The following is a 144,179-nucleotide window of genomic DNA, read 5'->3' on the forward strand; positions in this document are numbered from 1 at the left end:
CCTCTTTGACCAAGCTTTTGGCCATCTGCACTAATAGCTCATTACGTGGCTTGGTGTCAAATGTTGTTTGATAATGCTCCTGTGAAGCACCTTGGGATTTTTCACAACATTAGAGGCACTATTTAAATGCAAGTTGTTGTTGTTAGTGTTCTTGTTGACAACCCAAAGGAAACAAGTGCAGCTTATGCACGGTATTATTTTGCCTTGGCATTATTATAACAGAGCTGAATTGTTCAAATCCCAGAAGGAAACTCGAAACAACTGTCATAACCCATTTTTGCAATTTGTATGTTTCGGAATGCAGGTTTTGAATTGAGCAGTAATAATACCACCGAGTCTCAAGAGGTTTTTTTATAAAACTAAATTAAACATTTATTAATACAAGAAAGATTGTAGGTGCATGCATGTATCTATAAAATTATTACTATAATAACTACAAAAATCCCCTAATTAATCTGACTCTCAGTTAGACCCCTGTAAGGCAACAGTAAAACACAGATTTAAACAGACACCTGGCAAAGTGCACCATGGACAGTCACATCCAAAATGAGTTTTCTTCAGCTCTGGGTCCTTGCAGACAGACTTGAGGTTTACAGGCTGTAGGCTTTAGAACTTAGTATCCCTCCTCCTTTTACCAACAGCCTTCTCTTCCTTTATACATATTTTCCTCTTTGAATGCAAATTCTCATTGTCACTAGGGTTTTTAAAATCTTTAAATCTTCTAACAATAAAACCCTTTCATAATACCCACTTTACCAGTAAACCTTTAAAAAATAAACATCTGATTAGGTGTAATATTTCACCCGCTCTTTTGAATGGCCTATTTAATTAAATAAATATTTAATAATGCAAATTTCCCCCTTTACACCTCACCTTCTATTTCCCTATGTTTATCTAATTACCATTTCAAACCTACTTCTCTTCTATACATCAAGGCCTCTAGACCAGCTGGCTTCAATCCAATTAAGACATCACACACATATACATGCACATAGACACAGGCACCACTAAGCTCTATTTTAAAATAATTTCCAATAACATTCTCGACATTATTATATCCTCTTGACAGCATCACTCAGTAGTGCACCATGACCCACACCATGTATACAGGCTTGTATGTGGTGATGATGTGATGTGACATCAAGGATAGTTGCGCTCATTCAAATGCTATGCTTTGACTAAGCATGGTTAGCCTGATGGATAGTCACTAAGACCCTGGGGAAAGGCAGCTCTTCATGACCACCAAGCTGACAAAATCCAAACGTTTAATCTTGGCCTGACTTCTGTCTGTGAGAGACCTGGGCTATGGGAACTGACCTCGGAAGATCAATCTAAGGGTGGCTTAAACGTGACTGTACTGTACCAGAATCTCACAGAGAGTTCAGAGAAAGTTTAAAAATATAAGCAGCATAAGACTGCAGGAAACCACAAGGAGTAAATGGCCTTAAAAATGTACAAATATCTATACAATGGTCACGAGGTACTTTGAACAGAATTGGCTGTTATCCTTGAAGTAGATGTTTATTAATCTAACAACAATTTCTATTTATATAGTGCCTTTAATGTAATGAAATGTCCCAAGGCAATAAACAGACACGTTAGAAAACAAAATTTGATACCGACCCACGTTAAAGAAATATTAGGGCAGGTGCCCAAATTTTTGGTCAAAGAAGTAAGTTTTAAGGAGCACCTTAAAGGAGGAGAGAGAGGTGGAGAGGTTTAGGAGCTGAATTCTAAAGCTGAACTTAACAGCTGTAAGCACGGCCACCAATTGTTCAATGATTAACAACAAAGTGGTGCAAGAGGCCAGAGTTAGGGGAATGCAGATATCTCAAAGGGTTATAGGTCTGAAGGAGGTTACAGAAATCATGAGGTACGGAGATATTGGTGAGAATGAATCACCCACTAGTTTTGTCAGAGAGAGAATGTGATTTTGAAGTGATTGTCAGATTGTTTTTTGATCAGGACGCTTGTCTAGTGGACCACGGCCCATTATCCAAGACAAGCAAAACCGGGAAATGCTGATTAGATGACAACTAACTTGTGTTTTAAGTAATTGAAGATAAGGGGTGGAAAAGTGAGCCATGGTTTTATGGTTAAGAGAAAAAAAATGAGAAGACTTTGAGTTGAATCTTAAACTCAACACATTCAACAGAAGCAGCCATGGCTCCTGATGAAAGCAATGTTCCTTAATAACAATGTTTGGAATGAAGGTGAATTTAATTATTTTCAGATAGCCGTAATCCAATTTACGAGCATTCTTTTTGATGGATGATTTGCCACTCAATTAGGCAACTTTGCGAAGTGCCAAACTCATTTGTAGTAAACTTGCACTTAAACAAACTCAAGTCCAAACTCCTGTGTGAGTTCTCGTGCAAATCAAACTCTTTCCCCAATTTCCTGGCTGAGTGAGCACGCCAGTCATTCTGCACTGTCCAGAGTGCCCATTCTGTACAGGTAGTGAGTGTTGGCTGCCTATTTTGCATTTGGCCTCATCCGATCCTGTCTGACATGATTTCTCCCTATCTCCCAATCGCAGTTGTTTCTCCCAATTGCCACCTTTCTCTTGGCTGCACCCTCTTCTAATCGTCCCCTTTCCCGATCCTTCTAAAGGATTTACCTCAGCCTACTGTCCGATCGTCAAGGCCTCTTCTCCGATGAGTTCCGACACCCATTATCTGTTCCCATCTCACCAGTTCAATGAGGTTGGCCTTAGGGCTGAGGTACACCTAATATTGAGCCTATCAATGCCGGTGGAAGGATTGTTCCCTGCTGCCCACTCTCAGGCTGATTTCAAGGCTTGGGTGTACATGGAGCCCGGCTGTTACAAATCTCAAAAGCCTTTTGATGTTCAGTCTAGGGAGAATGACGGAAGAGCGCTGCTCCCCCAGATATCATGTCAAATAATGCTGCTACTCTCCCCGTGAATTGGTGGTAAAGAGGAACAGTGGGGTTGCCTACCCTGAACTCCAATGCCCTGCCCCTTCATTCCCAGCTTCATGGTGCCTCTCCTTCCTCATCCAGTAGGGAAGCGAAAAGACTCTTCATTATCCAATTGGATGAATCCCGAACATAAGCCAAACAGCTTTTCCCATTGTTGATATTTTTACAATTAATGAACAAAAATGAAAAACAAAACACCGTTTTGGTTTAAAGCCCCCTGTGTATTCTCCAAAGTTGCTTGCTGCAGTGATTGGTCTTCAATTATTTTTCTAGTTATTGGTTCGCGAGATGCGAGCATCGCTGGCTGGGCCAGCATTTATTACCCAGCCCTAATTGCCCTTGAGAAGGCGGGGGTGAGCTGCCTTCCTGAGCCGCTGCGGTCTGTGTGGTGTAGGTACGCCCACAGTGCTGATGGGGAGGGAGTACCAGGGTTTTGACCCTCCAATTCCTAAAGACTCCAGGGCAACCCTGGAGGGTTGGCAACCCTAGAAAGTACAGATTGTGCACAGTATTATTTTGCTTTGGCGTCACTCAATAGTACACCATGATGTAAACAATGGGCTTGTGTGTGGTGATGATAAGATGTGATGTGACATCAAGGATAGATGGCGCTAATTTCTAATACGATGCTTTTATTAAGCACTGTTAGCCTGATGGATAGGCACTAAGACCCTGGGGAAAGGCAGCTCTTCATGACCACCAAGCTGACAAAATCCGAATGTTTAATCTTGGCCTGACTTTTGTCTGTGAGAGACCTGGGCTATGGGAACTGACCTCGGAAGATCAATATAAGGGTGGCTTAAACGTGACTGTAGTGTATCAGAATCTCACAGAGAGTTCAGAGAAAGTTTAAAAATATAGGCAGCACAAGACAGCAGGAAACCACAAGGAGTAAATGGCCTTAAAAATGCACAAATATCTACACAATGGTCATGAGGTACTTTGAACGGAATTGGCTCTGTTATCCTTAAAGTAGATGTTTATTAATCCAAGAACAACAACTCGCATTTAGCGCCTTCAAGATAATAAAATGCTCCAAGATGCTTCACATGGAACATTATTAAGCAGAATTTGACACCCAGCCACATAAATAGATATGCGGATAGGTGACCAAAATCTTGGTCAAGGGAGTGTCTTACAGGAGATGAGGAAGGTGGAGAGGGAGAGAATTCCAGAGCTTAGGGCCCAGGCAGCTGACTGCATGGCTGCCACTGATAGAACGATGAAAATTGGGGATTTGCAAGAGCCCAGAATTGGAGTAGTGTAGCGACCTCAGAGGCAAATCCCTGAGGATGCTGGAAAGCTGAAATAAAAACAGAAAATGCTGGAAAAACCCAGCAGGTCTGGCAGCATCTGTGGAGAGAGAAACTGAGTTAACGTTTCGAGCCTAATATGATCTTTATCAGGACACAGTAAGATGGCCGGTTGTCCGAGCCGGGCAGAGCTTCTTTCTGTGTGGCTGCTCAGCAGATGTTAAAGCAGTAAACTAAGTTATTCAGCTCAGAAAGGCAAGAGGCCTAGGTCACATTAACCCCACCTCTCCTCCAGGCCTTCAACAAAGGATGTGTATCCATTATATATAAAAACAAAAAAACTGCGGATGCTGGAAATCCAAAACAAAAACAGAATTACCTGGAAAAACTCAGCAGGTCTGTCAGCATCGGCGGAGAAGAAAAGAGTTGACGTTTCGAGTCCTCATGACTCTTCGACAGAACTTGAGTGAGTCCAAGAAAGAGTTGAAATATAAGCTGGTTTAAGGTGTGTTGGGGGGGTGGGGGGAGAGAGAGAGAGAGAGAGAGAGAGAGAAGTGTATCCATTGTCTGGAATTCGGCTGGGTCTCAAAGACTGCTAAACATCCCAGCCACAATGAGTTGAAAGGAATGCTTGAAGTCCTGTGTGTCCTGCTGGCAAGACTGGGGGTTATCAGATGCTAATGGCCTTTGTATATATCTCTTTGAAGTTGGGCTGTGCAGCCCCTTGGTGATCATTAGTGGTTCCTTAGAGATAAGGGGCAATGAGTTTTCCTGGGTTTGACTGGGAGAGGAATGTGTACTGGCAGGGGGTGGGGGGGGGTGTGGGAGGGGGGTGAGATTGGGAGGGGTGGAACAATGGTGTCACTGAGGGAGTGAGGTTGGGAAGGGAAGAAAGTACGGGGGGGGTGGAAGGTGTAAGAGGGCTCAGTGGTATTGACGCTGGACAATAATCCAGACACCCAGGGTAATGCTCTGGGGACCTGGGTTTGTTATCCCACAACGGCAGATGGTGGATTTTGAATTCAATAAAAATCTGAAGTTAAAAGTCTAATGATGACCATGAAATGATTTTCGATTGTTGTAAAAACCCATCTGGTTCACTAATGTCCTTTAGGGAAGGAAATCTGTTATCCTTACCCTGTCTGGCCTACAAGTGACTCAGGCCCACAACAGTGTGATTGACTCTTAAATGCCCTCTGAAATAGCCTAGCAAACCACTCAGTTGTATCAAATTGCTACAAAGTCACCAAAAAGGAATGAAACCGGATGGACCTAGGCACCAGAAACGACAATGGTAAATTCAGCCATGCGGACTCTACAAAGTCCACCTTACCAACATGTGCCAATATTGGGAGATCTATCTCAAAGGCTAGTCAAGCAACAGCTGGACATAGTCATCCTCACAGAATCATATCTTACAGATAATGTCCCAGACTTCACCATCACCACCCCTGGGTATGTTCTGCCCCACCAGCAAGACAGAGGTAGTGACACAGTGATATACAGTTGGGAGGGAGTTGCCCTGGGAGTCCTCAACATCAACTCCAGACCCCATGAAGTCTCATGGCATCAGGTTAAACATGGGCAAGGAAACCTACTGCTGATTACCACATACCGCCCCCTCCTTCAGCTGATGAATCAGTGCTTCTCCATGTTGAACACCAATTTGAGGAAGCACTGAGGGTGGCAAGGGTGCAGAATGTACTTTGGGTGGGGGACTTCAGTGTCTATCACCATGAGTGGCCCGGTAACTGAGTCCTAAATAATATAGCTATTAGACTGGGTCTGCTGCAGGTGGTGAGGGAACCAACAAGGGGAAAAACATGTTTGACCTTATCCTCACCAACCTGCCTGCTGCAGATGCATCTGTCCATGAAAGAATCGGTAGGAGTGACAACCGCACAGTCATTGTGGAGATAAAGTCCCACCTTCACATTGAGGATACCCTCCATCGTGTTGTGTGGCACTACCATCATGCTAAATGGGATAGATTTCAAACAGATCTAGCAACTGGGCATCCATGAGGTGCTGTGGACCATCAGCCACAGCAGAATTGTACTAAACACAATCTGTAACCTCATGGTCCAGCATATCCCCCACTCTACCATTACCATCAAGCCAGGGGATCAACTCTACTTCAATGAAGAGTGCAGGAGGGCATGCCAGGAGCAGCACCTGGTATACCTAAAAATGAGGCGTCAACCTGGTGAAGCTATAACACAGGACTACTTGCATCCAAACAGCATAAGCAGCAAGTAATAGACAGGGCTAAGCGATCCCACAACCAAAGGATCAGACCTAAGCTCTGCAGTCCTCCCATATCCAGTTGTGAATGGTGGTGGACAATTAAACAACTCACTGGAGGAGGAGGCTCCAGAAATATCCCCATCCTCAATGATGGAGGAGCCCAGCACATTAGTGCAAAAGATAAGGCTGAAGCATTTGCTACAATCTTCAGCCAGAAGTGCCGAGTGGATGATCCATCTCGGCCTCCTCCTGAGTCCCCAGCATCACAGATGCCAGTCTTCAGCCAATTCAATTTACCTCTCATGATATCAAGAAATGGCTGAAGGCAATGGATACTGCAAAGGCTATGGGCTCTTACAATATTCCAGCGATAGCACTTAAGACTTGTGCTCCTGAACTTGCTGCACACCTAGCCAAGCTGTTCCAGTGCAGCTACAACACTGGCATCTACCTGGATACGTGGAAAATTGTCCAGGTATGTCCTGTACACAAAAAGCAGGACAAATCCAACCCGGTCAATTACCGCCCCATCAGTCTACTCTCCATCATCAGTAGAGTAATGGAAGGGGTCATCAAAAGTGCTATCAAGCGGCACATGCTTAGCAATAACTTGCTCACTGACCCACAGTTTGGGTCAGTTAACATTTCGAGTCCCACCTTCAGAATTCTTTTGAAGGTTCAAGGGGCTGAATCTTCCAGAGAAGAGTCATATTGGATTTGAAACCTCAATTCTGTTTTTCTCTTTCTACAGATGTTGCCAGGCCTGTTGAGTTTTGCTGTGTTTGTTACAATCCTTACTTGCTTCACTCTCTTTCTTCAGGTACCATGCCCAGAGAGGATATTGGCAACCATGGACTTCCATTTGTCAGTCCATGGTTACACTTGGGAAGGTACTGCAGTGGTTTGCTGTTGCCTTCTGCAGGTTCTGGCTGACCAGGAGACTCTCCCACTCTTAACGCCTGCCATAGGCATATTGGAAGGATTCGCAGGTTGATAATCAACCTGTTTGGCCAAGTTATGAACATGTCTTCCATGGCCATCAAGTCCCAGAGTCAGACTTGAACCCAGAGGTGGGGACACTACCCACCCCACAACAGGACACTCACTTGCATGTTTCATTTATCAGAAATTGTTCTGCAAAAAGAACAGAAATATTAAATTAGCTAGAGTGAGGTAATTAATATACATCCCAATTCCCTGCCTACTCTTCTTACCATCTGAAGTTCTCTATTAATCCTATTTAGTATGTCCCAAAATGAGTTTATGTTTAGCTAGGTGGTGGGACCTATTTTTGAAGGCTGCACCTTTAAGGCCTACTTCAAACTTAAGCACATCATGACAGAATCATAGAGTCTTACAGCACAAGAGTGGGTTTTTCAGCTCAATGGCTCTTTTCCCGTTTCTCTGGTAATTGCTCCTTTTCAAGCATATATCCAATTTTATCCAATCTAGCCTGACATTTCAGTGCTGTACTGAGGGAGTGCTTTGTCAGAGTTATCAGCTTTTTGATGAGATGTTAAACCGAGGCCCGATTTGCCTGTTCAGATAGGTGTAAATGAAGTCCCAGGCCAGGAGTGGGGAACTTACCTAGTGTCTTGGTTAGTGATCCTTTCTGAACTATTGGGCAGGGTTTTACTTCAGGTTTTCCTTCCCTGCCTGTGGCCCCTTTTTGGAGCCATTGAGCCTCCATCCCCAATGGTTCCCCAGTCTGTCACAGGGAAGCTACCTCCATGAAGCTGGAAGGGGGAGGGGGGGGGTGGGGGGCAGCTCCACTGTCCGTGGAATGGTGACCCTGAGGAATCGACCCTTAAGTGAGTTCTTAATTATATTAAATCCCTGTCCATCTTCGTTAGGTAGGCAGCCACTCCACAAAGGGTCTCATCTCTGGGAAACGTCTCCAGTGACTAGGGAGCCATGACTCTCAACCGCCTCCCAGCCTGTCACTCAAGAACCAGGAAAATCCTGCCCAAATCCAATCCGGTTAACTGGCCATTCAGCAGATTTGATGTTTTTGGAACCCAGTTATATGCAATTTGGCTGCTACGACTGCCAATGTAACTATAGCTGTAAAGTCTGTAAGTAGCTGTAAAGCGTGTTGGGACATCCTGAGTGCACTAAAGGCATTGTGTAAAGGCAGGCATCTTTCTAAACGTTTCTTTGTGTTTGCTTTGGACCCACATGGATTTGACCTCAAGGCTGATTAACAGGGACTGCTAATTTCTCAAACTGAGCATCAGTCCAACACAACTTGATTACATTAATCAGGCTGGGAGCACATTCTGGCATCTGTTTTTCTTCATATATTGGCAGCCCTCCCAATTGTACTGTTTGACATGGCAAAGATATTGTTCATGCAGCTTAACTCAATGTATCCTCCCAATAGCCATGATCTAGCTGATTGGCGGAGCAGGCTTGAGGAGCCGAATGGCCTCCTCCTGCTCTTATATCTTTCCTATAGTGCTCACCTCAAAGTGGCTGCAGCTCAATTCTCTGTACCTATCTCTACATTTAAAGGTGCCAAACAAATTCAAGTTGTTTTTGTATGTTAGTGTTCCAGGTCTCACCTCTCTTGGTCACAGGACATGCCGAGGTCCACAGTGTTGAATTGGAAATCAGGATCGGAGCCCAAGCCAAGGAGATTAAGCGTGAGGAGAACATTATTTTGGTTTTGTCTTAATTTTTTCCTGCGATGTAGGCACCACTAACAACACAGAACTTACTGCTCCGTTACCCTGAGGGTATTAAGGGTCAATTCCTGAAGAATATTGGTGAGCAAGGTTGGCTTCATGATGATTGAACAATTTCCATTTTCCTAATGCCGGCTGATAATTAAAAATTCAGATTCACAACCCATCATGGGGGGATTTTGAATTCACAGCCTCTGGGACCTATGCTAGCCGAGTTTAATACGTTGAGCTAAGTTATATGTAAGCCAGTGAAAGCTTAATTGGGCAGCAGCAGCCTGAATTATAAAGGCAAAGAGCAAAAATACAGTTAAATATTATGGAACGGAATTGAAGTCATTTGCCCAAAGAGTAGAGTCTTTGTCGTCAATCGGATTCTTTCCAAGTACATACCAGCAACGTGATGGAAATTAATATAACATTTCTTATAGCTGGTCATGCGAGCTATAAACATTGCCAAAGAAGAGGAGAACAAGAATAGTTTTAGAAATGTAAGATACGTGATAAAGTTGCAAAACTTTGGGCTGTAATTTTTGGAATTCCTCTCTCTACAGCGTTTTTCATCTTAACTAATAGGGACAAACGTAGATGAAGACACAAATTTGGAGCAAGAGTAGGCTATTCGGCCCCTCAGGTCTGCTCTGCCATTTGATAAGATATGGCTGATCTGACTGTGGTCTCAACTCTACTCTCTTGTCTACCCCCTATAACCTTTGACCCCCTTGTTAATCAAGAATCTATCTAACTCAGCCTTAAAAATATTCAATGACCTTGTACTGCTCTCTGGGGAAGAGAATTCCACAGATTAATGACCCTCAGAGAGAAAAAAATTCCTAATCTCTTAAACGAAAGGCCCCTTTTTTGATCTGTGTTCTCTATTTCTATTCTCTCCCACAAGGGGAACATCCTTTCAATACTCACCCTTTCAAGTCCCCTGAGGATTTTATAAGGGCTGAATTTTCTGGCTGGTAGGGGGGGGCAGAGTGGGAGTGGGTGTAGGCGGGCGTGGACCTGATCGCTGCCCGTGATCGGGTCTGCGCCGCCATTTTACACGGTTGGGCCAATTTAGGCCGCCCAGCGTGAATCCCGGCTCCTGGGGACGGCGGGATTGGGTGGGCAGTGGCGGTGGGGGGTCTGCAATGACCACCGGGTCCAATGGTGACCCGGGCGGCCTGTTTTAAAAAGCTGCTGCGGCCTTTCAAAGGCTGTGAAAGACGTCCAGTGGGAGGGTTCCCCAGAGCGCTGCTGGTGAGCAGGCCAGGCAGGAGGGTAGGGCAGGGGGGCACTGTGCCCCTCGTCTTTCTGAGGATTGCCTTGCTGCCCTCCTCGAGGAGGTGGCAGCACGATGGGAGGTCCTGGTTCCCTAGGACGGGAGGAGGAGGCTCCCCCCCCCACATGATGAAACGTGCCTGGGAGGAGGTGGTGGAGGTGGTGAGCTCCTGCGATGTGGTGCGGTGCATCTGGATCCAGCGTTGCAAGCGCTTCAACAACAGGAAGGGTGAGCACCATGTTGGCAATGGTCACTTAACCCAGCAGGTAGGCTTTCCTCCCTGGCATCACCCCTCCCCCCACATGTCCGAGTGTAGTGACTGCATTGAATCATTGACAGCCTGTGTCCTTCGCTGGGTGGGCCAGCAGGTATTGCCCATGCCGAGGTCACCCTGAGAGGGTGGTGAAGAGATGGGTTCTGCCCCCGCAGCATGTGGTATACTGAGACCCACATGACTGTTTTGGGGACAACCTGGAGGAGCTGCACCTGGGCGCAGCGCTGGAACCCCAGGACATGTCCAAGTCAGGGTGATGAGATGCTGGGAGGGGAGCTTCAAGGTGGCGTTGGCACCGATCGATCTGCTGTCCTCTGCGCTCCATGTGTTTGCGCCTCCTTGTTATGGAAAGTTAGACCGTGTGGTGCCAAATGTGATGTAGGCAGCATTTGGCCAAGGGGGTGGGAGGTGGGGGGACAGGGGAGCAGGGACAGGCCTAGCACCTTTGTGTGAGTGTTCAGCAGCAGCGGAGTGAGGAGACACTGGAGCCCTGACATGTCCCACTCTGGTTGGGGTGGGCCGTGTCTGAAGGGAGTCCAGGTACAAGTAGAACTAATCAATGCTCTTCTGTCCTTTTCAGGAGATGAATGTACATAATGCAGCTGAGCGGGTGAGGACTGGCGGAGGGCAGGCGCAGATCACCATTCTCAGCCGCTTCGAGCAGGAGGCCCTGGATTTGGAGAGGCTCCATGTGCCCAAGTCCATTGATGTCGATGAGGCTGGGGTGACATGGGCAGGTATGTTTGCCCAGCAGTGAGGTCACCATTGTTCTCCCAACAGCCATGGCAGTGCTGAATGTTCAGTGATTGAAGTTTGCAACATGGCTTGACCATTGTTTATGGAAGGATGAGCGCATAATGATCCGGGGGACAGGGATACACATTGACATTGACTCTATGTTAACTGATCCAATGTCCTTGTTCTTCCTTTCAGCAGCAGTGGAGCAGGGTCAGGAGGAGGAGCAGCAGAGGCTCCCTCTCACCTGAGGGCCCTGAAGTCTCACCAGCGTCACACCATCTCTGCCAGGCAAGCACCAGCACAGAAACTAGCACCTCAGTGGGAATTAGAACATCGGCTAGTGCCCCGGGGCACAGCGGTGAGGGCACTTCACAGTCGCTGGAGGAGCTGGCAGAGACAGAGAGTGCTCGTGGCACCAGCAGTCAGAGGACTGCAGGGGACCAGGTACATGCTCAGTCGGTGCCTGATGATGTCCCTCTGGAGTCGTCCTCGATACAAGCGCAGGAAATGCGGCCGGGTGTGCGGGGGCATCTGGGGTAGATACATGAGGCCGTGCTTGGCTTGGTGTCTGTGGTGGAGGAGTCTACGTGGACCATCGCTGAAGCAATGAGCCTCATGTCCGAGCGCCATGCGTCCTCCATGGAGAGAGTGATGACTCTCATGGAGAGGCTCCTCCAGGAGACCCATCAGCGTTTCCTGGGGATGCGCTCAGACCAGCAAGCCCTCACATCGGCATTGACCTCAGCTGGTCAGTGCCAGTGAGGGAAATGGTCTGGGCACCAAGTTTCCCAGCTCATTGCCGATCCATCCACGGTGAGCAGGGAGGTCCGAAGCAACCTCACATCAGAGCAGCAGCAGCCTGTCGTCTCTGCGGGCACCTCTCAGGGCGCTCCGGATGAGGGCGGCAGCTCCTCTGCCCCTCTGCCAGTGACCTTAGCATCCAGTGAGGCTGCCCTGACTGGAGAGATGCCAGCTGTGGAACTGGCAGCTCCCTCCCAGGCGGGGCCAGCACAGGCTCCATGGGCCAGAGGACGATCGCCAAGGTCATCGAGGCCAACAGGACGGCAGAGTCAGCAGCTGTCTCAGATCCCACTCCCAGCGAGGGGTCAGCACCAAGATATGGCACCCGGAAACGTAAACATACTGCACCTTAGGCACACCACGGGTTTCTCACTGGTGCTTTTGTGTTGGCCCGAGATGAGGTTTTTATGAGTTGGTGTGATTTTTAACACCTTTTTCATTTTGTTTCATTAAGTTTCTTTGGTTGCAATAATAAATTCAGACATGTCACCAAGGTGCCTCTTTTGTTCTGCAGGTGGATGGTTACCAATAATTTAATGTATGCTTTGTGGGACATTCAGCTTTATTAACAAAGACCTTTGTGACTGTTCCTAACCAGGCAGATTTTGCACATGGTCTCGAATATGGAGCCTACAGCCCTGGCTTGTCCTGGAGGTCCACCTGCGCTGTGCTAGCTGAAGGTTCATTGGATGAAAGCCTCCCCGGTGTCCCTGTCTCCCTGCAGTATGTCCGGGTCAGCATCTACCCCCTCAGCATTTCCCTGCGCGTGCTCATCCTCGGACTCACTGCTGGACTCATCGTGTGCAGCCGCAGCCACTGCGTCTACGTCTTCATCGTCCACTGTGTCTCCCCTTTCCAGCGCCAGATTGTGGAGAGCGCAGAATACAACCACTATCAGTGACACACGATCTGGGGGGTGCTGGAGTGGGTCCCCTGAGCAGTCCAGGCATCAGAAGCGCATCTTGAGAAGATCGATGGCTCTCTCCACCACAGCCCTTGTGGAGCTGTGTCTCCTATTGTACCGCTGCTCAGCTTCTGTTCTTGGATGGCGAAGAGACGTCATGAGCCACCTTCTGAGGGGATAGCCCTTGTCACCCAGCAGCCATCCATCCAGCCGGGCTGGAGCACTGAAGAGCCCCGGCACCTGGGAGTGTCTGAGGATGTAGGTGTCGTGGGAGCTGCCTGGGTACCTTGCACAGACTTGTAGAATCAGCATCCTGTGGTCACACTCTATCTGCACGTTCATGGAGTGGAAGCCTTTCCTGTTGACGAAGGCACCGGGCTCACCTGCTGGCGCCTTGATGGCCACGTGTACAGTCTATAGCACCCTGGACACGGGGGAAGCCAGCAATGGCCACAAGCCTCTGGCTCACTGTGTCTGACTGGCCTGATCCCAATCATAGTAGATGAAGGTCAATGCCCGTCTGAACAGAGCATCTGTGACCTTCTTGACACAAGTGTGGACAGCTGTTTGGGAGACACCGCAAAGATCACCCACCGAGCCCTGGAAGGAGCCGGAGGCATAGAAGTTGAGGGCAACTGTGACCTTTAGAGCCACTGGCATGGGGTGTCCATTTACACAGCTTGCGGAGATCTCAGGGCCAATCATCTGACAGATATAGTGGACTGTCTCCCTTGAGAGGTGGAGCCTCCTTCGGCACCGCACCTCAGACATATTGAGGTAGCTGCTTCGCCGCCTGTAAACCCTGGCAGCAGGATAGTGGCATCTTCTGCGGCCCCTTCCACCTTGTACTAGCTCTGGGCCCTGCACCCCTTGTCCCTGTGCCTGGCCTCCCAAAGGTGGCTCCCCTGGAGGCTGCATGTGTACTCCTGGCTTCCTACCCCTTCTAGCCCTCCCTTCCTCCTCAGAGGGTTAAGGGCAAAGTGCCTGCCCACCAGTGAGTGGCAGGATAATAACATTAAACTAGCCCAGAAATTACAGCACAATCTCAGTTTTGTGGCTGGGTTGGAGAAGCCGAGGCTGTTCTCTTTGGAGAAAAGCAAGTTGAGGGGATTTGACAGAGGAGTTCAAAACGATAAAGGGCCTGAATAGAGTGGATAGAGAGAAGCTGTTTGCACTGGCAGATGAGTCAAGAATTAAAGGACATTAAAATGATTGGCAAAGGAAGCAGAGGCAGCATGTGGAAAAGCTTTTTTTTAATGCAACAATTTGTTAGGATCTGGAATGCAATACCTGAGAGTTGAGGCAGATTAAATCTTGGCTTTCAAAAGGAAATTGGGTCACCATCAAAAGACAAAAGATTTGTGATGCTACAGGAAAAAGACAAGGGAACGAGTAGCTCCTACAGAGAGCCAGAAAAGACACAATAGGCTGAATGGTGCCTTCTGTGCTGGAACCATTCTATGGTTCTATGATCCTATCATAATTCAAACCATTTGTACTCCAACAGCTCTGGATACAAGAACAATGTGTGTCACTAGCGTCCGGTGATGTGAGGGGAGGTAGGGACTTAGAATTTGAAAGGTCAGAATAGGTATGTTGCAATTGATTGGAGAGAGATCAACTTCATTGGTGAGCCAGATGATTTAGGACCAAGTTTTAAAAATCTTGTCCAGCCCCACAGCCAGTTCCCCTCTCCCCACTATGCTCAATGCCCTGTCCCGGTAGCACCATAATTGGTGCAATGTTCAGACCCTGCAAATGAAGATGGGTGCATGGACACATAGAAATGGACGGAGACGTTTTGCTCTGATCCTCTTTTTAAAATTTATTCATAGGATGTGAGCTTCGCTGGCTGAGCCAGCATTTATTGCCCATCCCTAGTTGCCCCTGTGAAGGTGGGGGTGAGCTGCCTTCTTGAACCACTGCAGTCCATGTGGTGTAGATACACCCACAGTGCTGTTAGGGAGGGAGTTCCAGGATTTTGACCCAGTGACAGGGAAGGAATGGTGATATATTTCCAAGTCAGGATGGTGAGTGGCTTGGAGGGGAACTTCCAGGTGGTAGTGTTCCCATGTATCTGCTGCCCTTGTCCTTCTAGATGGTAGTGGTCATGGGTTTGGAAGGTGCTGTCTAAGGAGCCTTGGTGAATTTCTGCAGTGCATCTTGTAGATGGTACACACTGCTGCTACTGTGCATTGGTAGTGGAGGGAGTGAATGTTTGTGGATGTGGTGCCAATCAAGTGGGCTGCTTTGTCCTGGACGGTGTCAAGCTTCTTGAATGTTGTGGGAGCTGCACTCATCCAGGCAAGTGGAGAGTATTCCATCACACTCCTGACTTATGCCTTGCAAATGGTTGACACGCTCTGGGGAGTCAGCAGATGAGTTACTTAACCTACTCTTGTAGCGATAGTATTTATATGACTAGTCCAGTTCAGTTTCTGGTCAATGATAATCACCAGGAAGTTAATCTGGACATTGATTCAGGTCTTGCTGCATTTGGACATGGACTGCTTCAGTATCTGAGGAGTCGTGAATGGTGCTGAAAATTGTGCAATCATCAGCGAACATCCTCACTTCTGACCTTATGATGGAAGGAAGGTCATTGATGAAACAGCTGAAGATGGTTGGGCCGAGGACACTACCCTGAGGAACTCCTGCAGTGATGTCCTGGAGCTGAGATGACTGACCTCCAACAACCACAACCATCTTCCTTTGTGCTAGGTAGGACTCCAGCTAGCGGAGAGTTTCCCCCCTGATTCCCATTGACCCCAGTTTTGCTAGGGCTCCTTGATGCCAAACTCGGTCAAATGCTGCCTTGATGTCAAGGGCAGTCACTCTCACCTCACCTCTGGAGTTCAGCTTTTTTGTCCATGTTTGAACCAAGGCTGTAATGAGGTCAGGAGCTGAGTGGCCCTGGTAGAGCCCAAACTGGGCATCAGTGAGCAGGTTATTGCTAAGCAAGTGCCGCTTGATAGCACTGTTGATGACCCCTTCCATTACTTTACTGATGATCAAGAGTAGACTGATGGGGCGGTAATTGGCTGGGTTGGATTTGTCCTGCTTTTTGTGTACAGGACATACCTGGGCAATTTTCCACATAGCCAGGTAGATGTCCGTGTTGTAGCTGTACTGGAACAGCTTGGCTAGGGCTGCGGCAAGTTCTGGAGCACAAGTCTTCAGTACTATTGCCGGAATATTATCAGTGCACATACCCTTTGTGGTATCCAGTGCTTTCAGCCATTTCTTGATATCACGTGGAGTGAATCGAATTGGCTGAAGACTGGCATCTGTGATGCTGGGGACCTCTGGAGGAGGCTGAGATGGATCATCCACTCGGCACGCTTCTGGTTGAAGATTGTAGCAAATGCTTCAGCCTTATCTTTTGCACTGATGTCCTGATCCCCCCTTCCCCCCATCTCCCCCGCCAATATTGCCCCTGAAATTTCGGCTCCAGGTTCCTGTGAGAAAGGTAGCGCCCTCAAAATGGCCTCAGCAGCCGAATTCTGGGGCAATTATTTTTTTCTGTTAGATTTGTATGAAGTGCAGCTGCAGTAACTCCTGTGAACTCGCTTGACAATTACCCACCAGCAGCTCCTATAAATTACCTCAGCACCAGCATGTGCCAAAAAAATTAACCCGTGTAATTTGCAAAAATTAAGGGCAGAATATTGCACTCGTCGGGCGTGCATGTACCCGGCCTGAACGAGCTTAAAATGACGCGTGGCGACATCGGGCGAGCAGCCCAGTGTCATCGCCCGCGTGCAGGATATTTCAGTAACCGGGCACGCGTGGGAGTTGGCAGCACGCCCGCCGACGATTAAAGTAATGATTAAATTAACTTGTTCGCTGCCCACCCAACCTGACGGCTGGCGGGCCGCCGAAAAGGCCAAGCGGCCTTTGGGTTTTATAGGAAACCTCATCCACGGGCGGGATGAGGTTTCCAACAGCAATTCAAAATTAAATTAAAAGTCTTAAATTTCATTCATAACACGTACCTGCTCACGGGACAGAGTCACACGAGAGGACCATGTTTTTAACATCTCTTAAGGTTTTAATATTTTATTTTAAGAATCTTCAACTCCCTGAGGCAGCTCCATGCCTCAGGGAGATTTTACTGCGCTCACCTGCGTGCCTGCGTGGACTTTAGCGCTCCTGCCCCCCACCCAGCTCGGCAGTGCTGAGTGCTGCCGTGTGCGGTTTACACCGGCTGGCCGTTAATTGGCTAGCCAGCGTGAAATCGTGGTCGGAGTCTGATCGCGGGCAGCTTCCCAGCCGCTCCCAGGCCCGCCTGCCGAGTCCACCTGACCACCGGAAAATCCTGGCCTATATTTTCCCATGATTGTTTCAAAAGTATTTTGCCTTCCCCTTCACTGCGATATTCTTCTCCCAGCAGATTTTCTGAGCTGATGAAGTTTGACAAAGCGAGCAAAGGATTTTCTCTTCACCTCCACGAGACCACATGGGCACGGAAGCTCATCCAACCTCAGCGTATCCCGTGGGCTCCCTGATTATCCGACCAGAGCGTTCAGAGAGGCTGGCTAACCAAGGGACCGAAAGGTGAACCAATCAGGGCAGCGAAAAGATTTTCATTGTCAAACTCCTTTGGGAAAGAAAGATTCACCACCAGAACAGCCTGAGGACTCTCTGCTTCTTCACTCAACAGAGGCCCGAACAATCCCCATCCACCACCGCTCTCCTCTGCCTGGCTGAACCTGTTCTCGCATTGAGCAACTTCGCCTCTAACTCCACTCACTTCCTCCAAATTAAAGGCGTTGCAATGGAAAACCATATAAGTCCTAGCTACACCATACCTTTTTTATAGGGTATGTGGAAAATTCCTTGTTCCAATCCCCATTGGGCCCCTCCCTCACCTCTTTATCTAGTATATTGATGACTGCATTAACATCGTTTCCTGCCCTCGCCCTGAACTGGAAAATTCCATCAATTTTGCTTCCATTTTACACTTTTCTCTCGCCTTCACAAGGTCCATCTCCAACCCTTCCCTTTCCCTCTTGGCTTTTCTGTCTCCATTCCTGGGGCTGGGCTATTGACCGATATCCACTCTCAACCCATTGATTCGCACAGCTGCCTGGACAGCACTTCCTCACACCCCAATTTCTGTAAGGACTCTACTCCGTTCCCCTAGTTTCTCCATCTCTGTCGCATCTGTTCTAATGATGCCACCTTCCACACCAATGTTTTTGTCCTCTTTTTCCCTCACTGAGGATTCCTCTCCACCATGGTTGACAGGGCACCTTCTCAGGCCTAACCAATTTTCCACACTTCCACTTTCACGTTCTCTCCCCCTGCCCATCCCACCAGCCTCAATAAGATTCCCCTCACCCTCATCTTCCATCCTATCAGCCTCCACATTCAATCCATCATCGCCTGCCATTTTTGCCACCTCCAGTGTGGTGCCACCACCAAATGCGTCCTCCCCTCCCCTTCCCCTCCCCAACACGCTGGTGTGCTCTTCAATCACTCCAAACACTTCCTCCCCTTCCCATGACATCTACGCGGCAGGGGAGATGTAACGCCTGCTCTTTTCTCTCCTTTGTCAACATCCAGAAACTAAATCACTCCCTCCAGGTGAAACTGTGATCGACCTGTACTTCTTTAAATTTAGTTTATTGTATTCACTGCTCACCATGCGATTTCCTGTACAATAGGAAGGCCCGAGGCATTCTGGCTGATTGCTTTGTGGAACACCTTCACTCAATCCACAAGTGTGACTCCCAAGCAGTCGGTCGCCTGTTGTTTGAGTCTGCTGTCGCGCTCTCACTCTGATCTCTCTGTCCTCGGGCTGCTACACCACTCAAAGCTCGATGTAAGATTCAGGAACAAGGCCTCGGGCTGAATTCCCACTGTGGAGCTGGAAAACGGGGTGGGGGGGGGTGGTGGTGGGCAGCTCTGTTGTCAGAAATCCGCCTCTGGTGGGAAACTCATGGAATTTTAAGTTTTCACGGGAGGAGAGCTTTTAATTTGTACGGAGACAAGTTTTCCATCCACTTCGAGGTAGTCGGGGTGGGAATGGAGATGGGTCAGGTGAAGTGGGGGCCTGATTCAGGCATCCCACAGCAGCCATCATGTCTACCTCAGCGGCATCTTCCTGTCAGGGCCGCCTCTCGCTTCATTGATGCCAACTTGGATCTAATTTTGGAGGCTGTGAGGGAGAGAAGGGAGTACTCTTCCCAGCGGGTGGCAGTAAGAGGCCACGGCAGCCCCCGATTCCTCCTCCTTTTTTACCTCCTGCTCCTCCCCTGATGAACTGTCTTCCTCTAGGGACTCAAGTCCTCAAGGTCCACGCCCCTCTGCAGGGCCATGTTATAGAGAGCACAATGGACCAGCACAATGTCAGGGACCCTTGCAGAGGGGCATTGCAGAGACTGCTCCATGAACTGGAATCACATCTTCAGAAGCCCAATGGCCTGCTCAATGGTTGTCTTACTTAGTAGGTGGCATTGGTTATATCACCTCTATGCCTCTGTCCAGGACTCCTGTTGAGGGTGAGTAGGCATGTCTTCAAGGAATATCCCCTGTCCCCTAGGATCCACCAATGGACTTTGGAGGTTGGTGTGAAGATCTGAGGCAGCGTCGATAGGCGGAGGATGAAGGAGACTAGGTAGCTGCCAGGAAAGCAAGTGCACCTATGAGGGAAGCTCTTGTTGTGGTGACAGACCAGCTGAACATTAAGGGAGTAGAAACCCTTCCTGATGAGGAATTTGGCTGGCTGGTCATTTGGGTGCCTCAATAGACATGGGTACAATTGATGTTGCTCTGCACTAACGATGGTGGCAAAACTCACTGCTCTCTGTGCCCATGAGATAGTGTCTGTCGTTAACTGAATGTGCTGTCCAACCCTGGCATCAGAGGTCTGTGAGATGCAGTGGTGCGTAATCATTTGTGCGATGCCACTAAGGTCCACAGCTGCTCTGCGGAAGGAGCCAGAAGCAAAGAGGTTCAAGTTACAGTGATTTTAACAGCTACTGGGGCAAAGCAACCAGTGCTGTGAGGTGTGAGGTTTTCAGCAATGAGGGCACAGATGTCAAGAGACCACTTGCCTGGCGAGTCACAGTCTCCTGCAGCCCTGAGCTTAATCATCTCCGGGTAGCTTCATTCTCAGCATTGGATCTTGTGTTGAAGGTGTGCCCCCATTCCCTTCCTGCCCCTCAGTCTTCTCCCGTCCTCTCCTACTGCTCGGGATTCTGCTTTTCCTGTGGAGGGTGCTGCCCCTCATTGCCACTGGGCAGACGGTCATACTCCATTGCCAGCTGGAGCCTTCCTTTTAGACAGGTGGCCACCCTCTTGCCCCTGGCAGCCTTGCCCCCTGCCCTTCTATCATGCGATGCTACAGGGCGCTGACGCCGTTCGATGCACTGAGTGCCGAAACACACCTCCTTACGAAATTCTTTTACCCTCTGAGTCCAGGGTGACTGACTCTCCACAATCTACCTGTCTCTCTTCAGACTCAAGAAGGACAAGGGCATCAGATAGATGGGAACACCACCTCCTGGAAGTCTCTCTCCAAGTCCCTCACCACCCTGACTTGGAAATATATCACCGTTCCTTCACTGTCGCTGGGTCAAAATCCTGGAACTCCCTCCCTAACAGCAATGTGGGTGTACCTACACCACATGGACCGCAGCGGCTCAAGAAGGCAGCTCACCACCAATTAGGATGGGTAATAAATGCTGGCCTAGCCAGTGATGCCCACATGCTGTGAATGAATAAATAAAAAGCACTTCCTGAAACTGTGCCCACCCTTTAAAATTGCACCTCCACCTTCCCCACTGCACCCCCCAATGAACAAGCTCATATGGGTATTTATTCTATGTTAGCAGGACTGCCCTGTGCCCTGGTTTACATTACAGGTACCACGAATGGTACCTTGACATGACCGGCTGGCTCATGCTGATATTTTTGGGAACCCCCACCCTGGTTCCAGCTCTGAAAATTCAGCCCCTCGTCTTCTTTAAAACCACCACCATCTCTTTCACCATTTTACCTTTCCTGCCTTCCACCTTTTTTGTTCCTTCCTCACCGCCCTGCCACTGGCCTTTCTCTGCCTCCTGTACTTTGTTAAAACCTGCTACATCCCTAATTTATCCCAGTTCTGATGAAAGGTCATCCTCCTGAAATGTTAACTCGGTTTCTCTCCACAGATGCTGCCTGACCTGCGGAGTATTTCCAGCATTTTCTGCTTCCATTTTGGATTGTGTACAGGTCTATGTATCTGGCAAAACTGTCAATAAGATTATCCAGATGTTAGGAACAATTCATGGACATTAGTAGCCTATAAAGCAACATTATCTGATCAGCATTGGCTGTTCAGTAGCTTGTTGCCTTGTAGTTATGAGGAAACCTGTTATCTGAAGAGCAAAACTAGATTTCAAAGGATTATATGGGTGTAAGAATTGGATATAACAGCTTGTTTTAGCTTTGGCTTTGTCCATAGTAACTGCTAAGGCAAAGCACAGTTCCCTGGATTGAAACATCAACGTAATTCCTAGATACTGGGTGGACAGATACTGCTCTTCTGAGACTATTGTTTGACAGATCTGTAAAGAAAGCACAGTTGAGGAGTTGGCCCGTTCAAACCTTTCATGAGCTGCCTTAAAGCACCTGTATTTAAACTGACTTCGGCAGCTCACTGGAACCACTTGTTTTGGTACATGCCTGAATGCATCCATTTGTTCCTTTAGTCTTACATGACAAAACCTGGAGTGATTGATGTTAATCTGAAATGACATGGGTGTGTCGCAGTTATCCCATTTTGTAGATCACAAGACAATAAACTGATTAACAGTTCAGTTGGTACAAATTACCTGAGTTGACTTCAGTTCATTAAAAGCCCATGCTTACCCTTGTGACTGGACCTTTGTGTTGGGCACAAGAGAGAGTAACAAGGGATAAGGCCATAGAAGAACTCCCACCTCCTTTCTGAAAATTCCTGCTTTGCGTTGGCGTTCCATGGGATCTTTGTCCCGAAAAGGTATTCGGAGCACATTAACCTGGACATTGGGCATTATCAAAGACATTACAACCAGGCCAGATCCTGGCTCAAGTCTACATTAGTATTATTATCCAACAGTAGCCTTCAGATGGTGATGAGGACTGCAAATCCATATAGGATTGCTGAAAGCAGTTGCGTTCAATAAATAGGTAGGAACATAAAAACATGTAACGCTGCACGTATAGACCTTGGGGGGAGCAAGTGAAAGAAAACACTGTTTAAAAATAAGGGAACGCCCATTTAAGACAGAGATGAGGAAACATTTTTTCTCTCAGAAGGTTGTGAGACTTTGGAATCCTCTTCCTCAAAGGGTGGTTGAGGCAGAGCCCTTGAATATCATTGAAGCAGAGTTAGATGGATTCTTGATAAGCAATGGTGGGGGGGTGGTGGTGAAAGGGTACTGGGGGTAGGCAGGAATGTGGGGTTGAGGTTAAAACTAGATCATCATGATCTTATTGAATGGCAGAACAGGCTCGAGGGGCTGAGTGGACTACTCCTGCTCTTAATTTGTATACGTTATGTTCGTTTGCCTGGGTCGCTTTGCTCATGAACATGGTTGCATGCTTATGTCCCGATAGGTGAGTTGGCAAATAATATACCACAGGTGCGGAGGCCAGTATAAGCTGAAGCGCATGCTGTTTATTTACACATGTAACAGAGCACCAGAATTTTGCCCTCGTTGGGCGGCCATGGCAGACTGGCCCGGGAGTGATTGCCAAGCCAACTGCCGCCCATGATTGGGTCCTGGCATAGATTTCAGGCTGGCTGGCCAACTAATGGCCAGCAAGCCTGAAACGCAGGCTGGAGCACTCAGCGCTGAGGGGGTTGGGGGGTGGGAGGAATGCGGTGCGCATGCACGGGGGTGCACGCACTAAAGGATCCCTGAGGCACAGAGCTGCCTCAGGTAGCTGAAGGTTTTTAACAATAAAAGTAAAGATATTAAAAATAATAAAAACGTGTCCCCTCATATGACTGTCACATGAGCGGGGATGTGTTAAATACGAGTGTTAAAAGCTTTTAATTTTTTTAAATCACTGCTCGGAAACTGTGGTTTCGCCAAAAATGCAAAGGCTGCTTGGCCTATAGGAATGGTGGGGTGGGCAGTGAAAAATTCCAGTCAAGTAATTGACTAAAGGTTCAATTTGTTGGCGGATGTGCTGCCAACTCCTGCGCGCGCCCACTGACCGAAATATTGCGCAAGTGCGCGATGATGTCAGGACATTTACCCAACGTCATCACGTGTCATTTAACGCTCAGTCGGGTTGGGCATGCGCCCACCCGGCGAGAGTAAAATTCTGCCCTATGTGTGCTTCTCAAACCAGACCCTATTCTGAACCACTGATTAACAATGTAGCTCGCGCTACTCAGCCATTGGGTAATACAGTCACATGGTCATTCTGCTCACACTCTCTTAAAGGTGTATTGCACCTCAGATTACCACAGTATGTTTGTAGGACATTTAGATGGCTCAGTCCACAATCCAAGGTCACCCCGAACTGCATGTCAGACGGAAAGTCACTGTTCGTGCATTAGCCAGTATTAGCCTGGAACAAGGTTCCAGAACAATGATTTTTTTTAGTGAGGTTGGTTGAGGGATGAACACGTTGGCTCAGACACCGGGGAGAACTCCACTCTCCACTGGAATAGCTTAAATTCTTTCAGATCCACCTGAGGGGCGTGGTAGAGACTCGGTTTAATGTTTCATCTGAAATACAGCACAGCACCACCTCAGAGATTTCAAGTCTTAGCCTGGATTTTATACTCAAATCCCTGCAGATTTCTCAGAGATGAGAATGAGCCAGGCAGGAGTGGGTGACTGACAGCAACACTGACCATAGGAGTAGGAGTAAAGTGGAGACCTAATAACATATGAAGACTGCAGTGGCGAGGCCAGAAGAAGAAGCTGCAAAGATTAGCGGTAGGCCAGAAGATTGGGAAAATTTTAGAAACCAGCAAAGGATGACTGAAATATAATAAAGAGGGAAAAAATTGGAGTATGAGAGAAAACTAGTAAGAAGTATAAAGGAAGACAGCAAAAGCTTCTACAAGGATATAAAAAGGAAAAGAGTTGCTAAATGAGCATTGTTCTTTGAGAGGACAAGATTGGGGAAGTATTCATGGGAAAGAAAGATCTGGTAGAGACTTTGAATAAGTATTTTGTATCAGTCTGCACAGACGAAAACACAAAAAGCATTTCAAGAATAGTAGAAAAACAGGGGGCAAAAGGGATGGAGGAACTTAAAATGATCACATTCACTGGAGGAAAAGTGCCAGGAAAACTAATGGGACTAAAGGCTGACAAGGTCCCTGGACCTGATGGCCTGCACCCTCAGATCTTAAAATTCTCTAGATACTGGAGAGGTCCCAGTGGATTGGAAAGCCATAAATGTAACAGCTCGATTCAAGAAAGCAGGGAGACAGAGAAAAAGAAACTATAGACAAGTTAGTCTAACATCTGTCATTGGGAAAATGCTAGAACCCATCATTAAAGAGGTGGTTGCAGGATGTTTAGAAAATCATACTAGAATCAGGCAGAGTCAACATGGTTTTGTGAAAGGAAAATCATGTTTGACAAATTTACTAGAGTTCTTTGAGGATTTAATAAGCAGGGTGGATAAAGGGGAACTGGCATGTGTAGAGTACTTGGATTTCTGAAAGGCATTTGATAAGGTGCCACATCAAAGGTTATTGCATAAGAGCTCATGGTATTGGGGTGATATCTTAGCACAGACAGGGGATAGGTTACTAACAGAGGAAACAGAGAGTCAGGGTAAACAAATCACGATCAGGTTGGCAAACTGCAATGAGTGAGGTGCTGCAGGTATCAGTGCCGGATCTCAACTATTTATGATCTACATTAAACGACTTGGATAGAAAGACCGACTGTATTGTAGCCAAATTTGCCGATAATACAAAGAAAGGTAGAAAAGCAGGTTCTGAGGAAGATGGACAAGGGATACTGATAGGTTAAGAGAGTGGGAATAAAAATGGCAGCTGGGGTATAATGTAGGGAAATGTGAGGTTGACCACTTTGGATGTAATAGAAAAGCAGGATATTATTTAAATGGAGTGAGACTGAAGAATGCTGGGGTACAGAGGGATCAGAGTGTCCTTGTATATGAATCACCAAAAGTTAGGGTGCAGGTTCAGCAAGTGATTAGGAAGGCAAATGGAATTTTTGGTTTTTATTGCAAGAGGGATGGAGTATAAAAGTAAGGAAGTCTTGCTACAACTGTGCACCTGCAGTATTATGTACAGTTTTGGTAACCTTACTTAAGGAGAGACAGATTTGCATTGGAGACAGTACAGAGAAGGTTCACTAGGCTGATTCCTGGGATGAAGGGGTTGTCTTATGAGAAAAGGTTGAGCAGGTTGGGCCTATACTCTTTGGAGTTGAGAGGAATGAGAGGTGATGTTATTGAAACGTATAAGATTCTGAGGGGGCTTGACAGGGTAGATGTTGAGAGAATGTTTCCCCTCATGGGGAAATCTAGAACTAGATGTCACAATTTTAAAATTAGAGATCTTCTATTTAAGACAGAGACGAGGAGGAATTTCTTCTCTCACAGAGTCATTAGTCTTTGGAATTCTCTTCCCCAGAGTCATTGAATATATTCAGAGTTGAGTTAGACAAATTTTTGATCCATGATGGATTCAGGCATTATTGGGTGATAGCAGGAAAGTGGAGTTGAGGCCACAGTCAGATCAGCTATTATCCTATTAAATGGCAGAGCAGGCTTGAGGGGCCGAATGGCCTAGTCCTGCTCCTGTATCTTGTGATCTTACGAGGCAGTCGTTTATCAGCGAACAACTTTTTTTTTAAAGCTATTCATTTCCAAACTGTGTTTTAATTTCATTAATGAATTATTAATTACCCAGAAAATTCTCCCATTTTTCATTAAAAGATCTCTTCTTCCCGATGCTTATCATATCGCTAGGTTTTGATAGTTTGATCCATAATGAAGGCCTTTGAGACGGGTTTTCTGAGATGCTTTTGATCTGATCATGTACGTGACACTATTCTGGTTACATCCCTAACCCACAAAATAAAAGGCCTTTCATAGTGAGAGTCAGTGTGGGAAATATGATAGTTGCTTGCCTGACAGCAGATGGGAATTGCAATTGCAATATTTCTGAATTTGACAAAGTATTGCTTTATATTAACTCTTAGTGCTTTGTACAAAAGGCTGCATCATGTCAAGAGAAGGAGACAGTGTAAAAGAATTGTCTAATTCTCCTTGTGTTCAGTTAGCAGAATTACTGGATATTGTGTGTATGGGTAGGACTGGGTTTGGCTGTGATGGCCTGTACATTTAAATAACCTGCTGACACTCAGGGCACAATGGCGAGCTCCCTGTGCTGATCCTTACCTACTGGGTGCACACGTTGGGAAATCGTGGGTTGTGCCTCACATTTTCACTTATTAATTTTATCGAATGAAGAATTGTGGGAGTGCAAATGGTTTCCGGTATGTGCTGTCTCTGGGTGAGTCTCTGTACTGGGTGTATGCATTCGCAAAACTGGCCCCTTTACCATTCCACTCACAGGCTTGGAAAAAGGTACCAAAGGGTCTCTGTGCCCAATATATGCATAGGTTGGTCACAATTCTCAGGCTGGGTGAAGGGGAGAAATTCCATCAGACAATTGGAGGTGGAAAGAAATAGAAAAATATTTCTTCTTCCTCGTTGCTTATCTGAACCAAGAAAAAGGGCATGACCGGATTTACCAGCTGCTTTCCTCTCTAATTGTCTAATTGAGTAGATGATAAAACACAGGAACACGGAGCCATATTTGATAGAAGACAGATTCCCTGGATTATATTGTCTGTTAGACCATCCGGGCTTTAAACATATCCTTAAAATGGTCTCTTTTTTCCTCAATGAGTTTTCCATTTCTATCTGCAGCCACTCAGCTCGGACCTTTGTTCCAGTGAAGGTTGTGGGGACCTCATTGCAGCGAGGTGTGTTTGCCCAGAAAGTGAAGTCGGTTCCTATACACTTTTCAGCAGATATCCATACACAGACACTGGGATTCACTGATTTGTGATCAGCGCAGCTGTGCCTTTTCCTGTTCCAGTGATAAAGAAAGACTTGCTTTTACACAGCGACTTTCACCATCTCAAGACATCCCCAAAGTGCCTTGCAGCAAATGAAGTATGTTTCAAAGTGTGGTCACTGGTTGTAACGTTGGGGACATGGCAGCCAAGTTGCACACAGCAAGCTCCCACAAACAGCAATGTATTAATGACCAGATTATCTGGGTTTTGTTTAGTTGTTGGTTAAGGGATAGACGTTGGTTTCAAGGAACCTCATCGGCTCACCTTCAAAATAGTGAATGGATACACAAAAAGGGCTTTTTGCTTTGAATAACTATATATGTCCCATACTCATTTCTGTTTTTTTTTAATTCGCCCACATGGGATGTGGGTGTCACTGGCTAGACCAGCATTTATTACCCATCCCTTCATGCCCTTTTTCAGGGCATTTTGAGAGCAAACCACATTGTTGTGGGTCTGGAATCATATGTAGGCCAGACTAGATAAAGACAGCAGATTCCCTCCCCTAAAAGACATTAGTGAACCAGATGGGTTTTTAATTCCAGATTTCTTTTTAAATTGAATTCAAATTCCACCATGGTGAGATTTGAACCCAGGTCCCCAAAGTATTACTCTGGGTCCCCAGTCTAGTGGCAATACCATTACACCACCACCACCACCCTTTAAGGAATGCAGCTTAGAGGCCATGAAATTAGTCTCCATAGTGTCAACAGTGCTCATGCGATAGAAGCCCCAAATTTAAAAAATGTCAGCTGGAACATTTCAGGCCATTCTATTGTGACTGGAATGGAATGTCCTGAGTGACAGGTCCCTGAACGCCCTGAGTGACAGGTCCCTGAACACCCTGAGTGACAGGTCCCTGAACGCTCTGAGTGACAGGTCCCTGAACGCCTGACTGCAGGTCCCTGAACGCCCTGAGTGACAGGTCCCTGAACACCCTGAGTGACAGGTCCCTGAACGCCCTGAGTGACAGGTCCCTGAACACCCTGAGTGACAGGTCCCTGAACGCCTGAGTGACAGGTCCCTGAACGCCCTGAGTGACAGGTCCCTGAACGCCTGACTGCAGGTCCCTGAACACCCTGAGTGACAGGTCCCTGAATGCCTGAGTGACAGGTCCCTGAACGCCCTGAGTGACAGGTCCCTGAACGCCCTGAGTGACAGGTGCCTGAACGCCTGAGTGACAGGTCCCTGAACACCCTGAGTGACAGGTCCCTGAACGCCCTCAGTGACAGGTCCCTGAACACCCTGAGTGACAGGTCCCTGAACGCCTGAGTGACAGGTCCCTGAACACCCTGAGTGACAGGTCCCTGAACACCCTGAGTGACAGGCCCCTGAACGCCTGACTGCAGGTCCCTGAACGCCCTGAGTGACAGGTCCCTGAACACCCTGAGTGACAGGTCCCTGAACGCTCTGAGTGACAGGTGCCTGTACGCCCTGAGTGACAGGTCCCTGAATGCCCTGAGTGACAGATCTCTGAACGCCTGAGTGACAGGTCCCTGAACGCCTGAGTGACAGGTGCCTGAACGCCCTGAGTGTCAGGTCCCTGAATGCCCTGAGTGACAGATCCCTGAACGCCCTGAGTGACAGGTCCCTGAACACCCTGAGTGACAGGTCCCTGTACGCCCTGAGTGACAGGTGCCTGTACGCCCTGAGTGACAGGTCCCTGAACGCTCTGAGTGACAGGTCCCTGAGTGTCCCACAAGCTTTCAGAACGTGCTCTAACACTAATTTGGTGCACAATCTGCCATTTTGGACCCTCAGATCCTTTTAATGCCTCATAATCACTCCCAGTTTGAACTTGCAGCCATGCCCAGTAAAGATATCATATTCCTGAATTTCAAAATACAGACTCTATCCAACGTGTACTCTTCTGAAGTTGACTTTAAAAAGTAGATAATGGACATCAAAATGGTTGCTAAAGGCCTAATAACCTTCCGTGATTTCTGCACAGACAAAGGATTAACTTATGTCTGAATATGCTTCTGGCAAGTTCTTAAAATGTATGTGACCATGGGTGGAATGCCCGCCCTTGAAGATGTTCACAATGCGAAACCACTTGTGAATTTACACCTCTTATTGACCAGTTATTTATTAAAATTCAAAATCAGTGTCTGTAAGCTCAACACTTAACAAACAGAATTGTGGAGAAAACAGTCTACCACAAGCTGGTGTAAACAACCACCATTCATCCTCAATTGTGTAGCAAAGACTCCTAGCTTCAAACCATTTGGGTGGTCAAGTTATTCGAATTTGCTGCAGATAACAAATCTTATTACTTCAAGAACTGGTCAGTGACAGGGCAGTCTGGAAGTCAATGGGACAAGAGGGACCATTCTTCTGGCAAGAGGTATAGAATCCTGCCTGTACACCCGGTTAGTGTGCACAGTGAGAAAGAGCTAGCTTGTCTTCACCTGCAAGGATTCATTTCTACAGAAACCTGGCCATGACTTCATCTGGAAATCCAAAGGCTTCCAAGTTCCATTCATCCAAAGAACCACAAGAGAGAGAATCCATCTGTTGTTTTTCCATGTTTGCTTAATACAAACTTGCCAGTCTTACACAGGACTGGTAAACTAAATGTAGGCTTGGTTTATTTGAAGAAGTAGTACAGTATTACTCAACAGACAGATTTATTATTAAGATTCAACAGCTATTGTTAACAGGGAAGTTTGGCTCCAACTGCTTCCCACCACATGCTGCTTGCTAAACTGAAAGTTCCTCTGCACAATGTCTGCTGGTCACATGGTTTACATCCTGGCTACTTAGTCATTAGCATATCCTCATTTCAAGTGATATCACAACATCCCCTTTTTATCAGGGTAACCTCACATAAATTAGGAGTGAGAATACATATATGTTCGGGTAGTAGCAAAGAAAATTTGTGTTCAAGAGTCAAGGATTTAAGAATTTAAAAGTTTAAGGGTCTGTATAATGTGTTTCAACAAATCCTCTCGGATCTCATAATGGTGTGACCTTCCTGTGACCTAGACTTATCACTTGTGTGATCTTGACTTGTATGTGTGTTGGTAACTTGTGCATTATCAGGGTGCTGATTGTTTTCATGATGGTTTTCCTCCAAGTCCTTCTTTGGACGTGTTCCAGACACAGTTGAACTGCTACGTGTTATAAAGCTGTACAATTCCCTTAGCCAGCTTCTGCTCCTTTTCAACATTGCTCTATTCAGTGTTGTGACCTCATAGGATCTACACTCACTGCACACTTTGAATATTTCTGCGGGTAATCAGGTTCCCTGAGTAGGATGTATGACTCAAACATTTTGTCCTACGTGCTGCAGACTAGGCAGTTGCACTCCTGCATGTCAGCCATACACCGCCTTCACTCTCCCTTGTTTCTCTAGAAGCTTCTCCTGTTCTTCTGAGAAATGGGACCAGGTGGTATCTTGACAAGGTTGTCCTAAACCTGTCTTTCAAATGTGACGGTGAGCTCAGGTGCTGTTTTAAATGTAACTTGGCGACACAGATACAGAGATCCTGGGCAGAACTTTTAGGTTGGCGGGCGGGTGCATTCGACCCGATTGGATGCAGGATCGCACGAGATGATGTTGGGCAAGCGTCCCGATATCATCGCACGCTGGCGTGATATTTCGGTCAGCGGGTGTGCGTATAAGTCGGAGGCGCACCCGTCGACAATTAAGAGGCCAATTAGCGCAATTAAAACTGCAGTTGTCTCTGATTTTTCACGGTCCATCCAACCTTACGGTTGACAGACAGACGAATCGGCCAGGCAGGCTTTGCATTCATGAAATCTCATCCAAGGGTGGGATGAGGTTTCCGTTATTAAATTTTTTTAAAAAAATGTATGGACAGCATTTTGATCACGTATATGTTCAGGTGACCGATTGTGATGCTTGGATATTTTTTTTCCTGATTTTAGAAACGTTATTTAATTGTTTTAAACAGCAGCTCTCTGCCTTCAGGGAGCTTTCATTCAGTGCTCGCCCACACCCACGCCCGGCTTACATCAGCGCCTGCCCTCCTCCCATCTACAGCCCGGCAGTGCTGAGCGTTTCAGTACAGCCCTCCAGTGCTGGCTGGCCGTTAATTGTTTGTTTTGTTTTGTTTCTCAGCAATTTATGGTTAATGACTTAACAGTGCAAACCATTCATTCAGCGAGACTGTTGGATTTGTGTTAGTGTGGCAAGGCTGCCAATTGGTTTATGCCCCATTTAGCAAACGTCTCGAAAAGATTTGTCACTGTGGCTGATTGTCTGATATGATCCCTTCAGACATACTGAACAGGCTGAAAATTGAACTCATTGCATTTGTCACGGATGCACTTGAGTTATTCTTCAATTGTCTGATGATTGGAAACTTGGAAGAGTAGTCAGTGACGAGGAGAAAATCGTCATATGGATAGTGAATACATTTGTTGCGATTTTTGACCATCCAATGGAACTGCGTTAGGGTGTAAAGATTCTTTGGGTTAATGCGGCTGGTGTCTCTGGCATGCTTCGCACATTCTCACTATCTTCTCGATATCGTTGTTGATCCCTGGCCAATACACAGTAAACCATGCCAGGTGTTTGTTCTCTGCCCACATGCCCTTAGTGTAACTGTGACAATATGTCCTGGTGACGAGCTTCAGGTAGAAGCACCTGTTTTCCCTTAAAAATCACACCTCTGGAAATGCCTGGTTCATCTCTCTACAGCCAAAAGCGTCTTTGAGGGTGTCTGACACCTCTTGTGTTGTATCAGGCCAACCTTCTACAATGACTTTTCATAACGCCTTCAGTCATGGATCACTTGCTGTGTCCTCCTGAAGGGTGCACGGTGACTTTGGGATGTATGCCCAACATCATCACGCATCATTTTACATTCTGGTCTCTTACTCGCACGCCGAATGACAAAAAAATTAATAAGGAAGGAAAAATTAGAGTATGAGAGAAAGCTATCTAGTAATATAAAGATGGGCACTAAAAGTTTCTATAGGCAGTTAAATAAGATAAGAGTTAACAAAGTGAGCATTGGTCCTATAGGGAGTGCATCTGGAGTATTGTTAATGGAAAGTGAAGAGATGGCGGACAAATTAAACAGGTATTTTGCTTCAGTCTTCAGCATAGGGGACACAAGTAACATCCTGGAAATAGCCATAAATCAGGAAATGGAAGGGAGAGAGGCACTTGGGAAAAATTATAATCACCAGGGAAGTGGTATTGAGCTAACTGTTGGGGCTGCGGGCTGACAAATCCCCAGGTCCGGATGGGCTTCACCCTGAGATCTTGAAAGATGTGGCTAGGGAGACAGCTGATTCACTGGTTTCAATTTTCCAAAATTCCCAAGATTTGGGGAAGGTTCCATTAGATTGGAAAATAGCAAATGTACCTCCTTTATTCAAAAAGGGAGGGAGACAGAAAACAGGAGGCTACAGGTCAGTTAGCGTAACGTCTGTCAAAGGTAAAATGTTAGAAGCTACTATTAATGGTACAGCAGGGCACTTAGAAAAGTTTAAGGTAATCAGGCAGAGTCAACATGGGTTTTGTAAATGGGAAATCATGTTTAACTAATTTATTGGAATTCTTTGAAGGAGTCACATGTGTTGTGGATAAAGGGGTTGGATGTACTGTACTTAGATTTCCAGAAGGCATTTGATGAAGTGCCACATCAAAGGTTACTGTGGAAAACAAAAGCTCATGTTATAGGGGTCAACATATTGGCATGGATAGAAGATTGGCTCGCCAACAGGAAACAGAGATTAGGCATAAATGGGTCTTTTTCCGTTGGCAGTATGTGACGAGTGGTGTGCCACAGGGATCACTGCTGGGCCCTCAACTTTTTACAATTTATATAAATGACTTGGATGGAGGGACCGAAGGAATGGTGGCTAAAATTAAGTACAACACAAAGATAGGTAGGAAAGTACATTGTGAAGAGGACATAAGGAGACTACAAAGTGACATAGATAGGTTAAGCGAGTGGGCAAAGATCTGTCAAATGGAGTATAATGTGGGCAAATGTGAAATCGTTCATTTTGGCAGGAAGAATAAAAAAGCTTATTATCTAAATGGTGAGAGATTGCAGAGCTCTGAGATTCAGAGGGATCTGGGTGTCCTAGTGCATGAATCACTAAAGGTTACTGTGCAGGTACAGCAGGTAAAAAGGGAAGCTAATAGAACACTATAATTTATTGTGAGGGGAATTGCTTACAGAAGTAGTAGGGTTATGCTTTAGTTGTACAGGACATTGGTAAGACCACATTTGGAGCATTGTGTATAGTACTGGTCTCCTTATTCACAGAAAGATGTAAATGCTTTAGAAGCAGTTCAGAGAAGGTTTACTAGACTAATACCAGGAATGGGCAGGTTGTCGTATAAGGAAACGTTGGACAGGTTAGACTTGTATCTGCTGGAATTTAGAAGAGTAAGGGGTGATTTAATTGAAACCCTGAGGGGTCTTGACAGGGTGGATGTGGAGAGGAAGTTTCCGCTTATGGGAGAATCTAGAACTAGGGATCACTGTAAAAATAAGGGGTCACTCATTTAAGACAGAGATGAGGAGAAGTTTTTTCTCTCAGAGGGTTGTGAGTCTTTGGAACCCTCTTCCTGAAAAGATGGTTAAAGCAGAGTCCTTGAATATTTTTAAGACTGCGGTTGATAGATTCTTGATAAACAAGGGGGTGAAAGATTATTGGGGGTAGGCAGGAATGTGGGATTGAAGTTACATACAGATCAGCCATGATCTTATTGAATGGCGGAGCAGGCTCAAGGGGCCATGTGGTCTACTCCTGCTCCTAATTCGTATGTTTAAATAAATGTCACCCCACCAGCCTCCGCATTCAAAGGATTATCCTCCGCCATTTCCGCCAACTCCAGCATGATGCCACCATCAAACACGTCTTCCCTTCACCCCCCCAGCAGCATTCCACAGGGATTGTTCCCTCCGGGACACCTTGGTCCACTCCTCCATCACCCCCTGCACCTCAACCCCCTCCCACGGCACCTTCCCATGCAACCGCAGAAGGTGCAACACCTGCCCCTTTACTTCCCCTCTCCTCACCGTCCAAGGGCCCAAACACTCCTTTCAAGTGAAGCAGCATTTCACTTGCATTTCCCCCAACTTAGTCTACTGCATTTGTTGCTCCCAATGCGGTTTCCTCTACATTGGAGAGACCAAATGCAGACTGGGTGACCGCTTTGCAGAACACCTTCAGTCTGTCCACAAACATGACCCAGACCTCCCTGTCGCTTGCCATTTCAACTCTCCACCCTGCTCTCATGCCCACATGTCTGTCCTTGGCCTGCTGCAATGTTCCAGTGAAGCTCAACACAAACTGGAGGAACAGCACCTCATCTTCCGACTAGGCACTTTACAGCCTTCAAGACTGAATATTGAGTGCAAAAATTTTAGATCATGAACTCTCTCCTCCATCCCCACCCCCCTTTTTCCAATAATTTAGAGATTTTTCTTTTCCCACCTATTTCCATTATTTTAAAATGCATTTCCGTCCATTGTTTTATCTCTACCTTTTAGCCTATTTTGATCCCGCCACCCCCCACCCCTCCACACCCCCACTAGGGCTATCTGTACCTTGCCCGTCTTTTCTACTCTTAATCAGCACATTCCTTAGTAATATCACCACCGTTAACACCTCTTTGTCCTTTTTTTCTATGACATCTTTTGGCTATCTCCACCTATTACTGGCCCTCTATCCAGCTCTACAGGGTGAACTCAAAGAGTTAATTTATTTTTGCACACTCAAAATGTGGGGTGGGGTGGGGGGGGTGCGGGGTTGGAGTTACTATATAGCCTCCTGTGTATTCATACAGTAAAGATGGATAAAAAAAGAAAGATTTACAGGACGAAGATCACAGAAAAAAGAATGATTGTTTCACCTGTGTCCAGAGTCCAGAATCAAAAGTCCGATGGATTATTCCTTCACAGGGCTTAGCAGGTTGAAAACTGATGCTGGATAATTCACTTTTCTAGTAGAGATGACTTCTGCAATGAGTAGGCACACAGAGATGAATCAGTCTTGTAGGCATTGGTACAAAAGGTCTAGCAGTTCTAGTAGAAACACTGTAGATGGGGGCCAGGCATTCAAACCTGGACCGAGTCCCTTTTCTGTGCTGTTGTTTAGTAAATGGGAAGATGGCAGACTGAGCTTTGCAGCTCCACAAAACAATATTACAGGTTCCACCAGCTTGGGTGGGGGGGAGGGGGTGGGGGGGTGGGGGGGGTGGTGTGGTATGTCACATAACTCCCACCTCTCCACTTTGGCTTTGACAAAGGATGATTTATTTCTTATATTGGTTCCTGAGATTGTTAATGTTCCAACGATTAAGTCTTAACAGGATGTTTCAGGGTCCTTTGTCCTTGCAGATGAATCGGGTCCAGTTGGCCAGGTCTGGCTTTTGAAATGTAGATAGTCTTTGTATAATTCCCTTGAATTTGGTCTTTAAGCCCACAGAGGTTGTTAATGTCTTTTCAGAGATAATGAGGCACATGCTGCCAAATAGCTCTTATTATAAGGGTCACAGCCAGTCAAAGCTTCAGCCATTTTGAAAGGTCATTGTCCAGTTTTAAAATTTTAGAAATTAGTCATGAGGATAGACATGTATTCTAAAAAATATAAATTGTGAGGCCTTAGCCCCATTGTATTACAATCAGATCAGCCATGATCTTATTAAATGGTGGAGCAGGATTGAGGGACTGTGTGGCCTATTCCTGCTCCTAATTCATATATTCGTGTGTTCTGATCCTCCTCAGACAGGCATGAGGTGTTGACTTGATGCAACCTCTCATTTCCACAGGCTATCTTAATTTTCTCCACTTGTTTGTCTGGTTCTGTAATGGCTAAATCTAAAATGCATAGCTCAGTCCTTTGTTTAAAAAGCCAGAATTCGAATAGGACAACTCTGGCCTTCCAATTCATGCTGGAGAATTTGGTGGCCGTCTTCCTGATGTTTCCTGCCCTTTACGATGTTGTTGATGTGTAGGGGATTTATAGCTTCCATACCTCGTGGGGAGAGTCAGCAATGCGGCAACTGCTTGTTTACTTTTTGTTTCTCTCTCCCTTATTTTTTTGTTTGGGTTTTTTCTGTTTTGTGCGCTTCCTGTCGTTTGTGTGGGAATGGCACCCAAAGACATTGCAACGGCCCAGCTTCTACTGTCCGACTCAAAATCAATTGCCCAATTCAAAATGGACTGTCTGATCCACCACCAGCCCGGCTACCCCACAAATCAGGTGCTCACTGCTCGGTGAAAAGCTGTTCGTAGAGCGACTCTACCCCCTGGGGTTTCCAATGCATAATCAGCCTTTGTACAGCACAAAATCTTGCCTGTGGCTTTTCCTGTGATCTTCAAATCTTCAGCATTTTGTTTAAGAGGAACCATTGCTGCTCATCATGTTGTATTTCCATGTTTGCTTAATACAAACTTACTAACCTCACACAGGACTGGTAAGCTAAATGTAGATTTTGTTTATTTGAAGAGGTGGTACAGGATTGCCCAGCGGACAGGTTTACTATAAAGATTCAACAACTTTTGTTAACTGGAAAGTACAGCTGGAATTTCTTCACACCACATGCTGCTAGCTAAGCTGAAAGCTCCTCTGAACAATGTCCTCCGGTCACATGGTTTACATCCTGGCTACTTAATCAATGGCGTGTTCTCTTAAAGCGATATTACAGCTCTGCAATGTGTACGTTTTAAAGGACTGAAATTTGAGCAGTGATTTATTTCTTGTATTCCTGCCAATAACCTAAATGCATACCCTGTCTCCAGTGTGCGTGTCTGTGTGCATGAGGGAGTGGGTGTGTTTCTTTTTGTTTAAATTTCGGGGTGCTGTGTGAATAAACATGATCTTTTCTTCTCATTTAAACTTATCCAAAAGCCTGCTTTATGGTTAATACTGAAAAATCACAACACTCTAAATGTTTTAAGACACTCTCTTTAAAACACCTTTTTTCAGAAAAACCAAGTGGCAGGGAGAAAGGGAAAGTTATCCCATCATCTCTCTCCCCATCCATAACAATGCATTCACTTGTATGAGGGACACCTTCACCCTCTGCTGTGCTAATTGAGGGACTAACTATCCAACTTTCAGGTGAGGTGTTTTTGCCTTAACTTACAACAAATTAAATTGTTTCTGTAAAGGGTTAACTCCAACACTATTGTAATAATAACTATTGAGCATACGTGTAAGGAATTATTTCATAATGATGTCACTCAGAGAGAGAGAGAGAGAGATGAGTGGGAAGGACATAAGAGGAGGAGTGGCCTTGACCTAATGTTCTGTAATCTTCTACATAGTTAGTTGCGTAAATAAAAGTACTTTTAAGGGAAGATCTTTGCCTCCAGCCAAATCTCTTACCAGAGTTAAACACCCAATGTCTTCTGAGGCAACTCAACATTAGCAGAGCTTTGAAAGGATAGACAGGCAGGGTCTCTTCTCTTGAAAGAAAGAAAGCTGAGAGGTGACCTAATTGGGGTCTGTAAAATGATGAAAGGTTTTGATAGAGTGTATACAAAGAGAATGATCCCCATTGTGGGGAAGAGCGGAACTAGAGGCCATCAATATAAGACAGTCACCAAGAAACCCAATCGGGAATTCAGAAAAAACTTCTTTACCCAAAGGATGGTTGAGAATGTGGAACTTGCTCCTGCAAGGAGTGGTTGAAGCGAACAGTATGGATACATTGAAGGGGAAACTAGACATATATATGAGGTAGAAGGGAGCAGAGGACAACGATTGTAGATTTAGATGAGAAAAAATGGGACAAGACGCGAGTGGAACAAACACCAGCATGGAATGGGGAGGTGATGGCATACTGGTATTGTCGCTGGGCTAGTAATCCAGAGACCCAGGGTAATGTTCAAGATGGTGGAATCCAAATTCAATAAAAATCTGGAATTAAAAATCTAATGATGACCATGAAACCATTGTCAATTGTTGTAAAAACCCATCTGGTTCACTAATATCCCTTAGGGAAGCAAATCATGTAGGCCTGGTCTGGCCTACATGTGACTCCAGACCCCCTTAAATGCCGTCTTAAACAACCTAGCAAGCCACTCAGTTGTATCAAACTGCTACAAAGGCTCAAAAAAGGAATGAAACCGACAGACCACTTGATGTTGACCTAGGCACAGGAAGCGACAATAGCAAACTCAGCCCTATCGAGCCTGCAAAGACCCCCTTATTAACATCTGGGGGTAGTGCCAAAATTGGGAGAGCTGTCTCACAGACTAGTCAAGCAACATAGTTATCGTCACGGAATTATACCGTACAGGTAATGTCCCAGACACCACCATCACCATCTCTAGGTATGTCCTGTTCCACCAGCAGGACAGACTCAGCAGAGGTGGTGGTACAGTGGTATACAGTCGGGAGGGAGTTTCCCTGGGAGTCCTTAACATCGATTCCGGACCCCATGAAGTCTCATGGCATCAGGTCAAACATGGGCAAGGAAACCTCCTGTTGATTACCACATACCGCCCTCCCTCAGCTGATGAATCAGTGATTCACCATGTTGAACACCACTTGGAGGAAGCACTGAGGGTGGCAAAGGCAACAGAAGGTACTCTGGGTGTGGGACTTCAATGCTCATCTCCTAGAATGTCTTGGTAGCACCATCACTGACTGACCTGGCCAAGCCTTAAAGGACATAGCTGCTAGGATGGGTCTGCAGCAGGTGGTGAGGGAACCAACAAGACAGAAAAACATACTTGACCTCAACCTCAACCTCACCAACCTGCCTGCCACAGATGTGTCTGTCCATGACAGTGTTGGTAGGAGTGGCCACCACACAGTCATTATGGAGACAAAGTCCCACCTTCACATTGAGGATACCCTCCATCATGTTGTGTGGCACTACCACCGTGCTAAACGGGATAGATTTCAAACAGATCTAGCAACTCAAGGCTGGGCATCCATGAGGCGCTATGGGCCATCAGCAGCAGCAGAATTGTACTTGAACACAATCTGTAACCTCATGGCCCAGCATATCCCCCACTCTACCATTACCACCAAGATAGGCAATCAATCCTGCTTCAATGAAGAGTGCAGGAGGACATGCCAGGAGCAGCACCAGGCATACCTAAAAATGAGGTGTCAACCTTGTGAAGCTATAACACAGGACTACTTGCATCCAAACAGCATAAGCAGCAAGTGATAGACAGATCCAAGTGACCCCGCAACCAACAGATCAGATCTAAGCTCTGCAGTTATGAATGGTGGTGGACAATTAAACAACTCACTGGAGGAAGAGACTCCACAAATATCCCTATTCTCAATGATGGAGGAGCCCAGCACATCAGTGCAAAAGATAAGGCTGAAGCAGTTGCTATAATCTTCAGCCAGAAGTGCCGAATGGATGATCCATCTCGGCCTCCTTCGGAGGTCCCCAGCATCACAGATGCCAGTCTTCAGCCAATTCAATTCACTCCACATGATATTAAGAAACAGCCGAAGGCACTGGATACTGACTGCAAATGCTATGGGCCCTGAAAATATTCTGGCAATAGTATTAAAGACTGGAGCTCTAGAACTTGCTGCGCCCCTAGCCAAGCTGTACCAGTACATCTACCTGGCTATGTGGAAAATTGCCCAGTTATGTTCTGTACATGAAAATCAGGACAAATCCAACCCGGCCAATTACTGCCCCATCAGTCTACTGTCCATTATTAGGAAAGTGACGGAAGGGGTCATCAACAGTGCTATCAAGCGGCATTTACTCAGCAATAACCTGCTCACTGACGCCCAATTAGGTTCCATCAGGGTCACTCAGCTCCTGACTTCATTACAGCCTTGGTTCAAACATGAACAAAAGAGCTGAACTCCTGAGGTGAGGTGAGAGTGACTGCCCTTGACATCAAGGCAGCATTTGACTGAGTGTGGCATCAAGGAGCCCTGGCAAAACTAGAGTCAGGGGGAATCACGGGGAAAACTCTCCAATGGTTGGAGTCATACCTAGCACAAAGGAAGATGGCTGTGGTTGTTGGAGGTCAATCATCTCAGCTCCAGGACATCACTGCAGGAGTTCCTCAGGATAGTGTCCTAGTCCCAACCATCTTCAGCTGCTTCATCAATGACCTTCCTTCCATCATAAGGTCAGAAGTGGGGATGTTCACTGATGATTGCACAATGTTCAGCACCATTTGGGACTCCTCAGATACTGAAGCAGTCCATATCCAAATGCAGCAAGACTTGGCACTTGTCAGCCCAAGCCTGGATATTGTCCAAGTAACATTTGCGCCAGATAAGTGCCAGGCAATAACCATATCCAACAAGAGAGAATCCAATCATCGCTCCTTGATATTCAATTGCATTACCATCACTAAATCCTCCACTATCAACACTCTAAGGGTTACCATTGACCAGAAACTGAACTGGACTAGCCATAAAAATACTGTGAACACAAGAGCAGGTCGGAGGGTAGGAATATTACGATGGGTAACTCACCTCCTGACTCCCCAAAGCCTGTCCACCATCTACAAGGCACAAGTCAGGAATGTGATGGAATACTCTCCATTTGCCTGGATGAGTGAAGCTCCCACAACACTCAAGAAGTCCGACACCATCCAGGACAAAGCAGCCCAATTGATTGACTCCACATCCACAAACGTTCATGCCCTCCACAACCGACACACAGTCGCAGCAGTGTGTACCATCTACAAGATGCACTGCAGGAACTCACCAAGTCTCCTTCAACAGCACCTTCCAAACCCACGACCACTACCACCTAGAAGGACAAGGGCAGCAGATAGATGGAAACACCATTATCTACAAGTTTCCCTCCAAGTCACTCACCTTCCTGACTTGGAAATATATCGCCATTCCTTCACTGTAGCTGGGTAAAAATCCTGGAACCCCCTCCCTAACAGCATTGTGGGTGTACCTACACCACATGGACTGCAAGTCACCACCACCTTCTCAAGGGCAATTAGGGGTGGGCAATAATTTCTGGTCCAGTCAGCGACGCCCACATCCTATGAATGAATAAAAAAAAGGACTGGTTGTGCTGAATGGCCTGTTTCTGTGCCTGATATCCTATGTAATCCTATAAAGTGTAGTCAGTGTTGTAATGTGAGAAATGTGACAGTAAATTTGCACACAGCAAACTCCCACAAACAGCAATGTGATAATGACCTGATAATCTGTTTTTAGTGATATTGGCCAGGACAGCGAGGAGAGCTCCCCTGCTCCTCTGCAAAATGGTTCTATTGGATCCTTTACATCCACCTCTCTGGGAGTTGACCTCTCTGGCCACCCGCGCCCATTCCCTTCTCAGGGTGTGCCTAGTGGACCTCCTGTACCCTCTCAGAAATATGGCATCCCTTCACCTGTCCAACTCCATCAGTAATGCCTCCAGTGGTGCATCGAAAAACCTGGGAGCCCTCTTTCTTGCCTGCTGCCTGATTTCTTCCATCCGAGCTTTCCAGAGGCAGTTACAGTAGTTTCTGATAAATGAGAGCTACTCCCCTTTAAGAGGGGCAAGCTGCCTTCGAGAGGTCCAGGCCCTATATGTCATGCTAACCATGCACACAGCTGGATTCCCTGCTGAGTGTGCAGCCAGTCGACAGTGTATCTCATGCTGGGCTGCATGATGTAATCATTGAGGTGGGCAGCCAGCACAGAGTCTGGCTTAACCGGCCTGGTTGTGGTGTCTTCACTCAACACAATCCCCACCCCCCCAACACGGATGGGCGTTTTTCAATATTTCCCCCCTTCACACAGTGAGAAAATGTTTGTGTCAGCCATTCTTGAATCCTCTTGGAGAGCTGACCATAAATGACCTGAGTAAGATTTGTGCACAATCCTTTTACAATCCATCAGACTGCACTAATATCAGTCTGCACTCACAGCCCATTTACTTCACATAGTGTCTTTGGTGCCAAGTGTATTATCATAGCCAACCACCTGTAAGGTAAGTAATATGCTGATCTTGCCAACCACAAGCATCCTCTGGGAGGGTTTAACCTTGGCTTCATTGCAGCACTCATGCCTCTGAATGAAAAAAATCAGGGTTTCAAATTCCACTCCAGAGGCTTTAACACAGAATCCAGGCCGATGCCTGAGTGCAGTACTGAGGGAGTGCTGCAGTGCTGTTGGATGAAATATTGAGACCTCTGTTCTCTTAGGTGGATGTTAAAGATGCTATGGTACACCTCAAAGAAGAGCAGGCAGGTTCTCATGGTTTCCTGGCCAATATTTATCACCCGACTAACATCACTCAAACAGATTATTGGCTCATTTATCTCATTGCTTTTTGTGGGGCTTTGTACAAATTGGCTATTGCATTTTCTATATTACATCAGCGACTATGCTTCAGAAATTCTTAATTGGCTGTAGGACACTTGGGATGTCCTGAGGTTGGGCAAGGTGCTAAATCAATGCAAGTTTTTTCTTTCTAGGGGGGGTCAGCCAAGCCAATGGGTGCTGGCAGGGAAAAGGGCGGCGGCATTGCAGTGGATCTGCTATCCTGGATTTGTTTGGGTTAACTTGTCAACTCTCCCACACCAAACATAGGTGGCCAGGCCAAAGGTCCACCTGCAAGATATCAGGGAATGTACCAGTCAGTTCGTCAAAGTTCTGAACACTCTGCCTGAATATACTGTGCACACGTGCACAGTTCTTTTACTGCCAAGATCATCCTGCAACATAAACAGGATGGATTCAGTATCAAGAGGACAATTAGAAGCAGTTCTGTAATGTAAGTGGGGAATTTGAGTCAATGTTGGCACTAACTACTCACCAGAAACAACTGACAGAAGCCGATTCCGTTCTGTGTCTATTTAGGAAGATTAGTTTAAAAGATTGGCCACTCTTCTGCGTATTTCACTTGCGCATTCCTGGCTAGGTGCATTTAGCTGGATAGGCATGGGACAGAGGTATAGAGAAAAGTGGAAGATGGAGGTCAGAAGGAAAGGAAAGGAGATGGGAGGAGAGAAGGTGAGGATTGGGATAGGCACAGTAAAGAGAAGAGAAGAGGTAGAGAGTAGAGCACAAAGGGAGAGAAAGGTTGAGGGTGGAGTTAGGTCAAGAGGGAGGGATTTAAAGAGGAGTGGGGGAAAGCAACAGGACAGAGGATGGAGGGCAGAGGAGGGATACTGGGAATGGACTGAGGTAAGAGAGGAAGGGAGGAAAATAGAAAGGAGGGGGGAAAGAGGGGGAGGAGAGGGCATCTGAGGAGAGGAAAGGTGGGAGGAAGATGGAAAGAAGTTGAAGGGGTGGCAAATAGGCAATAACGAGGGAGAAGAGGTGGGGGAGGTGAGGGGAAAGGGGAGAGAAAAGGAGGATGATGACAGAGAGAGGGAAAGAGATTGGAGAGGTGAGATAGGGAGTTGGAGGAAGGAGGGGAAGGGAAAGGAGATCAGGGGACGAGAGGATAGGGGCCAGGATTTGCCTTATTGGGGAGGTGTGATTCTGCTGAGTGACTTTGGTCAGTGGGATGGGCAAGGTTGGGTTGGGGGGAGGCAGGGTGGGTGAGTGGTGAGGGGTGGGCAAGGTGAAATTTATTCTGCTTCAGTTGGTGGCTAATGTAAAGTGTGGGTACATGTTGGTGGATGGGGACAGGTTTGCCTGGGTGGGTATGTGTTGTTACGTGTTGGTGTGGGTATGTGTTGGTACATGTTGGTGTGGGTATGTGTTGGTACATGTTGGTGCGGTACGTGTTGGTGGATGGGGGCAGGTTTGCCTGGGTGGGTATGTGTTGGTACATGTTGGTGTGGGTATGTGTTGGTAGATGGGGACAGGTTCGCCTTGGCTGGTCAGCTCAGTGGAACGATCTAGTTGACTTCCTGTCTTTCTGCTGTGGAGGCATTTTTCCAGTTAGGTGCAGAATCATCAGATCTCCTGCAACTTTGCCAAAAGCATCAGGAGATATATGAAACCTCAGCCTGGAGCAAAGAGCCATTCATCAAGTGACTGTAAGCACAGGATACACCACTCTGCCTTGGAACTGGATTGAGTGATGTCTATTTATCTAGAAGCTGTTTGGACTGGGATACCAACTCTCGGTTTTCCTCAATATCTTAATTCCAATCAGTTGAGTCTAAAGGACCAATTTTACAGCATTTCATTCCCAACTGGTGCAGTATTTCTACCATATAAGGAAATTGGATGTATATATCTGAATTATGGATATGACTCCTGGCAACTGATGCTCTGTGTCTGGAGTGAAAGATTTTAAAACTTCTTCCTCAATGTAGTAGTTGGAGGCTGGGTAGGCTAGGAATGGATGCCATCCATATACAAACAACACAGCAGCAAGTCAATTGCTCTCACCAAAAGCCCCATAGATTATCAGACAGTGTAAGAAACATATTCTGAGGAAGATATTTTAACCACCCAATTTATCTTTATTGCAAGTAAATTTCCTGTGATTCTCCCACTCAGCCTGAAACTTTACTGGATACCCTGTTTATGCACATCAGTGGGGGGTTTTCACCACAATTATGACAGTATTGGGGTATTCAGAGCTGTAAGGGTTAATATTGGATTGGGGAAACAGTACCACCCACATTATGATGTAGAAAGCCACATGGCTGTGGTCGAATATAGATAGAAGCCAGACTGGTAGAAGTTGGCAAGAAGATAGCATCTAGTCACGATTGTATCCTATATATAGTATATATGTGTTATTAATAAACAGTTATTGCTCAACAAAACAAGCCTCTAGGCTTCTTCATGAGACAACATACAACCAGACAACAGAGTGGGAGACACCAGAAAGGAATCTACTTCCCCATTATTTTTCACATGGATAACTTCTTGGTGTTACTGCTTCTGTATAATTATGTTACTTGCAAATAAATGAGACTCAAAGTATTAGCCCGGTAGTATGGCATAAAGCATAGAAAAATATGTACTGGTCATTCTATATGATGAGTAACATCATAGAGAAGAGGTAATTCTTAGTACATGGCACACTATCCAATTTACAGTACCTGTATCAACAACTACTTGAATTTATATGGCACCTTTAATATAATGAAGCATACCTCTGCTTTGAGCAGTGTTTTCAAACAAAACCTGACACTGAGCCACATAAGGAGGCATTAGGACAGGTGACTGAAAGCTTGCCCAAAGAGGTGCATTTAAGGAGCATCTTAACGAGAAGAAGATAAAGAGGTGGAGAGGTTTAGCGGGGGAATTCCAGAGCTCAGGGCCCAGGCATTTGAAGGCATAGCTACCAATGGGGTGATTAAAATAGGGGATACGCAAGAGTCCAGAATTGAAGGAATGCAGATACCTCAGAGGGCTGCAGGGTTGGAGGAAGTCACAGACATAGGAAGGGGCGAGCCCATGGAGGGAAACGAGGATGGGAATTTTAAAATCGAGGCATTGCCGGGCCAGGGACCACGTCAGGAAGCGCAGGAGTAAATGAATTTTGGACGAGCCTAAGTTTATCGAGGGTGCAAGGTGGGAGGCCAACCGGAGAGCATTGGAGTGGTTGAATTTCGAGGTAGCAAAGGGATGGATGAGGGTTTCAACATCAGGATGTAGGATCAGTTCACTGATGTCTTGAAGCTGCCTCTTTGGCATGAACACATGTTAAAAAGCACTGGGAAGTCACAAGAGTCGGGAGTTACATCTAGTCATTTATCTGTCAACAAATAATATCCCAGAGAAAGAAATGTTACTACTGTCTAACACTGAGTCAAGTATAAATGATTATTTACTGATTTAAAGATCAAAACAGTCTGGACTAGTAGATTTTATTGTTTGAACTGGGTGTGATGAAATGGTGAGTTTTGTGTCCACTCTCAGTTTAATAACAATCCCTGCTAATGCGCCACTTTTGCCAATCTTGGAGCCAGTAAATGATTCATTTTCTATTAGTCCTTTGGGTTTTTACAGCAATTTAATTTGACCCTTAGGTTGCCGGAAACTCCGGTCTCTATGAACTAGCTGCTTTCACTTGTTTCCAGTTCTCACACTGTTAGGTTGAAGCAAAAACTTAGCTTGCAGCTATAAAGGGTTCTTAAACATCAGGAGATCAGGAGCAGTTTTCCACCGTACTATTAATGAACAAAGTCATGATTTTAAATAAGCTTTAAAACACACAAATACCCCACCAGACTTTTCACTGCAAAACCTTGTAGCCTTTCCTGTATTTCGATTTTAATTGCATTTCTGAGGGCAATACTTAGTCAGAGGGTAAGGGGATGAATTTGGTCAAATCACTGACTTCTGAGCCCAAGCTCTGAATAACTGCTCCCATCAGTGTGAAATTATAGTGTGACAAGTTGATATAGCAGCTTCCATTCTAAATGTTTACATAGGAACTTATAATGGAAATACAAATGTAGGGCTGGATTTTTCAGTTGGAAGGGTTTCCTGCCGTAGCACCTGAAGAATTGGTGGGGATCACAGCAGCCACATTGCCATTGGCCGGAGATGGGACTTCCACACCTCACTTGGAGGAAGTCCAGCCTCAGAGAGCCACCAGTTAACATGTTGGTCAGCAGCTGTGTCATCCCAGCAGTGCTAGATGTCGGGACAGGGACTAAAATCAGTTGGCAGGTTCTAAGTCCCGAAGTCCGGGACCAAATGGAGGGGTCAAAAGTCAGGGAGCGGAGGTGAGGCCCGGGGGTCATGGTGGGTGGGGATGGGGGGAGGTCTTGATCTTGATGGAGAGGCTTTATAGGGTGGGGGATGGAGGGAGCACCCTAGGGGGCAGGCTTTAAAAGGGGTGCCTCATGTGGAAAGGGGGCCCTTGAAGGAGGCAACCCCCACTTTCTGTTTCATTGTGTTGCCCACGGGTCTAGATGGGGATTTTGGGGATTGTGTATTCTCCCAAAGTAAGCTGCTCAAGTCAGCCGTTTCTCAAAACCATTAGTCTTTATTTACAGCAAGTATTTACGCATTTGGGCCTCTACACGAGTTTTGAGTTTCTCCTCCTTTTTGCTTCTCAGTCATGTGATCTGACATCATTATTACATCAGCATCTTGCGTGCTTCTGATGTTAACCCTTCACTCTACATCTCCCCCAAGTCTTTATCCCAATTCTGTACATCCTCCCAAATCTACCCCAAAGTCTCAGGGTTCGTCTCGGAGGTACTTTGACTGATTTCCCTGATGCCATTCTTTTGAGGTTGAGGATATTCTGCACTGTCCCTTCAGTCGGTGTGAGTGATCTTCTCCTGGGTGGCTGTAGAGCTCATAGTGAGTCTTTCTGCTTCTTCATCAGGATCTGAGTAGTAAGTCCATGTTTCTATTGGCTTTCTCTCCGATGGTATTAAGGTGCTGGGGTTTCTCCTTATGATACCCTGGTCTCTCTCAATCCTGTACGATCTTGGTTGTGGAGTTTTTCAATGATTTTATCTCCATTCTGTTGGTGTCAGACCCAGACTCTCTTCCTGGGCTTCAGCACCGGTAACTCACGTGCTCTATGCCAGTGATTAAAGTTCCAAACCTGGTTGCTTCTCTGTTCTTCCTCAGCTTGGGCCTCTGATCCAGTGACATTACCACTATGTTACCATCTCCTCCTCGTATTGCACTTAATAAACTTTCCAGATTAATACATGGCAAAACAAAATAAGGGATTAAATTAAATTAAAAATAATCATAAAATGACACATTTCCCAGTAACTGTATTTTAACAGCTATGTAAACAGAACCTTTATTTTACACCACAGCTGCTTCAGTTACTGAGAATAAATGAGAGATAAAAACACTTTTTCAGTGATTTGTTGGTTTACATCATGTAACAGTCATAATTATATGTGTTTTCTTAATTCTCATGATCAGTATGCTTTGTATGGAAAGAGGAGAATGTTTTCTTACCCCTTTGGGTGTGTGTTCCAATTAAATAATCTCAGCAGCAAGATTTTGTGAGTTAAAGAATAAAGAAGGTTATTTATTCTCACACACTTACCCTGAATTAAAGCAACATTACCCACGCGATCTCTCTCTCATTCTCTTTCTCTCTTTCTCTCTCTCTCTTTCTCACACGCATATACACATACACACACAGACATACACACACACACACACAGATTAGATGCAGGCAATGTGCTTTTTACAAATTACAGGTATCTCTGCCTCTGGTTTACAATCACTGGTCTCCTGAGTGGAGGGCTTATAGTTTCTTGGATGGTTTGATGCACTAATGTTGAAGAGAGGATTTTGTAAAGCTAAGGTTCACAGCAAGTTTTGCGGTTTCTTGTAGTTGAATAGCTAGCAGGTTGGTTCTCAGATGAGCTTTAAACTGAAACAGATTGCAGGAGTGCTCTTCCCTCTGTTAGTATCTCCCATTTACAAAGTATTGCTGTTAATTATCTTGGCTGTTTGATGTCGTTTGTGGTCTGACTTTCCGACCAACTGATGATTAACCGCAAACAACTCTTAGCTGATTTTTAAAAGCAGACAAAAATATGGCTGCCCCCATGTGCCTTTTCACAAGTGTCGGCCCTTTTCCATCTAAGGGGTGGTGTTTCACCTAATTTCACATCCCGTGTTGTAAATTAATGCCTCTGACGATTTGAGACGATCATCAGGTTACCATCGGAAGATGCTGGGGCCATTCACTTCCACCTGCCACCCTACTGAGTTTTGATCTTTCCTCTTGTCCAGGATGAGAACGTAGAGAGGCAATCTGGGAACTCCGTAGGGCAGAATTTTTAGTTCGGCGTGAGGCAACGTGCCCGACCTGCTCGAGCGTAAAATAGCACGTGACAAGCGTCCTGATGTCATCCCGTGCTCGTGCGATATTTCGGTCGATGGGTGCGCACAAAAGTTGGAAGCACTCCCACCAACAATTAAGAAGGTAATTAAACCCATTAAAGTTCCAATTGTCCCCGATTTTCCGTGGCTTGTCCAACCCTATGATTGGCAGACGGGAGAATCTGCCAGGCGGACTTTGCATTTTTGATGAAGCCTCAACCAAGGGCGGGATGAGGTTTCCATTATTAAATAAAAAATAAATAAAAATATATGGACAGAACTTTCATCATGTGTATACTCAGGTGACCGATTCTGATGCGTGGACATTTTTTTTCTGGATATTAAAATCTTTATTTATTGGTTTTAAATTCTTCAGCTCCCTGAGGCAGCTCTCTGCCTTCAGGCCGCTTTCATTCCACATTCCCCAAGACCTGCACTTACATCGGTGCCTGCCCTCCTCCCACCCCCGACCCCGACATTGCTGAGCATTTCAGGGCATGCTTCATGCTGGCTGGCTGTTAATTGGTCAGCCAGCGTGAGATTGCAGTCGGGGGCCACTCACTGATGGTGGTCCATTTGCTGGCCAGTCCTGGGATAGCACCTGCTTGCTAATTTAAAATTCCTGCCCATAGTCTTTTATATTGGCCCATCCTTAAAGAGATGTGTGAATTCACTGGATGGCTGTGAATGTCCATACTTAATTAGGCATCTGACTGTGACTTGCTACTGTCTGTAGCTCAAATGCCAAAGGTCACAGGACCTGTAGCCGCCTTTTTAATAACTTGTTCGTGTCCAGTCTTTTAAAGCGTTTGATTGAAGGTTCATGATATACTGGGCACGAATATAGGCAAAAATAATTTAAAGATGTGGACGAATGGATTTTGTAGTGGCATAAAACACCAACACAAAGGAATGACAAAGAGGAAATCGAGCTGTGCAGACAGGAATCATGTGCAGATAGAAGGCTGCATAGATAAAGGGTCTTCCACGAAGGTCAGGATCAGAGGACGGGATGAAGGCAATCAGGTCCCAAGGAGAACAAGCCCAGGAGACGCCGATTCCCTGGTTTCATTGCTCAGGTTTATGGTGTCCTTTAATCAATCCATCCTTGGCTCAGCATCCATTTTTACCTGATTACATCTCAGTGAAGCACCTTGGGAAGAATTCTTTACATTAATGGTGCTATTCAAATGCAAGTTGTTATTATCTGCTCTGGTACTGAAAAATGTTAAATAATTTTTCTAAATGAGTCATCTAAATCCAGAAAATCCATATTAACCCTTTGTTAATACACTGTAAAATAATTTCTGATATTTACAATCGTCTGTCCCCCACACTATCTTGACATATTTTGAAACCTCACCATCAAAGCCCATAGTGCGTCAACAAGATGCACTGCAGGAATTCACCAAGGCTCCTTACACAGCGCCTTCTAAATCCATGACCACTACCATCTAGAAGGACAAGGGCAGCAGATAGATGGGAAAACCACCACCTGGAAGTTCCCCTCCAAGCCACTCACCATCCTGACTTAGAAATATATCGGCCATCCCTTCACTGTCACTGGGTCAAAATCCTGGAACTCCCTCCCTAACAGCACTGTGGGTGTACCTACACCACATGGACTGCAGCAGTTCAAGAAGGCAGCTCACCACCACCTTCTCAAGGGCAATTAGAGATGGGCAATAAATGCTGGTCTAACCAGCGACACTCACATCCCATGAATGAATAGGAAAACGCTGCTCTTTCCATCTGCAGCTTTTCAAAGTTACAACAGATGCTCCAGGGAACCCCAGTGGGAATTTAATCCCAGGGTTGTTTCCAGTCTCCTAAACATGTTCAAACATGCTGGCATTGAATGAGCAGGGAAGGATGAAAGAGTTTGGCTTTGCTTATTCCCTTGAGTTTAGAATGCTGAATGGTGACGACTGATGTGTTATTTTTATTCATTCACGGGATCTGAGCTTCGCTGGGCCAGCATCTATTGCCCATCCCTAATTGCCCTTGAGATGGTGGTGGTGAGCTGTCCCTTTAACTGCTGCAGTCCATGTGGTGTAGGTACACCCACATTGCTGTTAGGGAGGGAGTTCCAGGATTTTGACCCAGTGACAGTGAAGGAACGGCCGATATATTTCCAAGTCAGGATGGTGAGTGACTTGGAAGAGAACTTCCATGTGGTGTTGTTCCCATCTGTCTGCAGCCCTTGTCCTTCTAGATGGTAGTGGTCCTGGGCTTGGAAGGTGCTGTCTAAGGTGTCTTAGTGAATTCCTACAGTACACCTTGCGGATGGTACACATTGCTGCTACAGTGTTTCGCCGGAGGAGAGATTGTGTTTGTGGATGGGGTGCCAATCAAGCAGGCTGCTTTGTCCTGGATGGTGTCAAGCTTCTTGAGTGTTGTTGGAGTTGCACTCATCCAGGCAAGTGGAGAGTATTCCATCATACTCCTGACTTGTGCCTTGTAGATGGTGGACAGGCTTTGGGGAGTCAGGAGGTGTGTTACTCACCACAGGATGCATATCCTTTGACCTGCTTTTGTAGCCACAGTATTTATATGGTTTGTCCAGCTCAGTTTCTGGTCAATGGTAACCCCTTGGATGTTGATAGTAGAGGATTCAGTGATGGTAATGCCGTTGAATGTCAACGGGAGATGGTTATATTCTCTCTTGTTGGAGGTGGTCAATACCTGATCCTTCTGTGGCATGAATGTTACATCCTATTTGTCAGCCCAAGCCTGGATATTGTCCAGGTCTTGCTGCATTTGGACATGGACTGTTTCAGTATCTGAGGAGTTGCGAATGGTGATAAACATTGTGCAATCATCAGCGAACATCCCCACTTCTGACCTTATGTTGGAAGGAAGGTCATTGACAAAGCAACTGAAGATGGTTGCGCAGAGGACACTACCCTGAGGAAATCCTGTAGTGATGTCCTGGAACTGAGATGACTCACTCTGTCAAATGCTGCCTTGATGTCAAGAGCAGTCACTGTCACCTCACTTTGGGAGATTAGCTCTTTTGTCCAAATGTGAACCAAGGCTGTAATGATGTCAGGAGCTAAGTGACCCTGGCGGAATCCAAACTTGGAACCTAAAGTGCCGCTTGATAGTGCCGTTGATGACCCCTTAGATTACTTTACTAATGATCGAGAGTAGACTGATGGGGCAGTAATTGGCTGGGTTGGATTTGTTGGCTTTTTGTGTACAGGACATACCTGGGCAATTTTCCACATAGCTGGGTAGATGCCAATGTTGTAGCTGTATTGGAACAGCTTGGCTAGGGGCACGGCAAGTTCTGGAGCACAAGTCTTCAGTACTATTGCCGGAATATTGTCAGGACCCATAGCCTTTGCATATCCAGTGCCTTCAGCTGTTTCTTGAGATCACATGGAGTGAATTGAATTGACTGAAGACTGGCATCTGTGATGCTGGGGACCTCTGGAGGAGGCCGAGATGGATCATCCACTTGGCACTTCTGGCTGAAGTTTGTTGCAAATGCTTCAGCCTTATCTTTTGCACTGATGTGCTGGGCTCCTCCACCAATGAGGATGGGGATATTTGTGGAGCCTCCTCCTCCAGTGAGTTGTTTAATTCTCCACCACCATTCACAACTGGATGTGGCAGGACTGCAGACCTTAGATCTGATCCATTAGTTGTGGGATCACTTAGCTCTGTCTATCACTTGCTGCTTATGTTGTTTGGATGCAAGTAGTCCTGTTTTATAGCTTCACCAGGTTGACACCTCATTTTTAGGTATGTTTGGTGCTGCTCCTGGTGCCCTCCTGCAGTCTTTGTTGAACCAGGGTTGATCCCCTGACTTGATGGTAATGCTAGAATGGGGGATATGCTGGGCCATGAGGTTACAGATTGTGTTTGAGTACAATTCTGCTGCTGCTGATGGCCCACAGCGCCTCATGAATGTCCAGTTGCTAGATCTGTTTGAAATCTATCCCGTTTAGCACGGTGGTAGTGCCGCACAACACGATGGAGGGTATCCTCAATGTGAAGTCGGGACTTCGTCTCCACAATGACTGTGCGGTGGTCACTCCTATTGATAGTGTCATGGACAGATGCACCTGCGGCAGTCATGTTGGTGAGGATGAGGTCAAGTATGTTTTTTTTCCTCTTGTTGGTTCCCTCAGCACCTGCTGCAGACCCAGTCTGGCAGCTATGCCCTTTAGGACTCGGCCAGCTCAGTCAGTAATGTTGCCAGCGAACCAGTCTTGGTGATGGGCATTGAATTCCCCCACCCAGAGTACCTTCTGTGCCCTTGGCACACTTAGCGGTCCCTCTAAGGTATGTTCAACAAGGAAGAGCACTGATTCATCAGCTGAGGGAGGGTGGTACGTGGTAATCAGCAGGTTTCCATGCCCATGTTTGACCTGATACCATGAGACTTCACGGGGTCTGGAGTTAAAGTTGAAGACTCCCCAGGCAACTCCCTCCGGACTGTATACCACTGTACCACCACCTCTGCGGTGGGGGAACTGTTAAGAGGATACATCAGGATAGATGCAGAGGAACTATTGCCTCTGGTGGGTTAATGAAGGATGTAATCTTAAAATTAGCGTTAGGCTATTCAGGTGAGAAATCAGGAAGCACTCTTTCACAAAAGGGTCCCCCAAAAGGCTGTGGCTGCTGGGGGTCATTTGAATTTTTTAATACTGGGGTCAACAGATTTTTGTTGCCTGAGAGTTTTTTTTGTAATATATTTTTTTGTGGGATGTGGGCATCGCTGGCTGGGCCAGCAATTATTGCCCATCCCTTATTGCCCTTGAGAAGATGGTGGTGCGCTGCCTTCTTGAACTGCTGCAGTCCCTTTAGTGTAGGTACACCCACAGTGCTGTTAGGGAGGGACACCAATGAGCACCAGTGGATTTGGAGCAAAGGTGGGTCAACGGGGTTGAGGTGCAGACAAGTCATGATCTAATCGAATGGCTCAAGGGACTGAATGGCCCTTTCCTATTCTTGATGTGCCTTCAGTACCCTGAGTTTATGTGTGACTATTGGCCCTAGATATTAGTTCACCCTTGTTACCAGATTGATTCTATATCTTTTATTCTGCAGTTACCACAATGTGATTGTCCACTTAGAATGACCTGTCCCTTTAATGAAAACAGACCCCATTTCCACAGTATAAATGCAGAACATGTATTGGAATTAAAACAATATTTTTAGAAACACAATATACCTGACAAAAATTTTTTGTTAGAAAGGGTACTTAGCTCCCTTAGGATAGTTCTAATCTAACAATGACAACAATTTGCATCCAAATAGCTCTTTTATCACAACAAAACATCTCAAGGTGCTTTTCAAGATCATAATCACAGACAATAAAGACACTGAGCAAAGAAGGCGATATTTTTATTTGGATCCACACCAGTTGGTGAAGTTAAAACTAAGACACAGCAGCTTTCTTCACTGGAGAGAGTTTATTAACTTAGTTCAAAGTCAATGCTACTTCCACCCACCAGCTATCCCCATTTACAGGTGTACAAATACCCATCACCTGTTTAATAACGCAATTGCCATTAAACCTGAACAATCTAATTCCTATTTACCACCATAATTAAGAAGAGATTGACCGATATTAGGACCGGTGACCAAGGAAGTAGGTTTTAAGGAGCATTTTAAAAGAAGAGAGAGATTTTGAAAGGCTTTGGTAGGGATTCCACCAATGGAATAATTAAAATCAGGGATGTGCAAGATGTTAGAATTGGTGAATACTAAGGCTTTCGATGGTTGTACGGAGGAGGTTACAGGGGAAAGTTCATGGAGATGATTAAATTTGAAGTGTTGGTGGTCTGCAAGCTGATATGGGTCAGCAAGCATAGAAGCGCAAACTTCTGGAATCCATTTTCTTATGTGTGCAAAGTTAAAGCCCTTTCTCCTGTCTGAAATCCTAGGGCCAGGTTAATTTAAGGGTGAGTGCCAATTCCAGTCCAGTGCAAGTGGGGAACCTGGTCTAGGGGGTGGGGTAGTGTCTGGAAGGTAAGAGTTTGAGTAAGCTATTTGACCATGGAATTGTAAGGAAATGGTTAACCAGACTAACTTGAAGTGTGTTAATGTAACACTGCTCATGATTATTGTAGTAATGTTACTTCTTAGCCCTTGCTAAGTACTGTTATGATCCCAGCTGAGGTTATCCTTGGACAAGCCTGATCCCAGAGTGGAGCGCAGCTTGTTAGATCCTAACTTTTTTTATTAGAGAGTAGCTACTGAACAGAGTCACCAAAGTCAGCTAATGAACTTTTAATAAAAGCATAAAATATTTATTAAACAAGAAAAGATGAACTATATTACAATACTCCTTCACCCACAACTATACCTTTACAGATATATACAGATTTGTAAGGATAACACAAGTTACAAAAGCTATCTTATACTCTAATGTTCACAGTAAGTGCACAGTCCATGTAAACCAATAGGCACCCTGCGGTCAGACACACCACACTCTGAAACCAAGTGACAGATGCCACCTCAGCCAGATGCTATGGATCTCTCCTCAAATCTCCCAGACACATGTCACACCATAGACCAACCGGTCTCACTGCACCCTGTCTTTCACATGAGGGTTTCTAACCTCCACTCTCCAAGGCCTCACCTTGGGGTCTTCTCCCAAACCGACACTTTCTTTCAGACGCCTTCAAAGGATTTGTCTCCAGGGTTTTGAACTCTCCTTCTGATGTCCCTCTTCCCTGGATTACCACATGCATTCAAGCTGTCTTCCACTTCATTGACTCAGCCGTCAACAGTGCACCACGGCTCCACATGCCCATAGCAAAGAGTTACAGACCTTCAGCCATCTCTTTGGACCTTCTTGCCTCTTGCAAGCTGTTCTCATTTTAAATCTGCTTTCTGCAGCTTTATTCTCTTTAAATCTGAAGCCTGGAGCCTTTCTCTTTGCCCCTCACATCATAACTTCACTTAACAGGATCTTTTGTAGGTCCCTGTCCTTCCCTTTGACAAGAAAGTCTGCTTGGAACTTCCTCCCATTCCACACCCATGGATTTTGGGGTCATTTCTTTAGCTTAGGACTTGCTATCTGTCCCTTTTGCTCCAGCCTGTCTCTGGCAGTTACTTTGAACCAACTTTAGCTTGGGACTGACTATCTGTCCCTTCTAGCTGGATTCTGTATGACAGCTGTCTTCAACCTGAAATCAAAACTGCTCTTTCTTTAGTTTTTGTGTGTTTGCCTATGGGAAGGACCTGCCTCTCTGGACCCCTGTTGCTCAGCAACAGCCCAGTTTCTCCACTCTTGTTTGTTTAGCTTAGCTGCAACAGTTGTAAAGCTCTCATTAGAAATGCAGGCACCTTTTAAAATGAAACTAAAACTCAATTTGACCTTTTCTTAACACTCAGATACAAAAATACAAATCAAAGTTAACATTAAAGCTAAAAATCATTTCTAACCCACAAATATCAATATAACTTACCTAAACTATCTCTATTTCCCAACAGTAGGCAAGTATAATTTTTAAATTGAAATATCTTAAATAGTTGGAAGTGTACAGAATCCTATAGTTTAACGAGAATGTTAATGGAAGATGTGGCTAAGTAAGGTTTGAGGATAGGCACATGATAGTCAGCAAAGCTCCCTTTGCTCATTCTTTAGAAGGGTTGCCTTGAAATCTTACTTAAGGTACCTGCCTGAGAAAGACTGCAGCCTGGATCGAGAAAATTAAGAAGTTTGAGTGAAAAGGGAGAGACAGATCTGCAGTTGCCAGGACAGAGGATAATCAAAACGATGTTGCATGCTACAGAATATCAAATGTGTGACAAATTGTCACATAGAAAAAGTGAAGTAAAGGTATAAAAGTAATTCGACTGAGATCTCAGGACTTTAACACAATTAAATTTTCCAAAGGAAATTTGCAATGTTTTATTGTAAGTGCTGCTGTTGATTTGATGAGTAAGTTACAGGCGAAAACACACACACCCTTGCTAACAGAAGGATCACATCACAGATGATGCATCCTCTCCACACGTGCATTTTCAGTGGACAGTCACCTGGAGCAAGGTTGATTTTTCAAATCTCCCTCCAGTCTGGGGTCTCTGAAGCCAGGCATGGGAACAAATGTTCCAACATGCCTGGGAATCTGCACCCTCAGGGAAGCAGGAGGAGAAACTAGAAATATCTCAATGCAATTTCACACAATTGACATTTTTAAAGGTATCCTACAATTTAGGAAAATACAATGTAACAGAAGAGAATAAATGGCGATGAGACCTAAGATTGCTGACAAAAGTAAACACTCCCTGAAGACAGTGTGGTTAGGCAGCAGTGAGCTGGAGTTCCTGGGAACAGCCCAGGACAAATGGTTGAATCATTGACCATAGTATTTTACAGAAAACTATTAAGGTTGTGCTGGCTCTTTCCCCTTAACCCTGAACATCTTTTCCTTTGCAAATGACGTTTGCCACAGTGGAATGGTCTGTTGACACTCAGGGCCGGATTTTCCTATTGGAGGAACCAGGAGGTGGGGCCAATCCTGCATCATGTTCCTGCTTTCTCTCCAGTGTGCCAGGAGGTGGGATCTTCACAGGGTTATGGTCTTAATTTCCCTATTCTTTCATGGGATGTGGGTGTCGTTGGCTAGGCCAGCATTTTTTGCCCATCCCTAACTGCCCTCGAACTGAGTGGCTTGCCTGGCTACTTCAGAGGGCAGTTAAGAGTCAGCCACCTTGCTGTGGGTCTGGAGTCACATGTAGGCCAGAGCAGGTAAGGATGGCAGATTTCCTTCCCTAAAGGACATTAGTGGAACAGATGGGTTTTTACAAGTCACCATTACTGAGACTAGCTTTCAATTCCAGACTTTTTATTAATTGAATTTAAACTCCACTAGCTGCCATGGTGGGATTTGGACCCATGTCCCCAGGCCATTAGCCTGGGCCTCTGGATGACTAGACCAGTGACAGCACTACATCACCATCTCCCCCACATGACTCTCACGATGGATCAACTGCTCAACTGGTGGCTGGAGTAGCAGGAATGGAGGCATGACACAAGAAAAAGCAGTTCGGGCCAGTGCTCTTATTCGCCAGCTTTTACTGTTTTCTCGTTGTGGGTGGGAAGAGTTCACATTCTGTCTTGAATTGGCAGCCATTCCTGTGGCGGCCACCTGTGCATGAGGAATTCTTCTTCAAAGCAGAGAGAACTGGGACGTGGGATAGGGTAGGGAAAGATCAGTTAGCAAAATGTCATTGTTGCTCAGTCATTCTTTTTCCAAACTTGTGCTTTTTTATCCAACAAGTAAAACTACCAGCCCTGCCACCCCTGTTTCTGCAAGGCTAGAGCTTGTCAGCTTCAGGGAGTTCCTCACGGCTGCCATGAAAATCCCAGGAAATCAGAAGGCGAGCACTTAACAAGCTCCCTAACGACCTCAGTCTGCCCAATTAGCAAGGCGGCCAACTTCCCTTCCCCACTCCCCCCCCCCCCCCACCCCCACCCCCCACGTCCTTGGGAAAGCCGGCAGAGTTGGGAATGGAAGCAGCAGACCGAGTCGGGGCAGGAAAATCTGGCCCTCACCCTCGACGCCTATGGGTGAAGGTTGGCTACTCGGCTCAGGGCTCTGAACTGTGGCTGGGTCCAGAATCGGCGGAGTGGAGCGGAGGGGGGGGAGAGAATTGACAGACAAGCAACTCTCCTGGCCTGCTCACCAGATCGGCTACAGGTGAAATCGCCACCGCAGCAACAACACAGGAATTTACCTGCACTCCTGACAACGGTGTTGCCAACTCCGACTGGGCATTTTCCTGGAGCACTTTTCACATGAACCTCTGGCCTCCAACCGCCCCACCCAGTCGATCAGCCTTTTTTTGGGGTCCCCAACATTTGCTGTAACTGATAAATGAACCTTGAAAAGTAAAGGAGGGAAAATGACACATGGCACTTTTTAATGACCTGAGATTTTCTTGCTGAATTCCTCAGCACAACGATGTCCAGGATTCACCAGGACAATGCTGGAGGCTTTAGCACTCTAACCTCAAACCCCAAAAAGAAACCTTTCACCAAAGTCCACATGATGTCAGTGCCTCTTCAAATGGCCTGGCTTGTTTCTTCAATTCTTTACCAGGCATAAAAAAGTTGCACTGGAGGAGCCGAAGGTAGTTGCAGTTTAAATGAGACGTAAACAGAAGGGAAGTAAAACTGTCAAATGTCAGAAAGGGTTTTTTTTTTGAAAATCCGAAGCTCTCGCCCACCATCAATCCCTCTCACTCGAAGAAAGAAAATGGTTTGGAAGCTGCAAGCAGCAGCCAATCGCTGGTTGGAGCAGTGGGCTGCTCCAGTTATAGGCTAAGGTGTGGGAGGACACACAAGCGGATTGGCTGATTGTGACATGTTCCTTGTTCGGTCTCCTATTCATGTCAGTAAACAGAGAGCAGGCACCAGGCTGCTGCATCTGTCATCTGCACAATCCCGTCTGTTTACTTCACCAGGTAGGAAACAAGATGCATTTGTTTCAGGATTTCATTTTCAAAATTCCCTTCCTATTTATTCTCGGTGTGAGGTCTGCTCTGCACAGTAAGCCTGTGCAAGACACCATCTTATTGCAATAATTAGTTATACTACACAGGCTTCACAAACCCATAATATTGCTCACTGACAATTTTTAACCTAATCTCACACAAGGCAGCAACATCAAATGGGGTTACTTTGATGAATAAACTGTTCTCTGTGATCACAGTATTCAATTTGTGAATTCAGCATTTCCTGTGCAAATAGAAGTCCGGTGTTGTAACTGCCAGTTAGGAATGCAATCAATTGAGGCTTTTTAAGATGCTAGTGCGTGGCTGTGTGTGTCGAAGACACCATTTGGGCTATGAATTGGATGATTGCTGAAGCAGTGTTCTTTGGCGTCCCTGAATGTGCTTACATAGTTGCTGTGATATCCTTCTAGCGTGCTGGTTTATAGTGCGAGTGCATGGCAGAGAAAGCAGCAGCAGAGCCATTACATTACTGTCTCGGTGACTGCGGACAATATAACTACCAAGTCAGCAGCCTCCACCACTGCGCTGCACACCACAACACAAAGTACAGAGAGAGAGAGAGTGAGTGACAGAATACCAGCAGAGGGAATGAATGCCAGCAGAGGGAGAAAGATGCAAAATACCAGCAGAAAGAGTGAATAACCAGGAGGGAGAGAGAGAATATCAGCAGAGGGGGAGGCAAATTATCAGCATAGAGATAGGCAAAATTCCAGCAGTCAAAACAAGCCTTCAAGCTGAGGCAAAACAATTAAACCTCTGTTTATTTAAAGACCATTCGTAGAAAGTTGATTCCTTTATCAAAAAATAAATAAACTCTTGGCTAAATTTTTCTCTGCTCCCTTTTTCAGGCCCAGGGACCTGGACGTGTGATGTGCCCACATTCGGTCTCGCTGAAGCAGGCAGCATATGAACTTCATGCTGCCTCGTCAGGTTGCCTGACCGGGGGTGGGGGTGCTGCTGGCTGGCTGGACGCTCAGCTGTGTCCTGTGTCCTAGCAGCCAGCCGCCGGCTCTTCTCGGGGTGATGGGGGTGGTGGGAATGGCAGACGGCCTCGGGGTGGCTGCCAGGTTAATGGTCAATCATCTGGTCCGTGCCCTGTGGTTCCTGCACCTTCTCCCCATTGACGTGTGGTGCTGCAGGAACCACATGGATGCAGTCGAAGGCTCCCTGCACCGTTTGGGAATTCTGCTACCCCCCCCCCCCCCAGCCAAAGCCTTCCCATCCTGCATCTTCCTGCTCCGGGAGAAGAATGATGAAGTTGCCTCCCCCCTCCACCCTCCATTGCACACAGGGTTTCAGTTACCTCCTGGGTGGAGGGTGGACCTGGGAGATGTCCGGCGAGTCCCCCCTGATTCCACCTGGGAAGATCCGGTCATGTGTGGATGTTGAGCGCAACAGTGACTTCTCTCTCTCTCTCTGGTCACTTGGCACCGGCACCATCCCCCATCCCTCCCGGGGTGAGGGGGTTTGGCACACTTCACTCAGTCACCTCCCTCCTCTGTGGAAGCGGAGGTGCCGCAGACGGATTGAGGTGGGGACAGAAGGTGCTCGCTGGAAACCAGCAGTGGGGTGGTAGGGCCTCCTCCCTCCCTCCTCGCACAGATTCCCCTCTCTGCAGCTCCTGTGGTGCTGGTGCAGACCCAGAGACACTGCAGACAAGACACCCAGCCGGCATAACGGGCGCAGAGTTGGAGTGGACAGACCCCCATGGTCATCACAACAGCAGCAGCAGCGAGCCAGAAGCATCTCACCTGCAGGTCGGTTTGGCTTTTAAGTAGCGCTAGATGAAGCCACATGGAGCCCCCCCCCCCGCCCCCGGAGCTGGACACATGTGTCACTGTGAGTGCAGAGCGCTCGGTGGGAACGCGAGCAGCTTTCAGAAAGTGAGCATGAAGTCAGCGGGAAGGACTGACTGAAGTGACAATCCCTGTGACTTCCAGCACACGCGTGCGAGTGCCTTTCCCGACATGCGGGGCGGGGACGCGCTGTGCGCTCCCTGTGCGACTGACCAGAAGCGTAATTCACCACCACCCCCCCCTCCAACTCTCCACCACCACCCCACTCCCCTCCCCTCTCTCTCTCTCTCTATTTCCCAGTTCACCACCAGGATGCATCCCCATCCCGGGGGGTTCCTGCTCTTTATTGAAATACATGAATTTCTGAGACGAAAGGGAGTAAAAGCAAAATAAAAACTGCGGATGCTGGAAATCCAAAACAATAATAATAATAATAATAATAGCTGGGAAAAACTCAGCAAGTCTGCGGGGAGAGGGATCCAGTTAATGTTCCGAGTCCCTGTGACTCTTCAACTGTTGAATGATAGTCAAACGTCCCAAGGTGCTTCACAGGAGCCAAATTTAACACCGAATCACCCAAAGGGAAGATTGAGAGAAAGAGGTGGACAGGTGGGGAGGTGTAGGCGCAAATTCAAGGGCTTGGACCCTCGGCCACTGAAAGCATCGCCCCCAATGGTGCAGCAAAATACATCAGGATCCTCTGCAGGGCAGATCATTAAATGGAAGTAAAATCAGACATGTTCTGTTAATGTTGTGCAATCCCCCCTCCCTCATATTCCTCTCAGTGGCCTGTCTAGGCAATGTGTAAAACCAAGGCAAAGATCTACATATCCAAAACACAGCACCCCCTGACAGTGCAGCACCCCCACAGTACTGCCCCTCCAACTGTGCAGCACCCCCACAGTACTGCCCCTCTAACTGTGCAGCACCCCGACAGTACTGCCCCTCCAACAGTGCAGCACCCCCATAGTACTGCCCCTCCAATAGTGCAGCACCCCCACAGTACTGCCCCTCCAACTGTGCAGAGATCCCTACACTTTCCCTCTGACAATGCAGCATTCCTTCAGTGCTAACTCTCCAACAGTGCCCCTGTTCCTCAGTGCTGACTCTCCGACAGTGCAGTACTTCTCAGTACTGACCCCCAGAAAGTGCAGGGTTCCCTCAGTACCACCCCTCTGACAATGCAATGATCCCTCAGTAAGAACTCTCCGACAGTGCAGCACTCTCACTACTGATTCTCCAATAGTGCAGCACTCCCTCAGTACTGACCCTCTGACAGTGCAGGATTCCCTCAGTACTGACTCTCCAATAATGCAATGCAGTCTCAGTATCGAGTCTCCGACACTGCCCCTCTGACCGTGCAGCACCCTCTCAGTACTGCCCCTTCAACAGTGCAACACTAACTTGGAAATACATCGCTGTTCCTTCACTGTTGCTGGGTCAAGATCCTGGAACTCCCTCCCTAACAGCACTGTGGGTGTACCGACACCACATGGACTGCAGCAGTTCAAGAAGGCAGCTCACCACCACCTTCTCAAGGGCAACTAGGGATGGGCAATAAATGCTGGCCCAGCCAGCAATGGCCACAACCCCTGAATAAATTTAAAAAAACTCCCTCACCACTGCACTGCATTGTTGGTCTTGAGACCCCTATTTGGGACTTGAATGATGCCCTTTATAAGGAATATCTTCACTCCCTTTTTAAGAATCATTGAATGATATTGTGTAAGTAGAGGCAATTCTGTCCCTCAAACTCTTCGCAAGAGCTATCCAATTAGTCCCACTGCCCTGTTCTCTCCCCATAACCCTGCATATTTTTCCAATATTTAGTCAATTCCCCTTTGAAAGTTAAGGTTAAATATTCCATCGCTCTTGGAGGTGGAGCATTCCTGACCATAACAACTCCCTGTGTAATTTTATTCCTTATTTCATTTGATGTGCCAATGTTCTTCTCTCAATTAACTACAATCTGTAAAGGTTTCTTCTGAACTGTAAGTTTGTTTTCACATTTCATTCAATTCTCCGCGTACACATATGTAATCAATTAAAAACGCACCCTGGCGGACAAAGAGCAGGCAGCATTGTATATGGAGGTTGTACAGCCAAGTCCTAGAAAAGCAATGGGCAGATGTTAATAAGGGCCATGTATGTGAGCACAGAGGCAGACGTGTCTGTAATTTCCCACTGCCAGCCAACCTGTTTGCTGGCATTTTTCCGTCTCTGAGCCACCGTCGAATAGTTGGATTGTTGGGTAGTGACTACCCACCTGCAAGTTCCAGGTAGACGATTAGACAACCTCAAGGGCCTGTTAAGGCCACTCTGCAGATGCCAGTTGGAATTTTCCACTTGACATATGGGCCCACCTCTGAGGCTGGAGCCCGGCCCGAGGGGTTGAGTTGGTCTCCTGGCGGCAGGCTCGGCGGGGAGGATGGGGAGAGAGCTGCGCCCCATCCTTTAACCCGCCCCCAGAGTCAGGATTGGCGGAGGGCCATAGCTGCAGCTGCTGGCTGTCCTGTGAGGGGATTCCCCCTGCACCTTGATGGCACCTGTGACCTCTTTCGTAATTTAAGTTTGTAAAATGTCTTCACGGGCATCTCCATCTGGAGGTGCCCTCTCTTTCACCTGCTGACATCAGAAGCCCCCTCGTCTGATGGTGGGGGCTGCCTATCTGTCCTACTCACCCTCCAGCCTCAGGAGTCAGTCCACCATTCTTGAGTGGATGAGACTTCTGGAGGTGGCAACTTAATTGGTCACCTTCTGAAATGTTCAGCCCGGCATCAGGATCAAGATCCTGGAGTGAAAATCCAGCCAATATCTGTTACTTAGTGTTGAGGCAGTTTTATTTCCTGCTGTTTGTAATCTGGGATGCTTTTGGGTAGATGACTTATCTTTTGCTGAATATGGGAGTGAAGTAAATATTTACTTCAAGCAGCTTTAATTTCCTGATCTCAATCAGATTGTTCAATTACTGGGGTACAGTGAAGGATGGGTGATCAGATGGAGACGGGCTTTGAGGATGGGCTGCAATCATCTGACAGGCTTCAGTTCTGGCTCGGTCAGTAGCATTCTCACCTCTGAGATAGAAGATTGTGGGCCCAAGATCTACTTCAGAGACTTGAGCACAAAACCCAGGTTGATGCTCCAGTGTGGCGCTGCTACCTTCTAGAAGAGACATTAAATTGGGACCCTATCAAGTCAATGTAAAAGATCCCATCTGAGATGTACAGGGGAGTTCTTGCTGATGTCCTGGACAAAAATAAACCCCACAACAAACATCGCTCTAGCTGATGATCTGGTCACAGACAGTTTTGATCTTGGAGATGGTCATAAGCTGTCCCTTGATTTGTTAACTCATCACCAACATCAGTTTGAGATTCCAATGGTATCACCCACAGTGACCTTGGAGCTGACATGGGCCTCAGTGCATTTGCATTTGGCTTTCGCCTGTGAATGGTACAAGAATCTCAATAGTCATGGCTACTCTGGGCAGCCTTGGTCTACAGGAAACCATCCTTGTAGTCTCCATTTGTCTTCAAATTGGAGTGTCGCAGGTGTCTCACCGGCCAGGAAGCAAGCAGGAGGTGAGGTACTCAAATGATGGACATTCTGGACACGGGCAGTAACTCTGGCAAGCAAATAATTCAGGTGATTCACTAGAAGAGTGGGAGCCTGTGGAGTTTGGAAACTCCCAATCTGACCCTGGGACCTTTAGCATCCACTTTAATGGGGACATCTGCTTTTCTCATTTCATTTCAGGTTGTGCCAACTGAACCGTCCGCCAAATACTGAGAGACCAGGTTAAACACTCAACCCCTTTGCATGGAGTTCAAACCCGTGACCAATTAACCCTGAAACCAGGACTAGGAACTGGAAAATGTTAAACTGGTGCGTTCGGGGACATGTTTTTGAGGTTGAGGCTGAGCGAGATTGGTCAGAGTGAGGGTAGGAGTTTCAGCCAGGCCTCTGACACTTTGCCATTCTACAAGCTTGGAAAATGCCTTGAAATTTGCCTCTTGATGATGAAGTGGCAGAGGGTCAGGGGTGGGTGAGCCAGTGAGAGCACTGGTGTTGAGAGATACAATACTGGCCCTCGTGAGAAACACCGTAAGACTCTTGCCTTCCTCACTTTAGCTGCCTGGCCCTTGCTTAATGCCCTTGCTGCTATGACTTAAGGGACTAGCTTGCCCCTGTTACTGCTGTCTAGTTGACTTCTCAGCGCTGCCTGATTGCTGATGATTGGGTGGCGGGTTGACCAGCCACGGGTAGCTGCCTTTTTCTGGTGGCCGTTGGGCCCATCCAGTCTCCTCCTCTCCCTCCCCTTGCACCTCTTGCATGTTAGCAATTCAAGCACCCCACTCCAAACCCGGTTAGATCTAAAAATTGTTACCAGTCCCGCTTCTCTTATGTCAGAAATGTGTGTTAAAACCTGCTGCTGTAAGTAAGCGGGCTCCTCGCAGAGTCTACCTTCTCTTGGGGTGGACCTGGACTGACTCTGTCAGCGCTGCGCAGCCCCCAGGGGTCTGGGTGTCCCTGAACCAGTGAGTTTGCTGAAGTCAGGCAAGCACTTCATTCCCGAACTTTGATCATCCCCCTAGGTTCACACGGGGGGGTGGGGGTGGGATGGAATCTTCTTTGTGCGATTTGGCATTTGATCTGCTGATATTACAGCAAGAGATAATAAGTTACCCAGCACCACACAGACGGTGGGTAAATCTACACCTGCGATTCAGCTAAATAATTTGTAAGAGCTAATAAATATTTGAAGCCGTTTGTTTGGCTTGATCTTCGCCAGTGCTGAAGACTGGGGAATGGAATTTGTAAAATCCCCATTCGATGGAGTTTGCCTCTTTTCCCCTGTTGGACAGTCTGACCTCTGGTTCAGTGTTAAGGGGGAGAACAGGTACGGGACATAAGGGTAAATTCAGGCATTGAGGGGACAGGAAGGTGAAAGGAAAATACTGGGGATTCCGGAAATCTGCAGTAAAAACAAAATGCTGGAAATACTCAGCTCTGAAGGAGAGTCACACGGACTCGAGGCGTTAGCTCTGTTTCTCTCTCCACAGATGCTGCCAGACCTGCTGAGTTTTTCCAGCTTCTTTTGCTCCTAACCGAGGGAGCAGGGCTGTGGATGAGAACGCTCTCTTATATTGTGCACCTCGTGGGCGAGGCACAGGATCGGCGATGTTGGCGCTTGCTGGCATTAAGTCCTGCCCGCCTATTCAATGGTGTGGCCGGAGTGGTTTTTGGTGGATGGTCAGAAGGCCCGAGACTCGGTCGCTGGTCTGCGTCAAGCTGACTGATCTCGGTTGGGGCAACAGTTGAGCTTCTGCGATTAGCCATTGGGCTAGAGAATGAAAATTCGCCCGGTGTTCATGCTCCTGATTGCTGCGCATTGACGCACAGGAGCGAACGCGCGTGGACTTTGGGTGAACCAGTCAAATAGCCAGCAGACTCTGAAGAATTAAACCCGTGCGTGAGGGATTGTGCTGGTGATGTCCTGGGGCAGGATTTTGAGGTCGGTGGGTGGGCATCATCGGCAGGCCTGGGATGGGCCGGAGAGCAGACCGCCAACGGCGATCGGCCCCACAGACTGCGATTTCACACCGGCTGGCCAACTAACGGCCAGTTAACGGCCAGCCAGTGTGAACCGTGCGCTGAGAGAGGCTCAGTGCTGCTGGGGTGAGGGTGGGGAGAGAGAGGGCGTGGGCCAGCGCTGTGGAGAGTTCCCTGAAGGCAGGCAGCTGCTTCAGGGAGCTGAGGGCCTGAAAAATCAAAAATAACACTGCGAAAAGCAGATAAACAAAACGCCCAATCAATCCCAGTCAGGCACCCGAAAATATACACGATGAAAATGCTGTCCTCCAATTTTTATTTTTATTTCATTTTAACACGGGAGCCTCATCCCGCCCTTGGATGAGGTTTGATGAGAAACGCCAAAGTGGCCGATTCATCCATCTGCCAATGGCAAGGCTGGATGGGCGACAATTGCAGCTTTAGTAACCTGAACTGGCCTCTTGATTGTCGGCGGGCGCACGCTTCCGACTTTTGCGTGCGCCCGCTGGCCGAAATACCGCGCCAGCGCAGGATGGCGTTGGGATGCTCGTCCGACACCAACTCGCGGGATTTTGCGTCCGTTCGGGTCGGGCGCGTGCCCGCCCGGATCAGCGTCAAATCCTAGCCCCTGGTGTCTGTGGAGCGCTGTCTCCGTAAGGGTTAGCAGGAGGGGTATGGGGGAGGGAACTGGACCATCACAAAATAAACCAGTTGTCAAAATTGCTCTTTGGTGTGATGTTTGCGAAGGAAGGTGATCGAAAGGCGGGGGTGAGGAGGCTGCATGCTCATTCCTTAGCAGATGGCCCATGAAATAATCATCGGCAAATCCCTCGGAATTAGTTTACAGGTAAAGCAGCCTCGCGTATAATTTAATGATGGAGACGGTGAGTACCAGCTGCCTATTGATAACTGGATTTAATTGGAGACCCATCGGAAATCCAGTGTGCAGCATGTTTGAAAGACAGAAGCCATCCCGAGGGATTGCTAAGGTTATGGAGAGGGGTAATACGCTGCTGTGTTACTCTATCAACTCACAGTTAAGGTTATACTGTTTCTTTCCAGATGGAGGAGTTGAACAATTCGTTAAAAAAACCCTGAGACAAAAAGGTAAAGGCAGGAGATTTCTTTCCAAACACTCATGTTCTGATGTAGTCACGGTAACGCTTCTCGACATTCAGAAATATGTGCTGGTTCCTACGTGTTTCCTTTATTGCTGGAACTTTCCATATTGTTCCTGTTTTGTAGTGAGAAGGAGAAACAATCTATTGCAGTCACCCGGAAAGTGGAAAATTAGTGATATACATGAGGCCTTGTTCCAGGAGCCCAACATTCAGGCCAGGCTCTGAGCATCAGAGCAATGGTCGGTGACAGCTCACGTTTCTCTTACATATCATAGAGAATTGATGTGTGCACAACATCACTAGATTGGAATGAAGAGGTGCCTTAAATGCCCATCTGCTATACTACTGATTGAACCAAATGTTTAACTGTCTAGTTATGTGTCTCAATAGAATTTAAGATATTTCAAAAAGTAATTCTCAGGCTGCAGAGATTTCTGGCAAGGCCGGCATTTATTGGTCACCCCTAGATGCCCTGAGAAGGCCCCCCCAGGCCCTCTTGAACCACTGCGCAGCAGTTTAACTGAGTGACTTGCTAGGTCACTTCAGTGGGCAGTTAAGGGTCAATCTCACAGGGTAAGTGGGACTCCTGTGTTCAGTTTAGAGAAAGTATAAAGTGATGGGATCCTACCATTGCTCAGAGGGGCTGAGGAAATATCTGTGCAGTCACATGACAAAAATTCCATTCGTAGAGAGCCTTTAACATAGTAAAATGTCCCACGGCACTTTGCAGGAGCGTGGTCGAAACAATTTGACACTGACTCTCTTAAGAAGATATTAGGTGACCAAAAGCTTGGTCAAAAAGGTAGGTTTTAGAGAGCATCTTAGAGGAGGAAAGAGAGACAGAGAGGTAAGGAGGTATAGGGAGGAACTTCCATAGCCTCGGGTCCAGGCAGTTGAAAGCATAGCCAGTAATGATGAAGAAATGAAAATTGGGGATGTACAGGGGGTCAGAATTGAAGGAGCTCAGAGGTCTCAGTGAGTTATAGGGCTGGAGGAGGTTACAGAGATAGGGAGGAGCAAGACCATGGAGGGTTTAACTAGACTAGAACTTCAACCATAGCAGAGATGGATTTGTTTGTAGAGGTTGCATTCAAGGATCTGAGATGAGCTTTGGTGACCTCATGTGAGTGTGATGTTCATCCAACATCGTTCTTGTGACAGTAGAGATGTGACCTCACATGTACTCAAGAATTGGGGCCAATCTTTGAACTTCCGCTCTCACCTCTGACTTTTCTGGGTAATGAATGAAGGAGCGCCCCCATATGAGAATTGTACAGAGAGGATCAGGGGTGCTCACCTCTGCTTACCTGATGAGGTTGTTAAACTTCTTCCTGCCCTGCAAAGGATTTGGGGGTTGGTCAGAGTTGGCAGTCACTGCTGCAGCCACCTCCTTCCAAGTACAACCCCATCCTTTCTGGGTTTCCAGCCATTGACCCCAGACCTTCCTGCCTACTCTGTTTCTCGGTCTAGCTCCCCGAAGTTTGCTGCTTGTTTCTTCGAGTTGGCTGCCAGGTTTCTCACTGCATACGCCGCTACCGGTACTCGTTCAAGCAACAGCAGCAGTTTGTAAAAGCAAAATACTGCGGATGCTGGAAATCTAGAACAAAAACAAAAATACCTGGAAAAACTCAGCAGGTCTGACAGCATCTGCGGAGAACACAGTTAACGTTTCGAGTCCGTATGACCCTTCATCAGAACTAAGGAAATAGAGAAATGAGGTGAAATATAAGCTGGGAGAGGGGGTTGGGAAAGGTAGAGCTCGCTAGGGGACCAGTGATAGGTGGAGGCAAAGATGAGATTGCCAAAGATGTCACAGTTAAAAGGACAAAGGGGTGTTGACATGTGGTGCCAATCCACCAGGTCTCTGTCTCTTCTTTAGGTATTTTCTATCACTCCATGCCCCCCTCCTCCCACGCCTTCACCAATACTCCTCCCTCATATTTTCTGCTCCTTGATGCCCCTTAGGGTTTAACTGCCGCCCCCCCCCCTTACAATGCTGACTGCAGTTCTCCATTTTCACCAGCCTGCCACAGGTTGTATTTACATAGAGTTGACTTCTGCTCCCTTGAGTTTAGAAGGCAGAGCAGTCTAGTCAAGGTGTTTAAAATATTAGAATAATTTAGAAGGGTAGATGAAGATAAATTATTTCCTCTGGTCAGGGGGGATCCAGAACAAGGAGGCAGAATCTTAGAGTTAGAGCCAGTTCATTCAGGAATGGAATCAGGAAGCATTTTTTCACACAATGATTAATGGAAATTTAGAATTCTTTTTCCCAAATGACTGGGGATAGCAGAGGTCAATTTGAACTTCCAAGATTGGGATGGATAGATTTTTGGACAAAGAAACAGAGTTAACACTTCAGGTTGATGAGCTTTCATCAGAACTGGGATAAGTTAGAAACGTATTAGGTTTTCAGCAAGCGAAATGGAGGAGGGTGGGAAGAAAGATGAAAGGAGAGGTTCCCATCTAGTGCAGTTCTTTTTCTAACCTACTCCCCACCCCAACTTCCACGTGTTTAAAACCTATTACATTTTTAACTTCCTCAATTCTAATTGTTTTGTTGTGTAGTCCAGGGGTCTAGACAGGGATTTTGGGGATTGTCTATCCTCCCAAAGTATGCTGCTCGAGTCAGCAGTTTTTCAAAACCATTACTCTTTATTTACAGCAAGCATTTACACATTTGGGCCTCTACACGAGTTTGGAGTTTCTCCTTTTCACTTCTCAGTCATGTGATCTGACATCATTATTACATCAGCATCATGTGTGCTTCTGATGTTAACCCTTCACTCTACATCTGCCCCAAGTCTTTATCCCAATTCTGTACATCCTCCCAAATCTCCCCCAAAGTCTCAGACATCAAGGGTTCGTCTCGGAGGTGGCTTGACCGATTTCCCTGATGCCATTCTTTTGAGGTTGAGGATATTCTGCACTCTCCCTTCAGTCGGTGTGAGTGATCTTCTCCTGGGTGGCTGTAGAGCTCATAGTGAGTCTTTCTGCTTCTTCTTCAGGATCTGAGTAGCAAGCCCGAGTTTACGAACATATGAGTTAGGAGCAGGAGTAACTCCTTGAGCCTGCTCCGCCATTCAAAAAGATCACGGCTGCTCTGATTGTGTCCTCAACCCCTCTTTACTTCCTATCCCCTTTAACCTTTGACTCTTGTCACTCAAGAATCTATCCAATTCTGCCTTAAGAATATTCAGTGGCCCTGGCTCCACTGCTCTCTGGCAAAGAGAGTTCCATAAACTCACAACCCTCTGAGAGAAAAAATTCTGCTCATCTCCATCTTAAATGGGAGGCCCCTTATTTTGAAATTGTGCCCCCTAGTTTTAGTCTCTCCCTCAAAGGGAAACATCCTTTCAGCATCCATTCTGTCAGGTCCCCTCAGGAACTTATATGTTTCAATAAAATTTCTCACTCTTCAAAACTCCCATGGATATAGGCCCAGCTTGTCCAATCTTTCCTCTCAGGATAAACCCCCCATCCCAGGAATCAGTCAAGTAAACTTTCTCTGACCTGCTTCCAATGTAATTATGTCCTTTCTTAAATGAAGAGACCAAAACTGTACACAGTACTCGAGATGTGGACTCGCCAACACTCTGTACAGCCATACCAAAACATTCCTACTCTTAGAGTAGAATTTTCTCCCCATTGTGGGGGGTGGGGGGGTTGTGTAGGGGCAGGCACAGGAGGGTGTGGACCTGATCAGTGCCCCCGATCGGGTCTGTGCCGCCATTTTACATGGGCAGGCCAATTAAGGCCTGCCCAGCATGATGCACGGCCGGAAGGGCCGGGGGGGGGGGGAATTCCCTGAGTTGGGAGTGCGCTCTTTCATGAATGCGTGTGAAAGAGTGCAGAAATCTCCCCGAGGCACAGATTAGTTTTAAAGTTTTAACAGTTCCATAAAGTGTTGAGAAAATTTTTCTGACATGTCCCGTGCATGTGCATTAATTTCAGTAAAAACTTTTGAGGAAATTTAAAATCATTCATGAAACCTCGTCCCGCCTGTGGATGAGGTTCCATGAAAAATGAGAAGGCCGCCTGGGCTCTTCGCCTGCCCACCCCCCCCACTCCGCCAGCCTTAAGTTGGACGGGCAGCTCCGTTAATTATTTTAATTGTTAGTTAAATGGCCTTAATAGGCCTTTGACAGGTTGGCAGGTGCACAGCCCTATGTCACCCCGCGTCATTTTGTGCCTTGGCGAGCAGGACCCACCCCCACTCGCTGTGCTGAAGATTCCCCCCTTACATTCCATTCCTTTGCAATAAGCAACAATATTCCATTTGCCTTCCTAATTATTTGCTGTACCTGGATGCTAACTTTTTGTGTTTCATGAACCAGGACACTCAGATCCCTCTGTATCTCAGAGTTCTACAATCCCTTCCCATTTAAATAATATTCTGCTTTTTTATTCTTCCAGCCAAAGTGGGCAAGTTTATATTTTCCCACATTATACTCCAACTTACTTAACCTCTGTCTATCCCTTTGCAGATTCCTTATGTCTTCTTCACAACTTACTTTCCTTCCTCTCTATCTCCCATGGCCTTGATGGAAATGTAGAATGTAATGGTGGCTCTTTTTGCTCTTGGCTGTTTGTGGCACAATAAGACAGTTAGAAATCATTTCTTCTATAGATTGAGTACAGCCTGGCCACCAGGCTGATTTCTGTGCTCTCGCATGACGTTTTGTTATTCCTTAGTGAAGTCTTTGAAGAATATCAACTGAAGTGTTCTAGGTATGACTATTCCCTCATTGAAGACCAGTAAGTCTTCCTCGAAGGAGTTTAAGTTCTCTTGTTTGGTTCCTTCTGATGGTATTAATGACAGTGTGTCTGCCATCGTTAGACACTTCCCTTACACATACTCTGTAATGGAGTCATATCTTATCAATCTTAATCTGAACTGCTGGATCCTGAGCAGCAACTTCATGAACTAATGCATGTTCAGAAGGGTGACTAGTAGCTTATGGTCTGTTTCGAATTTGAAATCCCCTAACACACTCTGAAAATTTTTTGCACACCTACATTGCTGCCAATGCTTCTTTTTCTATTGTGGCGTTTCATCGTTGTTCTGTTTCTGTTAGTGACCTAGAGGCAGAGTAGACTGGTTTACATTTGCCATCTCCCTGCACTTGAAATAAAGCTGCCCCCAAATCTGCAGACGATGCATCTGCTGCTACTATGGTGAGTAATTCTGGGCCATCATGTGCCGAGATTTCAGAAGAGATTAAAAGTTGTTTAATCCTTTTATGAGTGTTTTGCTGGTTCACATCCTAGCAGCATTGTTGACCCTGTCTCAACTGCTGTCTCAAGGGCTCTGTGACTTCAGCTAAATTTGAATGCAACTTGTCCACTTGGTGGACCATCTCAGGGAACAGTTGAAGCTCAGTTATTTCCTGGATTGTGGAAATTCTTGATTACTTTTGTATTTTGTGGATCAACTGTGATTCCAGTGGCTTGTACCATGTGACCTAGAAACTTGGTCTTAGGTTTGGCAAACTCACATTTTTCATTCAATGTGAGGCCTGCGTCCTGTAAAACTCTCAGGACTGCTCTGGCTCTGCGATCATGCTCTTCTCTATGGAGCCATGTATAAGTATGTCACCTGTATGGCATATCACTGCTTCCATCCCTTCTAGAGGGTGAGACATTGTTCTCTGGAAAATTTCCTGAGTGGACCCTATTCCAAAGGGCAAGCTACTAAAACAATAACGACTGGATGGTGTTATAAATGTCGTCATCAATCTGGATTCTTTGCCCAGAGACAACTGCCAAAATCCACTGTCCGCATCCAATTTGGTAAATCCAGTACTCTTGGCTGGTTTAGCAAGGCTCTCGTCCACTGAAGCCATTGGGTGGATCTCATGTTCCGCTGATTTGTTCAGTTGAGTTAAGCCCAAGCGGATTCTTATAGAGCTATTTGGCTTTGGTACCGTGACCATTCCTGCACACCATTTTGTTGGCATGGTGACCAGTGAGATAAACCCCTGCTGCTGCATCTTTTCAATTTCACCTTTGACCTTGTGCAAGAGTGGGTGAGGGTCCTCCCTTGGTGTAAAGAGACAGATTGGTTTAGCATCAGCTTGTAGGATGACATGGTACTTGGTCTTTAATTTCCCTAGGCCTGTAAACTATTTTGGAAATTCATTTTGAAATGTACTGCTGTAATTCTCGTCAGCAACTTCATCCGCTTCATAAATTAATTTCAGTTTTAGGCATGCCTTTCAGCTTGGTAGAGAGCACTCTTTATTCTGAATGATAGAGAGAGGTTCGAGGATTCCTTGCTTGTTATATTTCAGCTTTGCCATGAGTTGATCTTTCACCTTTAAAGTTGTCCCACCAGAACCCTGTAATTTGATAAATGAGGATTGCAATGTTATTGTTTGAACCAATTGACTTCATCTGATAAAACAGAAATCGCTGCTCCTGTGTCTAATTAAATTCTGTGGGGTGTCCACTGTGAGTTTAATACTCCAATACTTGGTTTCAGTATCATTTACCTCCCTCAGGAAGTTTAGCTCCTTTGCTTGTGGTTCTTCCACTTCTTGTATGTGGCTCTGTTTTAAAATGTTCTCCTCTTTTGACAGGTTGTGAGCATTTTCAAGATACAACGAGTTTTGATGTGGCTTATTTTCCCAGTTATCACACTCTGCCCCTTACCCATTGCTGGACATTCTCTCTTGTGAGGCTTGTTCCTGCCACACTGGAGCCTGTTCAAAATGGCGGCTGGCTTGCTTTTCCCTGTTTTGGAAGCTTAAGCTTTGGCACGCTTTCTCTCTGACAAACGGATTCACTCGACCTTTTCACTCACTCGCCTACAAACTGACTCATTCAATCTTCTCCATGGGACCTCTCCTTCCCTGTGAACAAACACCTGATTCTGTTTTAAAAGCAAAATGCTGAAAGGTTCTGTTGAAGAGTCATTCGGACTCGAAAGGTTAACTGTATCTCTCTCCGCAGATGCTGTCAGACCTGCTGAGTTTTTCCAGGTATTTTTGTTTTTGTACCCAATTCTGTTTCCTGAGTTCAGTTTGCCTTGCGATCTGCTCTGCTTTCACTAGTGTTAAATCCTCTCTTGTCTGTAAGAGATCTGATAGTTCTTCGTCTAGGACTCAAATTCGTAATTGGTCGCGAATCAGCTCATCTTTTAAGATTTCATAATCACAGTTCCCAGCCAGCGGATGGAGATCATTAATGAATGAATCTATGCTTTGGCCTGCTTTTTGATTTCTTTTACGAAATTTAGCCCTCTCTGTTGTTAAATTCTGACAGATGTTGAGATAAGAGTCGAAAGCTTTCAGGACTTCTTCATGACAAGTTGAAGTTTCATCAGCACCCTGCCTTGCTATCATGTCATCAGCGCTAGATCCCACTGCATAAAGTAGTCTGCATGATCTTTTCTGTGTAATTCTGAAGCAGTTCTGTACCTTGTCAGACTTTTTCTCTCGTTGTCCCAGTTCTGGGCCTGTTGTGAGCCATTTGTGCTCTGAAATGGTTCTAGGATTGGTAGTGTGGGTTCCATGTTTCTGCTGAGCCCTGAAACTGTTCCTGCTTCCGTGCTGCTACTTTCTGCTTTGGGCCTGAGTTCACTGCTGTCTAGACTCTGTCTGTGTCTCAGCTTGTATCTGCGGCTCCTGTGATGTTCTGATATCTTTGTGAGTCTTAATTTTTTTTTCTTTTGTTCTCCTTTTGATGATCTCTTTTCTTGCCAGCTCTGTATCTTCTGCTTAATATTTGCTGGATCTTTTTCTCGCTGCCATCATGTTCCATTGTGCAGTCAGGATCTAGATGAGGGTTTTGGGGATGATCTATTCTCCAAAAATATGCTGCTCAAGTCAGTAGTTTCTCAAAACCATTACTCTTTATTTATAGCAAGTATTTACACATTTGAACCTCTACAAGAGGTTGGAGCTTCTCCTCCTTTCAGATCTCTTTTACTTCTCAGTCATGTGATCTGACATCATTATTACATCAGCATCATGTATGTTTCTGATGATAACCCTTTACACTGATGAAAGGTCATTGACCTAAAACATTAATTGGTTTCTCTCTCCACAGTTGCTGTCAGACCTGCTGAGTGTTTCTAGCCTTTTCTGTGTTCCTTTCAGATTTTCAGCATCTGCAGTATTTTGATTTGGTATGGATATATTTTGGTCAGCTAAAGTAATCAAGGGCAAATGGAACTAAGGTACGGATGATGGCACTGAATGGCAGAGAAGGCTCGGAGGGCTGATTGGCCTTCTCCTGTTCCTATGTTCCCAGTTAAAGAGCCTGCCTAACTGGGCCTATTCGAATTTGTTCACCTCGCAATTCATAGTTCAACGAGTTCCTTGATCAGTGGATGGAATCCCACTCCCTCAGTTCTTTCAGCACCGTCTGGAATTTGGGCCTGTTGATTTTAGTCACATTGGGTTGGCTCTTGAGGTAGAGAGAGGCAGGGAGACTGGCAGAATGAGAAAGATTGGAAGGGAATGAGCATAAGAAAACACGAGTATAGATTAGACCTTACCCAGATCCGAAGGGAAACCTGCCTCACCTCTTTCTCCTGTGACACTAAACAAAATGGAACTGGATAGTTCCTAACCAGTCATTTTAATACACAAATCAGTGACGCTCACTACATCCCTCTGAGACTCTGTTCATGAGCAGATTTGTAAACAACAGCTTTACTTAATGGGGTTGAGTAGGATTGCTTGACATAGATGCCAGAAATCTCATTTTCTTCTGGGACCGAGCTTCAAGTTTTAAACTCTTGATGATTATTCTTCAGTTAGTAAACTTTCTTACTGATTCTGTGTTGAAGCTCTTCCTTCTCCTCGTTCCAGCTGAGCATAAGCTCTTCCTAATTTTCATTGAACGAGTTAGAGATGGACATTTTCTTTCGAGCTGCATGCAGTCCATCAAATGGCGAAAACCCTGTCTGGGTGCTCGAAGGGGCTTCCCAGCCCAATAGGATGCAGCCAGATCTTCCTGTCCTGAATGGGAAAAATATGGCACCAGTGGCCTGCATTGGGGTTAGGGTTTGGGTTTGGGTTTGGGTTTTGGGTTAGGCCTGCCCTGTCCGTTTCTGACTACTGACTTTCCCAAGGATGGGGGAGAGGCATCGGGATGGGGTAGGTTGGTGTGATGGTGGAGAGGTGAAGCTGCCTGCCTCATTAATTGGGTGTGTTGACATCACTAGAGAGCTCGCTGCTCGCCTCCTGACTTCCTGTGATTTTCATTGGGGTGGGGAAGCTATTCGGAACTCTCTGAATCTAACCAGCTGCAACCTGGCACGAATAGGAGCTGTTGTATTTAAAACTTTGACTTAAAACTGCTCTTATTCCCGTCTGTTTTACTTAATGCAAATGAAATGAAGGGTTGGGCAAAAAAACTAGTGAGCAGTAATAAAATTTTACTGACCAACCTATCCCAACCCTATCCAGCTCTCCACTTGCTCTAGACACTTGGAAGATGAAAGTCCTCTACTTTCTATAAGACCACACACACACATGGCAGCCACAGTATTGGCTGCTGATTTGGGCCAGAACTTCCCTGGTATCCCATCTCCATTTCTCATCTCCAGGGTCACTAAGACTCCGACTCTGTGAAAATTGTGCATCAACGCAGGATGGAGAATGGAGACAGGTTCATGGTTTGGGATTGAACCCACCTCCAAAGGGAAAATCCGGCCCATGATGCCGGAATGGGAAGAGCTCCAAAGATCCAAAATCCCAGAAGCTCACATGGTCAACACAGGAAAAATCTGGCAAACCTTTTTATTTTAAATTTATGGAAGTCTCTAATTCTCCTGAGAGACAGTTTGAGCAATGCACCCGGACAGTTGGGCTCATCAAGTTGTACGATTGCAATCTTAAACAATTTACTTCCTGTTTTCTCCTGCGATTGACATTTTGAGTGACCCTTGTCATGTGACCTTTGTCATGTGTTGGAATGTTGAAGCCATGCGAGATGGTTTGGTCTGTGAAGAGTCTGGTCTGCAAAGAATTATCTTTAGGAAAAGAATTTGTTTGATGGAGGAAAGAACAAAAGCTTTAACCAGGACGTAACAGATGTTTGGATTGTTGGAGGCATATTTTAGGCATCCCTGCTGTGTTTGGCATGAGTTTATAAATGGAACTCAAGTGTGACAATGATTTGATTTTCTTTAGACAGCGTCTTCGCAAAACTGTAGAATTGCCTGACATTTCAGTAACTTAATGATTCAATTTGTCATCTCAATGTTCACGGTCACCTGCTCAGTCAGCTCTGAATTTTCAGAATGATTTTGTAACAGCCCATTTAGAAAGCAAAAATGATGTTGTTTCGAGATGGAAATGTATGGCCTGAAACCTAAGGGAGTTGTTGGAAAGGGGCTGAAGTGAGTGATTTGAAAGAACGAACTTGCATTGATACAGTATCCTTCACAATTAACCTCAGGATGTCACAAAGAGATTTACAGGGACAGCATGAAGTACTTTGGAAGTGTAGTCCCTGCTGTAATGTATGGAAATGTGACAGCCAATTGGCACACAGCAAGGGTCCACAAACAACAATATGGTAATGAGTAGTTAATCAGTTTTATTGATATTGCTGGACCTGTATATGAGTATCAGCCAGAACAAAGGGAGAACAATGCCATTCTGCATTGAATGGTGCTGAGGAATTTGTTACATCCAACTGAGAGGCCAGGCAGAACATTGGTTTAACATCTAATCCAACAGCCAGCAGCTCTGAGAGTGCAGCACTCTCTCGTGCATTGGAGTAAAGGCCTAGATTAAATGTCCAAGTCCCTGAAGTGGGACTTGCACCGATAAACTTCTGAGACAAGAGTTCTACCAACTGAGGCAAGGCTGATGCATTTAGTGTAGATACTCACAGTAATTTTATTGAATCTCTTCAAGTACAGCTGGCATTTGGACCTTAGGGACTCCTGTGCCATTAATCATAGGGCACCCTTAGTCAATCTGCTCATTTCTACCCTTCTAATCTCTCCCAGCACAGTATTAGATTGATGATTGTTTGCGTAGAGAAAATCCTTGTTGAAGGCTTTCTGAAAATCTAGTTAGACAGCAACTGCATTTCCATTCACCATGCCATTGATTGTTCTAAAAAAAAACCTCCAGTCATTTTGAGTATGACTCACTCTTTTTGTGATTCTGTGTTTTGGAAAGTTGTTTTTGCCCAATGAAGACTGGGGGTAGGATTTTGAGCACTCATCGGGGCTGAGAATAGAGGCAGGTGATGACTAGAAACAGTCCTGTTGGCCAGCGTCCCAGCTTTTCTGCTCCAAGCCTCTGGGTAATCTTTGCGGGCAGCCAACACAATTTATTAAAAGCCTATTAAATCTCATCATCCCCCAGGTCCCTGCAGGCTGTTTAGACGCCTTGAGGAGGGCACCCAGGTGGCAGGCTGGACAAGGGGGCAATGCTCCAGGTAGGCACTCTGAAACAGTCTGTGCCCATATGCAGAAAGACCTGGACAATATGGTAAGTGGCCAGTAACACTTGCACCACACAAGTGCCAGGCAATGACCACCTCCAACAAGAGAGAATCTAACCATCGCCCCTTGACGTTCAATGGCATTACCATCGCTGAATCCCCCGCTATCAACATCCTGGGGGTTACCATTGGCCAGAAACTGAACTGGACTAGCCATATAAATACTGTGGCTACAAGAGCAGGTCAGAGGCTGGGAATTCTTGAAGTGGATTATAATCCTAGCCCTTTTTGGGACTATTCCTGATTAGGCGTACTCCTCGGATGATCACTCTCACTCAAGGTTGAGAAAGATAGGCTCCACTTAAACGGGGCTGAAGAATTGATCCAACTCTCTCCAAAGGAAAGGAACCGCAAGAGAATATTACCATCCTCCGTATAGCCTTTTTAACAAGTTTTAGCTATATTATAACAAGCCGGATATTATGAGGATGAGGGCATAAGACCATAAGACCATAAGACATAGGAGCAGAAATTAGGCCATTCAGCCCATCGAGTCTGCTCCACCATTCAATCATGGCTGATTAGTTTCTCAACCCCATTCTCCCGCCTTCACCCTGTAACCTTTGATCCCCTTACCAGTCAAGAACCTATCTATCTCGGTCTTAAATACACTCAATGACCTGGCCTCCACAGCCTTCTGTGGCAATGAATTCCATAGTTTCACCACTCTCTGGCTAAAGAAGTTTCTCTTCCCAACAATGTATCTCCCTACTAAAGCATATACAGAGATGGGTTCTTGAGTTTCAATACAGAAGACTATATGAGATGATATATTTTCTAAATTATCTAAGAGCTTATTAATGAACTGAACATTCAATTCACTTTTGATGGAAATACAATCGCAACATTGACAGTTCTAGAAAAAATAAGTATAATCTTGTTTCTAATAGAAAATCCAAATCTTATTAATGTTACAGAGAGATATTTAAGATATCCATCAATGTGTAAAGTAATATTTACCCCAAATCCCCAAGTAGAAAGCTACCAAGTCTAACAAGGATGCATCTATCGCAGTTAAGGGGAAAATTATCATCAGTACATGACAGCAGCGTACACTTACCTGAGAGATGCTGGAGTGAATCCAATGGATTTAAATATCCTACTGTGTAGTTCTAATAGTTAATAACCTAAAGGAACTAAACCAGCAGGATGCATTTTGAGCACTCATAATGAACAACATCTTTTGTTTTTTGTCAACATCCCTTAATCCAACAGGATACTGAGTAATAGAAACCAATGGTCACTTCCTTGCAATACCCAGTTTCCAGAATTCAGTTAACAAGTTGTTTAGGATCATCCTTGAGGTTATTTGTTGTTTGATTGTAGTGTCTTACAATTTGCCAATGCCTTGCTGAGGTGCCATAGAGGCCAGTTCCCATTTTTTCAGAACTGTCTTGTGTTAGAGGATACACCATATTCTATGCTACAGGATGTTGTTGTCCTTGAGCACACAATTATGGCTAGGTATGCTTATAAACTTTTTAAACCTTTTCCTTTTAGTCAAGCAGATGAACTCTGCTTTTAATTTTAACCCTGCTTTTAAATTTTAATCCCTACTTCATAGGAGAATCTCTATCTTAATCTCATAACTCCTTATTTAAAGATGGATTCTCTTATAATTTTGCATTTATAGCTGCATTCTTTCACACACCCTTCTTGCCCAGCATGAGTGAGAGCAGCAAGGGTAGGAGGTCTCAAGTGATTCAACAGACTAACAATGCCTATGAAGTGAGGTCTGAAGAGTATAATAAACAGTTTCAATACCACGAGGTGTACAACAGTCTAAGCATGCGCGAGAGCAATTCTCCTCAAAACTCTCCATCTAAACTATCTAACTCCTCTGAACTATTGATTCATTACAAATCAAACAAATCTTTGATAAATGATGAGTAGGATGAAATATCATCAGTCGGAGGCAGTCAGAAGAATCAAGGTGAAGTCTCAATGTCTGAATCTTGACACACTGAGCCACATCTATGAAGGTTTATAATTGATATATGAATGCAGTCAATGAGGTGGAGGATTTGGATGAGGTATGGTGGAGGATGGCAGATTTCCTTCCTTAAGGGACATTAGTGAACCAGATGGGATTTTACAACAATCAACAATGGTTTCATAGTCATCATCAGACTTTTAATTCCAGATTTTTATTGGACTCGAATTCATGGTGGGATTCAAACCTGGGTCCCCAAAGCATGACCCTGAGTCTCCGGATTACCAGCCCAGTGACAATACCACTACACCACCACCTCCCCCGTGATGTACGAGAAGACACCAAAAGTACTTCCAAATGTTCCTGAGACAGTCTCGGTGATCCATTCAATTGCAGGTATAGTAACAGAAGCTAACCCTGGCATTGCCTCTGTAATACCTCGATCTGAAGCCAATTTCGAGTCTGCCAAATATTAATTAACTCAACTTGCAACAGAAGGGGTTGTGCCTTTCTCATCACATCCTCAACTGAGCATTTGGTGAGGGTAAGAATCAGTTCTATGCCCTGTAACTGACTAAGAACTATAGTAAACCTGCTAAGTTTAATAGGTGTATAAATAGTATGAGGGGCATAGGAATGTCTAGATCTAGAGGACTTTATATGTTGGAAAATGTGTCCACAATGAGTGACATCTTTAGAGGGTGTTATCATCCAGGTGCCTAGGTCCAGACCACAGTCAGAACACCTGGAAACCATTATGACCACATAGGATTCATTCCCCAAGGAGAGATGTCTCCAGTAATGCAGTGTAAATAGTGTAGAGGTGACTGGGCATTTTGCCTTAACTGAACCAATCCCACGTTGCTTCAATTTCTCCTATTTATGACAGATAAGGAACCCTGGATCAGTACATTCATCCACATGAAGAAAATCATATTCTATGTAGGTGGAATTGAAATTGGAATTATGCTCCATGCAAGGACGGGCCTCCCAGTCATAACTCCAAGCATTATTAAAAGAGTCAGAGTAAAATTTTGAGTGTTGGAATCATATCTGTCAAGACTGAATTTTTCTTTTGTAAAATGGAAGGACTTGGCATTATCTATACACTTGGGATGCTGACCTGGGATTTATTTTAAAAAGGCCATAAATTCACCTTGGAACTGCCAACAAGCAGGCCTCTTTCAAGAAATCACCTGACCTTGATGGTACTTGAGGAAGATCTGGTTGTTTGTTTGAACTGCAATCACTTTAATTGATGGGGAAAAAAACTGAAGAGAAGCAAAAACTAGTGACTTGCTGGAAATCACAAGGCAGGGAGAAAAAAAAACTAAAGTTGTGAACCTGCTGGTTTTGAGGGTAGCCTTGTTGGGGAACAAGCTGAGGAAGGAAAGCTACCCTAACTGGCTCGGTGTCTCTCTCTCTCTCTCTCTCTCTCTACCTTGCCTAAACCTATGTGTGGCTATCAAGCTGTAGCCAGAGAACCCTCATCTGAGTGTAACTGGTCTGCATTTGGACCTGCAAAGCTGAGACCAGTCGATGAGAACTTCCGGACATCCACCGGGACCAGCGGCCTGTCTTTACACGAGAGAAGCAGGTCAATGGCATCGAGACCCTGAGGATTTTATCCTTTATTTTATAACACCCATCATCTAAAGCCCATCCCTGCAGATCAACCCTGCGCTTGTCTTCTGATTGTCTGTGTGTGTTTGTCTGTGCATATGCTGGGGGGAATTCTTTAGGAAGAGATAGATAGTTATACTTCCCAAGTACAATTGTGTGTTAACCTGTACTTGCGACTTGTCAAAAAGAAATTTGGTTTTGTAATAAACAATTATTCTGGTCACCAGGAGGGGGAAATAGAAAATTGGCTATTTTGGTGAGAAAATTAAACTTTTAAATTAATGGTACGGCCAGCGGACTAGTGGGGCTGGATCATACGGGCACTCCTCCCATCCGGGTCCTAACACGAGGAAAGAAATATTGTCAAATTGTAAGGAAATCCACCATCAACAGAGAGTAAAATCATTGGTTGATTATAGCGCCAACAGCATTAGAATGATGGAGTTGAATGAGAGACATATTGCTGCATAGGATCCAAACACACCTGATTCATGGGGTGATTCACAATGATTGCACATCATGCCCTTGCAGGAATAAATCTGTTGGTGAAGATATTGTAGCAGTGGGAAGATCAGCAGTCGGAATGTAGACTGTGGATGTTTTCCAATCCCATCAGTGTGAGGATAGGTTTTTTGCTGACCCCAGTTAATAAAGTAGTGATGTCCCACCTGCTTAACGCAATGCTTTTCACCAGGGTCTGCAGCTGATATCTGGATTTTCTTTTTGAAGGCTGCTCATGGTTGCATCAATTCTTGCAACCAGTTCATCTTCCTTTTGAGCTGATTTAATTTCAAGATGCTGAGCTAAGATTCTGATGTCGAACTCAACTTGCGTAGGCGGATATATAGAGCCATGTAATAACATGTGGTTGTGGTTGAGGTATTGAAATGATGCCAAAAGGAAGTGGTACCAGTATATGCACCATTATTAATTGATAGAAAACAATGCTTCCTAGAAAGAAATCATAGAACCCACAGCAGAATTGTACTGCTGTCCTGGGAAGGAAGATCTGGAAACAAATCTTCTGTCAGTTGATTCTGGATGTAAGTGCCATATTTAACCATAGTCCACAAGATTGTAATTAATGAAACAAGTAGAAAGATAATTAAGTAGATGAAGTAAAACAACAGCACGTCATTCATTCATTCGAGAGACTTTGATGCTTTCCTCCTCTTCCTTCGTTGTTGTGACTTGTTTGTCACCGGCTGTGTTGGTTATGGTTTTTTGTGGCACCAATTGCTAAGGCATTGCCAAGAGAAGTCAGTGATGCTGTTGTCAGTAGTTCAATCATCTCCGCTTCTGGTTCTGTGTTCCAGGCTGTGCCTCAGAAGACAGTGTTTGACTGCCCCTTGCACTGTTGCTCCATTCTCGTATCCTTCTGGACACCTCTTCAGATTGTCTACGGAGACAGTTTTAAAAGTTTGCTTTTCATTTGGGTGATTACTGCATATGTTTACAGTTCTTTCATTAATAACTGAGCGTATTTGAACAGGTGACTTCCACTTAGGTCATAAACCAGGTTTTCCTTCAAATCCCCTTGCTGAACCCACTCTCCTGCTAAGGGTTGCTATGCTTTGTTGGTTCGATGCTTTTGCCTAATTGTTCCCCTTATCCTCTGGTCAATCTTATGAATCTCATCTTTTATTTTTTGCTTTAAATCTACCTGTTGCTGTCAGGCCAAGGAACCAGAAAGTGTAAAGGCAATGAAAGAGCAATGGGTGAGTGGCGTATGCATCTCAACCCCATACATTAAATAATATGGCGTTCTAGTGAACCCTGATCCTGATGCTGATGAGAGCACATTATTCAGTGATAGTTGCATTTCTGTTATGATGGTCATCCACTGAGTCAACGATGCCCACATCCCATGAATGAACAAACAAAAAGGGCCCAGCGGCTCTTCCTGCCCGCCTGGGTGGGTGCAGGAACTGCCACAGAGCCACCTTGTAGAGGGTGTTTCTTTGTTCTCACCCCACGAAGGAAAGTTCTGCCTATCTGGAGCACCCAATGGATCTACCTGCACATTTCCATTACCGCATGCTGTAGCTTCTTCCACTGTAGTTTCCAGGCAGGTAGATATGGAGCAGATAACTCCAATTGAAGACTGAGCACCAACACAGACGTGATGGACTGAATGGCCTCTAATTGCAATGATTCTAATTAGGCCTCATCACCTTTTTAAGTTCAGATGCATCAAATCTGAGAATGTTCCACATCTGTGTAACTCTTGTTTTCTCTCCCTTAGCTTAAAATGCTTTCTGAAGTTAAGAGAACATAACATAAATGAAAAGAGTTGAAATCAACAGTTTCGCAGGCACTGGTACATATGTATGCACACGCACACACAGCCACATATGTGCACAGCGTTTCTATTTAAAAATAAACTTTTTCAAAGGGATGGGCATTTTATTTGGAATGTGCTTTGATTATAAATTTGCATATTTATGAGGCATATTTGTATAATTAACCCTTCCGCCTTATTAGCTTCTGGCTTAACTGGTGTTATTTCTTTATTTCTCTATCGCATGACGGCTGTTTCCCAGCTGCCATTGGTTGATTAGTTTGAACCAATAGCCCATTGGGAAATATCCCCCACCCTCCCCTCCATTCCCCAGCCAACTCCCTTCTGACAGCCGGAAGTGCTTAGGCATTCAAAGATGTCAAGCCAGTTCAACCTGAACTGAGCAGGCAGTCAGCAGAATGGTAGGAAGTGAAAGAACAGCGGTTATCCAGAGGACTGGAATAAGCATCAAAAGCAGCAAAGCAATCAAAAGAAAAGATTAAAAACTGATAAAAGGTAGAAGAGAACAACCTACAAGTAATATAAAAGTCAATAATAATAATAATAAAAATTTTGTAAAATAATATTATGAGTAAGGGAGATGTGGATCTATTAAGGGCAGATGGAGATGATCCTGTAATAGAATATAAAGGAATGGTAGAATGATGATGCATGTACTTTGCATCTATTTTCACAGTAGAGAAAGAGGATATAATGGCAGTGAAATAAAACTGAAAATAAGTTGAGGACGAACTTATTGGAATCAATACAAACAAAAAATGGTAATGGAGAAAATAATGGGTCAGGGTAAAAGTCCACAACCATCCACCTAAAGTATTAAAAGAAAGAGATGAAATTGTAAATGTGTTTGGCATAATCTCGCAAAGCTCTTTGGACTTGGGATTTGTGGCACTAGATTGGAAATTTCTTAATGTCGCTTCATTATTTAAGTTGGGTGGGAGGCAGATAATTATAGACTTGTCAATTTAAGATTAGTAGGGAGGTTAGGGATAGAGTAACTGAGCACTTGAACAAATAGAAGCTTTATCAGAGAGAGCCAGTGTGGCTTTGTTCAGCTTAAGTCATGTCTGACTCATCTAGTTGATACTTCTTGAGGAAGTAACTAATAGGTAACAAGGGAGTGTCTATGGACTATTTGAACTTCTAGAAGGCAGTGACGTTCTACAGAGAAGGTTAAAAGCTAAAATGAGACTGCTTGGAGTTGGAAGTAACATTTTAGCTTGCAATGGAAATTGATTTGGAGGTTGGAGACAGTGGCCCTTTTTTATTCTTTCATGGGATGCTGGAATCACTGGCAAGACCAGCATTTGTTACCCACCCCTAACTGCCCTTTAACTGAATGGCTTGCTAGGCCATTCCAGAGGGCAGTTAAGAGTCAACCACGTGGGTCTGGAGTCACATATAGACCAACCAAGTAAGGATAGCAGGTTTCCTTCCCTAAAGGGCATTAGCGAACCAGATGGGTTTTTACAACAGTCAATGATAGTTCTTATGGACACCATCAATTATTAATTAGATATATTCCAGATTATATTAATTGAATTTAATTTTCACCAGCTGCTATGGGGGGATTTGAACCCATGTCCCCAGATCATTAGCCTGGGTCTTGGGACTACTGGTCCAGTGACATTACCCCTAAACTATCATCTTCTCATGTTGTGGATTAAGGATATGTACTCTGACTGGTGTAATGTGACAAGTGATGATCACCAGGAATCTGTTCTGACATTTCAACTTTTCACCATATTTATTAATGACTTGGATGAAGGAATGGAGAGAAGAATCTAATTAAGTGAATGAAACACTCGAGGTGCTGCATGGCCCTCACCTGTTCCTGATGTGTCCAGGGTGGTAGTCTCCCCAGATGTTAAAGAAAGAAAAACTTGCATTTATATAGAACCTTTCACAATGCCAGGGCATCCCAACGTACTTTATAGCTAATGAAGTAGATTTTTAAGGTTAGTCACTATTGTACTGAAGGAAATGCAACAGACAACTTGTGCACAGCAAGCTCCCATAAACAGTAATGTGTAATTACCTAGAAAATGCAGGCCATTTGACGCAGGTGATGGGTCAGTGGTTATGCTTCACATTAATCTCCTTGCATCAACATCACCTAATCCTGTGGTGTACCTCTTCTTGTTACTATATATTTAGGCATTAATGGTATTCTCCTCAACTACTGCCTGTGGTAACAAGATCCACATTCTAACTACTCTCCAGTCTCATGATGTTGTTGAGCTATGAGGAATGGCCAGAACGCCTCTGATCTTCCTAAAGACTTCAGGACAACCCTGGAGAATTGGCAACCCTGCTTCAGTGGTGGGGAAGGGTCTAGAGAAAATTATTTGGGAAGGAATTAGTAGTCACATGGAAAAACTTGGGTTGATTAGGAAGAGCTGGCATGGATTTCTAAAGGGGAAATTGTGTTTAACTAACTTGCTAGAGTTTTTTGAAGAGGTAACTTTTATGTTTTAGGTTATCAGGCTCACTTTGTCCAGCGAATCTAAGCTGCGCCTTTGATATTAACACATTAGTTGGTGCTTGAAACAATATAGGCAGAGAAAGACCGATTAACAGAACAAACCCCCTTCTCAGAGGTCAACTGTCCACCAGGCTCTCTGGTGGAAGTGGGCAAGTCTGTGTCTTCGACCCTCTCGGGTCCAACTTCCAAATCGTGTGACCTTTCTTCCACATGTGGTGCAGACTCAAATGCAAATGATGATGGCATTCCTTCTTGTGGGACTGTCTCTGTTCTCCATAGATGATCCACATGTCACCTAGTTATTCGGCTGTTTATCGATACATTATAGGAGGGAGGTCATGGCACTCCCTTCACCTAATATCCTAGTGGGCCCATCTCCAAAATTCTTCGCGAGAACTGTGTCTCTCACCGTGAAATTTCTTTCATGATTTTGGCCAACATGTCTGGCCTTCTGAGCCTTTTGGCTCCTCTCCATCCTCCCCTGTAAATTCGGCCTGATATGGGTTAGATAGGTGCAGAGGCATCTCTTCATTAGTAGTTCAGTGGGGGCAATACCAGTGGTCGTGTGTGGCGTCATCCAGTTTGTGAACAGGAACCGTGACCATCTGGTGCTGATGGGATCCCCATCCAGCCTTTTCTTCCCGGACTTAAAAGTTTGGACTGCCCGCTCAGGCAAGCCATTAGAGGCAGGGTGGTAAGGCGAGATTTTGATATGAGTTATTCCGTTGAGGGTTGTAAACCTGTGGAACTCTCCACTGGTAAATGCAGTCCTGTTGTCTGACACGAGCACCTCTGGTAACCTGTGCACTGCAAAACTCTGTCGCAAATGGTCTATGGTGGCAGCAGACATGGGTGACCAGACTCAGACATCCATCCACTTGGAGTGGGCGTCTATTAGTAAAAGGAACATTGTGACCAAGAAGGGCCCCATGTAGTTGACGCCATGGCCATTCCCAGGGTGCAATGGAGACAAGCGGGATAGCTTTTGTAGCTGCTGGTATTGAAGACAACTTCTGGGGTTTCAATGCCCATGTCCATCTCTGGCCACCTCAAGTAGCTGTGCATGAGCATCTTCATCCTATTAATGCCAGGGTGAGCAATACGTAATTTGGCCTGTAATGGCCTTCACCCTCTCAGGGCATGATAACCTTTGCTCCCCAGAACAATATGCTGTCCTGGCAGGTGAGCTCATATCTGTGATTGAAATAAGGCTTCACGTCAACAGACTTTGGCTCTCCTGACCATCCATTCAAGACCTGCTCCTGGACATGAGATAAAAGTGGATCTCGGCTTGTCCACTCACGGATTTGTTTGGCCTGGACAGGGGAGGAATCCAAAATGTTTCGTACTAAGACAAGTTCCTGGGGAATTGGAACCTTCACATTGTTATCTGGCAGGGGAGGCAGCTCAGTGCGTCAGCATGTGTGATCTGACTTTCCGATTGGTGAATAAAAGTGTATTCATGAACAGCCAGTATCAGTGCCCAGCTCTGGATGTGAGCAGATGTGATGGGGGTATCGCCTTATCCTCTCCAAATAATCCCAGCAGAGGCTTGTAGTCGGATATAATGTGAAAATGGCAACCGTGGAGGTATTGATGGAATTTCTGAACACCAAACACAACCGGCAAACCCATCTTCTCAATGTGAGAATATCGTCGCTCTGCAGCACTGAGCGTGTGCGATGTGTAACCAATGGGTCATTCGGAGCCACCCACCATCCAATGTGAAAGTCCAGCCCCTACTCCATAAGGGGACGCATCACAAGTTAAAATCAATTATTTCTTTGGGTCAAAGTGGACCAGTAGGGCTGATGGTCTTAATAATTGCTTTACCTTCAGAAACACATCCTGGTGCGGAGCTTGCCAAATCCATTTATGGCTTTCCTTAAGTATAACGGAGCCAGTACGGTTGATAGATTTGAGAGAAATCACCCATAGTGGTTTATCATGCCTAAGAAGGTCTTTCGTTCTGTAACGTTCATCAGTGTAGGTGCCTCACAAATAGCCTTGACCTTTTCTTCCAGGAGATACAGGCTTGGAAAATACATTTCCCTCATTTCAAACATACCCCTGCTTGTGAGAAGTGTTTCAGCACCTCCTCCAAATTAGCTCAGTGTTCTTTGCCAATTAGTCCAGTGACTAAGACATCATCCAGATAAGCAACAACATGGGGCAGGCCTGAAGCTTATTTCCCATGGTACGCTGGAAAATAGCACACACCGATGAGACTCCAAAGGGTAGTCGAGTATATTGATACAATCCTCGATGTGTATTGATGTTCACGAATTCCCTAGAGCCTTCATCCAACTCTACCTGCTGATCAGCATGACTCATGTCAACTTGTGAATATGTGATGACCCCTGCCAATTTCGAATATAATTCATCAATCTTTGGTATCAGGTGTCTATTAAGTTTGGCCACTCTGTTTACAGTTAACTTATAGTCACCGCATAAGCGAACACTTTGGTCTGGCTTCAGTACGGACACTATGGGTGCCACCCACTTGGAAAATTGCACCGGTTGTAAGATACCCAACTTTCCCAGCCTGTTTATCTCAGTCTCGACCTTGTCCTGTAGGGCATAAGGGACTGATAAATTTGGGGGTTGCATTAGGGTCTGTGTGGATTTTGGCTTGTAGCCCACGAATCCCTCCTAGCTCGTCACTGAAAATGGAAGTGTACTTTTGTAACAATTCCTGTAAGTTTCTTGTTCTGATTTGAAAAATCTCGGCCCATTGCAATTTAATCTTTTTGAGCCAGTTGTGACCAATTAAACTGGGGCCCGCCCCAGCTACTACTATAAGGGGTAAATTTGCAGACTGATCTCAATACTGCACCAGGACTTGACATATCCTTTTCACACTCATTTTTTCGCCCTTATGTTTTTAGTTTAGTGTCCGATTGTTCCAACTTAAAGGATGGATTCCTTTATTCAAGTGTCTGAACGTATGTTCTCTTATGACAGACATTTTTGCCCCAGTATTGACCTCCATCTTGATGGGTTGTTCATTGACTCTGATGACCACCTGGATTGGCTCAGTTCTACCCACTTTCAGGTTGTATAATGAATCAATGTCAGATTCTGCTTCCTTTGGTTCTTCAACAAGACAGATTTCGCGATTTCTCCCTTTGTCTTTAAAATGCTGTCTCAGCCCATCTTGACGATGCCGTATTATGTGACCACTGCGGTGGCAGAGAAAGTATTCAATATTTCTGACCTGTCGATCGCCTGCAGGCTGTCTGGATGCATTTCTCTCATTAATGTTGTGGGTTTTCACTGTGGTACTGTTGTTCTTCAGTGGTCTGTACAAAGTGGGCGTTTCCCGCCTTTCTGTGGAGTCCAACGCTTTCGCACATTTTGTTCCTGGCCCTTCCCGCCCTACAAGATGGATGGCATCATTTTGTGTATTTTTTATTGCCTCCGAGTCTCTAACAGCGCTCTGCATGGCTGCTGCTAATTCTAATGCTGTACTGAAGTCTAGATTAGTTTCAGATAGCAATCGCTTTACAGTAGCATCGTCTACGACTCTGCATATCAATCTGTCTCTCAACATGTCATTAATTGAAGTTCCAAACTCTCAATATTCTGTTGATTCCCTTAAAGCAGCTACATAGCCAGCGATTGTCTCTCCTGGAAGCCTGTTCCTCAATTTGAATTTAAAATGCTGCATAGTCTCTGAGGGCTTTGGCTTCAGGCGGTTTTTTACAAAGTTTACTAACTCGTTGAAAGTCTTCGTACTGGGGGGTGTTTGGTGACTAAGGAGGCTGTGCTTTCAGACAGCTTCAAGGTAGTGGTGAGGTAACGAAGCTGGCTTACCACGGCTTCCTTGGTTGCCGTCAATTGACCTGGCTTATCCTCGTCATCAGTTTTTTGTTTTTAATTATCAGATTAATTTTGTCCGGCAAATGCAAGCTGCACCCTTGATATTAACACATTAGTTGGCGCTTGAAACAATACAGACAGAGAGACCGATTAACTGAACAAACACTAGTGGTTTATTGGAACTAAGAACAGGACACTAACACCATGTGTACTTCTTCAATCCCACCTCTAGCTCCAGGCTCCCTGTTACACAAGAAGCCCACGCTGTGTAACGATTGGTCAATACAGTCACATGGTCAACTAGCTACGTTCTCTTAAAGGTACATAGCACTCCACTTTACCACAGTAACAGAGAGGGTTGATGAAGGTAATGCTATTGATGTGGTGTACATGGACTTTCAAAAGGCATTCGATACCTTGCCACATAAACAACTTGTAAGAAAAGTTATAGCTCATGGAATAAAAGGGACAGTAACAACGTGGATACAAAATTCGCTGAGTATTAGGAAACAGAGGGTAATGGTCAATAGATATTTTTTGGGCTGTAGGAAATTTTTCAATGGAGTTCCCCAGGGGAGGTCTTGGGACCCTTTCCTGACATATATTAATGATCTAGATCTTGGTTTGCAGGGGACAATTTTTTTTAAGTTCATTCATAGGATGTGAGCATTGCTTGCTAGGCCAGCATTTATTACCCATTCCTAATTGCCCTTGAGAAGGTGGTGGTGAACTGCCTTCTTGAACTGCTGCAGCCCATGTGGTGTAGGTACACCCACTGTGCTGTTAGGGAGGGAGTTCCAGGATTTTGACCCAGCGACAGTGAAGGAACAGTGATATATTTCCAAGTCAGGATGGTGAGTTACTTGGAGGGGAACCTGTAGGTGGTGGTGTTCCCATGTATCTGCTGCCCTTGTCCTTCTAGGTGGTAGTGTTCATGGGTTCGGAAGGTGCTTTGGTGAATTCCTGCAGTTTGTGGATGATACAAAACTTGGAAGCATTGTAAACTGTGAGGAGGACAGTATGGAACTTCAAAAGTTCCACAAGTTGGTGGAGTGGGCAGATAGGTGGCAGATGAAGTTCAATGCAGAGAAGTGTGAGGTGAGACATTTTGGTAGGAAGAACATGGACAGACAATATAAAATAAGAGGTACAACTCTAAAGGGTGCGCAGGGGTAGAGAGCCCTGGGTATATATGTGCAGAGATTATTGAAGGTGGCAGGACAGGTGGAGAGAGCAGTTAATAAAGCATACAGTATCCTGGGCTTTATTAATCGAGTAATAGAGTACAAGAGCAGAGAGGTTTTGCTGAGCTTATATAAGACACTAGTTAGACCTCAGATGGAGTATTGTGTACAGTTCTGGGTGCCACATTATAGGAAGGATGTGATCGCATTGGAGAGAGTGCGAAAGAGGTTTACAAGAGTGCTTCCAGGGTTGAGAAACCTGAGCTATGAAGATAAATTGGAGAGGTTGGGATTGTTCTCTTTGGCGAGGAGAAGGCTAAGAGATTTCATAGAGATGTTCAAAATCATAAAGGAGCTGGAGAGAGTAGACAGGGAGAAACTGTTCCCACTTGTCAATGGATTGAGAATGAGAGGGCACAGGTTTAAATTGATTTGCAGAAGAAGCAAATGTGATGTGAGAAAAATTTTTTTTCACACAGAGGGAGTGGTTCGGGTCTGGAATGTACTGCCTGGAAGTGTGGTGGAGGCGTTAAAGAGGGCTTTAGATGATTATTGGAATAGAAACAATGTGCAGGGGTATGGGGAAAAAGCAGGAGACTGGCATTCAGTCATGGTGCTCATTTGGAGAGCCGGTGCAAACACAATGGGCTGAATGGCCTCCTCCTGCATTGTAACAATTCTGTGATTGAGTGATTTTTGGTCCAAAGGAGACGGGAAGAAGGGTCTGTGCTGAGAAGCTCTGCTTCTGAATTACGGACCGACTTTTCAATCTAAATTTCAGCTACAGCCCAGTGCCGTTCAGGAACAGCAATTGTCCATGTAACAAACCGCGCTGCCCTGTAATTAGCTTTCTGTTTGTAATTTTGTAGCCCCTTGAATGCAGAAACCTTCACAACTGCCGGCTGGAAAGAAATGTGCAGCATCACTGAACCAATCCCAATTGCTTTTCAGACCTGTATGGAGCACTAGCCGAAGGCACAACACACTGGGCTTTGTTATAAAGGGGAGTAACACTGTCTAAACGGGAAGGCATGTGGACGCGGCTGTGCTTTTCTCATGTGGCTCTAATTCGATGAGGTAGTGGGAGGCCTGTATGAGAGAAAAGACAAAATAGACCTCTCGCAGCTAGCCGAATAATGTACCACCCCTGCTGTCTGCTACCAGTCCCTGATTCTATCTCCCCATCACAAGTATAGTGAAATTTTACAGGTCGCATGTTTGTTCAAATTGAGTGGGAATACAGTTTCACAGGAAAGCTAACCGTCCCATGGTTGACTCTTGACTGCCTGCTGAATTATCCCAGCGATACACCCCAGTTGTAGTGAACCATTCCATGCAGCTGTTGAGGGAGAGACCCTTCACCACCTTCTCGAAGGGCAACTCGGGCTAGCTATAAATGGCAGCTTTGTCAGCGATGTCCGAGAATAAACAATCAAGTCATTAATAGAGGTTTAGCTCTGATTTAGGGGGGATTGGGGCCCTACTCTCTGGTGGTACACCTAGGCCTGAATTTCACGCCCCCCCCCCCCCCCAACCCTGCTGGTGGCTTTTTAGACAGGGGTGGGGTGGGGGGGTAGAGCATGAAATTGAAGGAATGGGATTCCTTCCACCTCGGGCAGGCCACTTGCCCTTGCCCCAATTGAGGCCCCTGAGTGGCCAATTATTTTTTGTACTATTATTCGTTCATGGGATGTGGGCATCACTGGCTAGCCCAGCATTAATTGCCCATCCCTAATTGCCATTGTTCAGAGGGGCAGTTAAGAGTCAGCCACATTGCTGTGGGTCTGGAGTCACATGTAGATCAGACCAGGTAAGGACGGCAGATTTCCTTCCCTAAAGGGCATTGGTGAACCATTATCAGTGAGGCATTATTTAATTATTGGCCTATTAAGGGCCATTTCCCATCCAGCCTCAATTTTTAGGCTGGTGGGAGGATTGACCTGGCTTGGGGGCAGCCTGAAAATGAATAGGCTTTGACCTTGGACCAGAAGGGTGGTGGGGGTGGGGGTGGGGGGGGTGGGGGGTGCGTGGGGTGGTGGGTGTTGCCTCCATCAGAAACCCCCTTCTGACTTCAAGTGCCCCCCACTTAAGGTCCAGTGGCTGCTGGGCCTCCCTCTGCCCCTGGGCTCCTCCCTAAAGCCCCAAATGTACACTTTCCACCCCACCACACCACCCCCATTGCACCCCCCCCCCCCCCCCCCCACCCCACCCCATCTTCCAAGGCCTTCCCAGCAGGGAACCCTGGGACCCCCCCAAATCTTACCTTGCCATCTGGTCCTGGCACTCTGGCCCCTACCTCTGCAGAATCTAGAGGGCTGATGGCCAATCAGATTGGCCGGCAGCTTTCCAAGGTGGGACCTCCTCCCGAGTGGTGGAGGCGGAAGACTGTCATTCAGACTTGAAATGGCTGCGGGGCCACGTGTTCTCCTTTGACTTTTCAGAAGGCTGGGAGGGAGGCCCTGCTTTCTGAAATATTCAGGCTCCACTGGGGAGGGAGTCACACTGGATTTTCCAAAGCAAGTATCAGAACAGAGCACTTGCTTCAATATCTTTTTGGTATCGTTGATGGTTGCGCTGCAGTTGCTCAGTGTTGAGTCAACTAAAACGCTGAAATTTCCTGGCCTCGTGGTGTTTGGCTTGGAGGGGGACAAGCCTGAGAAAATAAGGAGGAGGTGTCTCTGTATGGCTCCCCAACACATTCCTGCTGCCAGAGCCAGCTAAGGGCGACTTTGTAGCACTGATTCGCCCACCAGCCAGAAGTCAAAGCTGGCACATTCTACCATTCTATATATCTGCAGAACAACACACACCACCTTTAAATCTACTGTGAAGCAAAGCTCCCCTCCGTTCAACCAAAGTAAATCCTGCAATTTGATTTCTGTCCCAGCTTTTCAGGTGGGAATGGAGATATGGGATGCAGAGCGTTTTTGTGAATCACTTCAACCTCGCTCTGTAAGATCTAAAATATAATTTTTGGAACAGCAAGCATTTCTTGCCCCTCCCTGGTTTCTCTACGGGGGCTTTGATGGGCTTTCTTCTTGAACCGCCCGTGGTCAGTGTGTTGAAGGTGTTCCCACAGTGCCGCTAGGGAAGGGAGTTCCAGGATTTTGATCCATGATGGTACTTTCCCAGAAGTTTGAAGGGATAACTCGAAGTCAGGATGCCTTGTGTTTTGAAGGGGAAGTTGCAGGTGATGGCGTGTCCATGGGTAGGATGTTCCTTACATTAGGCGGGCACAGCGGGCAGGCTCAGGAGCAGCAGTGAAACAGACCACCGCTCGAGATCGGTGTTCCGGCCGCGGTTCCACGCCGCTGGCCAATTAACAGCCAGCCAGCGTGACACACGCGTCGAGGAGCTCAGCGCTGCCGGGATGGGGGCAGGAGGAATGCAAGCGCTCATGAAAGCTCCCTGAAGGCACAGAGCTGCCTCAGGGAGTCGAAGAATTTAAAAATGACAAATAAAGATTTTAAATTTCTGGAAAAAAATGTCCGGACAGCGGACTCACGCACCTTTACGTGGAGATTATAAAAACCGCCCGCCAACTGAAATATCGTGCGAGTGCGTGATGACATCAGGATGCTTACTCGACGCCATCGCGCGCTATTTCATACCCTGGGCGTGGCAGGAGCGTGTCCGCACCCTGAGCTGGAAGTCCTGGCCCACGTGTCTGCTGCCCTTGTCCTTTCAGGCAGCAGGAGTTGCGGGTTTGGAAGGTGCTGTTGAAGGAGCCTTGGCGAGTTGTTACAGAAGATTCTGTCGATGGATCACACCACAGCCACAGTCTGTCAGTGGTGGAGGGAGTGAATGTCTAACATTTCCAATGATTTGTAAGAGCTAATACTAACTCTGTGAACATCTTAATGAAAGCCTGAATCACTCATGTGCGAGGGGGTATCACACCAATTATGACGTTTGTTTTCAACAGAGAGCTTCTGTGGTGGGGGTGGGGGGTTGGAAAGCGAGGAGAATCGAGTTTTGCTGACAAGTTGTTCACTCCTTAAATGGACTGGTTTCCACAAAGTGTTTATTGTGGAGATTGAAAATATTTCCTTGGCTCTGAAAGTACCATTTCACATAAACACATAACTTCATTGTTAAACCTAGGCTCATGTCAACAGATTGCTTTTCTTTGCCCAGTTTTCTCATTGGCTTTGGTGGGCGCTGTGCCCCACCACCAGTTTTGCATTACCTCATCCAACTGGACATTCTTTAACAGTGAGCCAGGCTGGGGAGTGGGGCTATTGGATGTCCCTGGATGGATATTGAACGGGCTATTGGACAGCAAAGCCAGGATGCTCCTGTACCCCACAAGCAAGTGTCACTCAATGGTGAGCAAGGCCCCTGAAATGTTGAGGCCCAATTCTACTCGTTATGGATCACCTCATTCAGGACCAACTGAGGTAAAACCTGGGACCTTCATTCTGAGTGCCGCAGCACCCACACCCCACGTAGACCCAATGACCCTTCGAAGAACAGAGTTTGTAGAATATCCAAAGACACCTTTTCATAATTACTAGCTACAGGCCATGAATGGCAATGAGAGGAGATTGGAGCCTGGGAAAGGAGTTGATTATTACAGAATGGCACTGTCAGTACTGCAATACTCTTGAGTCTGTTGAGTGGTAAAACAGGCCATGGTGACCCTGCAAGGTCAAACTTGTTGCAGGTTTAGTCAGGGTAATTTGTGAGGTGTGGAGTGCCATTCATGGGTATAAGGATTGGGGATCTGCTACCCTAGGATTCCCTGTGAGGTTATACATACAGGCCTGATGTGCAATGCCTTCACTGATCTCAGTCGCAGTGCTGAGGCCAACTGTGCCCCTCCCCTCCCCCCAACCACTGCGCCAACTTGGGAAGGGAAGAAACCAGTCCCTGTTCCTGCTCTCATGGGAAAATGTTGGAGCATTGTTACTTTTATTCTTTCACAGGGTGTGGGCACCACTGGCTCAGTCAATATTTATTGCCTATCCCTAATTGCCCTTGAGAAGGTGGTGATGAGACACATTCTTGAACTGCTGCAGTCTCTTGTGGTGCTGTTAGGGAGGGAGTTTCAGGATTTTGACCCAGCGACAGTGAAGGAACGGCCGACATATTTCCAAGTCAGGATGATGAGTGGCTTGGAGGGGAACTTGCAAGTGGCGTCCCATCTATCTGCTGCCCTTGTCCTTCAAAGTGGTAGAGGTCGCAGGTTTAGATGCTATTGAAGGAATCTTGGTGAGTTGCTGCAGTGCATCTTGTAGATGGTATACACTGCTGCCACTGTGCGTTGGTGGTGGATGAATGAACATTGACAGTGGCGGATGGAGTGCCAATCAAGCGGGCTGCTTTGCCCTGGTGGTGTCGAGCTTCTTGAGTGTTGTGGGAGCTGCACTCATCCAGGCAAGTGGGGAGTATTCCATCACACTCCTGACTTGTGCCTTGTAGATGATGGACAGGATTTTGGGAGTCAGGAGGTGAGTTACTCTCCACAGAATTCCCAGCAATTGCTGCCATCACAAGCTTCAGTTGTGATGCTCATGTTGTCGAATTGCCTGCAAACATTTTCACTCTCATGTGAAGAACGCCCATTTGGCATGACACCAGAATTTAAATTCGGTTTTAAAAATCTGGAAATAAGAAGCTTGTATCAAAGCGACCACAAAGCTGTCAGATTGTGGTTGAAAACCATTAAGTTCACTAATGCCCTGTCAGAGAAGAAAACTTCCTGTGCTTACCCAGTCAGGGCTTACCTGTGACTACCATCCCACACCAATATAAACAGCCCTCTGAAAGGTCCTTGCAAGACACTCGGTTGTGTTAATATGCAATACAACCTTCTCAAAGGCTACTGGCCATGGGCAATAAATGCCAACATCCCCAGAATGAATTTTAAAAACATAGAGAGTCAGCACCATTTTCATACCTTAGGAAAAATACCAAGTAAACCGGCAGCTTAAATTCTCTTCGAAGCTTCCACTTTGGAAAATACAGCATTATCAAAGTGAGGGTGCAGTAATAGAACGTATAATTGTGGCCAGAACATCTTAGTATTGAGCTATCTCTGTTGGCATGACAACAGGAGTAATCTGTCGTCCATCTATCTTCATTTCATTAAGATGCGGATTTTGATAAACCATTACCTTTGCATCATTTGTATTGTGGGTGCTCAGTGCTGAAGTGCTGTGTGTGCCTGAAACTTGTTTTCTTTGTTGAGGAGTGTGAAAGGTTTCTTGCTTAGCACAGACTGTAAAATCAGAGTGAACAATTATAGCACATATGTGACTTTCAGTATATAAAGCTACGCTAGCTGCAGGGAAAGAGGAGCTTTCATGGATATTTATGTTTCTTAAGGGACCAATTCATTTACAGTATTGCTGATAGGGCTTCTCAGCATGAACCCAACTGCTGTCTTGGCTGAGAGATTGGAAGTTAAAGCACTCTGCAAATGTGTAATGATACGCCAGGACAATGATATAGTCTGTCCACACTAACATTAGCCAGCTAGTGAAGCACTGTTTCCTCTGCAGTCTGGGCCCTATGCTATCAACTGTGGTTTAGTAGGCAGCACTCTCACCTCTGACTCAAATCCCACTCAAGCGGTTGAGCTCCAAGTTGATGTGGACACTCTCAGTCAGGAGGGGTGCTGCACTGTTGGAGAAGCTGGCTATGAAATCAGGCTCCACAGCACCACTGGCATACAACATACTTCTCGCCTTTTCTGGTGGCACCCCATACTGGGAAAGGCACAGATATGAAGTGCGTGTCCCGGACATGTCAGGAGTGGTCAGATCACCATGACAATCCACCGCTCCGGTGGGTTTGATGTACATGCTGGAAATTTGACTGCTTTGAACGCCTGTACAGATCACTCACAACTTAACATGTCTTCATTGCCTGAGGGATTCCCCCATGGTACTATTTCACGCCATTCATCTTGCAGTCGAGGTGCTTTTGGATAACCTTTATTGTAACACACTTTGTTGAAGCGCTGCGGATTGTTTATGGAGGTGTTGTGGCCATCAAGGTCACCGTGGCCCTCGATTTCCACTTCTCCGGATTGTTCCAGGCGGGAGCAAGTGATGTATTGGACGTCCCCATCTCAGTTCGCCCTCCGTTGTTGTATGTAGAAGGTGATAGAAGCTCTGGACGCAGGGAGAGGCAATGTTCTCTCTAAGCAGAGAGAAGCAGGATGAGTGGACGAGTGGCTTTTCCAGGATAGTGGGATTCCCAATGGTATCCAAAAGATGAAAATCCGAAGGAAAGGTTGCGGTGCAGGATGTGGGGCAGTGGGGGGTGAGCAGGGCGGAATCACAAGTGAGTCTGATCCTTTCTGGGTACTGTCTGTACAACCTCACTTCCTAACTGGAAACGGGAGTGAAAGACTGAGGGGCCAGTTCACCTTTCCCATCTAAAGTACAGAAGCCATTTGCTCTCTCATTGCCCTCACTGTGACCATCAAGTTCAGTATAGACTAGAGAACAAACCATGGGTGTCGCTGAGGTGTTCACCTTAGCTACTGATTGGATATATATAATAATCTTCTGGGAGAACTTCCTCACTGCCTAGTATTTGCCTCAAATACCAGAGTCAACTCTGTGTTCTGAGAAGTCTCTTCATTCCTCTCAGAATTTTTGTTCAAAATTTAAATTCCAGATTTCAGGAATCCTCTTCACTGCCCATCTCTCTTCCCTCTTAGGTAATAATATCCTTATATTGGGAACAATAGTGTGGTCGGTTACCCAGATCTGGATAGACAAATGAACCTGGCTAATAGCTGTACTGTTGCTGTGGATGGTAAGAGTTCAGGTGTTGACATGTTGTCCTGTCACCTCTGGAACGCACCCACCATGGTTCAGGCTGACGAGGTTAAAGTCTCTTCACATTGTGACCACTGAGGATTCTTTGCAAAATGAACTGGCGGTCTCCTCATAGACACAGTGCTGCATCACAAAACAATACATATTGTGATGGGGAGGCAGAATTTCATCTTCACACACAGGGAGCACATATTGTGCACAATTTCAGAAGTGCAATGGTGGAGTTTTAACTCTTGTGGACAGACATTCATGGCGAGGGATGGAAATATCATGATAAAGAAAGACTTGCATTTATATTGCACCATTCGCAATCTCTCAATCCCTTGGTTTGTATCCAATGAATTGCTTTTGAAATGTAGGGTGGAATCTTCTGTTCTGAAGTCTAAGTGTGGTGCTGGGTGGGATGGCTCAACACACATGGTCTTGCGCTGTTTAGCTCATTACTTATGCATCGGAGTACGGTGAGTCTTGTGGTGGGAGCGAGCAGGAAGTCTCCCTTCCCCCCCATTACCTCATGGGCGTGAAGGTCTGTGTGCCATACTTAAAGGGCATCCGGACCACCACCCTCCCTTCCCCCCTTAGCCTGTCTCCAAGGTTCAGCCTTCGCCCCACTCTTCCATCCTTTCAGCCTTGGCACAGCTTGTGCTACCGGCGTGGGTGAAGCTATCAGCCGTCCCCAAGAAGGTGAGAGCAACTCCTGCTGGCCTCAAAGTTGTGGATGAAGCGAAGCTCGCCAGGACCTGAAGATTCTGCCCGTAGTCACTGATTTAATATGGGAGCCAATTTGTGCACTGTAAATTCCCACAAGGAATAATGTGACCAGTTAACCTGCTTAATCGCTATTGGTTAAGGGGTAAATATCTGCTGCTCTTCTTCAAAATACCGGATCTGTTGTGGGCATCTGAGAGGGCAGACAGGGCCTCAGTTCAGGTCAGTCTGGAAGTTGGTATCTCTGACTAACAATGCAGGGCCTCCTTCATACTACACTCAAGTGGGAGCCTTGATTTGTGAGTGTCTGGAGCAGGACTTGACCCCACAGCTTTCTGACCCAAAGTGTCAGCACAGAGCCAGAACTGACAGCAATGGTGCAGGGTAGGACGTTTCAGGAAGCACACCCAAGGAAAAGTGGAAGCTCTTTGACTGTGCTTCTGGTGTTGTTTTATAACAGAGCTGGCAATATCTGATGCTGATGCTCAGATGAGTGTTTGGTGAATCTTTGGTGTGCGGCTACAGATTGTATGGAGGACATCCTCCCTTATTATTAATAAAGCGCAGGAAAAGGGGCCTTCGCTCTTCACCTACACAACTTTTGGGTTGGCTGTGCTTGATCTTGACACTATCTAGAGAGGAAAGATCCAGGGCCTTCCCATGTCTTTAGATTTGCCAAAGCACTTTTGATGTACAGCCACTGCTCTGTAAATAAGCAAAATAACCGATGATCTCACATCACAAAGAGAAGAACACAAGAAATAAGAGCAGGAGTAGGTCACACAGACCCTCCGATCTGCTCTGCCATCCAACAAGATCATGGCTGACCTTCGACCTTAACTCTATATCCCCCACTCTATCCCCATTCCCATTCATGCCCAAGAACCATTTGACTGACCATCCACAGCCCTCTGCAGTAGAAAATCCCTACCTGTGAATAGGTAATAAAAACCTTGACATTTTCTGAATGTTACTGATGTTCCCATCTCCGTTCTAATCCTGCACCTGGGTTCCTGGCGGCTGGTGGGCAGAAATCTAGGGAACCTCACCTGAGGCTCACCTGATGTGATTTTCAGGACTGAAACGGGGAATTCTGTGGTGAGTAACTCATCTCCTGACTCCCCAAAGCCTGTCCACCATCTACAAGGCACAAGTCAGGAGTGTGATGGAATACTCTCCATTTGCCTGGATGAGTGCAGCTCCCACAGCACTGAAGAAGGTTGACACCATCCAGGACAAAGCAGCCCGCTTGATTGGCACCCCATCCACTACCTTCAACATTCCCTCCCTCTGCTACCTAAGCACAGTAGCAGCTGTACCATCTACAGCAAGTCCTTCGACAGCACCTTCCAAACCCACAGCCACTACCATCTAGAAGGACAAGGGCAGCAGATAATTGGAAACACCACCACCTGGAAGTTCCCCTCCATGCCACTCACCATCCTGACTTGGAAATATATCGCTGTTCCTTCCCTGTCACTGGATCAAAATCCTGGAACTCCCTCTCTAACAGCACTGTGGGTGTACCTACACCACATGGACTGCAGTGGTTTAAGAAGACAGCTCACCACCACCTTCTCAAGGGCAATTAGGGATGGGCAATAAATGCTGGCCCAGCCAGCAATGCCCACATCCTATGAATGAATAAATAAAAAGGACCGCATCAATTGATTTGGATGGGAGGCTGCTTGATACAAATGAAGTGTGTATGTCAATTATAGGTTCCACATTCACAATTATCAGGTTCAAATAGTGTGGCCTAACCAGCAGCTATTAAAGGGTTGCTCTGTGAAAGGCATAGAATTATTTTTTGTAGTAGATTTTTTTTGGGGCCAGGGGAACAGGAGTCAGTCTCTTAGATCCACAAACAGGTTGTAACTGCTGCTATCTCTTAGCCTCTAGGGTCAATGTTACTTGATTCTTGCTCCTCCCTCAACCCCAGGCCTAACCTGCCACTGGGTCAACATAGAAACCAGATGATTTCTTGTCTTCCCACAAGAAGCAAACTGCAGCTAAGTGCCTGCAGCTCACTGACTGAATCCCAAAGAGGTCCAAGCCCCAATATAGTCCACCCATTTTTGGAGAAAAGTCAAAAATCCACAAACCAGCCCCCCAACCCTTCTCCATTGTGTCCCTTCGTTCTACTGTTCTCGTCCTGCCCCATGTTTTGGTTCTGTATTTCTAACCCTTGTGGATTTTGATTTGCCCTTTAATTAAAGAATTTATATTAATTTAACCACTTCCATGTCCCCAGAATGTCCCAAAACACTGTACAGCCAATGAAGTACTTTAGAAGTGTAATCATTGTTGCAGTGCAGGGAACGTAGCAACCAATTTGCCCACAGAAAGGCCCCACAAGCAATAATGGGATAATCTGCTGGTTGAGGCACAAATATTGGCCTCGGTACCCCAGAGAACTACCCTGTTCCTCTCCAAACAGTGCCATGAGATCTCTTCTGTTATAGAATCACGGAAGAAGGCCATTTGGCCCATCATGTCTGTTCCAGCTCTATGAAAGAGCAATGTTACTAGTCCCACCCCCGCTGAACATTCCCCATGGCCCTGTAAATCATGTCCAGCGGAGAGGGTAGACAAGACCTTGGATTGACCTCTTGACCAAAAAATTGGCAGTGCCGACTGTGGATTAACCCTGTTGTGTTAACTATAAACATAGCACATTTGTGATTGTAGAACAGCTGCATTAATACCAAGAGAAAAAGACAAAAAAAAAATCATACTGGGAAAAAAAAGTGGAAACTTTCATCACATGTGTCTTCCTTCAGGCTCAGTTAATGAGGAGAGCCTGTGTCTATCCAGGAAGCACCTCGGCACTTTATAGGCAGGATCGTCACTGCATCCATACTCCTAAATCATGACTTCCCAACAAAGATTACTCCTGGTGAGTCTCCATACCTAATTAAAATAATACTTAGCAAAGATGCTGCTGACAGCAATACCCCTTTCCGGGTCTATGTTTCTCCAGCCTTCTGTGTCGGTGTTTATTCCGAATGATCTGTTCCGCCTCACCTTCTACTCACACAACTTTGGGTTTTATCCACACGTTCCATAATTGCTGATTTTTGGCCCAAGTGTGTGTGGCAATGGCTGGTGGGTTAAAGGTTCATTAGCAAAATTGACTTGGAATTGACAGATGGATCAATAAAGAGAAAACTGCAGCTTTCAGGAAGCATTAAAATCTCACTAATGGACTGTGTGGGCTAGCATGGAGATGAATTTTCCCAGGTCTGGGTATACTGATGAACAGTGAGTTGCAGTCTCAGCACCACGGTGACCAGTGCTGATTACTGGAGTGGTCGGTGGGCAGGCGGAGTTCTGCAGGACTGATAGAATCCCTCCCTGCTCCTTAGTTCTGGCCTGCAGCCCTGCCACATGACAATTCACCTTTCACCCTGTAGACCTGCTGCATTTATGATGGAGGTGCTTCATCTTAACCTCGCTGATTGGGCTGCCTCGATGGGGATCAGAACTACAGTTATCCCCTCATCGCAAGCCTCCTTTTCCTCATTCCCTTTGCTGTATCAACGCTTTTCTCTGATTAATGTTCTTTATGAAGCTGCAAATGCCCTGCCTAGCATAATGTTCCTCCTCCTCGAATCCTCACTATGTTAAGACTCACTGTCTTCAGTTCATTTATTTCCCAGAATCTCAGAATTGTGCATCTCCTTAAGTTCCTTCTCCCTCCTTTCCTCATCTCCCACAATCTTTTCAAGCTCAGCATCACTTAGCATCACCCAGCATCACCCTAACAGCACTGTGGGTGTACCTACACCTCATGGACTGCAGCGGTTCAAGAACGCAGCTCACCACCACCTTCTCAAGGGCGATAAGGGATGGGCAATAAATGCTGGCCCAGCCAGTGAAACCTACACCCTGTGAATGAATAAATAAAAAACTTGGTTTCTGGCTGTGCCTTATATTAGGGACAATTGTTATTCTCTGTGGAATGCCTGTGGATAAAAGGGTACAGAGGCACTGAAGAAGGTACAAAAGAGATTTGCAAGGATGATGACAGAACTGAGAGATTATACATTTGAGGAAAAAATAAACAGGCTGGGACTCTTTTTTTTAAGAAAAGGGAAGGCTGAGGGGTGACCTGATAGAAGCCTCCGTATTATCAAAGGGCTTGGTAAATTGGAAGAAGAGAAAATGTTTCTTCTTGTGGGAATGTCAAACTAGTGTCCATAAATATAAGATAGTCATTAATAAATCCAATAAGGAATTCAGGGGAAACCTCTTTATCCAGAGAATGGTGAGAAGGTGGAACTCACTACCACAAGGCAAAGAGCACAAGTATGTTTAAGGGGACACTAGTTAAGTACATGAGAGAGAAAGGGATAGAAGGATATGTTGATAAGGTGAGACAAAGTAGAGTGGGAGGAGACTTGTGTGGAGCCATTTGAGTCAAATAGTCTATTCCTGTGTTGTACCTTCTGTGTAATTGCCTTGTGTTAATGTGTTGTGGTTGCTGTAATGTAATGGTAAATCTCTAATGCCCCATGCAGCACTGTTGAAACTGACACCAATAGCGAATATAATCCAACATAAAAACTGGTATGGAATGAGAAGGGACAAATCGTTTCTTCATTCGCACCTTCCACAAACCAAGTAACCAATGATTCTGCCTTGATAAAAAAAAGCTGTGTAAAATTCTCGCTGATCTCCAAAGTTAATTGGATAAAACTCCAGAGCATTCATCTATCTTCCTATCTCCACGATGGAGTCCCAACTGACTGTCTGCTGTGGATAATGTATAAGGGCCAGCTCCTCTTGTAGTGCATTTATATATTCAAGTCTTCACCTGTCCCTAGAACCTTTAATCATTTGCTGAATCAGAGTTTAACCCAGTTCTTTTTTTAATGGGGCTTTTGCTGAGAGTCTGTTCCGTGTAACATTCTGTTACTAAGTCCATGGCGAATTATCACTCTATCTCCTCCACAACTTCTCTGCAACCTTTAGTTGGCCATACCATTCTCCTCCAATGCCTCTTTCCTTGCCCAGCTCAGCTGGACTGAACTATCTTGGGTTGAATCTTCCTGATCTGACTGTATTCAGAGCAGCTCTAGCAATGTCTTCTATCCTCGGTCTCGCACCATTACCTCCAGGTCCTGCAGATATCCATCCTTGACCCTCGCCTTTTACCTTTTAACACAGTCCCATGACAACATCATCCGCAGGCATGGGGTTACCTCTCCACTCCCCCTCTCAACTCCGCCACTGTTTTTATGTGCTTAGACCCCTTAACCATTATCCAATCTTTGGATGAGATTTGAATTTTGGGAAGACCATAGCTATTGTCCTCAGCTCCAACCAGAAACGCTGTACTATTTCTACTAACTTTGTCCCTTTCCCTCAGTCTCGGGCTAAATTAGGTTTGCATCCTTGCTATTCTATTGGACTTCAAGCTGACTTGTGGCCCCACTTCCTGTCCATCACAAGGCCAGCCTACTTCTATTTCTGCTGCCCTGTCCATTTATGTCTCCTCCTTATCCCGTACCAGCCTCCGCTGAATCGTCCTCTTTCAGCTCCATACTCTGTTTCTCCCCATATACTCCCGTCCTCTTCCTTGCATCAACTCCAACTTGTTCAACCTCCTGCTGATTCTATGTTATTCATCACCAACTCCTGCTTGCCCATCACCCTTCATATTCACTGACCTATGTAGGCTACTGATATCCCGATACCCTGAATTTAAATAAAGGCAAAATACTGTATCTGCTGGAAATCTGAAATAAAAATAGAAAATGCTGGAGAAACTGAGCAGGTCTGGCAGCGTCTGTGGAGAAAGAAACCGAGTTAGCATTTCGAGTCCGTATGATGCTTCTTCGGAGCTGAAGAGAGGTAGAGATGTGATGGATTTTATATTGTTTAAGAGGGGGTGGAGCCAAATAGAAAGTCAGGGGTAGGTCGGAGCTCAGGAAAGATTTGACAAAGATGTCGTGGACACAAGACAAAGGGAGTGTTAATGGTAGTGTTAAAGACTAAAGAAGGTACTGATCATGGCAATGGTAAGATAGCAGAAGGTGTTAATAGTAGAACAAGGGTCAGTGCTCTGTGAAAGCAAAACCGAAGAACAAGTGACAGATGGCCCTTTGGGGGCTTTGGGGAACAAGATTGGATTAAAAAAGACCCCCTTTTTAATCCAATTTTTCCCCCACCCACCCCTCCCCCCTCACCCACAGGACCACCTCATTTAACATTTAACTCCCGGCACAAATTTGCTCAGTGAGAATGCAGCTTGGAGAATTGCAGTCTATGTGTCCAATGTACAATATATCCAGTTTTTCCATTGATTACTCTTGAAGAGTAGGATATTGGAAGCATTGAATGTCTGCTCCTCTGATCTCCGTTTTGCTCTTGGTTTGCCCTCTCAGTGAGTGGGCCTCCACTCTGGGAGTTTGGCCCTGCATGCAATACCCTACTATTCCAAAAAATCCAGCTTCATCAATCCGCTGTACAAATGCAGGATAACTTATTATAACCTGGCGAATGCTCTTGAGATGAATCCCAATCTTGCCAAGTGCAGCTTCAGGTTGATTGGATCTTGGATGATCAATAACTACTGACTGACCCTCTCTCTTTCTCCGCTGTTGCCAAGGGATACAGTGTGATAGTGTATTAGCTTCAACTAACTTCTTCATTTCAATTTATTAAATTACTCTTTGTGTTGAGATTCAGAACAAAAAGGTGTATTTGTTCCAAAAACACCCTTTTGTTGCTAACAGCCTGTTAACAGGGAGATCTTTGTGTTCTAACAGCCTTATTCTCTACAAAAAATAAAAATCCAATAAGAAATACCAGACTAAGTGATGGAATGAATATTTTGACTTGTTGGCTTGGCTTGACTCACTTTGCAAAATATTTGTATTATTCATTATCCTCTCCCTGATTATGACTTGCCCAATTATCCTGCCAATGTGTACTTTAGATGTGAAAAGAGTGACACGTTGCAGTTTAGTTTATTAAACTGGGGCTCCCCTCACCATAGGAGGTCTTCCAGGGAGTACACAGAGTGCAGTCTGTCTCATTAGAACCCTGCATTTTTCTGTGATTGCAAACCAACACTTATTCTTGTTGGTTCTATAAATAAAAGCTGTGTTCTATTATTTCCTTTTGGATGGTTGACCCTATCTTTCAGATGTTGGGTCTAGGAGGTCGCTGGGTCAGTAATTCCAGGGAGGTAGTCCCCACACAGGGAAGTTTGACGCCTCCTGCTTTAAGGTCAAATGTTTGGAATGGTTGAACTCTTGCTGCTCCACAGCCTTTCCTGTTGTCAACAGAAAATTATTTACTCTCAATCTTCCAGACAGATAAAGTATTCCTGAACTCTTCACCCAAGTACCACCCAAAGTCAGGCAAACTAGCCAGCACTTTGGGGATTGCAAGTGTTCAGCAGGAAGCTTTCTACTCTTGTCAAACCAGGCACCACCTTCAGCAGAGAGTGTTGGACAGACCATTCAATGTTCATATTATAACTGCACGATGCATCAAGGCACAGGGCAACGAGGCATTTTCTGCCTCCTGCCCAAGCCAAAGAAATATTGATGGCGATCTTTCATGAACACCATTCCGCTTAATGCCTTTTTTTGCAGGGGGGAGATGGTGGCAAAGTGGTAACTTCAGATGCTCAGGCAAATCCTCTGTGGACATGGGTTCCATTCCACCACGGCAGCTGGTGGAATTTAAATTCAATTAATAAATCTGGAATATAAAGCTCGTCCCAGTAACGGTGACCATGAAACTATCACTGATTGTCATCAAAACCCATCTGGTTCACTAATTCCCTTTTAGGGAAGGAAATCTGGTCTGGCCTACATGTGACTCCAGGTCCACAGCAATGTGGTTGGATCTTAACTGCCTTCTGAAATGGTCCAGCAAGCCACTCGGTTCAAGGGCATTTAGGGATGGGCAACAAATGCGATGCCCACATCCCATGAAAGAATTAAAAAAAACATATTGAGGTAATGTTTAGAAATCTAAGTATAAACCAGTCTGAACTTTGTGGACCTCTTCCCCCAGTGCACTGACTCCTGTTGGATTACAGTCCTCATTCTAATCAGCAAGGGTTGGCCAACTGTTCAACCTGGTTGTGGAGAACAGGCAAGAGAAACATTAAAATGCAGCTCAAGCCCACCCTTATTCTCATATCCAAGCACAAACAGGAATCTCTGGCAACAATTACTGAGATGAACACTAAACTGCTTTCCCTCCAAGGAAATACTGGCTGTGAATCATCCCCTTCATCGTGTCATCTGTGTCTCAGTAGCCGCGCTGTGTCATAAGGTTGTGGGTTCAGGCCCTACTCCGGAATTTAAGCACCTAATCCAGGCTGGCAGTCCTGCTGCAGTACTGAAGGAGTGCTGCACTGTCAGAGGTGCCAACTTCCAAATGAGATGTTAGCTGGGGAAGTAAATTGTGAGGAGATTGCAAAGGAATTGGTTAAGTGATTGGGCAAATAAAGGTGGCAGATAAAACATAACATTGGCAAAGTGCAAAATTATCCAGAAAATGCTGGAAAAACTCAGCAGGTCTAACAGCATCTGTGGAGAGAAAAACAGAGTAAAGGTTTCGAGTCCGTATGGCTCTTCTTGAGAGCTAAGTCTGAAGAAGAGTCACACGGACTCATAACGTTAACTCTGTTTTACTCTCCACAGGCGCTGTTAGACCTGCTGCGTTTTTCCAGCATTTTCCATTTAGTTTCAGATTTCCAGCATCTGCAGGATTTTGCTTTTACCTTAGTGTAAAACTACCCATGTTGATCGAAAGAATGGAAAAGCAGAATTGTTTTTAAAGGCGAGAGACAGGTAAATGATGATATTTGCAGGGATTCGTGGATTTGTGAGTCCTTTGACATGAATCACAGAAAGTTAACATGCAGGTACACCAAGCAATTAGAAAGGCAAATCGTATGTTGGCCTTTATTGCAAAGGGGATGGACTGGAAGAGGAAAGAAAATTTGCTGTAGCTATTCAGGACTTTGGTGGGACCACACCTTAGAGTATTGTGTACAGTTTTGGTCTCCTTCTCTAAAGATGGATATATTTGCATTAGGAGGAGGTTCACTGGGTTGATTCCAACGATGAGGTGGCTGCTCAGTAAGGAGAGCTGGAGTAGTTTGGCCTCTTTGAGAAGAAAGAGAGGGTGACCTAATTGAAATATATAAAATTCTCAGAGGGCTTGTCAGGGTAGACGCTGAGAGAATGATTCCCCTGTCTGGAGGGTCTAGAAATAGAGGGCACCATCTCAGGATAAGGTGGTCATCCATTTAGGACAGAGGTGAAGAGAATTTTCTTCACTCGGAAGGTTGTGAATCTTTGGACCTCTCTACCCCAGAGAGCGGTGAATGCTCAGTTGATGAGTAAATTCAAGACTGAGACTGACTGAAAGATTTTTGAGATTTGAGGGAACCAAGGGATATGGGGAGTGGACAGGAAAGTAGAGCTGAATTAGCAGTTCAGCCAATATCTTACTGAATGCCTGATCAAGCTTACTAGACTATTGGGCCTAGTCCTGCTTCTATTTCTTATTTGCTTATGTTCTTAAACCTCACAGGTAGATGTAAACAATCCCATGGAACGGCTTCAGAGAACAGTGGAGATCTCCCTGTGTCCTGGTCAATATTTATTCCCCCAAAGAATACCACTAAAAGACAGATTACATCATCCTTATCTATTGGGAGCTGGCTATGTACAAATTTGCTGCAGTGCTTTCTGATTGCAACAGTTCCTCCCTTTTCAAAAATGATTCATTGGATGTAAAGCACTGCAAGACCTCGTGAGGTTGTGCAAGGTGCTTTATAAATGGAAGCTCCTTCTTCCTTTAAACCTGGGTCCATTCTGACATTCAGGGTTTTCTAAACCAGCATGAAGTACAATAGCTTACAGGATCATAGAAAATGGCACTGCCCAGCACATTGCCTGAATGGGTTGGGAAACAAACCTCTTGTGGCTTCAGAAGCACAATCTTTATCACATCAAGGTTCAGACTGGTAACACGAGTATCCGTCAGGATGAACATCAAGGACATGGTTATTACCGACTTGGTGTCTCCATATCCCAGAGTAAGGAGGTACCAGGTCAGAGCGGCAGTGTATTGGGGGGACCAGATGTACTGTTTTTGCCAGGACACTCCTGAATTTTCACTAAACCCTCTGGTGTCTTGATTCCAATTTCCTCAAAAAGGTTTAAATGTTCCGGTTTCCAGCTTTCCATTTATTCCGCAGGACAGAAACAACTTGGAATCAAATTTAGGTTCGCACATGCATCCTGGATCTGCTGCTTTGCCCCACAATTGGTGCAGTGACCCCCTATACCCCACAGTCGGCACAGTGTACCTCTCTCCACTCAGTCAGTACAGTGTACCCCTCTCCAATCAGTCAGTACAGTGTACCCCGCTCCTCTCAGTCAGTACAGTGTACCCCTCTCCCCTCAGTCAGTACAGTGTACCCCTCTCCTCTCAGTCAGTACAGTGTACCCCTCTCCCCTCAGTCAGTACAATGTACCCCTCTCCCCTCAGTCAGTACAGTGTACCCCTCTCCTCTCAGTCAGTACAGTGTACCCCTCTCCCCTCAGTCAGTACAGTGTACCCCTCTCCTCTCAATCAGTACAGTGTACCCCTCTCCCCTCAACCAACACATTGTACCCCCTTCACCCTCCATCGTCAAAGTGCACCCCATTTCCCCACACTGTGCACAGTGTACACCATTGCCCGCCGTTGGCACAGTGTACCCCTTTACCCTGCAGACAGCAAAGTGTACCCCAATTCCCCTCGGTTGGCACAGTGTACCCCTTTTCCCTCTGTCGGCACAGTGTTCCCATTTTTCCCACTGTCGGCTCAGTGATCCCCCTTTTCCCTCATTCGGTACAGTCTTCCCCTTTTTCCCTCAGTCGGTACAGTGTTCCCCTTTTTCCCTCAGTCAGTGCAGTGTTCCCCTTTACCCTCAGTCGGTACAGTGTACCCATTTTCCCTCAGTCAGTACAGTGTTCCCCTTTACCCTCAGTCGGCACAGTGTACCCCTTTTCCCTCAGTCGGTACAGTGTTCCCCTTTACCCTCAGTCAGTACAGTGTACCCATTTTCCCTCAGTCGGTACAGTGTTCCCCTTTTTACCTCAGTCAGTACAGTGTTCCCCTTTACACTCAGTCGGTACAGTGTTCCCCTTTTCCCTCAGTCAGTACAGTGTTCCCCTTTACACTCAGTCGGTACAGTGTACCCATTTTCCCTCAGTCGGTACAATGTTCCCCTTTTCCCTCAGTCGCTACAGTGTTCCCCTTTTCCCTCAGTCGGTAAAGTGTTCCCCCTTTCCCTCAGTCGGTACAGTGTTCCCCTTATCCCTCAGTCGGTACAGTGTTCCCCTTTTCCCTCAGTCAGTACAGTGTTCCCCTTTTCCCTCAGTCGGTACAGTGTTCCCCTTTTCCCTCAGTTGGTACAGTGTTCCCTTTTTCCCTCAGTCGGTACAGTGTTCCCCTTTTCCCTCAGTCAGTACAGTGTTCCCCTTTTCCCACAGTTGCTACAGTGTTCCCTTTTAACCTCAGTCGCTACAATGTTCCCCTTTTCCCTCAGTCGGTACAGTGTTCCCCTTTTCCCCACAGTCAGTACAATGTTCGCCTTTTTCCCTCAGTCGGTACAGTGTTCCCCTTTTCCCTCAGTCGGTACAATGTACCTCTTTTCCCTCAGTCAGTACAGTGTACCCCTTTTCCCTCAGTCGGTACAGTGTTTCCCTTTCCCCTCAGTCAGTACAGTGTTCCCCTTTTCCCTCAGTCAGTACAGTGCTCCCCTTTCCCCTCAGTCAGTACAGTGTTCCCCTTTTCGCCACAGTCAGTACAGTGTGCCCCTTTTCCCTCAGTCAGTACAGTGTTCCCCTTTTCCCCTCAGTCGGTACAGTGTTCCCCTTTTCCCTCAGTCAGTACAGTGTTCCCCTTTTCCCTCAGTCGCTACAGTGTTCCCCTTTTCCCTCAGTCGGTACAGTGTTCCCCTTTTCCCTCAGTCGGTACAGTGTTCCCCTTTTCCCCACAGTCAGTACAGTGTTCCCCTTTTTCCCTCAGTCGGTACAGTGTTCCCCTTTTCCCACAGTTGATACAGTGTTCCTCTTTACAGTCAATCGGTACAGTGTTCCCCTTTTCCCACAGTTGCTACAGTGTTCCCCTTTACCCTCAGTCGGTACAGTGTTCCCCTTTTCCCACAGTTGCTACAGTGTTCCCCTTTACCCTCAGTCGCTACAATGTTCCCCTTTTCCCTCAGTCGCTACATTGTTCCCCTTTACCCTCAGTCGGTACAATATTCCCCTTTTCCCTCAGTCGGTACAGTGTTCCCCTTTTCCCCACAGTCAGTACAATGTTCCCCTTTTTGCCTCATTCGGTACAGTGTTCCACTTTTCCCTCAGTCGGTACAATGTTCCCTTTTTCCCTCAGTCAGTACAGTGTACCCCTTTTCCCACAGTCAGTGCGGGGTTCCCCTTTTCCCTCAGTCAGTACAGTGTACCCCTTTTCCCTCAGTCAGTACAGTGTACCCCTTTTCCCTCAGTCAGTACAGTGTTCCACTTTTCCCTCAGTCGGTACAATGTTCCCTTTTTCCCTCAGTCAGTACAGTGTACCCCTTTTCCCACAGTCAGTGCAGTGTTCCCCTTTTCCCTCAGTCAGTACAGTGTACACCTTTTCCCTCAGTCGGTACAGTGTTCCCCTTTTCCCTAAGTCGGTACAGTGTTCCCCTTTTCCCTGAGTCGGTACAGTGCTCCCCTTTTCCCTCAGTCAGTACAGTGTTCCCCTTTTCCCCACAGTCAGTACAATGTTCCCCTTTTTCCCTCAGTCGGTACAGTGTTCCCCTTTTCCCTCAGTCGGTACAGTGTTCCCCTTTTCCCCACAGTCAGTACAGTGTTCCCCTTTTTCCCTCAGTCGGTACAGTGTTCCCCTTTTCCCTTAGTCAGTACAGTGTTCCCCTTTTCCCTCAGTCAGTACGGTGTTCCCCTTTTCCCTCAGTCAGTACAGTGTTCCCCTTTTCCCACAGTTGCTACAGTGTTCCCCTTTACCCTCAGTCGCTACAATGTTCCCCGTTTCCCTCAGTCGGTACAGTGTTCCCCTTTTCCCTCAGTCAGTACAGTGTTCCCCTTTTCCCTCAGTCGGGACAGTGTGCCCCTTTTTCCCTCAGTCGGTGCAGTGTTCCCCTTTTCCTTCAGTCGGTACAATTTTCCTCTTTTCCCTCAGTTGCTACAGTGTTCCCCTTTTTCCCTCAGTCAGTACATTGTTGCCCTTTTCCCTCAGTCGGTAGAGTGTTCCCCTTTTTCCCACAGTCGGTACAGTGTTCCCCTTTTCCTTCAGTCGATACAGTGTTCCCCTTTTCCCTCAGTTGCTACAGTGTTCCCCTTTTCCCTCAGTCAGTACAGTGTTCCCCTTTTTCCCTCAGTCAGTACAGTGTTCCCCTTTTCCCTCAGTCAGTACAGTGTTCCCCTTTACCCTCAGTCAGTACAGAGTACCCCTTTTCGCACAGTCAGTACAGTGTTCCCCTTTTTCTCTCAGTCGGTACAGTGTTCCCCTTTTCCCTCAGTCGGTACAGTGTTCCCCTTTTCCCTCAGTCGCTACAGTGTTCCCCTTTTCCCTCAGTTGCTACAGTGTTCCCCTTTTCCCACAGTTGCTACAGTGTTCCCCTTTACCCTCAGTCGCTACAATGTTCCCCTTTTCCCTCAGTCGCTACATTGTTCCCCTTTACCCTCAGTCGGTACAATGTTCCCCTTTTCCCTCAGTCGGTACAGTGTTCCCCTTTTCCCCACAGTCAGTACAATGTTCCCCTTTTTGCCTCATTCGGTACAGTGTTCCACTTTTCCCTCAGTCGGTACAATGTTCCCTTTTTCCCTCAGTCAGTACAGTGTACCCCTTTTCCCACAGTCAGTACAGTGTTCCCCTTTTCCCACAGTTGATACAGTGTTCCCCTTTACCCTCAATCGGTACAGTGTTCCCCTTTTCCCACAGTTGCTACAGTGTTCCCCTTTTCCCACAGTCAGTATAGTGTTCCCCTTTTTCCCTCAGTCGGGACAGTGTTCCCCTTTTCCCTCAGTCCGTGCAGTGTTCCCCTTTTTCCCTCAGTCGGTAGAGTGTTCCCCTTTTCCCTCAGTCGGTACAGTGTTCCCCTTTTCCCTCAGTCAGTTAAGTGTTCCCCTTTTCCCTCAGTCGGTACAGTGTTCCCCTTCTCCCCACAGTCAGTACAATGTTCGCCTTTTTCCCTCAGTCGGTACAGTGTTCCCCTTTTCCCTCAGTCGGTACAATGTACACCTTTTCCCTCAGTCAGTACAGTGTACCCCTTTTCCCTCAGTCGGTACAGTGTTCCCCTTTCCCCTCAGTCAGTACAGTGTTCCCCTTTTCCCTCAGTCGGTACAGTGCTCCCCTTTCCCCTCAGTCAGTACAGTGTTCCCCTTTTCCCCACAGTCAGTACAGTGTGCCCCTTTTCCCTCAGTCAGTACAGTGTTCCCCTTCTTCCCTCAGTCGGTACAGTGTTCACCTTCTTCCCTCAGTCGGTACAGTGTTCCCCTTTTCCCTCAGTCGGTACAGTGTACCCCTTTTCCCTCAGTCGCTACAGTGTTCCCCTTTTCCCTCAGTCGGTACAGTGTTCCCCTTTTCCCCACAGTCAGTACAGTGTTCCCCTTTTTCCCTCAGTCGGTACAGTGTTCCCCTTTTCCCACAGTTGATACAGTGTTCCTCTTTACAGTCAATCGGTACAGTGTTCCCCTTTTCCCACAGTTGCTACAGTGTTCCCCTTTTCCCACAGTTGCTACAGTGTTCCCCTTTACCCTCAGTCGCTACAATGTTCCCCTTTTCCCTCAGTCGCTACATTGTTCCCCTTTACCCTCAGTCGGTACAATGTTCCCCTTTTCCCTCAGTCGGTACAGTGTTCCCCTTTTCCCTCAGTCGCTACAGTGTTCCCCTTTTCCCTCAGTCGGTACAGTGTTCCCCTTTTCCCCACAGTCAGTACAGTGTTCCCCTTTTTCCCTCAGTCGGTACAGTGTTCCCCTTTTCCCACAGTTGATACAGTGTTCCTCTTTACAGTCAATCGGTACAGTGTTCCCCTTTTCCCACAGTTGCTACAGTGTTCCCCTTTTCCCACAGTTGCTACAGTGTTCCCCTTTACCCTCAGTCGCTACAATGTTCCCCTTTTCCCTCAGTCGCTACATTGTTCCCCTTTACCCTCAGTCGGTACAATGTTCCCCTTTTCCCTCAGTCGGTACAGTGTTCCCCTTTTCCCCACAGTCAGTAGAATGTTCCCCTTTTTGCTTCATTCGGTACAGTGTTCCACTTTTCCCTCAGTCGGTACAATGTTCCCCTTTTCCCTCAGTCAGTACAGTGTACCCCTTTTCCCACAGTCAGTACAGTGTTCCCCTTTTTCCTCAGTCAGTACAGTGTTCCCCTTTTCCCTCAGTCGGTACAATGTTCCCCTTTTCCCTCAGTCAGTACAGTGTACCCCTTTTCCCACAGTCAGTACAGTGTTCCCCTTTTCCCACAGTTGATACAGTGTTCCCCTTTACCCTCAATCGGTACAGTGTTCCCCTTTTCCCACAGTTGCTACAGTGTTCCCCTTTTCCCACAGTCAGTATAGTGTTCCCCTTTTTCCCTCAGTCGGGACAGTGTTCCCCTTTTCCCTCAGTCCGTGCAGTGTTCCCCTTTTTCCCTCAGTCGGTAGAGTGTTCCCCTTTTCCCTCAGTCGGTAGAGTGTTCCCCTTTTCCCTCAGTCAGTTAAGTGTTCCCCTTTTCCCTCAGTCGGTACAGTGTTCCCCTTCTCCCCACAGTCAGTACAATGTTCGCCTTTTTCCCTCAGTCGGTACAGTGTTCCCCTTTTCCCTCAGACAGTACAATGTTCCCCTTTACCCTCAGTCAATACAGTGTACCCCTTTTCCCTCAGTCGGTACAGTGTTCCCCTTTTGCCCACAGTCAGTACAGTGCTCCCCTTTTTCACTCAGTCGGTACAGTGTTCCCCTTTTCCCCTCAGTCAGTACAGTGTTCCCCTTTTCCCACAGTCAGTACAGTGTGCCCCTTTTCCCTCAGTCAGTACAGTGTTCCCCTTCTTCCCTCAGTCGGTACAGTGTTCACCTTCTTCCCTCAGTCGGTACAGTGTTCCCCTTTTTCCCTCAGTCGGTACAGTGATCCCCTTTTCCCTCACTCGGTACAGTGTTCCCCTTTTCCCTCAGTCGGTACAGTGTTCCCCTTTTCCCCACAGTAAGTACAGTGTTCCCCTTTTTCCCTCAGTCGGTACAGTGTTCCCCTTTTCCCACAGTTGATACAGTGTTCCCCTTTACAGTCAATCGGTACAGTGTTCCCCTTTTCCCACAGTGGCTACAGTGTTCCCCTTTTCCCACAGTTGCTACAGTGTTCCCCTTTACCCTCAGTCGCTACAATGTTCCCCTTTTCCCTCAGTCGCTACATTGTTCCCCTTTTCCCTCAGTCAGTACAGTGTACCCCTTTTCCCTCAGTCAGTACAGTGTTCCCCTTTTCCCCACAGTCAGTACAGTGTTCCCCTTTTTGCCTCATTGGGTACAGTGTTCCACTTTTCCCTCAGTCGGGACAATGTTCCCCTTTTCCCTCATTTAGTACAGTGTAACCCTTTTCCCACAGTCAGTACAGTGTACCCCTTTTCCCGCAGTCAGTACAGTGTTCCCCTTTTCCCCACAGTCAGTACAGTGTTCCCCTTTTCCCCTCAGTCGGTACAGTGTTCCCCTTTTCCCTCAGTCGGTACAGTGTTCCCCTTTTTCCCACAGTCAGTACAGTGTTCCCCTTTTTCCCTCAGTCGGTACAGTGTTCCCCTTTTCCCTCAGTCGGTACAGTGTTCCCCTTTTCCCTCAGTCGCTACAGTGTTCCCCTTTTCCCCACAGTCAGTACAGTGTTCCCCTTTTTCCCTCAGTCGGAACAGTGTTCCCCTGTTCCCACAGTTGCTACAGTGTTCCCCTTTACCCGCAATCGATACAGTGTTCCCGTTTTCCCTCAGTCGGCACAGTATTCCCCTTTTCCCTCAGTCGGTAAAGTGTTTCCCCTTTCCCTCAGTCGGTACAGTGTTCCCCTTTTCTCTCAGTCGGTACAGTGTTCCCCTGTTCCCTCAATCAGTACAGTGTTCCCCTTTTCCCTCAGTCGGGACAGAGTACCCCTTTTCCTTAAGTCGGTACAGTGTTCCCCTTTTCCCTCAGTTGCTACAGTGTTCCCCTTTTCCCTCAGTCGGTACAGTGTTCCACTTTTCCCTCAGTTGCTACAGTGTTCCCCTTTTCCCCACAGTCAGTACAGTGTTCCCCTTTTTCCCTCAGTCGGTACAGTGTTCCCCTTTTCCCACAGTTGCTACAGTGTTCCCCTTTACCCGCAGTCGGTACAGTGTTCCCCTTTTCCCTCAGTCGGCACAGTATTCCCTTTTCCCTCAGTCGGTAAAGTGTTCCCCCTTTTCCTCAGTCGGTACAGTGTTCCACTTTTCCGTCAGTCGGTACACTGTTCCCCTTTTCCCTCATTCAGTACTGTGTTTCCCTTTTCCCTCAGTCGGTACAGTGTTCCCCTTTTTCCCTCAGTCGGTACAGTGTTCCCCTTTTCCCACAGTTGATACAGTGTTCCTCTTTACAGTCAATCGGTACAGTGTTCCCCTTTTCCCACAGTTGCTACAGTGTTCCCCTTTTCCCACAGTTGCTACAGTGTTCCCCTTTACCCTCAGTCGCTACAATGTTCCCCTTTTCCCTCAGTCTCTACATTGTTCCCCTTTACCCTCAGGCGGTACAATGTTCCCCTTTTCCCTCAGTTGGTACAGTGTTCCCCTTTTCCCCACAGTCAGTACAATGTTCCCCTTTTTGCCTCATTGGGTACAGTGTTCCACTTTTCCCTCAGTCGGGACAATGTTCCCCTTTTCCCTCATTTAGTACAGTGTAACCCTTTTCCCACAGTCAGTACAGTGTTCCCCTTTTCCCGCAGTCAGTACAGTGTTCCCCTTTTCCCCACAGTCAGTACAGTGTTCCCCTTTTCCCCTCAGTCGGTACAGTGTTCCCCTTTTCCCTCAGTCGGTACAGTGTTCCCCTTTTTTCCACAGTCAGTACAGTGTTCCCCTTTTTCCCTCAGTCGGTACAGTGTTCCCCTTTTCCCTCAGTCGGTACAGTGTTCCCCTTTTCCCTCAGTCGCTACAGTGTTCCCCTTTTCCCCACAGTCAGTACAGTGTTCCCCTTTTTCCCTCAGTCGGAACAGTGTTCCCCTGTTCCCACAGTTGCTACAGTGTTCCCCTTTACCCGCAATCGGTACAGTGTTCCCGTTTTCCCTCAGTCGGCACAGTATTCCCCTTTTCCCTCAGTCGGTAAAGTGTTTCCCCTTTCCCTCAGTCGGTACAGTGTTCCCCTTTTCTCTCAGTCGGTACAGTGTTCCCCTGTTCCCTCAATCAGTACAGTGTTCCCCTTTTCCCTCAGTCGGGACAGAGTACCCCTTTTCCTTAAGTCGGTACAGTGTTCCCCTTTTCCCTCAGTTGCTACAGTGTTCCCCTTTTCCCTCAGTCGGTACAGTGCTCCACTTTACCCTCAGTCGGTACAGTGTACCCCTTTTCCCTTAGTCAGTACAGTGTTCCCCTTTTCCCTCAGTCAGTACAGTGTTCCCCTTTTTCCCTCAGTCTGTACAGTGTTACCCTTTTCCCTAAGTAGGTACAGTGCTCCTCTTTTCCCTCAGTCGGTACAGTGTTCCCCTTTACCCTCAGTCGGTACAGTGTACCCCTTTTCCCTTAGTCAGTACAGTGTTCCCCTTTTCCCTCAGTCGGTAAAGTGTTCCCCTTTTCCCTCAGTTGCTACAGCGTTCCCCTTTTTCCCTCAGTCAGTACAGTGTTCCCCTTTTCCCTCAGTCGGTACAGTGTTCCCCCTTTTCCCTCAGTCGGTACAGTGTTCCCCTTTTCCTTCAGTCGGTACAGTGTTCCCCTTTTTCCCTCAGTCAGTACAGTGTTCCCCTTTACCCTCAGTCAGTACAGTGTACCCCTTTTCCCTAAGTCAGTACAGTGTTCCCCTTTTTCTCTCAGTCGGTACAGTGTTCCCCATTTCCCTCCGTCGGTACAGTGTTCCCCATTTCCCTCAGTCGGTACAGTGTTCCCCTTTTCCCTCAGTCGGTACAGTGTTCCCCTTTTTCCCACAGTCAGTACAGTGTTCACCTGTTTCCCTCAGTCGGTACAGTGTTCCCCTTTTCCCTCAGTCGGTACAGTGTTCCCCTTTTCCCACAGTTGCTACAGTGTTCCCCTTTACCCGCAGTCGGTACAGTGTTCCCCTTTTCCCTCAGTCGGCACAGTATTCCCCTTTTCCCTCAGTCGGTAAAGTGTTCCCCCTTTTCCTCAGTCGGTACAGTGTTCCCCTTTTCCCTCAGTCGGTACACTGTTCCCCTTTTCCCTCACTCAGTACTGTGTTTCCCTTTTCCCTCAGTCGGTACAGTGTTCCCCTTTTCCCTCAGTCGTTAAAGTGTTCCCCTTTTCCCTCAGTCGGTACAGTGTTCACCTTTTCCCTCAGTCAGTACAGTGTTCCGCTTTTCCCTCAGTGGGTACAGTGTTGCCCTTTTCCCTCAGTCAGTACAGTGTTCCCCTTTTCCCTCAGTCGGTACAGTGTTCCCCTTTTCCCACATTTGCTACAGTGTTCCCCTAAACCCTCAGTCGGTACAGTGTTCCCCTTTTCCCACAGTGTCTACAGTGTTCCCCTTTACCCTCAGTCGCTACAATGTTCCCCTTTTCCCTCAGTCTCTACATTGTTCCCCTTTACCCTCAGTCGGTACAATGTTCCCCTTTTCCCTCAGTCGTTACAGTGTTCCCCTTTTCCCCACAGTCAGTACAATGTTCCCCTTTTTGCCTCATTGGGTACAGTGTTCCACTTTTCCCTCAGTCGGGACAATGTTCCCCTTTTCCCTCATTTAGTACAGTGTAACCCTTTTCACACAGTCAGTACAGTGTTCCCCTTTTCCCTCAGTCAGTACAGTGTACCCCTTTTCCCTCAGTCAGTTCAGTGTTCCCCTTTTCCCTCAGTCGGTACAGTGTTCCCCTTTTCCCTCCGTCGGTACATTGCTCCCCTTTTCCCGCAGTCAGTACAGTGTTCCCCTTTTCCCCACAGTCAGTACAGTGTTCCCCTTTTTCCCTCAGTCGGTACAGTGTTCCCCTTTTCCCTAAGTCGGTACAGTGTTCCCCTTTTTCCCACAGTCAGTACAGTGTTCCCCTTTTTCCCTCAGTCGGTACAGTGTTCCCCTTTTCCCTCAGTCGGTACAGTGTTCCCCTTTTCCCTCAGTCGCTACAGTGTTCCCCTTTTCCCCACAGTCAGTACAGTGTTCCCCTTTTTCCCTCAGTCGGAACAGTGTTCCCCTGTTCCCACAGTTGCTACAGTGTTCCCCTTTACCCGCAGTCGGTACAGTGTTCCCCTTTTCCCTCAGTCGCCACAGTATTCCCCCTTTCCCTCAGTCGGTAAAGTGTTCCCCCTTTCCCTCAGTCGGTACAGTGTTCCCCTTTTCCCTCAGTCGGGACAGAGTACCCCTTTTCCTTAAGTCGGTACAGTGTTCCCCTTTTCCCTCAGTTGCTACAGTGTTCCCCTTTTCCCTCAGTCGGTACAGTGTTCCACTTTACCCTCAGTCGGTACATTGTACCCCTTTTCCCTTAGTCAGTACAGTGTTCCCCTTTTCCCTCAGTCAGTACAGTGTTCCCCTTTTCCCTTAGTCAGTACAGTGTTACCCTTTTCCCTAAGTAGGTACAGTGTTCCCCTTTTCCCTCAGTCGGTACAGTGTTCCCCTTTTCCCACAGTTGCTACAGTGTTCCCCTTTACCCGCAGTCGGTACAGTGTTCCCCTTTTCCCTCAGTCGGCACAGTATTCCCCTTTTTCCTCAGTCGGTAAAGTGTTCCCCCTTTTCCTCAGTCGGTACAGTGTTCCCCTTTTCCCTCAGTCGGTACACTGTTCCCCTTTTCACTCACTCAGTACTGTGTTTCCCTTTTCCCTCAGTCGGTACAGTGTTCCCCTTTTCCCTCAGTCGGTACAGTGTTCCCCTTTTCCCTCAGTCGGTACAGTGTTCCCCTGTTCCCTCAATCGGTACAGTGTTCCCCTGTTCCCTCAATCAGTACAGTGTTCCCCTTTTCCCTCAGTCGGGACAGAGTACCCCTTTTCCTTAAGTCGGTACAGTGTTCCCCTTTTCCCTCAGTTGCTACAGTGTTCCCCTTTTCCCTCAGTCGTTACAGTGTTCCACTTTACCCTCAGTCGGTACATTGTACCCCTTTTCCCTTAGTCAGTACAGTGTTCCCCTTTTCCCTGAGTCAGTACAATGTTCCCCTTTTCCCTCAGTCAGTACAGTGTTACCCTTTTCCCTAAGTACGTACAGTGTTCCCCTTTACCCTCAATCGGTACAGTGTTCCCCTTTTCCCACATTTGCTACAGTGTTCCCGTTTACCCTCAGTCGGTACAGTGTTCCCCTTTTCCCACAGTTGCTACAGTGTTCCCCTTTACCCTCAGTCGCTACAATGTTCCCCTTTTCCCTCAGTCTCTACATTGTTCCCCTTTACCCTCAGGCGGTACAATGTTCCCCTTTTCCCTCATTTGGTACAGTGTTCCCCTTTTCCCCACAGTCAGTACAATGTTCCCCTTTTTGCCTCATTGGGTACAGTGTTCCACTTTTCCCTCAGTCGGGACAATGTTCCCCTTTTCCCTCATTTAGTACAGTGTAACCCTTTTCCCACAGTCAGTACAGTGTTCCCCTTTTTCCGCAGTCAGTACAGTGTTCCCCTTTTCCCCACAGTCAGTACAGTGTTCCCCTTTTCCCCTCAGTCGGTACAGTGTTCCCCTTTTCCCTCAGTCGGTACAGTGTTCCCCTTTTTTCCACAGTCAGTACAGTGTTCCCCTTTTTCCCTCAGTCGGTACAGTGTTCCCCTTTTCCCTCAGTCGGTACAGTGTTCCCCTTTTCCCTCAGTCGCTACAGTGTTCCCCTTTTCCCCACAGTCAGTACAGTGTTCCCCTTTTTCCCTCAGTCGGAACAGTGTTCCCCTGTTCCCACAGTTGCTACAGTGTTCCCCTTTACCCGCAATCGGTACAGTGTTCCCGTTTTCCCTCAGTCGGCACAGTATTCCCCTTTTCCCTCAGTCGGTAAAGTGTTCCCCCTTTCCCTCAGTCGGTACAGTGTTCCCCTTTTCTCTCAGTCGGTACAGTGTTCCCCTGTTCCCTCAATCAGTACAGTGTTCCCCTTTTCCCTCGGTCGGGACAGAGTACCCCTTTTCCTTAAGTTGGTACAGTGTTCCCCTTTTCCCTCAGTTGCTACAGTGTTCCCCTTTTCCCTCAGTCGGTACAGTGCTCCACTTTACCCTCAGTTGGTACAGTGTACCCCTTTTCCCTTAGTCAGTACAGTGTTCCCCTTTTCCCTCAGTCAGTACAGTGTTCCCCTTTTTCCCTCAGTCTGTACAGTGTTACCCTTTTCCCTAAGTAGGTACAGTGCTCCTCTTTTCCCTCAGTCGGTACAGTGTTCCCCTTTACCCTCAGTCGGTACAGTGTACCCCTTTTCCCTTAGTCAGTACAGTGTTCCCCTTTACCCGCAGTCAGTACAGTGTTCCCCTTTTCCCTCAGTCGGCACAGTATTCCCCTTTTTCCTCAGTCGGTAAAGTGTTCCCCCTTTTCCTCAGTCGGTACAGTGTTCCCCTTTTCCCTCAGTCGGTACACTGTTCCCCTTTTCCCTCACTCAGTACTGTGTTTCCCTTTTCCCTCAGTCGGTACAGTGTTCCCCTTTTCCCTCAGTCGGTACAGTGTTCCCCTTTTCCCTCAGTCGGTACAGTGTTCCCCTGTTCCCTCAATCAGTACAGTGTTCCCCTTTTCCCTCAGTCGGGACAGAGTACCCCTTTTCCTTAAGTCGGTACAGTGTTCCCCTTTTCCCTCAGTTGCTACAGTGTTCCCCTTTACCCTCAGTCGTTACAGTGTTCCACTTTACCCTCAGTCGGTACATTGTACCCCTTTTCCCTTAGTCAGTACAGTGTTCCCCTTTTCCCTGAGTCAGTACAGTGTTCCCCTTTTCCCTCAGTCAGTACAGTGTTACCCTTTTCCCTAAGTACGTACAGTGTTCCCCTTTTCCCTCAGTCGGTACAGTGTTCCCCTTTTCCCACAGTTGCTACAGTGTTCCCCTTTACCCGCAGTCGGTACAGTGTTCCCCTTTTCCCTCAGTCGGCACAGTATTCCCCTTTTCCCTCAGTCGGTAAAGTGTTCCCCCTTTTCCTCTTTCGGTACAGTGTTCACCTTTTCCCTCAGTCGGTACACTGTTCCCCTTTTCCCTCACTCAGTACTGTGTTTCCCTTTTCCCTCAGTCGGTACAGTGTTCCCCTTTTCCCTCAGTCGGTAAAGTGTTCCCCTTTTCCCTCAGTCGGTACAGTGTTCACCTTTTCCCTCAGTCAGTACAGTGTTCCGCTTTTCCCTCAGTCGGTACAGTGTTGCCCTTTTCCCTCAGTCAGTACAGTGTTCCCCTTTTCCCTCAGTTGATACAGTGTTCCCCTTTACCCTCAATCGGTACAGTGTTCCCCTTTTCCCACATTTGCTACAGTGTTCCCGTTTACCCTCAGTCGGTACAGTGTTCCCCTTTTCCCACAGTTGCTACAGTGTTCCCCTTTACCCTCAGTCGCTACAATGTTCCCCTTTTCCCTCAGTTTCTACATTGTTCCCCTTTACCCTCAGGCGGTACAATGTTCCCCTTTTCCCTCAGTTGGTACAGTGTTCCCCTTTTCCCCACAGTCGGTACAATGTTCCCCTTTTTGCCTCATTGGGTACAGTGTTCCACTTTTCCCTCAGTCGGGACAATGTTCCCCTTTTCCCTCATTTAGTACAGTGTAACCCTTTTCCCACAGTCAGTACAGTGTTCCCCTTTTCCCGCAGTCAGTACAGTGTTCCCCTTTTCCCCACAGTCAGTACAGTGTTCCCCTTTTCCCCTCAGTCGGTACAGTGTTCCCCTTTTCCCTCAGTCGGTACAGTGTTCCCCTTTTTTCCACAGTCAGTACAGTGTTCCCCTTTTTCCCTCAGTCGGTACAGTGTTCCCCTTTTCCCTCAGTCGGTACAGTGTTCCCCTTTTCCCCACAGTCAGTACAGTGTTCCCCTTTTTCCCTCAGTCGGAACAGTGTTCCCCTGTTCCCACAGTTGCTACAGTGTTCCCCTTTACCCGCAATCGGTACAGTGTTCCCGTTTTCCCTCAGTCGGCACAGTATTCCCCTTTTCCCTCAGTCGGTAAAGTGTTCCCCCTTTTCCTCTTTCGGTACAGTGTTCACCTTTTCCCTCAGTCGGTACACTGTTCCCCTTTTCCCTCACTCAGTACTGTGTTTCCCTTTTCCCTCAGTCGGTACAGTGTTCCCCTTTTCCCTCAGTCGGTAAAGTGTTCCCCTTTTCCCTCAGTCGGTACAGTGTTCACCTTTTCCCTCAGTCAGTACAGTGTTCCGCTTTTCCCTCAGTCGGTACAGTGTTGCCCTTTTCCCTCAGTCAGTACAGTGTTCCCCTTTTCCCTCAGTTGATACAGTGTTCCCCTTTACCCTCAATCGGTACAGTGTTCCCCTTTTCCCACATTTGCTACAGTGTTCCCGTTTACCCTCAGTCGGTACAGTGTTCCCCTTTTCCCACAGTTGCTACAGTGTTCCCCTTTACCCTCAGTCGCTACAATGTTCCCCTTTTCCCTCAGTCTCTACATTGTTCCCCTTTACCCTCAGGCGGTACAATGTTCCCCTTTTCCCTCAGTTGGTACAGTGTTCCCCTTTTCCCCACAGTCAGTACAATGTTCCCCTTTTTGCCTCATTGGGTACAGTGTTCCACTTTTCCCTCAGTCGGGACAATGTTCCCCTTTTCCCTCATTTAGTACAGTGTAACCCTTTTCCCACAGTCAGTACAGTGTTCCCCTTTTCCCGCAGTCAGTACAGTGTTCCCCTTTTCCCCACAGTCAGTACAGTGTTCCCCTTTTCCCCTCAGTCGGTACAGTGTTCCCCTTTTCCCTCAGTCGGTACAGTGTTCCCCTTTTTTCCACAGTCAGTACAGTGTTCCCCTTTTTCCCTCAGTCGGTACAGTGTTCCCCTTTTCCCTCAGTCGGTACAGTGTTCCCCTTTTCCCTCAGTCGCTACAGTGTTCCCCTTTTCCCCACAGTCAGTACAGTGTTCCCCTTTTTCCCTCAGTCGGAACAGTGTTCCCCTGTTCCCACAGTTGCTACAGTGTTCCCCTTTACCCGCAATCGGTACAGTGTTCCCGTTTTCCCTCAGTCGGCACAGTATTCCCCTTTTCCCTCAGTCGGTAAAGTGTTCCCCCTTTCCCTCAGTCGGTACAGTGTTCCCCCTTTCCCTCAGTCGGTACAGTGTTCCCCTTTTCTCTCAGTCGGTACAGTGTTCCCCTGTTCCCTCAATCAGTACAGTGTTCCCCTTTTCCCTCAGTCGGGACAGAGTACCCCTTTTCCTTAAGTTGGTACAGTGTTCCCCTTTTCCCTCAGTTGCTACAGTGTTCCCCTTTTCCCTCAGTCGGTACAGTGCTCCACTTTACCCTCAGTCGGTACAGTGTACCCCTTTTCCCTTAGTCAGTACAGTGTTCCCCTTTTCCCTCAGGCAGTACAGTGTTCCCCTTTTTCCCTCAGTCTGTACAGTGTTACCCTTTTCCCTAAGTAGGTACAGTGCTCCTCTTTTCCCTCAGTCGGTACAGTGTTCCCCTTTACCCTCAGTCGGTACAGTGTACCCCTTTTCCCTTAGTCAGTACAGTGTTCCCCTTTTCCCTCAGTCGGTAAAGTGTTCCCCTTTTCCCTCAGTTGCTACAGCGTTCCCCTTTTTCCCTCAGTCAGTACAGTGTTCCCCTTTTCCCTCAGTCGGTACAGTGTTCCCCCTTTTCCCTCAGTCGGTACAGTGTTCCCCTTTTCCTTCAGTCGGTACAGTGTTCCCCTTTTTCCCTCAGTCAGTACAGTGTTCCCCTTTACCCTCAGTCAGTACAGTGTACCCCTTTTCCCTAAGTCAGTACAGTGTTCCCCTTTTTCTCTCAGTCGGTACAGTGTTCCCCATTTCCCTCGGTCGGTACAGTGTTCCCCATTTCCCTCAGTCGGTACAGTGTTCCCCTTTTCCCTCAGTCGGTACATTGTTCCCCTTTTTCCCACAGTCAGTACAGTGTTCACCTGTTTCCCTCAGTCGGTACAGTGTTCCCCTTTTCCCTCAGTCGGTACAGTGGTCCACTTTTCCCTCAGTCGCTACAGTGTTCCCCTTTTCCCCACAGTCAGTACAGTGTTCCCCTTTTTCCCTCAGTCGGTACATTGTTCCCCTTTTCCCACAGTTGCTACAGTGTTCCCCTTTACCCGCAGTCGGTACAGTGTTCCCCTTTTCCCTCAGTCGGCACAGTATTCCCCTTTTCCCTCAGTCGGTAAAGTGTTCCCCCTTTTCCTCAGTCGGTACCGTGTTCCCCTTTTCCCTCAGTCGGTACACTGTTCCCCTTTTCCCTCACTCAGTACTGTGTTTCCCTTTTCCCTCAGTCGGTACAGTGTTCCCCTTTTCCCTCAGTCGGTAAAGTGTTCCCCTTTTCCCTCAGTCGGTACAGTGTTCACCTTTTCCCTCAGTCAGTACAGTGTTCCGCTTTTCCCTCAGTCGGTACAGTGTTGCCCTTTTCCCTCAGTCGGTACAGTACTCCCCTTTTTGCCTCATTGGGTACAGTGTTCCACTTTTCCCTCAGTCGGTACAGTGTTCCCCTTTTCCCTCTGTCGGTACAGTGTTCCCCTGTTCCCTCAATCAGTACAGTGTTCCCTTTTTCCCTCAGTCGGGACAGAGTACCCCTTTTCCTTAAGTCGGTACAGTGTTCACCTTTTCCCTCAGTTGCTACAGTTTTCCCCTTTTCTCTCAGTCGGTACAGTGTTCCACTTTACCCTCAGTCGGTACAGTGTACCCCTTTTCCCTTAGTCAGTACAGTGTACCCCTTTTCCCTTAGTCAGTACAGTGTTCCCCTTTTCCCTCAGTCAGTACAGTGTTCCCCTTTTCCCTCAGTCAGTACAGTGTTACCCTTTTCCCTAAGTAGGTACAGTGTACCCCTTTTCCCTCAGTCAGTACAGTGTTCCCCTTTTTCCCTCAGTCAGTACAGTGTTCCCCTTTTTCCCTCAGTCGGTACAGTGTTCCGCTTTTTCCCTCAGTCGGTACAGTGTTCCCCTTTTCCTTCAGTGGGTACAGTGTTCCCCTTTTTCCCTCAGTCAGTACATTGTTCCCCTTTTCCCTCAGTCAGTACAGTGTTCCCCTTTACCATCAGTCAGTACAGTGTACCCCTTTTCCCTAAGTCAGTACAGTGTTCCCCTTTTTCCCTCAGTCGGTACAGTGTTCCGCTTTTCCCTTTGTCGCTAGAGTGTTCCCCTTTTCCCTCAGTTGGTACAGTGTTCCCCTTTTCCTTCAGTGGGTACAGTGTTCCCCTTTTTCCCTCAGTCAGTACAGTGTTCCCCTTTTCCCTCAGTCAGTGCAGTGTTCCCCTTTACCCTCAGTCATACAGTGTACCCCTTTTCCCTAAGTCAGTACAGTGTTCCGCTTTTTCCCTCAGTCGGTACAGTGTTCCCCTTTTCCCTTAGTCGCTAGAGTGTTCCCCTTTTCCCTCAGTCGGTTCAGTGTTCCCCTTTTCCCCACAGTTAGTACAGTGTTCCCCTTTTTCCCTAAGTAGGTACAGTGCTCCCCTTTTCCCTCAGTCGGTACAGTGTTCCCCTTTACCCTCAGTCGGTACAGTGTACCCCTTTTCCCTTAGTCCGTACAGTGTTCCCCTTTTCCCTCAGTCGGTAAAGTATTCCCCTTTTCCCTCAGTCTGTACAGTGTTACCCTTTTCCCTTAGTAGGTACAGTGCTCCCCTTTTCCCTCAGTCGGTACAGTGTTCCCCTTTACCCTCAGTCAGTACAGTGTACCCCTTTTCCCTTAGTCAGTACAGTGTTCCCCTTTTCCCACAGTTGATACAGTGTTCCCTTTACCCTCAATCGGTACAGTGTTCCCCTTTTCCCACAGTTGCTACTGTGTTCCCCTTTACCCTCAGTCGGTACAGTGTTCCCCTTTACCCTCAGTTGGTACAATTTTCCCCTTTTCCCTCTGTCAGTACAGTGTACCCCTTTTCCCTCAGTCGGTACAGTGTTCCCCTTTTCCCTCCGTCGGTACATTGCTCACCTTTTCCAGCAGTCGGTACAGTGTTCCCCTTTTCCCCACAGTCAGTACAGTCTTCCCCTTTTCCCCTCAGTCGGTACAGTGTTCCCCTTTTCCCTCAGTCGGTACAGTGTTCCCCTTTTTCCCACAGTCAGTACAGTGTTCACCTTTTTCCCTCATCAGTACAGTGTTCCCCTTTTCCCTCAGTCGGTACAGTGTTCCCCTTTTCCCTCAGTCGCTACATTGTTCCCCTTTTCCCCACATTCAGTACAGTGTTCCCCTTTTTCCCTCAGTCGGTACAGTGTTCCCCTTTTTCCCTCAGTCGGTACAGTGTTCCCCTTTTCCCTCAGTCGGTACAGTGTTCCCCTTTTACCTCAGTCGCTACAGTGTTCCACTTTTCCCCGCAGTCAGTACAGTGTTCCCCTTTTTCCCTCAGTCGGTACAGTGTTCCCCTTTTCCCACAGTTGCTACAGTGTTCCCCTTTACCCGCAGTCGGTACAGTGTTCCCCTTTTCCCTCAGTCAGTACAGTGTTCCCCTTTTCCCTCAGTCAGTACAGTGTTACCCTTTTCCCTAAGTCGGTAAATTGTTCCCCTTTTACCTCAGTCGGAACAGTGTTCCCCTTTACCCTCAATCGGTACAGTGTACCCCTTTTCCCTTAGTCAGTACAGTGTTCCCCTTTTCCCTCAGTCAGTACAGTGTTCCCCTTTTCCCTCAGTCGGTACAGTGTTCCCCTTTTCCCTCAGTTAGTACAGTGTTCCCCTTTTCCCTCAGTCGGGACAGTGTTCCCCTTTTTCCCTCTGTCGGTGCAGTGTTCCCCATTTCCCTCAGTCGGTACAGTGTTCCCCTTTTCCCTCAGTCGGTACAGTGTTCCCCTTTTTCCCTCAGTCGGTACAGTGTTCCCCTTTTCCCTCAGTCGGTACAGTGTTCCCCTTTTCCCTCAGTCGGTACAGTGTTCCCCTTTTCCCTCAGTTGCTACAGTGTTCCCCTTTTCCCTCAGTCAGTACAGTGTTCCCCTTTTCCCTCAGTCAGTACAGTGTTCCCCTTTTCCCTCAGTCAGTACAGTGTTCCCCTTTTCCCTCAGTCAGTACAGTGTTCCCCTTTTCCCTCAGTCGCTAGAGTGTTCCCCTTTTCCCTCAGTCGGTACAGTGTTCCCCTTTTCCCTCAGTCGGTACAGTGTTCCCCTTTTCCTCAGTCGGTACAGTGTTCCCCTTTTCCCTCAGTCAGTACAGTGTTCCCCTTTTCCCTCAGTCGGTACAGTGTTCCCCTTTTCCCTCAGTCAGTACAGTGTTCCCCTTTTCCCTCAGTCGGTGCAGTGTTCCCCTTTTCCCTCAGTCGGTACAGTGTTCCCCTTTTCCCTCAGTCGCTAGAGTGTTCCCCTTTTCCCTCAGTCGGTTCAGTGTTCCCCTTTTCCCCACAGTTAGTACAGTGTTCCCCTTTTCCCCACAGTAAGTACAGTGTTCCCCTTTTTCCCTCAGTCAGTACAGTGTTCCCCTTTTCCCACAGTCGGATACAGTGTTCCCTTTACCCTCAATCGGTACAGTGTTCCCCTTTTCCCACAGTTGCTACAGTGTTCCCCTTTACCCTCAGTCGGTACAGTGTTCCCCTTTACCCTCAGTCGGTACAATGTTCGCCTTTTCCCTCTGTCAGTACAGTGTACCCCTTTTCCCTCAGTCGGTACAGTGTTCCCCTTTTCCCTCCGTCGGTACATTGCTCACCTTTTCCTGCAGTCGGTACAGTGTTCCCCTTTTCCCCACAGTCAGTACAGTCTTCCCCTTTTCCCCTCAGTCGGTACAGTGTTCCCCTTTTCCCTCAGTCGGTACAGTGTTCCCCTTTTTCCCACAGTCAGTACAGTGTTCCCCTTTTTCCCTCAGTCGGTACAGTGTTCCCCTTTTCCCTCAGTCGGTACAGTGTTCCCCTTTTCCCTCAGTCGCTACAGTGTTCCCCTTTTCCCCACAGTCAGTACAGTGTTCCCCTTTTTCCCTCAGTCGGTACAGTGTTCCCCTTTTCCCTCAGTCGGTACAGTGTTCCCCTTTACCCTCAGTCGTACAGTGTTCCCCTTTTCCCTCAGTCGGTACAGTGTTCCCCTTTTCCCTCAGTCGGTACAGTGTTCCCCTTTTCCCTCAGTCGCTACAGTGTTCCCCTTTTCCCTCAGTCGGTACAGTGTTCCCCTTTTCCCTCAGTCAGTACAGTGTTCCCCTTTTCCCTCAGTCAGTACAGTGTTCCCCTTTTCCCTCAGTCGGTACAGTGTTCCCCTTTTCCCTCAGTCGGTACAGTGTTCCCCTTTACCCTCAGTCGGTACAGTGTTCCCCTTTTCCCTCAGTCAGTACAGTGTTCCCCTTTTCCCTCAGTCGGTACAGTGTTCCCCTTTTCCCTCAGTCGTACAGTGTTCCCCTTTTCCCTCAGTCGGTACAGTGTTCCCCTTTTCCCTCAGTCGGTACAGTGTTCCCCTTTTCCCTCAGTCGGTACAGTGTTCCCCTTTTCCCTCAGTCGGTACAGTGGTCCCCTTTTCCCTCAGTCGGTACAGTGTTCCCCTTTTCCCTCAGTCAGTACAGTGTTCCCCTTTTCCCTCAGTCGGTACAGTGTTCCCCTTTTCCCTCAGTCGTACAGTGTTCCCCTTTTCCCTCAGTCAGTACAGTGTTCCCCTTTTCCCTCAGTCGTACAGTGTTCCCCTTTTCCCTCAGTCGTACAGTGTTCCCCTTTTCCCTCAGTCGGTACAGTGTTCCCCTTTTCCCCTCAGTCGGTACAGTGTTCCCCTTTTCCCTCAGTCGGTACAGTGTTCCCCTTTTCCCTCAGTCGGTACAGTGTTCCCCTTTTCCCTCAGTCGGTACAGTGTTCCCCTTTTCCCTCAGTCGGTACAGTGTTCCCCTTTTCCCTCAGTCAGTACAGTGTTCCCCTTTTTCCCTCAGTCAGTACAGTGTTCCCCTTTTCCCTCAGTCAGGTACAGTGTTCCCCTTTTCCCTCAGTCGGTACAGTGTTCCCCTTTTCCCTCAGTCAGGTACAGTGTTCCCCTTTTCCCTCAGTCGGTACAGTGTTCCCCTTTTCCCTCAGTCGGTACAGTGTTCCCCTTTTCCCTCAGTCGTACAGTGTTCCCCTTTTCCCCTCAGTCAGTACAGTGTTCCCCTTTTCCCTCAGTCGGTACAGTGTTCCCCTTTTCCCTCAGTCGTACAGTGTTCCCCTTTTCCCTCAGTCGGTACAGTGTTCCCCTTTTCCCTCAGTCAGTACAGTGTTCCCCTTTTCCCTCAGTCGGTACAGTGTTCCCCTTTTCCCTCAGTCGGTACAGTGTTCCCCTTTTCCCTCAGTCGGTACAGTGTTCCCCTTTTCCCTCAGTCGGTACAGTGTTCCCCTTTTCCCTCAGTCGGTACAGTGTTCCCCTTTTCCCTCAGTCGGTACAGTGTTCCCCTTTTCCCTCAGTCGGTACAGTGTTCCCCTTTTCCCTCAGTCGGTACAGTGTTCCCCTTTTCCCTCAGTCGGTACAGTGTTCCCCTTTTCCCTCAGTCGGTACAGTGTTCCCCTTTTCCCTCAGTCGGTACAGTGTTCCCCTTTTCCCTCAGTCGGTACAGTGTTCCCCTTTTCCCTCAGTCAGTACAGTGTTCCCCTTTTCCCTCAGTCGTACAGTGTTCCCCTTTTCCCTCAGTCAGTACAGTGTTCCCCTTTTCCCTCAGTCGGTACAGTGTTCCCCTTTTCCCTCAGTCGGTACAGTGTTCCCCTTTTCCCTCAGTCGGTACAGTGTTCCCCTTTTCCCTCAGTCAGTACAGTGTTCCCCTTTTCCCTCAGTCGGTACAGTGTTCCCCTTTTCCCTCAGTCGGTACAGTGTTCCCCTTTTCCCTCAGTCGGTACAGTGTTCCCCTTTTCCCTCAGTCGGTACAGTGTTCCCCTTTTCCCTCAGTCGGTACAGTGTTCCCCTTTTCCCTCAGTCAGTACAGTGTTCCCCTTTTCCCTCAGTCGGTACAGTGTTCCCCTTTTCCCTCAGTCAGTACAGTGTTCCCCTTTTCCCTCAGTCAGGTACAGTGTTCCCCTTTTCCCTCAGTCGGTACAGTGTTCCCCTTTTCCCTCAGTCGGTACAGTGTTCCCCTTTTCCCTCAGTCGGTACAGTGTTCCCCTTTTCCCTCAGTCAGGTACAGTGTTCCCCTTTTCCCTCAGTCGGTACAGTGTTCCCCTTTTCCCTCAGTCGGTACAGTGTTCCCCTTTTCCCTCAGTCGTACAGTGTTCCCCTTTTCCCTCAGTCGGTACAGTGTTCCCCTTTTCCCTCAGTCAGTACAGTGTTCCCCTTTTCCCTCAGTCGGTACAGTGTTCCCCTTTTCCCTCAGTCGGTGCAGTGTTCCCCTTTTCCCTCAGTCGGTACAGTGTTCCCCTTTTCCCTCAGTCGGTACAGTGTTCCCCTTTTCCCTCAGTCGGTACAGTGTTCCCCTTTTCCCTCAGTCGTACAGTGTTCCCCTTTTCCCACAGTCAGTACAGTGTTCCCCTTTTCCCTCAGTCAGTACAGTGTTCCCCTTTTCCCTCAGTCGGTACAGTGTTCCCCTTTTTCCTCAGTCAGTACAGTGTTCCCCTTTTCCCTCAGTCGGTACAGTGTTCCCCTTTTCCCTCAGTCGGTACAGTGTTCCCCTTTTCCTCAGTCGTACAGTGTTCCCCTTTTTCCTCAGTCAGTACAGTGTTCCCTTTTTCCCTCAGTCAGTACAGTGTTCCCCTTTTCCCTCAGTCGGTACAGTGTTCCCCTTTTTCCCTCAGTCGGTACAGTGTTCCCCTTTTCCCTCAGTCGGTACAGTGTTCCCCTTTTTCCCTCAGTCAGTACAGTGTTCCCCTTTTCCCTCAGTCAGTACAGTGTTCCCCTTTTCCTCAGTCAGTACAGTGTACCCCTTTTCCCTCAGTCAGTACAGTGTTCCCCTTTTTCCTCAGTCAGTACAGTGTTCCCCTTTTCCCTCAGTCAGTACAGTGTTCCCCTTTTCTCTCAGTCGGTACAGTGTTCCCCTTTTCCCTCAGTCAGTACAGAGTTCCCCTTTTTCCCTCAGTCGGTACAGTGTTCCCCTTTTCCCTCAGTCGGTACAGTGTTCCCCTTTTCCCCTCAGTCGCTACAGTGTTCCCCTTTTTCCCACAGTCAGTACAGTGTTCCCCTTTTCCCTCAGTCGGTACAGTGTTCCCCTTTTCCCCTCAGTCGCTACAGTGTTCCCCTTTTCCCTCAGTCGCTACAGTGTTCCCCTTTTCCCCACAGTCAGTACACTGTTCCCCTTTTCCCTCAGTCGGTACACTGTTCCCCTTTTCCCTCAGTCGTTACAGTGTTCAGCTTTTCCCTCAGTCGGTACAGTGTTCCCCTTTTCCCTCTGTCGGTACAGTGTTCCCCTTTTCCCTCAGTCGCTACAGTGTTCCCCTTTTCCCTTAGTCGCTAGAGTGTTCCCTTTTTCCTTCAGTCGGTACAGTGTACCCCTTTTCCCTCAGTCGGTACAATGTTCCCCTTTTCCCTCAGTCAGTACAGTGTTCCCCTTTTCCCACAGTCAGTACAGTGTTCCCCTTTTTCCTCAGTCAGTACAGTTTTCCCCTTTTCCCTCAGTCGGTACAGTGTTCCCCTTTTCCCACAGTCGTACAGTGTTCCCCTTTTCCCTCAGTCGGTACAGTGTTCCCCTTTTCCCTCAGTCGTAAAGTGTTCCCCTTTTCCCTCAGTCGGTACAGTGTTCCCCTTTTCCCTCAGTCGGTACAGTGTTCCCCTTTTCCCCCCAGTCAATACAGTGTTCCCCTTTTTCCCTCAGTCGGTACAGTGTTCCCCTTTTCCCTCTGTCGGTACAGTGTTCCCCTTTTCCCTCAGTCGGTACAGTGTTCCCCTTTTCCCTCAGTCGGTACAGTGTTCCCCTTTTCCCTCAGTCGGTACAGTGTTCCCCTTTTCCCTCAGTCGGTACAGTGTTCCCCCTTTCCCTCAGTCGGTACAGTGTTCCCCTTTTCCCTCAGTCGGTACAGTGTTCCCCTTTTCCCTCAGTCGGTACAGTGTTCCCCTTTTCCCTCAGTCGGTACAGTGTTCCCCTTTTCCCTCAGTCGGTACAGTGTTCCCCTTTTCCCTCAGTCGGTACAGTGTTCCCCTTTTCCCTCAGTCAGTACAGTGTTCCCCTTTTCCCTCAGTCAGTACAGTGTTCCCCTTTTCCCTCAGTCGGTACAGTGTTCCCCTTTTCCCTCAGTCGTTACAGTGTTCCCCTTTTCCCTCAGTCGGTAAAGTGTTCCCCTTTTCCCTCAGTCGGTACAGTGTTCCCCTTTTCCCTCAGTCGGTACAGTGTTCCCCTTTTCCCTCAGTCGCTACAGTGTTCCCCTTTTCCCCACAGTCAGTACAGTGTTCCCCTTTTCCCTCAGTCGGTACAGTGTTCCCCTTTTCCCTCAGTCGGTACAGTGTTCCCCTTTTCCCTCAGTCGGTACAGTGTTCCCCTTTTCCCTCAGTCTGTACAGTGTTCCCCTTTTCCCTCAGTCGGTACAGTGTTCCCCTTTTCCCTCAGTCGGTACAGTGTTCCCCTTTTCCCTCAGTCGGTACAGTGTTCCCCTTTTCCCTCAGTCAGTACAGTGTTCCCCTTTTCCCTCAGTCAGTACAGTGTTCCCCTTTTCCCTCAGTCAGTACAGTGTTCCCCTTTTCCCTCAGTCGGTACAGTGTTCCCCTTTTCCCTCAGTCGGTACAGTGTTCCCCTTTTCCCTCAGTCGGTACAGTGTTCCCCTTTTTCCCTCAGTCGGTACAGTGTTCCCCTTTTACCTCAGTCGGTACAGTGTTCCCCTTTTCCCTCAGTCAGTACAGTGTTCCCCTTTTTCCCTCAGTCAGTACAGTGTTCCCCTTTTCCCTCAGTCAGTACAGTGTTCCCCTTTTCCCTCAGTCGGTACAGTGTTCCCCTTTTCCCTCAGTCGGTACAGTGTTCCCCTTTTCCCTCAGTCGGTACAGTGTTCCCCTTTTCCTCAGTCGGTACAGTGTTCCCCTTTTCCCTCAGTCGGTACAGTGTTCCCCTTTTCCCTCAGTCGGCTACAGTGTTCCCTTTTCCCACAGTCGGTACAGTGTTCCCCTTTTCCCTCAGTCGGTACAGTGTTCCCTTTTCCCTCAGTCAGTACAGTGTTCCCCTTTTCCCTCAGTCAGTACAAGTGTTCCCCTTTTCCCTCAGTCGGTACAGTGTTCCCCTTTTCCTCAGTCGTACAGTGTTCCCCTTTTCCCTCAGTCGGTACAGTGTTTCCCCTTTTCCCTCAGTCAGTACAGTGTTCCCCTTTTCCCTCAGTCGTACAGTGTTCCCCTTTTCCCTCAGTCAGTACAGTGTTCCCTTTTTCCCTCATCAGTACAGTGTTCCCTTTTCCCTCAGTCGTACAGTGTTCCCCTTTTCCCTCAGTCGGTACAGTGTTCCCTTTTCCTCAGTCAGTACAGTGTTCCGCTTTTCCCTCAGTCAGTACAGTGTTCCCCTTTTCCCTCAGTCAGTACAGTGTTCCCCTTTTCCCTCAGTCAGTACAGTGTTCCCCTTTTCCCTCAGTCAGTACAGTGTTCCCCTTTTCCCTCAGTCGTACAGTGTTCCCCTTTTCCCTCAGTCAGTACAGTGTTCCCCTTTTCCCTCAGTCGGTACAGTGTTCCCCTTTTCCCTCAGTCGGTACAGTGTTCCCCTTTTCCCTCAGTCAGTACAGTGTTCCCCTTTTCCCTCAGTCGTACAGTGTTCCCCTTTTCCCTCAGTCAGTACAGTGTTCCCCTTTTCCCTCAGTCGGTACAGTGTTCCCTTTTCCCTCAGTCAGTACAGTGTTCCCCTTTTCCCTCAGTCGTACAGTGTTCCCCTTTTCCCTCAGTCGGTACAGTGTTCCCCTTTTCCCTCAGTCAGTACAGTGTTCCCCTTTTCCCTCAGTCGGTACAGTGTTCCCCTTTTTCCCTCAGTCGGTGCAGTGTTCCCCTTTTCCTTCAGTCAGTACAGTGTTCCCCTTTTCCCTCAGTCAGTATAGTGTTCCCCTTTACCCTTAGTCAGTACAGTGTTCCCCTTTTTCTCTCAGTCGGTACAGTGTTCCCCTTTTTCTCTCAGTCGGTACAGTGTTCCCCTTTTCCCACAGTCAGTACAGTGTTCCCCTTTTTCCTCAGTCAGTACAGTGTTCCCCTTTTCCCTCAGTCGCTACAGTGTTCCCCTTTTCCCTCAGTCGGTACAGTGTTCCCCTTTTTCCCTCAGTCGGTACAGTGTTCCCCTTTTCCCTCAGTCGGTACAGTGTTCCCCTTTTCCCTCAGTCAGTACAGTGTTCCCCTTTTCCCCTCAGTCAGTACAGTGTTCCCCTTTTCCCTCAGTCTGTACAGTGTTCCCCTTTTCCTCAGTCAGTACAGTGTTCCCCTTTTCCCTCAGTCAGTACAGTGTTCCCCTTTTTCCCTCAGTCGGTACAGTGTTCCCCTTTTCCCTCAGTCGGCACAGTATTCCCCTTTTCCCTCAGTCGGTAAAGTGTTCCCCTTTTTCCCTCAGTCGGTACAGTGTTCCCCTTTTCCCTCAGTCGGTACAGTGGTCCCCTTTTCCCTCAGTCGGTACAGTGTTCCCCTTTTCCCTCAGTCGGTACAGTGTTCCCCTTTTCCCTCAGTCGGTACAGTGTTCCCCTTTTCACTCAGTCAGTACAGTGTTCCCCTTTTCCCTCAGTCGGTACAGTGTTCCCCTTTTCCCTCAGTCAGGTACAGTGTTCCCCTTTTCCCTCAGTCAGTACAGTGTTCCCCTTTTCCCTCAGTCGGTACAGTGTTCCCCTTTTCCCTCAGTCGTACAGTGTTCCCCTTTTCCCTCAGTCGGTACAGTGTTCCCCTTTTCCCTCAGTCTGTACAGTGTTCCCCTTTTCCCTCAGTCGGTACAGTGTTCCCCTTTTCCCTCAGTCGGTACAGTGTTCCCCTTTTCCCCACAGTCAGTACAGTGTTCCCCTTTTTCCCTCAGTCGGTACAGTGTTCCCCTTTTCCCTCAGTCAGTACAGTGTTCCCCTTTTCCCTCAGTCAGTACAGTGTTCCCCTTTTCCCTCAGTCGGTACAGTGTTCCCCTTTTCCCTCAGTCGGTACAGTGTTCCCCTTTTCCCTCAGTCGGTACAGTGTTCCCCTTTTCCCTCAGTCGGTACAGTGTTCCCCTCTTCCGTCAGTCGGTTCAGTGTACCCCTTTTCCCTTAGTCAGTACAGTGTTCCGCTTTTCCCTCAGTCAGTACAGTGTTCCCCTTTTCCCTCAGTCAGTACAGTGTTCCCCTTTTCCCTCAGTCAGTACAGTGTTCCCCTTTTCCCTCAGTCGTACAGTGTTCCCCTTTTCCCTCAGTCGGTACAGTGTTCCCCTTTTCCCTCAGTCAGTACAGTGTTCCCCTTTTCCCTCAGTCAGTACAGTGTTCCCCCTTTCCCTCAGTCAGTACAGTGTTCCCCTTTTCCCTCATGCAGTACAGTGTTACCCTTTTCTCTCAGTCGGTACAGTGTTCCCCTTTACCCTCAGTCGGTACAGTGTTCCCCCTTTTCCCTCAGTCAATACAGTGTTCCCCTTTTCCCTCAGTCTGTACAGTGTTCCCCTTTTCCCTCAGTCGGTACAGTGCTCCCCTTTTCCCTCAGTCAGTACAGTGTTCCCCTTTTCCCCACAGTCAGTACAGTGTTCCCCTTTTCCCTCAGTCGGTACAGTGTTCCCCTTTTCCCTCAGTCGGTACAGTGTTCCCCTTTTCCCTCAGTCTGTACAGTGTTCCCCTTTTCCCTCAGTCAGTACAGTGTTCCCCTTTTCCCTCAGTCGGTACAGTGTTCCCCTTTTCCTTCAGTCGGTACAGTGTTCCCCTTTTTCCCTCAGTCGGTACAGTGTTCCCCTTTTCCCTCAGTCAGTACAGTGTTCCCCTTTTCCCTCAGTCAGTACAGTATTCCCCTTTTCCCTCAGTCAGTACAGTGTTCCCCTTTTTCCCTCAGTCGGTACAGTGTTCCCCTTTTCCCACAGTCAGTACAGTGTTCCCCTTTTTCCCTCAGTCGGTACAGTGTTCCCCTTTTCCCTCAGTCGGTACAGTGTTCCCCTTTTCCCTCAGTCGGTACAGTGTTCCCCTTTTCCCCACAGTCAGTACAGTGTTCCCCTTTTTCCCTCAGTCGGTACAGTGTTCCCCTTTTCCCTCAGTCGGTACAGTGTTCCCCTTTTCCCTCAGTCGGTACAGTGTTCCCCTTTTCCCTCAGTCGCTACAGTGTTCCCCTTTTCCCTCAGTCGGTACAGTGTTCCCCTTTTCCCTCAGTCGGTACAGTGTTCCCCTTTTCCCTCAGTCGGTAAAGTGTTCCCCCTTTCCCTCAGTCGGTACAGTGTTCCCCTTTTCCCTCAGTCGGTACAGTGTTCCCCTTTTCCCTCAGTCGGTACAGTGTTCCCCCTTTTCCCTCAGTCGGTACAGTGTTCCCCTTTTCCCTCAGTCGGTACAGTGTTCCCCTTTTCCCTCAGTCGGTACAGTGTTCCCCTTTTCCCTCAGTCGGTACAGTGTTCCCCTTTTCCCTCAGTCGGTACAGTGTTCCCCTTTTCCCTCAGTCGGTACAGTGTTCCCCTTTTCCCTCAGTCAGGTACAGTGTTCCCCTTTTCCCTCAGTCGGTACAGTGTTCCCCTTTTCCCTCAGTCGTACAGTGTTCCCCTTTTCCCTCAGTCAGTACAGTGTACCCCTTTTCCCTCAGTCAGTACAGTGTTCCCCTTTTCCCTCAGTCAGTACAGTGTTCCCCTTTTCCCTCAGTCGGTACAGTGTTCCCCTTTTCCCTCAGTCAGTACAGTGTTCCCCTTTTTCCCTCAGTCGGTACAGTGTTCCCCTTTTCCCCTCAGTCAGTACAGTGTTCCCCTTTTCCCTCAGTCGGTACAGTGTTCCCCTTTTCCCTCAGTCAGTACAGTGTTCCCCTTTTTCCCTCAGTCGGTACAGTGTTCCCCTTTTCCCTCAGTAGTACAGTGTTCCCCTTTTCCCTCAGTCGGTACAGTGTTCCCCTTTTCCCTCAGTCAGTACAGTGTTCCCCTTTTCCCTCAGTCGGTACAGTGTTCCCCTTTTCCCTCAGTCGTACAGTGTTCCCCTTTTCCCTCAGTCAGTACAGTGTTCCCCTTTTCCCTCAGTCGGTACAGTGTTCCCCTTTTCCTCAGTCGGTACAGTGTTCCCCTTTTCCCCTTCAGTCAGTTACAGTGTTCCCCTTTTCCCTCAGTCGGTACAGTGTTCCCCTTTTCCCTCAGTCTGTACAGTGTTCCCCTTTTCCCTCAGTCAGTACAGTGTTCCCCTTTTCCCTCAGTCGGTACAGTGTTCCCCTTTTCCCTCAGTCGGTACAGTGTTCCCCTTTTCCCTCAGTCGGTACAGTGTTCCCCTTTTCCCTCAGTCAGTACAGTGTTCCCCTTTTCCCTCAGTCAGTACAGTGTTCCCCTTTTCCCTCAGTCAGTACAGTGTTCCCCTTTTTCCCTCAGTCGGTACAGTGTTCCCCTTTCCCTCAGTCGGTACAGTGTTCCCCTTTTCCCTCAGTCGGTACAGTGTTCCCCTTTTCCCTCAGTCAGTACAGTGTTCCCCTTTTTCCCTCAGTCAGTACAGTGTTCCTCTTTTCCCTCAGTCGTACAGTGTTCCCCTTTTCCCTCAGTCGGTACAGTGTTCCCCTTTTCCCTCAGTCGGTACAGTGTTCCCCTTTTCCCTCAGTCGGTACAGTGTTCCCCTTTTCCCTCAGTCGGTAAAGTGTTCCCCCTTTCCCTCAGTCGGTACAGTGTTCCCCTTTTCCCTCAGTCGGTACAGTGTTCCCCTTTTCCCTCAGTCGGTACAGTGTTCCCTTTTCCCTCAGTCGGTACAGTGCTCCCCTTTTCCCTCAGTTGGTACAGTGTTCCCCTTTTCCCTCAGTCGGTACAGTGCTCCCCTTTTCCCTCAGTCAGTACAGTGTTCCCCTTTTCCCCACAGTCAGTACAGTGTTCCCCTTTTCCCTCAGTCGGTACAGTGTTCCCCTTTTCCCTCAGTCGGTACAGTGTTCCCCCTTTCCCTTTGTCGGTACAGTGTTCCCCTTTTCCCTCAGTCGGTACAGTGTTCCCCTTTTCCCTCAGTCAGTACAGTGTTCCCCTTTTCCCTCAGTCGGTACAGTGTTCCCCTTTTCCCTCAGTCGGTACAGTGTTCCCCTTTTCCCTCAGTCGGTACAGTGTTCCCCTTTTCCCTCAGTCGGTACAGTGTTCCCCTTTTCCCTCAGTTGCTACAGTGTTCCCCTTTTCCCTCAGTCGGTACAGTGTTCCCCTTTTCCCTCAGTCGGTACAGTGTTCCCCTTTTCCCTCAGTCTGTACAGTGTTCCCCTTTTCCCTCAGTCGGTACAGTGTTCCCCTTTTCCCTCAGTCGGTAAAGTGTTCCCCCTTTCCCTCAGTCGGTACAGTGTTCCCCTTTTCCCTCAGTCAGTACAGTGTTCCCTTTTCCCTCAGTCGGTACAGTGTTCCCCTTTTCCCTCAGTCGGTACAGTGTTCCCCTTTTCCCTCAGTCGGTACAGTGTTCCCCTTTTCCCTCAGTCGGTACAGTGTTCCCCTTTTCCCTCAGTCGGTACAGTGTTCCCCTTTTCCCTCAGTCGTACAGTGTTCCCCTTTTCCCTCAGTCAGTACAGTGTTCCCCTTTTCCCTCAGTCAGTACAGTGTTCCCCTTTTCCCTCAGTCGGTACAGTGTTCCCCTTTTCCCTCAGTCGGTACAGTGTTCCCCTTTTCCCTCAGTCGGTACAGTGTTCCCCTTTTCCCTCAGTCGGTACAGTGTTCCCCTTTTCCCTCAGTCAGTACAGTGTTCCCCTTTTCCCTCAGTCGGTACAGTGTTCCCCTTTTCCCTCAGTCAGGTACAGTGTTCCCCTTTTCCCTCAGTCAGTACAGTGTTCCCCTTTTCCCTCAGTCGGTACAGTGTTCCCCTTTTCCCTCAGTCGGTACAGTGTTCCCCTTTTCCCTCAGTCGGCACAGTATTCCCCTTTTCCCTCAGTCGGTTAAGTTTTCCCCTTTTCCCTCAGTCGGTACAGTGTTCCCCTTTTCCCTCAGTCGGTACAGTGCTCCCCTTTTCCCTCAGTCGGTACAGTGTTCCCCTTTTCCCTCAGTCGGTACAGTGCTCCCCTTTTCCCTCAGTCAGTACAGTGTTCCCCTTTTTCCCTCAGTCGGTACAGTGTTCCCCTTTTCCCTCAGTCGGTACAGTGTTCCCCTTTTCCCTCAGTCAGTACAGTGTTCCCCTTTTCCCTCAGTCGGTACAGTGTTCCCCTTTTCCCTCAGTCGGTACAGTGTTCCCCTTTTCCCTCAGTCAGTACAGTGTTCCCCTTTTTCCCTCAGTCGTACAGTGTTCCCCTTTTCCCTCAGTCGGTACAGTGTTCCCCTTTTCCCTCAGTCGGTACAGTGTTCCCCTTTACCCTCAGTCGGTACAATGTTCCCCTTTTCCCTCAGTCGCTAAAGTGTTCCCCTTTTCCCTCAGTCGGTACAGTGCTCCCCTTTTCCCTCAGTCGGTACAGTGTTCTCCTTTTCCCTCAGTCGGTACAGTGCTCCCCTTTTCCCTCAGTCAGTACAGTGTTCCCCTTTTCCCCTCAGTCAGTACAGTGTTCCCCTTTTCCCTCAGTCGGTACAGTGTTCCCCTTTTCCCTCAGTCGTACAGTGTTCCCCTTTTCCCTCAGTCAGTACAGTGTTCCCCTTTTCCCTCAGTCGGTACAGTGTTCCCCTTTTCCCTCAGTCGGTACAGTGTACCCCTTTTCCCTCAGTCAGTACAGTGTTCCCCTTTTCCCTCAGTCGGTACAGTGTTCCCCTTTTCCCTCAGTCAGTACAGTGTTCCCCTTTTCCCTCAGTCAGTACAGTGTTCCCCTTTTCCCTCAGTCGGTACAGTGTTCCCCTTTTCCCTCAGTCGTACAGTGTTCCCCTTTTCCCTCAGTCGGTACAGTGTTCCCCTTTTCCCTCAGTCGCTACAGTGTTCCCCTTTTCCCTCAGTCGGTACAGTGTTCCCCTTTTCCCTCAGTCGGTACAGTGTTCCCCTTTTCCCTCAGTCAGTACAGTGTTCCCCTTTTCCCTCAGTCAGTACACTGTTCCCCTTTTCCCTCAGTCGGTACAGTGTTCCCCTTTTCCCTCAGTCAGTACAGTGTTCCCCTTTTCCCTCAGTCGGTACAGTGTTCCCCTTTTCCCTCAGTCGGTACAGTGTTCCCCTTTTCCCTCAGTCGGTACAGTGTTCCCCTTTTCCCTCAGTCAGTACAGTGTTCCCCTTTTCCCCACAGTCAGTACAGTGTTCCCCTTTTCCCTCAGTCAGTACAGTGTTCCCCTTTTCCCTCAGTCAGTACAGTGTTCCCCTTTTCCCTCAGTCAGTACAGTGTTCCCCTTTTCCCTCAGTCGGTACAGTGTTCCCCTTTTCCCTCAGTCGGTACAGTGTTCCCCTTTTCCCTCAGTCGGTACAGTGTTCCCCTTTTCCCTCAGTTGCTACAGTGTTCCCCCTTTTCCCTCAGTCAATACAGTGTTCCCCTTTTCCCTCAGTCGGTACAGTGTTCCCATTTTTCCCTCAGTCGGTACAGTGTTCCCCTTTTCCTTCAGTCGGTACAGTGTTCCCCTTTTCCCTCAGTCTGTACAGTGTTCCCCTTTTCCCTCAGTCAGTACAGTGTTCCCCTTTTCCCTCAGTCAGTACAGTGTTCCCCTTTTCCCTCAGTCGGTACAGTGTTCCCCTTTTCCCTCAGTCAGTACAGTGTTCCCCTTTTCCCTCAGTCGGGACAGTGTTACCCTTTTCCCTCAGTCGGTACAGTGTTCCCCTTTACCCTCAGTCGGTACAGTGTACCCCTTTTCCCTTAGTCAGTACATTGTTCCCCTTTTCCCTCAGTCAGTACAGTGTTCCCCTTTTCCCTCAGTCGGTACAGTGTTCCCCTTTTCCCTCAGTCGGTACAGTGTTCCCCTTTTCCCTCAGTCGGTACATTGTTCCCCTTTTCCCTCAGTCTGTACAGTGTTCCCCTTTTCCCTCAGTCGTACAGTGTTCCCCTTTTCCCTCAGTCAGTACAGTGTTCCCCTTTTCCCTCAGTCAGTACAGTGTTCCCCTTTTCCCTCAGTCGGTACAGTGTTCCCCTTTTCCCTCAGTCGTACAGTGTTCCCCTTTTCCCTCAGTCGTACAGTGTTCCCCTTTTCCCTCAGTC

Source organism: Carcharodon carcharias, chromosome 28 (genome assembly GCF_017639515.1).
Source record: "Carcharodon carcharias isolate sCarCar2 chromosome 28, sCarCar2.pri, whole genome shotgun sequence".
NCBI lineage: Eukaryota > Metazoa > Chordata > Chondrichthyes > Lamniformes > Lamnidae > Carcharodon > Carcharodon carcharias.